Genomic DNA, 144,179 nt, shown 5'->3' with positions numbered 1-144,179 from the left:
GCCTAACTACGCTACAAAAAGAAAAACATACGCCATCCGAACCACCTGAAGTCATGTCTGTTGTGCTCTCATCGTCAAGTGATAACACACATGTGAGTCAAAGCATTGCAGGAATTTCGAATCCACCAACGCCGGCGCATTGTAACTGACAGAAGCATATACAATCAAGGATGACTCGCAACCACCATGGGAGCTTCCTCATCAGCCTGTCACGCTGCTACCATCGCAATACAAGCCTAGCAGTACAGTGTCGACTACCGACAATCTACAGATCACATCACCATCTAAAGAAAAGCAGACTCATGTTCCTAAAAGAGGCCCATCTGACGAACTTTCACAATAAGACAAGCAATTTCAACAAAGGCAACTCCACGAACTCCAAGAACTGCAACGACTACTCGAACAAGAACAACGATCAAGTGAAACCTCCTCACGAGTACACTTGTGGCTGAAAGGTCATCAGAGACAACATCAATTAAAGAAGCAAACACAAAATCAATGCCTAAGCCATCTTCACAGAAAGCAACGTCGACAAAATTTTCTGCACCAGTTCTCAAAGCCATGTCTGCGATCCAAGAAACTGAGAGAACGCCACAGAAAGATACGAAAGAGACATGAAGCTACTACGTATACAACGGAGAAAAAAAGACATCGTCCCATCATCCTCGGTTCTCATGCGCACCGACTAGAAGCAAAGCATGTATTGCCACGACGGCGCTGGATCCGATGCCAAAGACATCCGTCAATCCAATGCTACACAGATTTCAAGCCTTGTTCGTTCTTCACAAGACCTCAAGTCGTGTCATCATCAGTGGAGAGTGTTCAGGGCAGGGTTATGCTATCCAGGGCACAACAGCCAGCCTCGTCCACCAGAGCTACCCTAGTGTGATGGTTGAGGACGTTCGTCACTATGCTTGTCGATAGCGGACGAAAAAGGATTAACATCAACAATTAATGCGAACAAAAGAAGCTTTATATTGCACACTAGAAAGGAAATGGCAGGTGAAAATAAAACTATATATACAACCCTACACGCCAAGCATCACGCCACCTGCACGAGAGTCAGACCTATAATATGCGCAGAGCTCGCGGCTACGCTTACACAATGTCCAGCGCGTATAATTCTCGGTTCGCAAGCAGAAAGCGCTGCCTCACAGTTCGGGTCCCCGTCGTCCCGACATGATGCGATCGTCGACGTGCGCGAGGGCAAAGGTGGCACAGCTGGAACGGCTGACGGCACACGGATGCGCTACCGTGTGCAGCGCCGTTGAGTTGGATGTCACGGCCAACCCAGCAGTCAGGGTCGACACTCCTGAGGTCCAGGATCAGGCCACGGCTCACGAGGACCACACCCGGTAGGCCTCGCCCACGAACCTGCTCCCGGCCACTGCACCCAGGCAGGAGCCGTTCAGCAGGCCCCGTCCTTGGACCTTGTACAGGCCGACGGACTCGACCTCGAACCGATACACCGGAGCTCGACCTGGCCGGCATGTACGGGTCCCACGTCCGAGTCAGGAACGTTGCCAGGAACTCGTCCTCTCGAGCGGCGCACCGCTTTGTCTGCCTTCGCGGCCTCAACCCTCGAGCTGCGGTGGCGGAGATGCCTGAACCAGCGTGACCTCGGACCTCGTTTCCAAAATCTTGATCACCGCCCGGGCGTAGCGGTTCCACGTGCGGGTTCTGTCCAGCACAGCACCGTCTGTGCCGTGCTGAAATGCTGCTCGCTACAGCTGCGGTGCGGCAGCTCACTCACCGGCGTTCCTCGACTTGGGCAGGGCACAGCCAGGTACCCTCGGGTATCAGCTCGTGAGCTCACGGCCCACTTCCGAGGCTGGCGCGTCGCTCGGTACGTCTCGGCACCACTCGGCGATCCTCGATTCAGCCAGCAACTCCCCTGGCATTTGAATCCTCGGCCACCCTGGACCTCGCCCAGCTCCATGGTCCTCCGCACACACCCGCGTCTCGCCCGGCAGAACATCTCGCTCGTCCCTTGCCGAAGTGCGACGCTCTGGTGACACCGGCGCTTGATAGCATGGGTGCGACTACTGAGCAGTCAACCCGCATCGGAGACGCGATGCTCCATGCGGGGAATGGCCAGCCCGTCCAGCGAAGAGCGTGCGCCGAGACGCGATGCTCGACGCAACCGTGACCATTAGCCAGGCCACGTTCATCGCTGTGTCGAACGGCTGACCGTAGAGATGCCTCGCCGAGATCCGCGATGCCCTCGGCAAGGAAGAGAACAGCAGGTCAGGCCGCGCCCCGAGATGCAGTACTCGTGCCTGCAATGTCGCCCAGCTGGTGGTTGGACAGCAGCAGCGTGGACGGCCGCGTTCCCTGGCCGGAACCTGGCTCGCCTGCGTCCGACGCTTCGGCCCGCTGTCTCCCGTCTGCCGCTGCTTCAGCTCGTCCCCAGCCACAAAGCCTACCGCCACGTAAAGGTCACACGTGGCCCAATCGTGGCACGCCACCTCTATGGGCCACCACTGGTCATCAGCTGATTGGCGCACAGGTGCCTCGTCATCGCACGTGCCTTGTCCCGCACGTTCCTTCTTCTTCTCTTCTTCTTCATTTCTTGTTGTCGCCTTCGTGCCACCTGCCCTCCGCTCGTCTTCTTCAGTTTTGGTTTGACGTTCCTCGGCGTCTTTAAGTCCTTTCCTTACAATATCCCCCTACTCAAGAAAGTTGTTTAGGGGGAAAACAACTTTTTACAAGCGCACGGGGTGGAGTAAACAAAAGCAAAAAAATAGCCAAAACAATAACATTATTTACAGAAGTCCATTGCGTAGTCCGTAGAGTTTTCTGCAGACATCCGTTCTACCACGGTCAAGGCTTCTCCCGTTAAACACAAGCTCAGTGCAGGGCCCACTTGTCGGTTGGCCAGTCTTGGCTCGTGGAAACCCTCTCAAGTCTCTGAATGTACGCATCCAGTTCGTCCCTACTCTCATTGTAGGGCTGAATCATTTTGTGTGGGCTGCGGAAACTCTGACCACCACCCATACTATCGTCCGCAGAACTCGTGCTCAGACGCTGTACTTCTGCGACACGACGTCGCTCCTCGAGCAGAAGCCTTTCAGCCTCAATGCGAGCTATTTCACACTCATGCTCCACCTGTGCTGCTAGACATGCCTCCTCTCGATCTTTCGCTCTCTGGTCCCTCATTCCTTTCTCCTCAGCGCTCACCCATGCCAGCAAAGCCTCTCCACTCAGCCCCATCTCCTTCCCTAGCTCAACTAGCTTTCTCTTGTCGCCCATTCTCGTCCGCCACACACAAACAACGTGAGGCTCTCAGATGTAACGCGAGAGCATAGTCCTGTCGCGCGGACGCCAGATATTGTAGTGGTTACGGACGTTCGTCACTATGTTTGTTAATAGCCGACGAAAAAGGATTAACATCAACAATTTATGCGAACAAAAGAAGCTTTATATTGCACACTAAAGAAGAAATGGCAGGTGAAAATAAAACTATATATACAACCCTACAGGCCAAGCATCACGCCACCTGCACGAGAGTCAGACCTATATTATGCGGAGAGCTCGCGGCTACGCTTACTCAATGTCCAGTGCGTATAGTTCTCGGTTCGCAAGCAGAAATCGCTGCCTCACAGTTCGGGTCCCCGTCGTCCCGACATGATGCGGTCGTCGACGTGCGCGAGAGCAAAGGTGGCACGGCTGGAACGGCTGACGGCACACGGATGCGCTACCGTGTGCAGCGCCGTTGAGTCGGATGTCGCGGCCAACCCAGCAGTCAGGGTCGACACTCCTGAGGTCCAGGATCAGGCCACGGCTCACGAGGACCACACCCGGTAGGCCTCGCCCACGAACCTGCTCCCGGTCACTGCACCCAGGCAGGAGCCGTTCAGCAGGCCCCGTCCTTGGACCTTGTACAGGCCGACGGACTCGACCTTGAACCGATACACCGGAGCTCGACCTGGCTGACACGTACGGATCCCACGTCCGAGTCAGGAACGTTGCCAGGAACTCGTCCTCTCGAGCGGCGCACCGCTTTGTCTGCGTTCGTGGCCTCAGCCCTCTAGCTGCGGTTGCGAAGATGCCTGGACCAGCGCGACCTCGGACCTCGTTTCCAAGCTCTTGATCACCGCCCGGGAGTAGCAGTTCCACGTGCGGGTTCTGGCCAGCACAGCACCGTCTGCGCCGTGCTGAAATACTGCTCGCTACAGCTGCGGTGCGGCAGCTCACTCACCGGCGTTCCTCGCCTTCGCCAGGGCACAGCCAGGTACCCTCGGGTATCAGCTCGTGAGCTCGCGGCCCACTTCCGAGGCTGGCGCGTCGCTCGGTACGGCTCGGCCCCACTCGGCGATCCTCGATTCAGCCAGCAACTCTCCTGGCATATGAATCCTCGGCCACCCTGGACCTCGCCCAGCTCCATGGTCCTCCGTACACACGCCCGCGTCTCGCCCGGCAGAACATCTCGCTCGTCTCTAGCCGAAGTGCGACGCTCTGTTGACACCGGCGCTTGATGGCATGGGTGCGACTACTGAGCAGTCAACCCGCATCGGAGACGCGATGCTCCATGCGGGGAATGGCCAGCCCGTCCAGCGAAGAGTGTGCGCCGAGACGCGATGCTCGACGCAACCATGACCATTAGCCAGGCCACGTTCATCGCTGTGTCGAACGGCTGACCGTGGAGACGCCAGCCGAGATCCGCGATGCCCTCGGCAAGGAAGAGAACAGCAGGCCAGGCCGCGCCCCGAGATGCAGTACTCGTGCCGGCAATGCCGCCCAGCTGGTGGTTGGACGGCAGCAGCGTGGACGGCCGCGTTCCCTGGCCGGAACCTGGCTCGCCTGCGTCCGACGCTTCGGTCCGCTGTCTCCCGTCTGCCGCTGCTTCGGCTCGTCTCCAGCCACAAAGCCTACCGCCACGTAATGGTCACACGTGGCCCAATCGTGGCACGCCACCTCTATGGGCCACCACTGGTCATCAGCTGATTGGTGCACAGGTGCCTCGTAATCGCACGTGGCTTGTCCCGCACGTTCCTTCTTCTTCTCCTCTTCTTCATTTCTTGTTGTCGCCTTCGTGCCACCTGCCCTCCGCTCGTCTTCTTCAGTTTTGGTTTGACGTTCCTCGGCGTCTTTAAGTCCTTTCTTTACACCTAGATATGACCGGACTGCTGCCCTATACTGTGAAGCTTTTGTGCGAGTTAGGAAACTCCTTCCTGAAATCGAACTTCCGCGCATTTTGACATTATTTACTTTTTACTTTTTGTTGTTTTGTTGATTGTAACTCGCTCATTCTTCCAGGGGGAGGGGGAATCATGTGACTAAGAATGCAGGGATGGTTGGTAGAAGCAGAGGAAGAAGAAGTGCGTTTGGAATAAACATGGCGTATGAGCCAGGCCACGTCTCCCAGTCATCATATCGTGACACACACACACACACACACACACACACACACACACACACACACACACACACACACACATATATATATATATATATATATATATATATATATATATATATATATATATATATATATATATATATATATATATATATATATATGGGATATGGCACAACGGGAGCGTTGTCAACAAGGATAAATATATTTATTTCCCAACAGTTTCGGGAGGGGACCTCCCTTCATCAGGGGATGAGTTCATCAGGGGATGAAGGGAGGTCCTCTCCCGAAACTGTTGGGAAATAAATATATTTATCCTTGTTGACAACGCTCCCGTTGTGCCATATCCCATACCTTCACGAAGACTAACTGGCCCATTGAATTATTACTCCCACTATATATATATATATATATATATATATATATATATATATATATATATATATATATATTGTGTTAGAAGCATTACCGCGAGTTCGCAAACGGCAGGCCTTCGTTTTCATAGGCAAAACGAACAGAAAAGCCTATCTAGTTATTAGTAACTGTCATTACAAAACATTCGTAAAAATCAGCATGAGGTGCTTCAGTAACAGCTTCGAATTACAGCTCCTGTTTTCGCCGAGCATGGCTTAACACTCACACTTTTTATTGCATTTTGGCATAGTGCAGTAAAGCTGAGGACACAAGAAGGTTGGGTTTTTCGCAATAAAATCATGGAGGAGCCACAGGCGACAGAATCACCACGTGCAGGATCAGTGCAAATGAACGTAGTGCACAAATACACAATGACAGCGATAACAAGGTCTTAGAGTGACTTAACTGACAAAAATTACAAATATGCGCGCATTGGCAAAAATAATCTACCTGTCATCACCGTGTAACTTGCCGAAATCAATGCCTTTGCTGGTATGACAGTTCCTGGGGCACCATGCAGCAGTATAGCGACTACACCTAGTACAGCGACTAAACCCATATGACGACGAATAACCAACTAGCCCAACAACAAGATTTATTGATATGCTTACAGCCACTGCCATGACTTACCGAAGCGAATAAAACATTCTAGAAAAAAATCGGCCCCGTATCTGCATGCAATCTGCAAATAACGTTTAAAGACGATAGTCTTGCGTGTGGAGAGAGTGAACAGATATTTTGATGTTCTGCACAAGAAAATCGGTGAATGGTATTTTGGAGGCGCTGCGTTAGAGTGCCTCGAGCGTGCAGCGGAGGCGAACGAGCGCATTAAGTCACGTCACACGTGAGACATGAGCGCCACCTGGCAGTCTTCTTTCAAAACAAAGCGCGTGTTCTGAGACGAGTGTGCGCGCCCGTCTCAGAGGTGATAAGGTGAGGAACGCAAGGCGACGGGTAGGTGCCACCACCGTCTCGTTTTAGCAAAGCGTTGGAAACACTCACCTTTTCTTGCAAGTGTTGAGTGGTCAGCGCAGCGTGATGAGCGCTATGATCCTTAAAGTAACTTATGTATGCATTTTCTCGTAAAATATGCACATGCAGAATATACACGTGTTGTTATGGTGCCCCAGACTTGCGCAATAATTGCTTATTAATTTACAATTGCACAAGTATGAACGCTAAACCTTGAACAACCTTGGTGGGCGCTGCGGATGTGGTCGGCCGTTTCAAGTACCCGAGGCCATTAGGAGTGGACAAACCGACAAGTGTACAGACAGACAGACAGACAGACAGGCAGGCAGACAGACAGACAGGCAGGCAGGCAGACAGACAGACAGACAGACAGACAGGCAGGCAGACAAGCAGGCAGGCAGACAGGCAGGCAGGCAGGCAGGCAGGCAGGCAGGCACGCAGGCAGGCAGGCAGGCACGCAGGCAGGCAGGCAGGCAGGCAGGCAGGCAGACAGACAGACCAAATTTTTTGAGTCGAAGGTCCCCAAGAAAGACTATCGTTTATAAAAAAAAACAGAACGCCGAGGACCACGCCAACATCCGATGTAAACTATGTAAAGCTGCTAAACGTTTTCTAAATAAATCATCTGCTAATACGCTCAATACCAATATCAATTATACGGGCCTTAGTCTTTCTGGGCCCAACGACGTCGCGAATGCTTTCTCGGACTACTTCTGTTCTGTTCATTCCAGTAGCTACGGAAATGCCTAGTCCCGTAGCCCTTTACGCCGCACGCCACAGTAATTCTTTCTATTACCTGTTACTCTGAACGAAGTGTTTTCGACGATTATTAATCCTAAATATAGCGAGCCTGGTTTAGATAGCATCTCCGTGAGACATTTAAAAGCAGTTGCAAGTTTCATCTCAGGCACCCTGTGTAACATTATAAACTGCATTATTTCCTTCTTTCTATAAAAATGCTATTATAGTTCCTATTTTTTTTAAAAAAGATTGACCAACAAATAGTTACTAACTATCGCCCGATCGCTTTCCATTCTTGCCTGAATAAACTAATTAAAATTATTTGTTAATCATACTAATAACTGCCAAACTAAGTACAAGTTGTTCAAGAATAATCATGTTAGTTTCCGCCCTAGACGTTCTACTAATCTTTCTGTGTTGACTCTGACTACATTAAAAATACATAAACTCTGGAAATATAGTAGTGTCTCTTTCTTTAGATTTCATTGAAGCTTTTGACACAATCAACCATCAAGTACTGTTTGATAAGCTTGAGTGTTACAGAAACGGGCCCTGCTTGAACATTCCTAAAAAACTGATAATTGATTTAAATGCGGGGTTTAACGTCCCAAAACTACCATAGGATTATGAGAGATGCCATAGTGGAGGGCTCCGGAAATTTCGACCACCTGGGGTTCTTTAACGTGCGCCCAAATCTGAGCACACGGGCCTACAACATTTCCGCCTCCATTATAAATGCAGCCGCCGCAGCTGGGATACGAACCCGCGACCTGCATGTCAGCAGCCGAGCACCTTAGCCACTAGACCACCGCGGTGGGGCTAAGAAACTGTTTACTTGACAGGCAATACACACTACACGTAGCCGATGCATATTCGGTAACTAAGTGCATTATCAGGGTGGTTGTACCATAGGGCTCAGTTTTAGTTCTTCTGTTCTCATTATATATATTAACAATCGCTGAATTCATCCAATTACGATTGTTGAATTTTATACTCTGACGATACAAGCACATCTCCATCCAATAAATCTATTACTGTTCTTACTTCAAGGCTGAATGTTGTTGAGTAACATTATAGATTGATGCAGCAATAACTACTAGTTTTTAAATCCATTGAAAACAAAATATGTGATGTTTGGGTCTGCTCAAAGACCCTTGACGTTAATTCTCGAAGTGAAACTTTGGTGTCATTTGATACCTGCTTGCGGGGATGTTACTTTTCTCGGCATTCATGTTGACCCGAACCTCACATTGCACCGTCACGTCCCCCATCTTATGCATAATAATTCGTTTGGCACCCGTGCGTTATTCAAAGCTAGCCCTTGTTTTTTTTTTCTCGCTAGGCTCTGCTATCGTTATACTGTCCTTTCATTCATAGTCACATTAACTATGGTGTCGCAACTATCGCTTCATGGGAAAACACGTGCACTTTTCACTTGTCATCAATTCAACACATCAATACGCGTCATCACTTCTACTTGCATACAATCATCCCATGCCTCTGTATTTCTTCGTCCTTACAATAACATGCTGGTTATTTGTTTGTTCGCGTTCAACATGGTCATCTTATTCCACAAACTGCTTCAACATCCAGCTTCCATTCATGTCATGTGATTTTTGCACAATAAGAACGTGACAAGATTTGCTGGTTATAAAACTTTTTGTTACCCACAGTTCGTAGTAATGATGGCAAAAAAGATAGCTGCGTTCGCTGCAATTTCACTTTGGAATGATTTGCCTACCTACAGCTATCAAATCTAGTGTTTCCCCTGCAATATTTAAGCATCACTGTCCGAAATAAGTGTACTCATGTCATACCGCTTCTGAAATCGACTTTTTTATTTGTACTTTTGCTTTTCGCTTGTTGCGCTTTTTTTGTGCTCCACTAAAATAATTGTAGACGTTTTATATAATACGTTTAGATTTTGATACATACTCCGTTTACCAGCTGTGTTAGTTATTACCCTCACAATTTGTATAATTAACCGACAGTCTCAATAAAGTTTTTTTTTTTGCTTTGGGACTTCGCCTGTATTTGTTATTGTGTAACTTTCTTAAAGCAATAAACTGAAGTGGAACTGAAACAAAACCGAAAATGTGTAACGTCTAAACTTGACACTCGAATAATTTATGCCCATGCGCATCATGACCGAAGCATAAGGTAAGAAACCAAAAAAAAACACATCTCCTGCAGCCTCCTTCTAACGGATTACTCCTTTTCCGTGAGTAATATCACTGCCTTTTTTATAAGGACGAAGAAGAGTTGCTAACGCACATAGAAGCCCTCATGTTAATATGGAAAGTTTCGGCGATTTGTAGTTTCGTGCGATCGTGATGTTTAAAGGTACACTAAAGCCAAATAGCAATTTACATCATGCAGAGTGAAAACTCAAAGTAGGACAACGTCTAAAATGACAATATGATCAACAGCAGTGCCCTACTTACGGAGAAATTGAAGTAAACGCACAAGACTACATGTGCCGCAGTAGGACATTCTCAAAAGATCCGAAATGCATAGACGAACTACCTACAATTAATCACTAGTAATGGATCTTGCTGTGCTGAACAAGAAAACCTTTTATGAATCAAGACATGCATTAAAATACATTAACAAGAACCACCGGACTTAATAGGGGAATTAATCGAGTGGTTAAAAAACTTTATTTTCGCTTGGTTACACAAGAGAGGTCGTGCCATCTAGCAGGTCGCAATTTACCCAAAACACGTCTACCTTCTCGGAGAAAATGGCATTATAAAGTTACCTAAAATGAACTACTCTGGCACTGCGATCGTTCAGCGAGCATGTGAATGATGGGTAGTACATGGTTTTGCCTAGTCTCTGTACTTACGAGCGGTGAATCGCACTCGCGGCGTTGGTGATTGCTGTGTTTTGGTTTTATTTCGAAGGAAAGAACGAACACTTTTGAACTTTCTCACCCGATTTGAAATGGTAAGCCTAAAAATTAATGTGGTGAAGCGCAACGACTAAAAATTTGATGTTTTTTGTTTCGTGGGAAAAAAATCTCCAAGCTACATGAACATGCACGGAACCAGAAATATGAAGAATAGACCAATGCGTGTATACTACCTATCAATCTCGTGATCACTGAAGTGCTGTGCGTTGGAGCTTCCATAGACACTAGCGCCACAGTTCCCTCTAGTGTATATTTAGGAAACTATATGAATGACAGGAAATTGATCAATGGCCATTGTTGCTGCTGTTGATCCTGCTGCTTTCTTTCTCTCTACTAGTATCGGTGGCTGCGCAGTAAAGCCTCCTAACGTTGTGCACGGCAAAAGTGACGTGAATCGTTCCGCTTCTTGAGGCGGCTAAAATAGGTTTGCTAACCCGATGCGGGCCACTAAAACGTGAGTGTATTTCAAACTAAGCCCTTGCTTGGCTTAAAAGTAACGCTACAAGGTTTCTCGACCGCTGTTTCAACAATCAAACGTTGACTTAATAGTTGCATTTAGTGTCTCTTTCAACAATATCTCCGTCGTGGAGAAACGGGCATCGCACTGACACTCAGTGCAGTGCACCACCAAGTGCGCTGGTGGTCCTTTTTGCAAGGAAGGCTGATGCTCTCTAAGCCGTATGTTGAAACGCCGGCCTGTCTGGGTGAAGTAGACACGAGCACACGACAGAGGGATACAATAGACGACGTAGGTCCTACACGACACGAATATAACTTTGTGGCTAGTGGAGCAACCGCGTGTTGCGACGTTATGAAGCTTGTAGCCGACCATTGAGCCTACTCTGCCTTGCTTGTTACTAGCAGAACAAACCGCCCTCACACTAACTGCTGGGCTGTCTTCTAACGCCGACGCGAAAGAACGTGTAGTATGCGGGAACAAATATCATTATGAATTGTATTCTGGCTGCGTGCGTCGATACCTCTTATCTGTTTGCTGAGACTTTCGTAGCTGATTTGTATCACCAAGTCAGGGAAGGATGCGTTTTCTAGAAGATCCACCTGCTTTTGAAAGCTGCGCAGAGGAAAATACCTTCAACATCTGTTCACAGAAGATTCAAGACATAACAGAGAGATTCCGTTATTCACCAGCTTAGAGCGGAATCAGTAGGAACTCTCCCGCCTTCCCGTTTTACTCTCTCTCTCTCTCTCTCTCTCTCTCTCTCTATATATATATATATATATATATATATGTGTGTGTGTGTGTGTGTGTGTGTGTGTGTGTGTGTGTGTGTGTGTGTGTGTGACGTAAGAAGGCAGGGATGGTTAGGAGAAGTAGATGAGGAAGAAGTGCTTGTAGAATAAACATGGGGTATGAGCCACGCCACGTCACCCATTCATCGTAGCGTCACACAAGTCGACAGGATGGAGACCTGCCTGCCCCTTCATCAGTCGCTCAGCATCGACGCAGTTCTACGCAAGACACCCTGACCACACATGGACAACCGTGCAAGCGCCTAGCATTACGCATCGACCAGCATCATGTCAGAAGCATCTACTGACCTTCCCATCCCCAACTACACCGGAGCAGCGGACGATGGACCCGTACAAGACTGGTTCGACCTGTTCGAGCTCCACGCTACCGCTGCATCTTGGTCGGAATAAGAAATGGTTACGAACTTCAGCGACTACGCCACCGGTGAGGCATTTAAATTCTACCTCACCCACATATTTCAAAACGATGAGTCATGGGAAAAGATGAAACAAGAAATGATCGTTTGGTTTGAAAAATACGATGACGACTACGACGAAGACTTGCTTGGAACCCACCATTCGCAGACCACCACCATCCACAGCACTCAGTCGTCAATTTTTCAGGCAGTCTTCAACCATTCGAACGCACAACAAGATTCGACCTCTGACAAAAGACGACGTGGCACACTAGCTCAGTGGCAGACGACAATGCGTATTTTGCGAAAAACACAGCCATCGAGCGCGCCTCCCTTCTGCACGAAAGTCGGCATTTGCGAAGTCATCGCTTCAGCATATAACCCGAGATGTTGCCCAACCACCTGATGCCGTTCACTCTTCGTCTGGCATACGTGGTCCACCACCTGGGCTTCAATCACGCGGCTCTTCAAGCGTTCCTGACGCTCACCGTTTGCCTCATAAGGACATCATGTTCACAATAGACGAGTTGACACACCGAGAAAATACCCAGTTGAGCCATGCTCCTTCCGCACGGGTTCATGCATCACCGTGTGGGGCACACACACTGGACAGTCGAAGCAAAGCAGAAGGCTCAGACGCATCGAACGTCGCAAGCTACCAGGCGAAGAACCACTCGCAGTGAACTTTGAAGAAGCCCCTGAAAAGCTTCGTGTCCTTTCTGCGGCACCACAGACTTGCCAATCTCTGCAGTTAAAAGCTAGTAATGCCACGTCACCTGTGGTATCCGCATACAGTGCTTACAGCTCCAAGAACCGCAAAAATGCAGAAGTAATACATACACCAAACCTCGGACGCAGCTGTCTGTCCGAAGCGTCCATACTGGAACACCTTACCGAAGTCTTTGAAGAGCATAATGATGGCACATTACCAACTATGCCCGATAAGCAAGACACCAGCTCACCATGCATCAGCTGTCTGCAGGACGCGTCAAACCTCGAAGGAAATGAATGCCTGATTCCAGAAGGGGCGCCACTACAGCCATCTCCTGAGCAGCACCAGCAAAGCAAGCAAAGCCAAGTACACAAACACAGGAGACAACAAAAGAGACTGCAACGAGGGCATCAAAAAACGCAAAATTCAATGGAAGCGCGTTCACCAGTTGAAGAACATCGAAAAATAGGATCTTCAAACCAACAAGACGTCAGACACTTTCGGACAAAAAAAAGTCGCCAGAAACGCTCCCAGCGCCTGCTATTCCGCCGACTGCAACACCACAGAAAGCGCCGAAAAAGACGCGGAAGCACTGTTTGCGAACAACAAGCACTCAGGCACTCCATCACAGTCTGTCGAGAAGCACGCAAGCAAGAAGCATCGGGATTGCACTATTCACGGCGAAAAATACAAACCCGACGACATCTGAACTTCAAATGCTACAGGCACTCCCAACCTTGTCCGTTCGTCACAAAAACTCAACCGATGTCATTACCAGTTCAGATTTCCAGGGTGTAGGTATGCCATCCAGGACGCAACAATCAAGCTCGTCCACCAGAGTCGTCATAGAAATCACCGGACTGCTCCCTCAGCCTTGAAGATTCAGTGAGATTGTGAAACTCCGTCGGGACGTGAAACTGTGAACTTGGCCATTGTTTTGTTTATTCTCTTCAATTTGTTGTAGTTTGTAACCGGTGCCATTTTTCGGGGGGAGGGGGAATCCTGTGACGTAAGAAGGCTGGGATGGTTAGGAGAAGTAGATGAGGAAGAAGTGCTTTTAGAATAAACATGGGGTATGAGCCACGCCACGTCACCCATTCATCGTAGCGTCACATATATATATATATATATATATATATATATATATATATATATTTATTTATTTATTTATTTATTTATTTATATATATATATATATATATATATATATATATATGTGTGTGTGTGTGTGTGTGTGTGTGTGTGTGTGTGTGTGTGTGTGTGTGTGTGTGTGACGCTATGATGAATGGGTGACATGGCCTGGCTCATACGCCATGTTTTTTCTATCAAGCACTTCTTTCTTCTTTGCCTCTACTACCAACTCCTAACCATCGCTACCTTCTTACGTTACCGGATTCCCCCTCCCCCCGAAAGAAGTCGCGTCAGACTAACAGAAATGAAAACTGAACATGCACGGCTTAGAAGTGAACACTGTCAAAAAGAGAAGATCATTACATGTCTGAAGAAGTTTCCGTTACCACACTATAGCTTCACAGGAGAGGACAGCAGTCCAGGGTGTCAAGTACAGCTCTGTAGGGCGAGGCTGGCTGTTGCGCTCTGGACAACATAAGCATGCTTTGAGCGTGGAATCAGATGGAAACACAGCCGCAATCTTGCGATGAATGAACATGGTGTGATGGCCTTGAAGCATTGGCTGGATGATTTGCGCAGGTGTCGTGCTATTTGTCTTGATTGGAACCCATGCGGCGCCACCCGTTTGCGTGCTTGCTGACCGAGGCTGGTGCGGTGATTTCTGCGTCCTTGCGGAATACAGGGTATGGTTTGGCGCCTTTCTCGACGTTGTATGTCGTGTTGCCTGAGTCTTGATCTCAACTGGAAAAAGCTCACTCGACGTCCTCTGGGAAAATATCCTGGATTCGATGGTTTCTTTGTATCGAGCGCGAAATCTTTAATATGTCGTCGGTTTGGTTGACTCATTTGTAAACGGCTTTCCATAAACCGGGTGTGTTCTTCCGAAGATGATTCCATTCGTCGTCGTCCTTGTTGGTGTAGACCTTCCAGACTCTTTTGTTCTTGGCTTTTGTTCTGACGGTGCAGTGATGACGTAAAGGTTGGTTTTCAATCGGGCAGTTGCAAAACGTGGTGCGGTTGAGGGTACACTATTCCTGCAAACAGATCTGGCTGCCTTGCAGTGAGATGGTGCTTTAATTGCTCTTGTTTCAAAAGACAATTCATTTTTGGTGTCCCAATGCGTGAGCAGTGCTTTTGACTGCGGCGACCGAGCGCGGGTGTCTGTGGATGGTCGGTTATAACCGAATCTTCGTCGTAGTCATCATTGTCTTCTTTAAACCAAATGATCATTTCTTGTTTTATCTTTTCCCATGACTCATCGTTTTGAAGTATGTGGGTGAGGTAGAATTTGAAGGCCTAACCGGAGACGTAGTCGGTAAAGTTGATGATCATCTCCCGTTCCGACCATGATGCAGCGGTTGCGTGGAGCTCGAACAGGTCGAATCAGTTTTGCACGGGTTCATCGTATGCTGCTCTGGTGTACTTGGGGATGGGAAGGACAGTCGATGATTCCGTCATGGTACTGGTCGCTGTGTGCGGCCAGGAGATGATTCCGTAGTCGACGTATGGTCAGGGCGTCTTGTGGAGAACTGCGTCGATGAGGAGACACTGATGAAGTGGCTGGGAGGTCTTCATCCTGTCGACTCGTGTGACGCTACGATGAATGGGTGACATGGCCTGGCTCATACGCCATGTGTTTAGGGGCGAAACTCCATATAGCGGCACCCGTTCGTCCGCCGTAGTATGTAACAAGTATAACATTTTGACCTCCAAGGTGGTGCCGGTGAGAGACTTCTTCTGTGCGTTGTTGAACAATAAAAATAGTGCTCAATTTACATGTCAATGGCTGATAATAGGAAATGAGAGACAGGAGCATTCGACTTTTAGTTAACGCGCAGGCTGCGGTCACCATTAGCACCCATTGGCATGTACATTGAGCACTATCTGACAAGAAAGGGTTGCTACGTTATACTCGCTGGGTGTAACCTCCTTAGCTTTAGAAAGGTTTAGCGAGCGTTGAGCCGCAGTGCCATGAATACAATGAACTTGTATATACCATGAATGAACTCGAGGTGGTTAAAGATGGGAAATAGATACGAAGCGCAAGCCGTAAGAAAGTAAAAGCCGAATTCTCCGCCTCTCATTTCCCATTAGCAGCCATTGGCATGTACATTGAGCACTATCTGACTGAAAAAGTTTGCTACGTCATACTCGCTGGGCGTAACCTCATTGTTTTTCGAAAGGTTTAGCGAGCGTTCGGCCGCAGTGCCATGAATACAGTGAACTAGTATATACCATGAACTCGAAGTGGTTAAAGGTGGGAAGTGGACCCGAAGCGCAAGCCGTAAGAAAGTGTGCGTGTGCCACCTCTCGTTTAGTCTTTGGAATGTCCGCTGGATGGCGGTGCTTCTATACGGGGAATATATGATGAAAAGATGCGAGATGGTGGTACTTGGAGTGTTGAATAGATGGACGAACGGACACATAGATAGATGCATGGATGGACGCATGAACGGACGCAGGGGCGGCTGCATGGACGAACGCAGGGACGGACGCACGAACAGACGCATGTACGGACGGGCTGATGGACGCATGGACGGACGGAAGCAAGAACGAATGGACGGACGAATTCTTCGCCCCACTCTTCCCCACTCTTCACCATATATATATATATATATATATATATATATATATATATATATATATATATATATATAATTTTTTTTTCATACTATTCACCGGCGTCCAAGAATTTATTCCCTGCAATTATATATATATATTTATATATATATATATGTATATATATATATATATATATATATATATATATATATATATATATATATATATATATACGAAGCTGGTACACGTCGTACGAGAAAGCAAACAGTTCCTTTATAGATTTACGTTACGGCCGTGCCATCGCCACGCTCCTTGAGGCTCAAATTACTGGCAATGCAAATATGCGTGAAACCAGCAGCACGAAAGTGATATATCTGTCGTCTGTTCCTATGTTTCTCACCTTTAATGAGAGCAGACGTAAAACAGCTTGCACAAGTATCCGCAGTGCGTATGTAAAATCGAAGTATAGTACGTTAAAATGAGTTTCACAATGTTTTTGTCGATAAAGTTACGGTAGGCGTAATCTTTGTCCCTACTTTGAACCATATAATCTAAAGCATTGCCTCTGAGTTGCGGCGCACAGCAATTCATCTCTAGAGCAGACGACGGATGACAACTTGCCCTAAAGCGTGTTCTTCAGTCTAATGCGGCAGTCTTTGTGCCCCAAATGACGAAAATTTGTTATGAATCGTTCATGAACTCATTAAACATTCAATTCTCTTACCCAACGTGTTGCAAACACATGGCCGTCACAGCAGCTCCATCTGTTTGTCAGTAATGGAGAGGCACCACATATTAGAACTCTCAGTGCTCTACGTATAAAAGTGAATTCATATGCTGTAGAATATCGTGTTCATAATAGTTACTCCTATCTGCTAAAACAGCCTTTCTTCAACAAATACGGTCACGTTTACTCGTGTTTGAAGCTCATAGCCGTTTTTCCGCTCCGATTTCTACATTTCTCAACTTATCATCGCATTCTCGAGAAGCTCTGATTTGTACTACGAATATTGTCGCTAAAAACAAAATAATTCAACACGTTTTTCTATATTACTGTACAATGGGCTTCGGTTGTCTATTTACGAGATTTAAAAAAAATCTAAGATGGTTTTTTTTTAATATTCAAATTTCAGTGGAGCACGCTTTTGTCAAAATAGGAGACTTTGAGGCAATATATCAAAATTTACGTTTGCACTACGGCAGCAATAATTTATGTATCTAATGAACACACTATATCCTTAAAACATGTCAAGTTTGAAAACGCTGCTTGCATTACTTGCGGAGAAAAAAATGGGGAATACGTAACTTATTTTGAACTGTCACAAAATTAGACATCTTCAAAAGCTATTTTCTTAAGGTCTACAAACTTGAAACCGTATGAATTCATTCTTCATTAGCTATGCATTTCAGGTAAAAAATATCTTCCTTGAAACAAAAATATTTGTCTTTTTATAGCATCTGCAATTTTCGAAAATGGCAGGTGACGTAATTGGTGGCTCCGTGTTGGTGAAGCTTGATATTTTTTTTCTCGTAGGTTATGCCGTTAATCATGAACTGAAGTTGACTTTCGGGCTACCGGGTGCGAGTTGCACGAAATATAAATTACTCAATGAAATCTTAAATATCAACTTTTGGACCTGTGTCGATCTCTCGTGGAATCACCCATATATATATATATATATATATATATATATATATATATATATATATATATATATATATATATATATATATATATATATATATATATATATATATATATATATATATATATTGTAATGAATTAATGAATCTGAGTAACGGACGCTCTGCTGGCAACGAAGAAGACGATGATGATCGGTGGCTGCAGTAGTAGCTCGCGCACGCCGTTCGCCATTAGCCAGACCTGCCAGTTAAAGCTCAGTTTGCCAAGCTGCGTCTGAACCTTTCTCAACGTACAACACCTCTATTTTAAGTGGTGGAGGAGCCGGGGTTCCCATCAACCTGGAACTTCGCAATCGGACGCTACCCTCACCGTTCACCATGACTGCTCCTGGCCCTTCTCAAGCTGCCTCACCAACGACAGTCTACTGTACTGGCGCGCCTCGGCAACGCGACCCACCAATCTTTCGCGGCAACGATGAACAAGACGTCGAAGACTGGCTCGTCGAGTACGAAATCGTAAGCGCTTCCAACAAGTGGAACACCTGCGACCAGCTCACAAACGCGCGCTTTTACCTCGCTGATGTGGCCAGCCTCTGGTTCAAGAACCACCAAGGCGAAATTAACAACTGGTCCGCCTTCAAGACCACCATCTCAGCGGTCTTCGGCCGTCCCGCCGTGCGCCGGCTTCGCGTGGAACAGCGTCTCCGTAGTCGAGTCCAGCACAGGGACGAGACCTTTACGAGTTACATTGAAGATGTCTTGTCCCTTTGCAAGCGCGTCGATGAATCTCTAACCGAACGCGACAAAATCAAGCACATCATCAAAGGAGTTGACGACGACACCTTCCAGATGCCCGTCGCTAGGAATCCACAGACCGTCACCGATGTTGTCCACCTCTGTCAGGAGTACGACGAGTTGCGTAAGCAGCGTGTCTCGACGCGCAGGGCCGCAGAAGATACGGCTGAAGTTTCCGCCCTCGTACACGACGTCGCTGCTGATCACACCGTCTTACTCCCCCAAATCAAACAATTCATTCGTGAGGAAGTTGCGCGTCAGCTTTCTCTTGTGGCCGAAGCATTCGCGCCAGTGACCTCGTTAGACCCACGTCTACGCCAGGTCATTGACACACAGGTCACGCAAGCACTGCCTCCATCGCCACCTGTCCCTACGCCGCTGACCTACGCTGCCGTCGTTGCTAGACCCCCAGCCCCACCTGTCTCTGGCGCATACCGGGGCACCGGGTCCTCCTACCCTACGACGCTGCCTACATACACGGCACCCCATCCCGTTTCGCCCCCTGCACCTTCTGTCGTTAACCCATGGCGCACCTTGGATAATCGACCCATCTGTTTCGCATGCGGTTTCGTGGGACATATAGCACGCTACTGTCGCCGTCGCAACTTCCAGCCTCCGGACCATGGGAATTCTGCAAATTACCAGGCTGCCCAGAATCCCCAGCGACCATCTTCTCCTATCAACGACTCATTGTCCCCACGACGCCCCGTCGATTCTCGCCGGTCATTACCACCCCGTCGCCGATCTGTCTCCCCGATGCTTCGGCGCACGAGCCCCGCTCGAGAGGAAAACTGACAGCCGCAGTTCCGGAGGCAAGAACTGCGTCGTCGTCGAACTTTCTAAGACCTCCTCTTTGTCCGTCCAACGAAATTGATGTGCTAGTAGAAGGTGTTGCTGTACGTGCACTTGTCGACACAGGCGCCGTCGTTTCTGTAATTAGTGAAAAACTGTGTCGCGATTTGAGAAAAGTTACAACGCCGCTTACGAATCTCGCTCTGCGTACAGCCACCTCCCATTTCATCGCGCCGACAGCTCAGTGCACAGCACGCGTTCTTATTCAAGATGTTTGGTACGCCGTCAACTTTGTTGTTCTCCCACGTTCATCTTACGACGTGATACTAGGATGGGATTTCCTTTCTACCCATCAGGCCCTCGTCGACTGCGCTCGTGCTGAACTCACGTTGACGAATTCGTGCCTTGATATCGACCACCACAGTCCCTCGAAAGTGTTTGCCGCAGCTGACGTCCGCATCGCGCCGTTGTGCGCCGTCCTAGTGCCTGTGTTTTCCCCTGCTGCCACTAACTCGACGCTCCTGTTCCAACCAACTATAGCTAGTGTGCAACACCGAACCATCGTCCTCCCGTTTGCCGTCATCAACTTTTTCAATGGTTCGGCGGTACTTTATGCGTGCAACGTTTCTGCTTGCCCGTACATCCTGCTACGCGGCGAGTGTCTGGGGAGCCTTGAGACCTTAGATTGTATTTTCAAAGACCCGATCTATCCAGACAAGCCATTCTTGCCGACTTGTGCCATTACACCCGCAGCTAACGCTAATGAACCTATGGATGTATTCCGCAAGTCCATTGATTGCAACCTCACGCTTGGGCAGCAGGAACAGCTGATCAAGCTCCTACAGCGTTTTCGGGCCTCGTTTGACCACAATCAGCCTTCCTTAGGTCGAGCGTCATCTGTTGTACACCGTATAGATACCGGTCAAGAGACGCCATTACGGCAGCGTCCATATCGTGTGTCAACTACCGAACGCCGTGCCATCAATGAACAGGTTGACGACATGCTGACACGTGGCATAATCGAACCGTCAAGCAGTCCCTGGGCCTCTCCAGTTGTGTTGGTGAAGAAGAAGGACGGATCCATCAGGTTTTGCGTGGACTACCGGCGTCTCAACCGAATCACGCGCAAGAATGTCTATCCGCTGCCACGCATTGACGATGCCTTGGACTGCCTACAGGGAGCCAAATTTTTCTCTTCTTTAGATCTCCCCTCTGGATACTGGCAGGTACCCATGGCAGAGGCCGATCGTGAAAAAACTGCTTTCATCACGCCCGACGGGCTTTACGAATTCACAGTGATGCCCTTCGGCCTCTGCAACGCGCCAGCTACTTTCGAGCGGATGATGGACTCTATCCTTCGAGGCCTCAAATGGAACGTTTGCCTTTGTTATTTAGATGATATTGTCGTCTTTTCAACTGATTTTGCAACCCATTTAACCCGCCTCGAGAAAGTCCTCGCGTGTATTTCTGCCGCGGGGCTGCAACTGAATCTGAAGAAGTGCAATTTCGCCGCTCGAAAGCTTACGATCCTTGGCCACGTGGTTTCAAAAGACGGCATTCTTCCTAACCCTGCCAAACTTACAGCCGTTTCAGCGTTTCCCAAACCGACCCCCATGAAAGAGCTCCGAAGCTTCATAGGCCTTTGCTCTTACTTCCGGCGCTTCGTCCGCAATTTCGCGACGATCATCGCTCCTCTGACCAAGCTCCTCGCCGGCTCCAGAGACCTTTCAGCCTGGTCTGCCACCTGTGACGACTCTTTCAATGAACTGCGCCGCCTCCTCACGTCGCCGCCTATTCTGCGACACTACGACCCATCGGCACCCACAGAGATCCACACCGACGCTAGTGGTGTCGGGCTAGGCGCTATTCTTGCACAGAAGAAAGACGGCTTCCAAGAGCACGTGGTTGCCTACGCAAGCCGAACTCTTAGCAAAGCCGAAAGCAACTATTCTGTCACTGAAAAGGAATGCCTCGCCATTATTTGGGCGATAGAAAAATTTCGACCTTACGTGTACGGGCGCCCTTTTGACGTCGTGACTGACCACCACGCCCTCTGCTGGTTGTCGTCATTGAAGGATCCAAGCGGTCGCCTCGCCCGATGGGCATTACGCCTCCAAGAATATAATATTCGCGTGGTCTATCGCTCCGGCCGGAAACATTCGGACGCAGACGCCCTATCCCGTTCGCCTCTACCCCCTGACCCGGACTGCTGCGAAAGTATAACCTGTGATGCCACTGCCGTCACCATCGCCGACATGCCATCTGAGCAACGCAAAGACCCTTGGGTTGCATCGATTCTAGACATCCTGGCTGGGCGGACGGCTTCCCCCCCTTCTCGCACGTTGCGTCGGCAAGTGGAGCACTTCGCCACTCGCGACGACATGCTGTACCGACGCAACTACGCACCCGGTGGACGTCAGTGGCTACTCGTGATTCCACGTCATCTGCGATCCGAAATTTGTTCCACGTTTCATGACGACCCCCAATGTGGCCACGCAGGTTTCCTGAAGACTTATTCTCGCATACGTCTCCGATATTACTGGCGTGGCATGTACCGTTTTATACGACAATACGTTCGGGCCTGCTCGACGTGCCAGAGACGAAAAACTCCCCCTTGTCACGCCAGCGGTACCTTGCTACCTTTACCATGCCCATCCCGACCATTCGACCGCGTCGGCATCGATATCTATGGTCCCCTTCCCAACACTGCTGACGGTAACAGCTGGATCATAGTTGCCGTCGACCATCTCACGCGGTATGCCGAAACTTCATCCCTTCCCTCGTCTACAGCAAAAGACGTTGCGACTTTCGTTCTTCACAACATCGTATTACGTCATGGAGCACCTCGGGAGTTACTGAGCGATCGTGGTCGCGTATTCTTGTCAGACGTCATCACAGCATTGCTGCGTGAGTGCCACGTCGTTCACCGCACTACAAGCGCCTATCATCCCCAGACCAATGGAATGACAGAGCGCTTCAACCGCACCCTTGGTGACATGCTGTCTATGTATATCTCGTCAGACCACTCCAATTGGGACCGAGTGCTCCCGTTTATCACGTTCACTTATAATACTGCCATTCAAAGCACTACTGGGTTCTCTCCTTTTTTCCTCCTTTACGGACGCGAACCTTCTTGCACTATGGACACCATTCTTTCGTACAAACCTGACTCCTCAGAGTCCACGACTTTGTCTCAAGCCTTACATACGCTGAGTAATGCCGCCAACTGGCAAGAGCATTCACAACCCAAGACCAAGGACGCCAAAAGCACCACCATGACGCATCAAATAACACCACTTCCTACGATCCAGGTTCACTCGTCTGGCTGCATGTTCCCTCTGCTACACCTGGCCTTTCTACCTAGTTGGTCCCCAAGTATCACGGCCCATGTCGTGTGCTACAAAAAACGTCACCGGTGAATTACCTCATCGAGCCGCTGGAACCATCTTCTGACCAACGTCGTCGTGGCCAGGAAATTGTCCACGTCTCGAGACTTAAGCCCTGCTACGACCCTCCCGTGTTTACTTGTCCATAGGTCGCCAGGATGGCTCCTTATTTCGCGGGGAGTAATTGTAATGAATTAATGAATCTGAGTAACGAACGCTCTGCTGGCAACGAAGAAGACGATGATGATCGGTGGCTGCAGTAGTAGCTCGCGCACGCCGTTCGCCATTAGCCAGACCTGCCTGTTAAAGCTCAGTTTGCCAAGCTGCGTCTGAACCTTTCTCAACGTACAACACCTCTATTTTAATATATATATATATATTTGTATATATATATATACATATATATATATCTATATATATATTTGTATATATATATATATATATATATATATATATATATATATATATATATATATATATATATATATATATATATATATATATATATATATATATATATATATATATATATATATATATATATATATATATATATATATATATTTAAATACATATATATATTGAGATCTAACAGACAGTAATGCCAAGGAATGTACAGGGGAAGTTATTAGAACCAATGAAATGTAAATAAGAAGAAAGAAAAGTGGGTGAAAAATAACCAGCCTTGAGTAGGAATCGAACCTACAACCTTCGAATAACGCGTTCTAGAGCATCAAACGCGTTAGATCTTATTAATATTGTGTCAAAACACTGAAAAACGAGCCCTTAGATATACACTTCTTTCCCTTATATATATATATATATATATATATATATATATATATATATATATATATATATATATATATATATATATATATATACTAAGGAAAGAAGTGTATACTTAAGGGCTCGTTTTTCTGTGTTTTACACAATATTAATGAGATATAACAGACAATAATGCCAAGGAAAGTGTAGGGGAAGACAATAGACCAAATTGTAATGTAAATATGAAGAAAAGTGGGTGAAAAGATAACTTGCTGTGGGCAGGATATATATATATATATATATATATATATATACTTATATACATATATATACATTTATACATATATATATATATATATATATATATATATATTGCCGCATGAATTCGCGTGGTTTTCGTGTGGAAGAGGACGAAGAGGTTGGGATTGAGCCGCTTTTTAATGCCGCATGAATTCGCGTGGTTTTCGTGTGGAAGAGGACGAAGGGGTTGGGTTGGAGCAGTTTTTCTTTTTGTCCTAGCTTGACGAGCAGTTCTGCGGAAGGTTTCCTTGAGTGAGACAAGATTGGTGACAAGATTGGTGGAGGTGCTGGGTACGACAACTGACGACGCACCCCATGCACAAGAGCCCATCCAGGAGCCGGAACACAAGCCCTGTGCCCGTGGACACGCCAGTTCACAGAACAAGCCGCCGCCAACGAGGCCTACCACCAGAGACACCGGCACAGCTTATCCATAGAGCGACTATGACTTCGCCTCAAGGCGTCATGGAAACTCCTACGTCGTCGGCACCAATTTATTGCACTGTCCAGAACCCGCTGATGCCTAGTCCCTTTCACGGAGAGCTGTTTGAGGATGTGGACGACTGGCTGAGCGAGTTCGAACACGTCGCAGCGATCAACTACTGGGACGAAGCCGCCAAACTCCGCAACGTCTACGCGTGTTTGAAAGACGGCGCCCGAACGTGGTTCATGAACAGAAGTGATGTCTTGACATCCTGGCGCGAGTTCCAGCATCGCCTCTTGGAGACCTACCGGAGCCCCGACCGCCGCGATCGTGCTGAACGTGCATTGCATTCACGCATCCAGATGCCTAATGAGACCGTCACCATGTACGTGGAGGACATGACGCAGCTTTTCAGGCGAGCGGATCCGGCAATGCCAGAAGAAAAAAAGCTACGCTATCTGATGCGAGGCGTGAAGGAGCAGCTTTTTGCTGGTCTAGTGCGGAGTCCTCCGAAGAGTGTAGCAGAATTCCTGACCGAAGCCACTACGATGGAGAGGGTACTTCATCAGCGGTCAGCCCTACTCAACCGGCAAGTGAATTCTGCATCACCTACTGAATTTTCCGCCAGCTTCGGGAGCAACAGCATTGAGTGGATTCGCGAAATCGTCCGCTCCGTCGTCCGCGAGGAAATCGCGAAACTACACGGGGCGAGACAGCCGGAGGTAAGCAGCATCACCAATATTATTCGGGACGAGGTCCAGCAGGTGCTTCACAGCCGTCGCCCTCAACCAACGGTTACAAATCTAGAACCACCTCCTGCGTCCACTGATGTTGGGAACCGCACATATGCCGAAGCTCTGCGCACTTCCATGCCGGTCTCAAGCCCTGCAGTCCCAATCCAGACGATGCCGCCAGTTTCAATTCAATCTGCGCATGCTGGTTTGGACATCGACGGTCGCCGTGCCCCTCCGCGGAAGTCCGATATTTGGCGTACGTCGGATAGAAGACCCCTCTGCTTCCATTGCGGTGAAGCCGGTCACATCTACCGGGAATGTCCATACCGACAACTTGGACTGCGCGGTTTCTCTATTCATTCGCCTCGTCCCCTAGTTGGTCAGAGGCCAAGAGAAATTGAGGACTACCTCGCGCAGCAACGTCTGCCTTTCCCACGGCGTCAATCGCGGTCTCCATCTCCACGACGACCCGCAGCTATTGGACCACGTCTCAGTACGATGGCACGGGGACGTTCCCCAAGCCCTCGTCGGGAAAACTGAAGGCAGCGACCTTCGGGGGCGAGGTCGCTGGGACTAAAAGTGCGGAAGACCTCCTATCGACGCTTCCACAAAACGCTGCAGACATTGAATTGACGTCTGAGTGCAGTGCGAGAGAAATGCCGGATTGTGCGTCTGAACCCAGTGGCCGAGTCTCACTCGACATTCCCGTGCTGATAGACGGTCTTCAGGTCAGCGCATTGGTGGACACAGGTGCAGATTATTCTATTATGAGCGGAAAATTGGCAACCAGTCTTAAGAAAGTGATGACACCTTGGAATGGGACGCGTATTCGCACTGCTGGAGGCCACGTTATTACTCCATTGGGTCGCTGTACCGCAAGAGTGGAAATACGCGAGTCAACGTTTGTGGTAACCTGCCTCGTACTACGCGACTGTTCTCGTCAGCTCATCCTTGGAATGGACTTCCTTCGAGAGAATGGCGCGATCATAAATCTCCGCGAGCGAATGGTGACTTTCTCGACGCAACTTGCAACCGATCGAGGCGCTGATAGCTGTCGTAGACCTGCGCTGCGTGTTGCCGACGAAAGCGTGACGTTGCCTCCCCGAGCGACTGCTTTCGTAGAAGTCACCTGTGAAGACCTCCAAGACGGTGACGTGGTCGCCGAGAGCAACGTATCCCTTTTACTGCTTCAAGGTGTGTGTGCAGTGCGAAGCATTCTGCGTGTACGTGACGGACGGTCGCAGATACTCGTCACAAATTTTAACTTCGAGCACCGACATCTTTTCCGCGGCACCACCGTGGCCTTCGGAGACCGTGTAGCGGATGTCACCGAGTGCTTCGCATCCGAGGAAATGGTTGATGGAGATAAGTTTCTGGACCACATCGACGTCAGTTCGAAGCTTTCGGACGAGAAGAAGGCCGCACTGCATACCCTGCTGAAGGAATTTAAATCTTGCTTCGCCTCTTCATCTAGAGTCGGTCAAACACCCCTCATAAAGCACCGAATTATTACCGACGATGATGTTCGCCCAATCCGCCAGCAACCTTACCGTGTTTCGGCTAAAGAACGCGAGACTATACAGACGCAGGTAAAGGAGATGCTTGACGACGGGGTGATACAACCGTCGAGCAGCCCGTGGTCCTCGCCAGTCGTTCTAGTAAAGAAGAAAGACGGAACGCTGCGATTCTGTGTTGACTACAGGAAACTCAATAGCGTCACCAAAAAAGACGTCTACCCGCTTCCACGGGTTGATGATTCTCTCGACAGGCTACGACACGCGAAGTATTTTTCATCGATAGATTTGAAGAGCGGCTATTGGCAGATAGAGGTCGATGAGCGAGACAGAGAGAAGACAGCGTTTGTAACTCCCGATGGGCTTTATGAATTCAGAGTTCTTCCTTTCGGCCTCTGTTCGGCTCCCGCAACATTCCAGCGAATGATGGATACCGTCCTCGCTGGCTTGAAGTGGCAAAGCTGCCTTGTATACCTTGATGATGTGGTCATCTTTGCCGAGAGTTTCGAAGAACATCTGAAGCGTCTAAGAATGGTTCTGGAAGCTATTCGTTCGGCCGAACTCACGCTAAAACCCCAGAAGTGCCATTTCGGCTACGATGAGCTGAAATTTCTGGGACATGTTGTGAGTGCGGATGGAGTGCGGCCTGACCCAGAAAAAACTGCAGCAGTCGCCACCTTTCCTGTGCCGTCAGACAAAAAAGCGGTACGGCGTTTTCTCGGCTTGTGTGCTTATTATCGCCGATTCATTACCAACTTCTCGACGATAGCCGAACCGCTCACGCGACTCACCCGAGATGATGTACCGTTTGCCTGGACTACAGAGCAAGAAGCAGCTTTCACAGAGTTACGGCAGCGAATGCAAGAGGCACCTGTTCTTGCGCATTTTGATGAGGACGCTGATACCGAAGTTCACACGGATGCAAGCAACGTCGGACTTGGCGCTGTCCTTGTACAACGGCACAACGGCGTAGAACATGTCATAGCTTACGCCAGTCGTACTCTCTCTCGAGCCGAGGCCAACTACTCCACTTCAGAGAAGGAATGCCTCGCAGTCGTGTGGGCAACGGCAAAGTTTCGACCTTACCTCTACGGCCGTCCCTTCAAGGTGGTGACCGATCACCATTCGCTGTGTTGGCTGGCCAATCTCCGTGACCCGTCTGGTCGTCTCGCTCGGTGGAGTTTGCGCTTGCAAGAGTTTGACATCATGATTGTGTATAGGTCTGGGCGCAAGCACGAAGATGCCGACGCACTTTCTCGAGCACCCGTGGGACATCCTGATATGGACTCGGAATATGCTGATGGTTTTCTCGGAGCCCTCAGTGATTCTGACTTTATGTCTAGACAGAGAGCCGATCAGGAATTGCGCCCTATTATTGATTCCTTAGAAGGCCGAAATTCTCACACTCCTCGGCGCATCGCTCGCGAATTGTCATCCTTTTGTCTAAGGAGGGGCATTCTTTACAAGAAAAATGCTCGAGGTAGCAACAAAGCCTTCCTCCTCGTTGTACCAGCCGACATGCGGGATGACATCCTCCTCGCGTGCCATGACGAGCCCACGTCGGGACACTTGGGCTACTCGCGGACTCTCGCCAGAGTGCGCCAGCAGTACTATTGGCCACGACTTTCGACCAGTGTACACCGCTACGTGCAAGGCTGCCGCGAGTGCCAGCGTCGCAAGACGCCACCCGTGAAACCTGCGGGCCTTCTCCACCCTATTACACCACCACGGACACCTTTCGACCTCGTGGGAATGGACCTTCTAGGACCCTTCCCTTTGTCGGCCACTGGTAACAAATGGATTATAGTGGCAACCGATTACTTGACCCGGTATGCTGAGACAAAGGCATTACCCCGCGGCACGGCGTCTGAAGTGGCGAAGTTCTTCGTGCAGCACATCGTCCTCCGGCACGGCGCGCCGTCATGTGTGATTACGGATAGAGGAACATCATTTACGGCACAAATGCTAGAGGACATTTTCAGACTGAGCTGCACGAGTCACCGAAAAACAACGGCTTACCACCCACAAAGTAATGGACTGACGGAAAGGCTCAACAAGACCATAGCGGACATGCTGTCAATGTACGTGGACGTGCAGCACAAAACCTGGGACGATATCCTCCCATACGTCACGTTCGCATACAATACGGCAATGCAGGAAACAACCCGATTTTCACCTTTCCACCTTGTTTATGGACGCAACGTACAAACGATGCTTGACGCTATGCTGCCGTACGATAATAGCGATGCTCTTTCTCCAGAAGCCGAGCAATACACGCAGTACGCCGAAGAGGCTCGTCAACTGGCTCGCGTGAACATCGGTCACCAACAAGACGCAGATGCACGACGTTACAACCTTCGCCGTCGAAACGTCGCATACCACCCGGGTGAACGAGTGTGGGTGTGGACTCCTGTCCGACGACCAGGCTTGTCTGAAAAGCTTCTGAGCCGTTATTTCGGACCATACAAGGTTATCCGACGTGTGAGTGACCTTACATACGAAGTACTTCCGGACGGCACAGTGTCGTCACGTCGACAACATCGGCCCGAAACTGTGCATGTCGTACGACTCAAGCCGTACTACACACAATAGTCTCTGTGCTTGCGAGTTACTTCGCAAACGTGACAGTGATCTCATGTGGTGTTTTTTTTTTTTTCTTGACTCTTCCACTGGTGCTGTTGTGTTCGCGCATGGTCCAAGTGCTTGTGCGCCCTCTTTGTTTTCCCTGGCACTCACTTTGTCATTCTCTGCGTCAACGCGTGTTCTAATTATGGGTTTTTTTTTTCTTCTTCTTTTTATTTAGAAGCATCGAGTCGATGCTTTTTAAAAGGGGGGACTAATGCCGCATGAATTCGCGTGGTTTTCGTGTGGAAGAGGACGAAGAGGTTGGGATTGAGCCGCTTTTTAATGCCGCATGAATTCGCGTGGTTTTCGTGTGGAAGAGGACGAAGGGGTTGGGTTGGAGCAGTTTTTCTTTTTGTCCTAGCTTGACGAGCAGTTCTGCGGAAGGTTTCCTTGAGTGAGACAAGATTGGTGACAATATATATATATATATATATATATATATATATATATATATATATATATATATATATATATATATATATATATATATATATATATATATATATATATATATATATATATATATATATATATATATATATATATATATATATATATATATATATATATGTTCACCTGTCAATGGTCGTCCTGTCGGGTTTCACAGGCCCACACGTAAAATGTAATGTAAAGCGCTTAAAATTTCCTTGATTAAAGTCCGCGCTTTTATCATTTTCGTTGGTTCATTGTCTTCAAGCAGTGCACCAGTAATTCATTGCAGATCTTAAACAACACTCCCACTATTGCATCTCAACACGCAGGAATGAGGCATGTTAATGTTCTCTCTTGTGCAGAGAAATTTGTACTGTAGAGTATTTTTTAACTTTTGAGACAATGTGTCCATGTGTTGGACAGGCTCTTTTGTGCACATGTTACAGCAAACTACTGAGCAATGTCAGGTCATTTGAAAAAACAAATAAAGGTGATTTGGAGTGATGTAAAAGCCGCACTGTTGGCCTATTTTGGAGCTCAAAGCAAGAAGTTGACCAGCTGAAGATTTTGCTAAAAACGACAAAACCTGAATAAAATTCTAGACGTCTACGAACAAGAGCGTCTTTTTATTGGTATATGCAGTGATTCTTTAAACTATCTGTAAACGAACGGGTGTACTTAAGTTATAGTGAACACTCAAAACAAGATGGAAACAAAACAACCGGGCACTTATACGTTGTGCAAGCGGGAAAAAAATACCATTTTCGAAATACGAATCCGCACTGACGACAGTTATTAGAAACTGTATAGAAAAAAATTGTACGCAGGGAAGTTCCTTCAGTGAGCGAAGTCGGCATAAGTATGCCGATAAGGAAATGAGAATGTAAATTGTATTTAGGCATGCTGCCTTCATCGTAAGAGATGAAGTTCAGTTAAGCTCGGGGGAGTTCATCATCCATGAAGTAGATTAATCTATATGCGGGGTTTAGCTTCCAAATACCACCATATGATTATGAGAGTCGCCGTAGTGTAGACAGAGCTGTGCGGTGTCGCGCCACGCCGCCACCGCCGAAGTTTCGAGAGCAACCACGCTTTCGCTGCCGGAAAATAGTTGGTGGCGCCGTCGTTTGCCTTATTTTTACCCTTACGTGGAATCTGGGCACAAAATACATCACTTCGCCTGCTTTTCTGCAGGTTTAATATTTCTCAGAGCGGAATTTGCGGTTTCGTGACTGCTCTCTTGTTTCCGTGTTTACATGCGCTGACCATGAAACAGCCCTATCAGCTTCTGATCACAAACAGTCGAGCGTGTTATTATTTCTTCGCTTTTCTCGTTCTTTGAGCTCTCTTCGTAATGCCGGAACAGCGATTCACGTGACAAATATAGGGTACATATTCTATGATGGTCCATATACGAGAAATATGAGCGGTATTGTTTTCTACCCTGCTTTGCCATGCATTTGCCACCCGCCACCCCCGTTCTTCCTCGCGACTCGCAGGATTATCATGCGGGATGAAATTGTGATTCCACTGCATTTGGTGAATTTTTGACTGCGCAAGTGAAAATAAGAAGAGTGTAGCCAAGAAGTTTGAAATCCTGGTAGGCTAAACGCTTAACGCTCGTTTTGCAAACACGCTTTGTGAGACAGCAATGTCGAAGAGCCTGTAAATATTGTAAAGAGAGTGTAGTGCAGCATAATCGATAACGCAACCAAAGAAAAAACTTCGAAATGTTTTATTCTTCCAAGGGTTTAATTCTTTACAGCGAAGACAGCGCAGTTACAGCGAAGACAACGCAGCCTGCTTCGACGGTTTTTGTATGTTTTTTTATTGCGAGAAGAACTGTATAGACACTGTCGACAAGCTTTCATAATCCGCCCCGTGATGTTCTGTAAAAAGTTCAAGTAAATCTGTTTTGTGCTCACACTGTTCCCGCAGACAAAATCTCATGGTGCCATAGCGAGGAACACTGCTGAAGCATAGATGAAACAAGCTGCCCGTCTTCATCGCACAGAGGGCGCATGCGTCCCTCCACGTGCGATGCTTATCATCTATTGCTTCTCAACCGGAAAGAAAACTCGGTTTGTCTTTTGCTAGACGAAAGAGTATACAGGGATACTCAAGCAGGAGGCTTCGTGGCTCGATCCGCATCTGTGAACTTTGAATATAGGGGGCGTGGTTGCGAGCGCTAGCACGCGCTAGCGCGTTCGCTATTTCAGCAGGCATCAGCAAACGGCTCGTCTAACCTTCTACACGCTATGATATTACTGTACGAACCGCACTTATTTTCTCAGAAGCATCTGTACTCCCATACACTAGCGTTTTATAGTTTAGCGAGATCAAATGAAAAAGAGTTAGCTGCAGCCTAAGTTCATTATGGGACTGCGCACTCTTATCGCACGGCGTAAAATGAGAAGTCGTCGAAAGATTTTTTTATCATAATACTGTTTATGTCCCCTCAAGTTTGATTGATATGTGGGGTTTAACGTTCCAAAACTGCCATATGATTATGAGAGACGCCGTAGTGGAGGGCTCCGCATATTTCGACCACCTGGGGTTTTTTAACGTGCACCCAAATCTGAGCACACGAGCCTACAACATTTCCGCCTCCATCGGAAATGCAGCTGCCGCAACCGGGATTTGATCCCACGGCCTGGGAGTCATGGCCGATTACTTTAGCCACTAGACCACCATGGCGGGGCTAACCTCAAGCTTAGCGTGTTCTCCTCAAAGACCTGAGGTCGAAACTCTTTTGAACTTTCTTAAATTTGATGATGCTTCCGTATTGGACACTTTAGCTTCATATTTTGAGGAATTTGAGAGCACTTGTGAATTTCGCAATGTAGATGCACTCATTCTTGACTTTTCTGATAATGCCTATCAAAGTATCCGCCACACAATCCTTTTAAAAAGGAACCCAATACACCCAAGCTACCTGAAAGGTATAACCCATCTCACTCGTCACATTAAGCGCTCATGTAAGAATCGTCATTCGACGTGTAATGATTTCTTTTCGAGTGATGCATTGAAAAGTAAATAGATGCTAAAATCAAGAGGTTAAGAGCTACTACTTCAGCAATGCTTTCGCAACGAATACGTAAAAAATCTATCCAGGTTCTAGAGCACGATTCGTTCTGCACTGTCAATGTCCTCAATGTTTATCCTTGATTGCCGATCCTCCTGAAATCCGGAAGCTAAAGCAAATGCCTTTAATAATTACTTCATATCTGTTTCTTTTTCTACAGATATCACTCCTTTATTTTCCGCATGCAGAAAACTACCTGCTCTTCTTAATCTTGAATTGATCTCCCATGAATGCATATCCTATAATAATTTTGAAGTTACAATACGCTCAGGCCCACATGGCATGCAAAATATATTTCTAAAGTGGCACTGAGTATGGTGAGCTAGTTGTCACACTGTAATATTTAAAAAAAGTAAACTTCTGCAACAATTCTCCAACTCCGGAAATTAGCAAACGTCATGCTCTTAAGCCTGGAAACAAGCAAATAACAAATTATAAGCCAATATCACTGCTTTCTTTACCAGCTCCTCAATTTTAGAGCATATAGTCAACAAATACTATGTAGAATACCTAAACGCACGCAACGTAGTTTCGCGATGGCTACACAGTTGCGTGAATTTACGCACGACATAGTTGCTTCTCTTAACGACCGAAGACAGATTTAAGCCATATTAATTAACTATTCTAAGGATTCTCACACGTTTCCGATGCCAAGCTTCTATCTTCTTCATAATTTCGCCGACAACAACCTGGTTGGTTGGACAGCAAATTACTTGCGATCACGCTCAAATTTCATTACGTTTAACCACGCGAAATCATCTGGCGTACACAAACATGAGGAAAAGGCCACAAGGCTCGGTGCTACATCTGCTCTTGTATATATAAACGACGTACACAAGATTATCAGTAACACCCAAATTTAACTTGAATTGTATGCGGATGACTCTGTTATCTGTAAAATCATCTGTAATACTCAAGATAGAAATGCGTAGATATCTGTTTTTTTTTCGTCGTTTGGTAACAGGAGTTAAACATGACAAAAATACTGTAGTCACGATCTTTTCAAATAAGAAAGGACGTCTTCATTTTACATATAATAATGACGGTGTAAGTCTAGTACATGTCACAGAATTTAAATATTATGTAAATCTTCAAAAAAGTATAAAATGACAGTGTTTCGGAACAGCGTAACATCATGGAAAACATTGGTATCTTTGAAACACATTAAGCAACTAGAGAAATAAATGCGGACTGACAGCGCATAAGATTTTGGCCAAACTTGAATAACGGTTGGTTGTTTGGTGACAACATACATGATATAGGTATAGTAGAATATTTTGCAGCGCAACGAGTTAAAGACGAACAGCGCTGTCTTCCTTCTCTGTCCGTTTCCAAACCATCGTGTCGTAATATATTCTGCGATGAACATCCACCAACTCGACCAACTCGTGATTCTGCTTAAGCATGATACAGCTGGGTGATCGACTTTTGAAAAATCAATAAGGTTCATACTTTGTCGCTTTGACCAGCATTGCTTGGAATGCGCATATTTTATAGCTACAGCCCCTCTCGAACATCGGCGCACTTCCCATTATGTTATCCTCCTGCGTGAAAGGATGGTTAACACTGGTTCCAGTGTTCGCGGAGTGGCGTCAACACATTGTTAAGATCGCTCATGTGTGAATGCGCTGCCACTTACTGGTCGCTACCAGATCATCGGAACAAGCGTCTGCGGGAAACAACACCCGGTATGAGTTTTCGTCTCCCGGTTAAAATCAGCCAAAGACATGCTAATATACTGCACCGCATTCGCCTGGGCGTCACCTTCACTCGTCACTACACCCACCTAATTGGACGTGCGGACAGCCCGAATTATGAGCACTGCCAAGTGTGCGAAACTTCAGCTCATACATTTTGTGACTGCCCATTATACGTGGCGCAAAGAAACATGCTAACTTCAACGTTGGCACGCATCGAACGAACGCCACTGAGTGACAGCCACATAATGCCAGCAACGAACAAAAAACAGTGTGAAAAACTGCTACAGGGCTGTTTTGAGACTTTACACAAAGCACTGGAATAAATACTAGACTGTAGGGTGCTAGACTAAGTCGATACTCTACTCACGCGCCACCTCTTCCTGTCCCCATCATCATCCTTCACCCCTATATCCTTCCCCCATCCCTTATCCGCTGTGTAGAGTAGCAGGCTAGACTGAACTAGCTCAGACCACCCTGTCTGCCTTTTAATAAATTCTCACTTTACCACTCTGCACACCGCACTACCGATCATTTATTTTACAAATATTGTGCCCGTTAGATCAATTAGAAATCGTTCTGGTTTCTCTTTGTTTTTTTTTTTATCTTCTGCGGAACGTCCATGTTTGGAATGAGCTTGATGGGTACCTGCGTGCACTCGGTTTTGAGTGATTGGAAAAAAAAAACTTGCGTAAACGTTTACTTTCTTAAATTGTATTTCTGAAAGCGCTGAAGATTTTACTTACACTTGCTACGCCTCGAACACCGAAAAAGCAGTATATGTAAAAAAATACGAAAAAAACATGCAGCTGTCACTTCAACTGCTTCGTCCTTTTGAGGAAAGAGACATTTTTTTTTTCAAAATTCAAGGAAGTACCAACTCTTGATTTGTAATCTTACCGCCCCCCCCCTCCTTCCCCTACCAGCGCCGCGCTACCGTTGATCCTTTGAACCCCGCGCCCTTGACACGCCGTGGCCGAAGGTGGACACACCGGCGCGCCGCCAGCAATTTTCCTATCGACGCACAGGTTTAAGTGGAGGGCTCCTGAAATTTCGACCAGTTGGGTCGCATCTATGAACTTAGCCCGCGTCGTGTTTTTCTATTATATGTGCTGCGCTAATGCAAGCCAAGCTCAACTCAGAGACGAATATCTCAAAGTCACTGCACCTTGGCAACAGTAATTATGCACGTAGGTGTCACGTAATACGCATTTTTTTCTACTTGTATGATCACTGGAGCTTTCGCTGTGACTTTTTAGGTCGATGGTTAGAGGCAATACCTTGAGATTGTTGTCTATGTGGCGACGTCATGTCAACTGTTGAAATGGCTGACTAAAGCGAAACTGAAAACGAAAGCGGTATAGGAAATAATGCCCAAGCATGCCATCTACCAGAGCCTGGCCGAATCTACAAAGTGTTATCGTTGCTATCACGTCAGCGGATTATCCTGAGGGCGTCAGTTTTCACTTCCACTCCGAGAGAAGGGACAAAGGCAGCAGCACGCCAATAATTAGCTGTTCTGAACTTTGCAGGTGAGTACAATATTTATGTATTTCTTAGTGAAATGCGTCTTCATGTTTTGGTTATGTCTCCTTAGCTAGCTAGAAATGTTATTCACTGTTAAGTACAGGGCTTCTCTTAGTTTGCTGCTTACATGGCGCACTTTAACTCTGCAGTACCTTTTACAACGCGATACATAGGAAAACGAGGAATAAACGTTTATGGCGTAAAAGAGCCGGGAAGCGTTTTTCCTATACGCTACAATGGCAGCTATCTCATTCCAAAAAAGCGTTGACTAATGAGGCATAGAAAGAAAATCTAAAGCTCAAAAGTGTTCATCGAAAGGCACGGTCAAAGCTTGAGATTCATTCTAACTCAAGCTGGTGTAGTGGCGTAGCCAGGGGCGTGGCACATCGAGCCCGTGCCCCGCCAAAAAGTTTTTTTTTTTTTTGCCATGGCGCACAAAGGAGAAAATGCCCACTTCTAGGATTCCCCCCCCTCCCCCTCAAAATGGTGTTCATCCCCGAAAAAAAAAATTGTCAACGCATCTGATAATTGCCCTGTCAGCTGATGTTACTCCTAGTGACGTCAGGCTTCTGTCATTGTCAGTAAAGCTCATGTTAAGAAGTATGTCACTGAGGCTCGAACATGACGCACACAACAATGAATAAGAATTTGGCCACGTATCTGCGCGCTTCACTGCAATTATAGTCGAAAGACGATAGTGTTCTAGCGGCCGTACTACGTGAGGCCTTGTCTCCGTCGCTACCACCCGTGACGCTGTTCTCGAAACATTTGTCCTGCCAGGCGGGAGCACCATATTGTGGGGCAGAAGAGGGCTTTTTCATGTTCAGCGTCGCATTTTCAGCGCGCCGTAAGAAGTCGCGGGATCTTTTGGATTACGCATATATGCATTTTGTAGTAAAGGAACACAACACCTAATACTCGTGTATTCATATTAGGCCTCAGTAATAGATAGTATTTGCTCTTTGAACAAAAGTTGCCCCGCCGCGGTGGTCTAGTGGCTAAGGTACTCGGCTGCTGACCCGCAGTTCGCGGGATCAAACTTCGACTGCGGCGGCTGCATTTCCGATGGAGGCGGAAATGTTGTAGGCCCGTGTGCTCAGATTTGGGTGCACGTTAAAGAACCCCAGGTGGTCGAAATTTCCGGAGCTCTCCACTACGGCGTCTCTCATAATCATATGCTGGTCTTGGGACGTTAAACCCCAAATATCAATTTTGAACAAAAGTCTTCGCAAGTGTGGACGCAGCCCCCAGTACAAGATGGTTGGGCATTCAGCTGTTGTTTAATAATCAGCTGGGTGGCTTATTGAGTAACAAACACACAGAAAAACAAATAGACCGGAATTTCTGAATTCAAGTATCACAAGACAGACGTTCATCTTCCAATGAACACTAACGAGAAATGATAAATTTGATTAGATTGACTCACTGCACTCTGAAAACGTCAATGTGATATGTTTCACTTGTGTAAGGTCATTATTAGCGGAGACAGTCAAGGTTTAAGTTTCATTTTAAACTCTGCGCCAAAATCTCCACGCTTGACGTCAAAAATTACACACCAGTTTTTTTGCCAACAATGACTCAACGACATTTTCTGAAAACTGGTGTGCTAGGTCTCTGTCACCTACAGATGACAATGTACTTCAGGCTTATCGAATACGACGTACAACGCCGTAGGTGCCTTCCAAATTTATGACATATCGGGGTTTGATGTGAGATTCTCAAGGAGGCATCTTCTTCTGTTTTCTCTACTCGCGCGTTTCGCCACTTATCCTTCATCGTGGTAAGAGTGGTGTTTTTGGAATCGCAAAACTGTACTTGTGTAGTACGTGAAAAATTGTCTCGCTCTTCAGTGGCCCTTCAAAAGCAAATGGTATTCTCATTTTACATAATCTTTTCAAAAAAGGTTATTTAAAACGCATACTAAGGCCATCCGGCATAATCTAAGCATAACACGCACCACGACACAAACATTTGTTCTCGTGGTTACTTGTCTCGCTGCAAGTTTTCTCTTTACTTTTTTATGCGAAGCCAGTATTGGCGGCGGCATTGTGTGTACAGAAGTGCAGGTGTACACAAACGTGGCCCTCGAAGGTGCGTGGCCACATGCACAATTTATGTCCCGGGTTGCAATAACTGTTGCTTTCTCGATAGCGGGCTCATTGGCGATCACCCATTTCTGATGTGGTAATCGAATCTTTAATGAAGGTTACTTGTCACTTCATTGGGCCACGTTTTAGAGTTGTCTTTTGCTGTCGTATTTCCTCGCTTCACGCATGACCGTTGTTGTTGCTTGTAACAACAGAAGCGCCTTCATGCTACAAACGTGGAAGATCTAATTCCCGCCTTGATGAGACAAAACATTAGGGAAAGAATCTTTTGCATTGTGGCAGGCAGAAGATTACACAGCGAGAAATAGCAGGTCAGGGCTTGGCCAATCCTCCACAATCACGAGAGAAGGTAAACAAGAACAATGGCCTCCGTGCCCTACTTTGATTGATAGCAGAGATTCCACTTTCTTGACGCGATAGCCTTAAATAGTACTTTAACTTGCATAGCATGTCGTGGGAAGAAACTAATGGCCCAGCAGACCGGCAAAAGAGGACAGAGCGCTAACTTCCAACCAAGCGCTACTGGCAAGTTGCATTAAATATGTCGACTTATGCGAACATACAAACAACGCGCAAATGTATTGTGAAGATAGAAAAAACCATCACAACGTCATACACCAAATATTCATAGACGGTTCACCTGCCTAAGTTCACCTAAGCGTTTCATGTTCTGATAAAGGCAACAAAGGGGCGTTGACACATATGACGCCAATTCTTGCTACACATAACTTGCACGCGATGTCAGTTCCTGTCTTCCAGCTTTGCGTCCGCCATGATCGAGCACATACGTCTTTGTCTCCGCGCCATGTTTACGTCGTTTGGCACAGTGCGTGTGTTTTTAATCGTTTGCCTTGCCCCTCTGGCTATGATGAATCATGCAGGACATTGTCCTGCTTACTTTGATGAACTTGTCGTGCCAACGCTGGTCAGATACAGGGGGGAAATAGCCCTGTGCGATGGCGGTAATCCGTACGAGCTGTGGGTTGGTGCTCAAGCCGCCCTCGATACAGTCCTGCTTCCGACGGGCACCCACGTCAACATTATATATTACTTAGTACTGTCGACTAATTACGTTTTGCTTGACCAGATGAAAGCATACAAGGCGTTAGACTCTAAAAATTATTTTACTATTGGATTGGTCCGGTACATCACAGCTGAGCTGTTACTAAGTACGATGACACGCTCAGAAGGTAAGGTGAGTTTTAGTACGCTCTGCTTTTCACACAGTAAAACTGCATCCTGCGGCAGCAGTGCTGGCTGGCCAACACGTATCTTCCATGTTTGCGGCGTCCATGGTGTCACAAGCACTGGGTGAAGCAACTTCGCTTAAGTAACCTGCAGTGGAGCTTGTCACCACCCGCATTTTACGGCACTCAAACCATGCAGATCTCTACGCCAGCTGTTCCGGACAGCCATGGCGCAACAATGTGTTCGGCTACGAGTCAGGGTTTGTGTCATCTAAGAGGCTAGCGGGCCTTCCTGATAAGCAAAGCACGTTTACTGTGTTCAATGCGATGCATAACCTTTCGACAAAATTTTACTTCACGCTTGAAGAGCCGATTCGAGGTGACTCATTCAGCAAAAATTTGAGAAGATCCGGAAAATAACTTCCTTGTTAAAAAGTGACGCCCACACCCACGAACGTTGTTCAGTGTCTTGAGGTGCTTCTGACTGATGCGTGCAAGCCATGTCCTCCTTCGTCTCTCTGACTGCTGTTGTGCGCGGTCGCACTGACGTTTAGGTACCTTAGGCAAGCAAAACCTTCCCACCTCGGGTCCGTCCCGGCGCTATTTCCACTTGCTTTGCACACGGCAGCCAACTATCACACAAATCGCCATTGCGACGTACCGCGTATACGAGAGATGCGAGTGCAGCACAGTTTGACTTGGTGTCGTCGGCTGCTATGTGCTCGGCCATGGCGGCGCATACCGAGATCATATCCCACAGTTCCACGGTGTGACGTAAATACAAGTTAAGTAGACAATGAGCTTTATTTATAATTAGACTTACTTACGACGGATGCTTGTTTCGCGTGGATCAAAGGAGAACATTCACAATCGTGGCAGTGGTTCCCAAAGAGTCATTGGACTGCTTTGGCGCACATCCCAGTGGCGCTCTTTCGATGTTACCATTTAGGCAGCGCCCTGTTAAGCCCAGATAACTCCTAGCCCATGAGAGTGTCACCAAGGGAACAACACTTGCTTCAAATGGAGGAAACTGCATTTCGCCCTTCATCGGGCAAACAGCGCCGCGTGATTAGAGAGGATTGATTGCTTAACAAAGCCACTCTAACTTATCCAGAGCTGACAACACCACTCTCACGCTGACCCTTCCAGCAATCTTTTTCAGTCAGTGGGAAGTGTCATTCAATTTTAGGGCAAAACTGCGGGTCTTTTACGGTCGCTTCATTGCATTGCGGCTAGGCCTGAGAATTTCAGCCCTTCTTCATCTGTTTTAATAGCTTGTCAGCTATAGATGACCGTTGGATTTCTGGGCACCCAGCATGCACAAGCCGTTCAGTTTCTCGAGCTGGAAAGATGAGCTTCATAAAATGATGTCATTTGCAACAGGGGTTAATGGAAAAAAGCTCAGAGTCTTCTTAACACATTTAAAATGTGAGAACTTGAAAGGTAAAGGAGGCTTTCCATTTCTAGTTTTATGTAGCCAGCACACATGGTAAGATGAAAGAAACAAGTTGAAATCTAAAAAAAATGTAAGGTGCTGTCAAGAGGCACCTCGTGATTCAATACAAGTGGATTGAAACATCCTTTAAAAGTCAATGTCGTCGGTTAGCTGCTGTCAGGCAGCGTCACTACAATTATTAAAATCGAGAAAGTCGTCTGCGTAAAGACATACTTTCATGACAATACTTTCGTAAAGCATGCTCAACAGCAATCAATCATGATATGCAAAGTATATATCAGAAAAATTAGGTTGAGGCATGACCAGATGCAGAGATCACTATATATGGTGTATATTTGTAGATCATTAAAATATACAACAGTCAACTTGAGATATTGTATAAGTGGTCATAACGTATCAAAAGAAGAAACAAGTGCCGACCCGTTACTGTCTCTTTGCGAGGACACCTCAACAGGTCGGCACTAGATTGGGGTATAAAAGACATAGGAAGGATAAGATTGGAGAAGAGAAAAAATAAAGGTGAGGGTAATTTGATCTGCATCTCGCAACGAACTCATCAGCGCCCACACGCCACGCGCAGCTGACTAGATTTAGGACCGAAGAGGTTATATTGTGCACTCGTGAGATTCTGGAATGCTACAGCACTAAATCAGTAATATTATCGTCAACAAACTGTAACAACCTTCTACGCTGTACACAGTCGTATAGATCTTTCATGTGGACAAGAAAAGCTGTTAAGCCGCTCTCTTCCTGTTTAAAAGAGTTAATCAATCTACCCAAATTTCTTATTACAAAAACATCATCAATGATAAGCACGTTTAGCTTTTCCTGTAGCAATAATGCAAAGTTTTCTTGCTGTGTCCCTCGCTCTATCACGATTACTCGCAGTGGAAAATCAACCTCCGTTGCCTTATCATTGAAGGCCACGTCAAGGCTAAGCTCCTTGCACTTACAGACAACACTTATGCACTTAATAAGGCCCGTGTGTTCGGTAATGGGTGCGCGTTAAAAAACCCCAGGTGGTCGAAATTTCCGGAGCCCTCTCCTACGGCGTCTCTCATAATCATATCGTGGTTTTGGGACGTTAAACCCCACAAATCATCATCTTATGTACCTATTTTTCAGGTGAACCATCTATGATTATTTGCATGTGACGTTGTGATGGTGTTGTCTAATCCTGGCGATACGTTCGGGTGTTCCTCGTATGATCCCACAATTCCATATACTTGACGCTATTTGCCAATAAAGCTCAGTTCTATCATTTTATGTTAGACTGCTTGGTCATTGCTTCTTTCCTGTATTTCACTGTTCTAGCTCAAGTATGACGAACCAACTCGCCCAATATTCAACACATGTGGCCTTCATTTCCAATACTTGCCGTGTGTCGTGCGAGCTAATTTATGCATTGCATTTATCTCTGCCAAAACGTGCTAAAAGTATCATTTCAATTGCTTTTTGGCATATATATATATATATATATATATATATATATATATATATATATATATATATATATATATATATACACCAGATTTTTAACGTCATTCACGCTGGACCCGACGTATTGTATGCAAGAAAGAGACGACGAAACTATCACGGAAGCGTCATTATTTAACGTTTTTAGCTGGCGGGCCAGCCTTCATCGGAGTAATTACTCTGACGGAGGCTGGTCCACCAGCTGAAAACGTCAAGTAAAGACGCTTCATTCCGTGAAAGTTTCGTCGTCTCTTTTTTGCATATATATATATATATATATATATATATATATATATATATATATATATATATATATATATATATAAATGAGAAAAGTGTATGTGGGCTCCCCGTTTTACTTGAGTCATACATCATCTCTGCGAAAAACTCGTACGTTGGAAGGAAATCATCCGGCGCCTTTTTCACTTGTTTCATTAGCACCTTAACTACCATTCTTACAGGCGATGTCACTTGGTTCCTTGATTTTTCGTAAATCACGCGTTTCGTGCTTTAGGAAGCACTCAGAGTGGAATTTATCAGGATGTCGAGCCTGTCGGCCAGACCCTAATACTTCGGCTTGCGCAGTAGTAAACGCGCAAAATGAAGCGAAATTCGTTGATCGCACCGGATACAGCCATGCAAGGAGACAAATAACTCGTGGGTGACTGCATGGCAAAGTAGGGTGCGAGACAATTCAATTTGATCTTTCGATTACATTGCCTCCCGCGCCCCTTTTTCATGTTTTACGCTGCCGGCCATTTGCACGTGTTGTTAATGCAACCTTACGCAACCCACGCCAGAATGCCTGAGAACATTCCAGATAATTTCAGTATCATCTGGTAAGCCTGAACCCACAAACGCAGACAGCGGAGAGAATGATCGACCAGACGGAGCCTCAAGTGACAGGGCTCGAATGTTCACTGCCGCATATACAAATGCCGGCGCACCTCACCACAGAGCAGTTGATCGGCAGCCTCACGCTCTCGTCGGTGCTATCAGTGTCATCGTGTATTGCTGTAATTCAACTTTCCGTTCACCGGCCATAAGATCGGCCAAATAAACAATTTTATGTTGAATATATTGGTTGCTGCCTTCGTCAGCGTCACAAACACTTGATATCTCGTCGAGGTGTTGCTCATTCATCTTTCCGACGCCCCCGTCAAGCAGTTAACCAAGCGCAAGCCGCCAAGACGACGCAGAAGGCAACCCCCAATGTCGAACCAGTCGCAGGCAGCAGGGACTACAGCCGGAACACTGGCTTCTTTCGGAAAACATCAGGTATGGCAAGAGTTTGACTTCACCGCTGGCACGATGAGCCCGCCCCCCCTTCCGCACAGCCTGCAACAATCGTGCTCCGGTAGCTTAAAGAGCCGCAAACGTTCCGCAAATCCTCAGTCAAAGAATCGAAAGCTGGCTAGAAGGATACGATTGGTTGGCCACTTGCCACTTTCGATCGCTGAAGCAATGATGACATCCTTGCGCATGTTTGTTCTGTTTAGAAGACACCAGTCAGACTTTGCTCGCGAACCAAGGGCAAAACCTCAAACGTGGGACGTATTTTCCGCCAGGTTACCCACCCCTTTTGCAAGTGTGGTTGGTCCACAAGGAGACAGCTGAAGCTTTCCTCGGTACCCGCGTGCAGCTGCCAAATCAAAACGTGGCGCGTTTACGGAAGACGTGAATAAACGTTTCCACTCCGGTGGCTCCGAAATGCCTGAGCACAAAGAAATGCGAAACGTTAAGGACGATCCTTTCGCGGGAACGATGCGGAACCCACCGAACAGCGTCCAATAACTTGTCTAGGAAGCGACAGCTATGAAAAGTACCCTAGAAATGCGCACACGGCAATTTAACTACCGTACTACGCTAGGCTATGAAGAAATTCAACCACACTGCTCTGATGAGCTGCATGCGACCATAAGAACCATAAAGCGCGAAGAATTTCACAGCATGTTCCCGCTGTGCGAGCCTCAAATTGCGTTGATCGCTGCCATCATCATAGAAGACAACGCAGCTGCGATTCTAAACTATAAGGTGCGCTGCCGAAGCCTGACGCTGCGCTCTACCTCAACATCCTCGTTAACAAGTCGCACAACCACATTTTCATCACCAGATATCAACACCACCGACGACATACCACCTACTTGCTGGCCAGCGTTGCCATCTGAGGAAGACAGATTTTCGCTGGCCCCTGACGACTGCCAACTCTGTCACACATACCACCACTGCCAGTACCACCAGATAGGCCTGCGCGGCTTCGAAGTAAAAATACAGCCTCCATGGAGACGACGCCGGGGAACGACGCCCTCAACGTGACAGAAGAGATAGTCAAGGCACTGGCTTACTCCTGCTTCATTATTACTGTCTACACCGAAAACATTGCAGACTTCGAAGACGTCATCGGGTAATATCTGTTTGTGAACCGTCATCTTTGTATGGCAAAAGGCATCGCCGAGTTGCGCGATGGCAACGTGAAGGTATTGCTGACAAAACTCAACCACGAATTTGCCATTGGTACGACGGTCGCCTACATCGACGCATTTGTGGGCGCATTTCGCTTTTTTCCGATGCTGCCGAATCTGTTTCGAGAAATGAATATCTCAGAAAATATTTCAACGTCAAGCTGGGCCTCCCAAAGCACAAGCAAGGCCAGCTCAAATCTCTGCTTTTGCTATTCAGGGGCCGTTTGTCGTCAGGGACTCAACAGGCGCTAGACGTGAAACATCGGGCCATAGCAAAAAAAAAAATGCCCGACCAATTTGTCAGAGCCCAGAAAAATGGAGAGCTTGCTAGTTGCAGAGTCAATTTCTCTTAAAGGTAACACAGGAACACGTGGCCTGCGCGCTCCAGTGGCTGGCAGCTCGTTCAAGCAGGAGCGAGAGCAACCGGTCTGTTTTCGCGTCATCTCGCGGCGAGCAAAACAACCATTCGCTTCTGATATGGAACCAGCGGGAAGACGGCGACCCCCTCCACCTTGAAGGCGATTACTCTAGAGCCAGTAATCGCCTTGAAGGAGGAGGGTTTGCAATTTTGCCGTTCCACCTCGCATGATGATGAAACAGCGGCATCTGAAAAGCGTGCGCGGTGAGATGAATGTACAGGATCAATTGTGACTATCCGCAATGCCTGTTTCCATGTGATGCTAATAACGCAGAAGTTTATGTCGGCGTTGCCACGAGATGCAAATGAAGTCTACTAATTTTCAGAAGTTTTAGCGCTGTTTTTAGGAGTTTGCTTAGTGCTTATCAGAAATAACGCATGTGCACGTAACACTTTCTTTTTGTCGTTTTATGGTTACCCAAAAAAGTTTTAAACTTTTACGGGGAAAGTTCTTATGAAATCACAACTGTTGTGTGCGCCATATGCTTGTCTGCTGCCGCTACCGCCAGTGCCCATAAACACTATACCGCGAAATTAGCAACGTCCCAATGGAATTGGAACCCGGGTCCCCTCAGTGCAAGCGCAGCGTTCTTCCACTGACCCACATCGGTGTTTTTTAATGCATGGAATGAACACAAGCAATCGTGAACTACGTACAACATAATTCATCAGAAGTCAGGCAAACACAAAGTGTCCAGAAGAGGAAGCCACTCTGGAACGGGGTCAAAAGTTTCAGCAACACTATGCACTTGCGCAGCCTCTTCTCGGAAGACGGACCTCGTTGTCTGTGGTAGCTAGGCGTGCCTCTCAATTCCATGTCAGTGTTCGAAACTCTGTTGCAAACGGATCCTAGGCAGGCTTGATTTCGGAAAATAACTCGTGTTAACATGACTAATAAAGTGTTTTAGAACAGTCTAAGAACAAACAAGCTTCAAACAATGCGAATTGCGTATCTAATGGGTCAAGTGCTGTAACATCGATTACTCAAGCTTGTCATATTTCAAGATCTTCAGCCACAGTATCAAACATTGCACAGATTTTCTTGCAAGTACGTAGCAGATACCACGCTTCTTCGAAGAATGACGAAGGATATCATAGTGAATGCTTACACACAGGCCATGGTGATTTATGGCGTAGTGGGCACCCCGCAAGTGCGCTTAGAGCAGTTGTCCTGAATTTTTTTTAAGTCTCTGAAAGGCCACTCTCCCAGATTTCGATTTGAATGTGCTGCGCATTGTGCGCACGTCTGGCTTTTTTTTTAACGTGATAGTGCTAGCTTGTTTTGCAGAAATTTGAGTCGGTGTCGGTGTCGTTGGCTGTGCGCCAAAAAGCATCGTTGCGTAACTGAACAGCCGAGAAAAGTGCAATCTTAAAAAATTCTGGGTCAAAGTGGAGATCTCACCCGGATCGTTTGCGTAGAAAGCGGGTGTTCTACCACAGAGGCACGCCTCTACTCGTGAATACAGTGCGAATAACTTCATCTGCTTGGAAATGCAGGGAAAGTAACGTCTATTCTTCACAAACACATGCGTCAGGTACACATGCTTCACACTACATTAAATATTGCAGTAATATTGCGGGATACAAGCATGCAATGCCATCGTGGGATTATCATAATGACTTCATAGTTTAATGCCAGTCACCCTTTACGATAGGCACACCCCTTACTGTGCCTGTTTTCTTAAGGCCTCGTAGTGAATGCATAGCAAGTTCAAGATTTCATACACTGTTTTGAAGTACCAACTAGGAACAGAATATTATCTCGTTTAACTCTTAAAGTCAAATTTTCGCTCGAGGGTCCCGCAATTTTTCCTAAACTCATTTCAGTGAAGACTTTATTGAAGTAATGAGAAATAAACATGTTTTCAACGCAATTCCCGAAACTAATGAACTTCGAACTCTAATGAACAGTTACCTCTAATTCCAAGTATGGCCTAATAAATTGATATTTTTATTTTAATTTTTGCTAATTATCTTGTTAGTACTCTTCATACTTCCTGGGATATCTACCACCACATGAATGATCGCACACGGTAGCTTCTAACAACCAGGAAAGCACCAGTTGCAGAGTGATTGTATTTAGCCACTTCTAACATATGAGGCGGCTGCCTGGAGAACAATGAAATCTGAAGAATTATATGAAGGTTGAAAGGCCCAACTATGAAAGACGAGGAACATTAAAAGGTGAAGAGCGGCCAGCAAGTTACCGCATCTTAAAGCAAAAGTGAACCTCTCCAGGTAGCGTCGTAAGAACGGAAAACGTGCACTGTTATTAAATCAATAGAATGAATACGAAGAGATGGGAAGCGCGAAGAGAAAAAGCTGGCACGACATTGAGAAATTTCGTGGCCAGACAACGTGTCTTGCAGGTCACCAGGAAGACTCGTCCAGAAGTGGACATATTCATAAGCTTATAAACGTGAAACGACTTAGGTATTCATGAGTACACTACTAAGCGTAAGCCCCATATAAGGACCTTTGCCAGCATTAAGAAATGTGAAGAAGTAGGTGCACGAAAAGATTCGCAGTGGCCCCAATTTTTTATAAAACACCGTGTAGCCTTTCCGAAACAAGGCAAATCATCTGTTTGGTTCGTGATAACTAGGTTTACTTGACCTAGCTAAATATGGGCCGTTTTACAACAAAAATGTTTTATGCCCGGGTACACCAATAGATTAGGGGCGCATTTTCACAACGGAAACGACGTAGAAAAAAATTGCCTGACAAATTTGAAAATAAGAAAGTTCCGCCGCCAAGAAAGAAAGCCCATCCCTTTTTGGTCTGCAAAAGCAGCACCCGGGCACGCTGTCGACTTCCCCATGGTTACATACTTGAAATCTTGTTAGATAATTTTTCTTAATTTCCACTGTGACTGTTTATTCTTTTATTCGTGTGCCCCATGCTTCTGTTTGACGGCTTTTTTGCCTGGTTACCCTCGTAACCTTGTTCCAAAGAAACTCACCGCACTTAATGAACACGCATTCTGGATCTCGCACTTACCTCTCACATTGCTTTTGTTGGGCGATGAAATAATAAAATATTACTGAGGCCTCAGCAATTACCTCCTGCAACGTGTGATTTTTGCGCGTCCGTAAACTTCGGTGCGTTTCTTACGGGTGAAGTGCAGCTTTGTCAACGCCTTGGGCGCCGCGAGGTGGTGAACTTGGCCTCGCTCATAGCATGTATGCGTACCAAAAATAGCTCGGCGACGCGCACCTGCCTCCACTACTGGCTGTAACACAGCGTTGCACGCCTACACTCACCATGGCGTAGCTACTGGATAGATTCTACGCGTGTCGCGTTTCTCCTTAGTCTGGTCTTGAACATGCTGCGGCATGCCAATCTTAGCCCAAGGTATGCGTTCAGTCAGCTCTGCTCTTCTAGTGGTCTCACCACTTTGATTACGCAGTGACAGTTGGCTACAGCTATCACGAGTATCTGTTCATTCAATAATCATAGACGTTGTTCTTCTAGATGAATGTTCAGTACCAAGCGTCAACGTAGGCGCATCCACGTTAAGTGGCGCTATACACCTTTTCACAGGAGGCAAAATAAACACCACCATGATGGGCTGCACGCGGGAGAACAAAGGCTAAGGGCTCAACCTTTTCAGTGCACTTTTGAGGGGCCATACCAATTCGCGCAGCCCACAGAGGACTATGGCGGCGCCCAGAAGGCGTTTTTTAAAAGGTCTATAGGTGCTGTTAAATTTTCCAATATGATTGCAGCGCCATAACGCGAATCCTAGCGCAGAAACAAATCAATGATGGGACGGGGTCGGCGCAAAACGTGTGTCCCTCTCTGCATGACTGAATCAGTAAGCAGATTATAGTAAAGCTACCTAAGAAAGACTTTAGGTAGCTATGATCATGGACCTGCTTGAGGGGGAATGTATGCGCACGCCTATTTTCGGTGCACCTCATAAAGGCCAATATCAGTGAACTTAGACCAGGCCACTGCGAGCACTGCTGAACCCTCTGGTTCGTGGACACTGCTCATAGCATCCAAACACCAAAAGACATTGCGCAAGACCACTCATAACATTTTATGAAAAACATTCAAGTGCTACTGCAAGGAAGTGTTTTGCCATCATGTTACGCTGATTTCTATGACAAAGGTAAACATCATGTTTTGTTTTGTTTTGTTTTCCAGTCGTTTTATGTGCGTGACGGAATCTCAGGGTTCCAGCAATATATATTATCACGGTAAATGATTGTCATAAGGTTTCTGCTGCTGCAGCCCCGCTCGCTTGGGGAGGACTTTTTAATGAATGTCACAACATTCATACACGCCTCTCCTATCATTACAGCGCTACCAGGTGGATTCACAGCCACCCTGGATGCACAGTACTGAGAGTACGCTCCGGGCAAAGGACATCTGGAACACAGCATGCAGTATTTTCTTCGCGAGTGCGCCATCACAAGCTTGATGGTGGGAGCTGTAGCACTCCTGGTGCAGTACCTGTGGGTCATGCTAAGGAGATGTCTACGAAGCAGCCTCCCGCCAGGTCCTTTCGGCGTGCCAGTGCTTGGCTACCTGCCTTATATGCCGCGAAATCATTATTGTCTCGAAACTCTCCGGAGCAAGTACGGTGGTGTTTTTGGGTGCGTATACAATATAATTTTAATGCCATTTACATTCACTTGGCGATTGATCTATAGGAAAGGCCTGGATGGAATACGTCGTGCAGGCACATGGTTATTTTGCGCCTAGCAAGAGAATACGTGCAACGTAAAGGGCCTCACTTTGATCACGGAAAGGAGTGGGAGTGCGAGACATCCCACATGGAAAACTAGTCTTTAGAAGTATCTTACTGTCTTCATTGGAGAATTCGCTCACTCAGGAAACAATCAAAGTGTAGTAGCGTATGTTCATGAATAGGACTTTATAGACAAACGTTTGGCGCAAAAATAACTCACCTCATGGTTTTCAAGCCCGGATTGTCCACTTTGAGGTTGTTGGTGGTTTTGCGGAATTCGAGCATGTCCTGTAGGTCTGTGCCTTTTTTAGTCCCTCTTTTTACCAAGAGGAAACGAACTAGCTGATTTAAGACCCAAGACCTTCCTTCTGAAATGCCGGCCACAAAGGCGATTTCACTCATGCAACACTTACGCTTGCGCGTCCAAGAGGGAAAGTAACGTGCTACCCCTTGAATCCTGCAATAGGGGAAAATATCCTGAGTAAGAACAAAAGACGAGCTACTTGCTACATGTACATTTTAAGAAACGTCGAGTGCGAACTATGACAGAGAAAAAGAGGGAGGGAAGAACACCAGCGCTACTATCAGCTGAAAGCTCTATTAGGCAAGATTTGACCTATATACCAATAGAAGCGCGTCTACCACTGCGCATGCGCACCGTCTTAGGTGCAATACCAGGCACTCTCACGCCACATCTACTTCTAACTCCTTGCTTATTAGGAGCGACACTTAATAGCTGAAAATCGTTAAGCTCTCGTGTCGTTGCTTCCCAGTTTGTTTCTGTCTTAATTTGCGTTCAAAGTTTCTTCAAAGAAATCTTCAAAGACATCGAGTGAAACATTTTGGTATTCACTAGTGCAACCAGACACCCTCTCAGTTAATGCAGCTTAGTACACTGTTTTTTGTTTGCCTACTTACATCATTGTTCTCTGCTTTCCAGTGCCTCTTTAAGATACTTCGGTGCATATTTCGTCACAAAAAGAGCTCCTCCTTTCAGATGTAGTACCGTATATCTTCGTAGCCCTGATTACTGACGTTGTAGAATGGAATGTTGGGCTAGTAAGAATGCTTACATTATTGACGCAGCGCTACACGCAAACACTCAAGCAAGGCAATGTGCTCCTAGATGTATATCCTGAATTTCTCGCCCACACCTATCTTGAGGAATCTGCCAAGAATCGGGAAGATTAAAAAAAGAATATTAAAATACTAGCAAAAGAGAATATTCCTGGTTTTGTACCACATCAAGACATCTTAAATTTATGTGAGAATGGGATGTTTTCAAAGAATAAATACTGAAATAGAAATAAATAATTGATGATGAAGAAAACTTGCGCTCGTCCGGGGCACTCTGTGTTCTTTCGTATTGGTCTGTAGCGCTGAGTCAATCCTTACTGACGTAGTTTCGTGTTTATACGTCAATATACTTGAGTTCGCCTCCTAGTGCCATTCTGACGAACCTGTTCTCGGTTGATTAGTAATTGTTCACCTTCCCTTCGGAGATAACAAGCGTATGCCTTAGCTATAAAAATTCCTTGTAACAGTGATGCTTTTTAAACTATCGGTAAATTACGTTCCGTCGTGAAAGGCCGCTAAAGTGGGTATGTGCTAGAGGAATGGTGCAGGCCTTGCTACACAGTACGCAGCCGTTGCGTGCGTTAAACGGAAGATTTGCTCGGCAATGTGGAACACATGAAACGCTTGCGGAAAAAAAAAGAGGTAGAGAGGTAGGGATACAGGAAACATAGGAAGAAAGCGGCAGGAAAAAAGAATAGAGCAAAGACGTATAGTTATAGGAAGACAGCGAAAGACAGAGAAAAAACACAAAACAAGGCAGAAAGAGAATTGTGTAGAAGCAATGAAAGATAGCGAGAGAAGAGCGAAAAACGGGAAGGAAAGAAAGAAATGAAAAAAGTTCTGCAGCTTGCACTAGTGGCGTAAGGCTGAAGCATACAGCGATGCTAGTGTTTGACTTCACTCAGTTTTGCTATAGTGATGCCAAGCTCTCGCTAGGGACACTGCAATATTCTACTCTCCTCTTTTGGTCTGTCCCCCGCACTACGAGCTTGTCACATGGTTCTGACGGGAGCATGTCACGCGACAGGCTCCTACGTAGTGTTGCGATTTGAAGTCTGTGACTATCCATTGCGCTATGTTACGTGATCCCAGGGAACCAACTCTATACTTGTTCGGTGCTGTTACGCGGTTTTATTGAGGCGACTCAATGTTACGGTATACACGCTTTTTTGTGACGCGACTAGTCTCATTAAGTAAATACAGTCCCGCGACAAGCGTATATAATATACGGGATTTTCAGTCCGTTGACAAGTTGTTGGGAGACGTTACGAGACCTTTAGAAATGGGACAGACTCGCCCGTCATAGTTAGCGCATCAAACGTCGTAAACGTTGAGCCAGATGGTGTGAGAACAAAGAAGATGAGGACGAAGCAAGCGCTTAGTGAATCATTATAATTACTTCTCGTGTAACCCTCCACAATAGCAAACTGAAAATAGTTGCTGTAAAAAGAACGGATAGAAAGAAAATATGAGAGACAGACAGAACAAGACAAAGAATGAAAGAAGTAGAAACAATACATACCATTCAGCTCCACTCTTGCTTATGATACAAGGTTTCAACATATATACGACACATGGTGGTGACTTTTCTCACCTGCACTAAAACCCTTGCCGTATGAACAAACCACATAATTATTAAACACACCGTAACAGGGTGCTCCGGAAACCTCGACCACCTGGTGGCAGTTAACGAAACCTAACAAGTCAACATTTTCGAAATCTCTCACTACAGCGTTTCTCTTAATCACATTGTGGTTTCGGAATGTGAAATTACAGCTAACATTATTACTAAGGAAACGCCAATATAATGAGTAAATATAGATGGACGAATAAGTCGAAAAATGCTAACATTCCATTACTGTAATAGTTGTCTGATTGTAAAATGTTAGGAAGTGAAAAATCCAGAAAACAGAAAAAGGTATAGGAAAAAAATGTCTATTAAACTGGCCGACCTCCAGGATTTTTATGGGGCGAAGTCCCTTATGTCGTGGGTCTTATGTCCCTTGTTGTCATAGTAGCCCACTGCATGTCAATAAAAATGGTGTCACAGCATATTCACGGAGTAAATGATAATCAGTAGGGCGAAACGTGCACCTGTCGGTCCGCGCGTGCGTATGTCCGTCTGTTCGCTTCAACCCACATGGCGTCATTCACCTCGTGGATATGCCGTGATTTTTTTTCCTCAATGAGTATTGCTTCTTCACAGTATTGTTTCTTGCAGATTATGGAAATTCGACTGGTGCATTTTGCATATAAAAACTCATTTGTGCAGGTTTCACGTTGGAAGTCAGTACGTGGTGTTCTTATGCGATTTCCATTCAGCGAAGGAGGCTCTCTCACATGATGCTCTACTCAACCGTCCACCGCAATTCCCTTTTAATGTGAATGAACATTCGCAAGGTATGTATATACGCAATATAATGAGAATTATTCCGCTTAGGCCATAGCAAGTGAGGCGCATGACGAACTCCCGCGCCTAGCCGTGTCCGGGGAAATTGGGATCTTCGGGCTTGAGCCGACGCCGGATGTTTGGACCTTTAAGACCTCCCGGCAGAGGCAGCACACACCTTTGGTCCCGGCTTCACGTAGACGGTGCCCCTTATTGACCCACCCAGGGCAGATCGGCTGTCGCCTTTTTCAGTCTCTGCCTACATTTTCGTCTTTTTCTCCCACTTTGTTTCTTGTCTGTCTACTTTTGTCTTTCCTTTATTTCCAGTTGTTTGTGGCGGCAAGTTTTAACCTTGTGTAGTTACTCAACCTTGAGTAGTTATATTTGATTACAGTGTTAATGCACGGCTTGCATCTGCAGCCTTAAGCTCTTATGTGCTTCGGCGTACCCTTATATGTCTCCATGGTGCGTTGTGGCGGTCGCTGCCGAAAAACCAAAATTAATATGGGAACGCCTGGCTTTCCTTGTCTGCTTGATTATCTACGTCTAAAGAGGGGAGGCAGCGATGACCTTGCATGTTTCAGCCAACCCAGACTATTTTTTTTTTGAAGTGCCACGCTAAACGGTGAAAATTCAGAATAACAAGCCAGACCAATCTCCTCATTCGTGGTTGTCGAATCTCGGACTGAAGCCTTTAGCCCAGGATACAAGGTTACTAAAAGCTTAGCGGTGACATTCTGCTTGAGCTACCTGAAAAGCACCCCTTTTACCAACTTGTCCGTATCGCGACATTTGGTAATGTTCCCATTTCTCCTTCACGTGATTGATCAAGAAACGCCTCACCCTGAGTCGTCTCGGAAACACTCCTGCTTGAATTGTCAGAACAAGAACATTTAGAAAGATGGAAAGCGCATAAAGTCACAGCATATCGACGGAGTGAATTATGATGAGTGGGATGGAGCTTCGGGTGGTTTTATTGATAAACCGTAAATCCTCCGTCCTTCCTTCCGTCCGTTTGTCTGTCTGTCTGCCTGTCTGTCCATTCGTTCGTTTGTCTGCACCTGATGAGCGAGTCATAGAACAACTAGGCGGTCACATACCAAGAGAGACAAGCATGTACAGACTCACTGCTTTAGAAGCTTCACTCTTAAAATAACATCGTATCCCACTAAAGCAAAGAATTCCTGCATGAGAATCAGTAATGGGCCGGCACCGCCGCGGCGGTCTAGTGGCTAAGGTACTCGGCTGCAGGCTCGCAGGTTGCGGGTTCGAATCCCGGCTGCGGCGGCTGCATTTCCAATGGAGGCGGAAATGTTGTATGCCCGTGTGCTGAGATTTGGGTGCACGTTAAAGGACCCCAGGTAGTCGAAATTTCTGGAGCCCTCCACTACGGCGTCTCTCATAATCATATGGTGGTTTTGGGACATTAAACCCCACATATCAATCAATCAATCAGGCCAATATCTTAGGAAAGGTATGAATGTGCACACGAGTGCAGGGCAACACCTGCAGAATATAAATAAGCTTTGACGCAAGGAATATATTGCACGCTTTTGATCTCGCAAAAGTGAAAAACTCTCGTCTGTGCCATGTTGCCACCTTTTCGCGGATCGTGGTTATCGCAGCGGTCCAGTGTAGGCCACTGTTATGGTAGTTATCTAGAGCCACACCAAGGTATCTCATAGGGGTCGCATTCCAAAGTACATCTGAGAATACCGAAAGAGCTTGGGCCCACATATCTAGCCATAACTCTCTATTTTTATCAAAAATTACGCCGGCGCCAGTGACTTCACAAAAACGTAGTGTTGACTGCTTTTCGAACGCTTGGTTTATCAATGCAAAAAAAAAAAGGCATTGCCATCTGCATAGGCTAGAACTTTAACTTCCTCAGCATCATATTGGTAGCCTTTTATGCTTGAATTTAGAAGCACGATTGAACATATTGATTTCAATAAATTTAAAAAAGCAAAAGCAAGAGCAGAAATCCCTTACGTACAGATGAATTTAACTCTATTGGAAATCGTGCTATTTACAATTAGCCTGATTGTGCACTTTTTATAAGAGTGAAATACCATTGCCCAGTAAATCATCCAACTGCAGGAGTCTTAGGAGCCAAAACAAAAAAGCATGATGTTTATTTATTTATTTATTTATTCGTTTATTTATTTATTTATTTATTTATTTATTTATTTATTTATTTATTTATTTATTTATTTATTTATTTATTTATTTATGCTGTCAACCCTCGCTTGAGGGTCATAACAGAGGGGGAGTACAATAGTAAGTACAAACAGACAACCGAAGCAACTGGCACTCAAATAGCAATGCACATAAGATACCGAAATTGGCAGTAGTTCAATTCAACCACGACCAAAATAAGCATCAATTACTTTGTCAAAACATTGCACATCGGTACTATTAGCAACATGATGGGGTAAATGATTCCATTGTTCGATAGCATCCGGAAAAAATGGGCACCGAGAAATGTCAATGCGAGCGTTGAAATGTTTAATGGGGGCATCATGATTTAATCTGGCGCTTCGTTTTCCGGGATGGCGTATGTACTCGTCCTAAGGTATTTTTAATGTCCCTTGCATTACACAATATAACACTTTAAGTTTTCGTTTTTGTCTTCGAATTTCCAGTGGTTCTAAATTGCTTGAGTTGAGCATGTCAGTTGCTGAATCCCGCCTTCTATATCTAGAGGGCACAAAACGTACGGCGCGCCTCTGAATACGTTCTAACTTGGTAATTAAGTGCTCTTGGTGAGGGCTCCAAACCACGGAGGCGTACTCCAGTCTATGTCTAATATATGTTTTGTATGCAAGCAGCTTAACGTGTTTCGTAGTTTTACGCAACTTCGCTCGACGATAACAGTTTTTTAAATGACTGAGAACAAGCTGATTCAATATTACCGTGCCAAGTTAAGATGTTCGTAATTGTCACCCCTATTTTTTAAAATATGTTGTTTCACAGAGGGTGCTGCTCCCGATGCTGTACTAAAATTTGAGAACATTTTTATTGGTAATTTGTGCATAAGTTGTTTTAGGTGAATCTGCATATCCCATTCGCGACACCAAAATTCCAAATTTTCAAGGCACTTTTCAACTCAAGCTGATTGATTGATATGTGAAGTTTAACGTCCCAAAACCACCATATGATTATGAGAGACGCCGTAGTGGAGGGCTCCGAAAACTTCGACCATCTGAGGTTCTTTAACGTGCACCCAAATCTGAGCAAACGGGCCTAGAACATTTCCACTTCCATCGAAAATGCAGCCGCCGCAGCCGGGATGCAATCCCGCGACCTGCGGATCAGCAGCCGAGTACCTTAGCCACTAGACCACCGCGGCGGGGCTGTTTAACTGAAGCTTATTATCAGTACAGCTTACAGGCATATAAATCAATCATCAGCATAAAGTTTCATCTTAACAGGTGGCTTTAGAATAATACTTATAACGTTTATGTACAATAAAAAAAAAACAGCGGTCCAAGAACGGACCCTTAAGGCACACCAGAAAACACATCTAGCGTAGCTGAAAGACAACCATCAATCCTCGCCACTTGCTTGTGGTTACTCAAGTATGCGCCAATCCAATTTATAATTTCATCCCTGAATCTCATTTTTCCTCACTTTAGAAAGCAGCTTAGTGTGGTTGACAACATCATAAGCTTTAGCGAAATCGATGCAAATTGCATTAACCTGTTTGCGTTCGTCTATAGCAAAACTGAAATCACGAATCGTTTGAATCAACTGTGTCGCTGTGGACTTGCCGCTTCTACATTCATGCTGACAGTCATTAGGTAATTGATTGACGTCCAAGTGAACCATGGTATGCTTTGCTATAATATTGATACATAACAGCCGCTAAACACGGCTGCATGAAGGAGGAGGACGAAGTGAGTTTTTGTTTGATGCTGGACTGGCGCCATCTTTCTCGTCGAGTTCGGTGCGCTGTAAATAGATTATTAAACAAGTTACTCGTAACATTAATGGCGGAGGTGGATGACCCCCGTACCTCGATGGATTCGCGCAGCGGTCACACCATCGGCGACCTTTCGATTGCTTCGACTGCTGGGACTTCCTCTACGCCGCCCTCATGAGTCTAAGCCACCGCCTACGTCACACTCCCGCACCTCCGGGATCCCGGAACTTTCTCCAGTGATGGTACGAACGATCTTGACACTTGGCTGAACCGGTACAAGCTCGTCAGTGCAACTCACCGCTGGGATCCCACGCTCATGCTCGCCAATGTGCTTTTCTACCTGGACGGCACTCCCGAACATGGTTTGAGAGCCACGAAGCCGCCATAACGAGCTGGGATCTCTTCAAAGAAAAGATACGCAACCTGTTTGGCGATATATCTGGTCGTCAGCTCGCCGCTAAGAAGACTCTTGCCACACGGGCCCAGTCTTCTACAGAATCCTACGTCTCCTACATTCTTGACATCTTGACCTTCTGTTCCAAGGCCGACCAGTCCATGTCGGAAGACGAAAAGGTTAACCACGTCTTGAAAGGCATTGCTGACGATGCTTTCAACCTGCTGGTTTTTAACGTCTCGAGCATCGACACCATCCTTAAAGAATGCTGACGTCTCGAACAAGCTAAAGCCCGCCGCGTAGCCCGAAGCGTCGTGTGCCTTCCGAACACAGCGGCCACTTCTTCGTGTGACGACGCCTTACACCACGCCCCTCGTTGTGACAACCTTACACGCATCATTCGTCGAGAAGTCGAAGCAGAACAACCAGTAGCCACGCCATTACGGACGACGCCTGTGCCTTCCCCGACCACGATCTCTTTGATACAAGCCGTCGTTCGTCAAGAGCTATCGAATGTCGGCCTACATCCTGTTCCTACCGTGTACTCTGCTGAGCCTTCTTATCGTCCCCCTTCTGCTCCTCGCATACAAAGCAATCCGTACGAATGACGTACTCTTGATGACAGGCCCATATGTTTTAACTGTCGACGCGTTGGTCATATCGATCGTCACTGCCGCAGCCGCTGGGCTCCACCGTCCCATTATGCACCTCAGTATCACGCCACTTCTGTTCACCAATCTTCCCCATCACTTTCTCCATCAACACCAACCACATTTCCCGCTCCTTCAGCACCTCTGAGCAGACCTCGCTACGACCGGTCACCGTCTCCTGCTCGTCGTCAGTCCCGGTCGCCCCCACAACGTCATGCTGCCTCCCCGACCTATTCGCAGCACCTCCAACCGGAAAACTAGGCCGTGCAGCTTCTGGAGGTGGAGCTCTGTTCACGACCTTTGTAAGAAATCCTCGCTTAACGTTAACAACGAACCAGAACCTTGTGGACGTTACTGTCGACAATGTTCTTGTCAGTGCATTGATAGATACTGGCACGCATGTGTCCACTATGAGTGCTAACCTTCGCCGCCGACTTTAAAAAGTTCTCACGCCCACCCTCAACCGAGCTGTACGAGTCGCCGATGGAGGAACTGCCGCAATTCTTGGCATGTGCTCTGCGCGAGTGTCTATTGGGGAGGGAAGCACTGCCGTTCTCTTCGCCGTTATCGAACATTCCCCTCATGAACTTAATCTTGGTATGGATTTTCTAGCCACACACTCTGCCTTCATAGATTGTTCAGCTGGCTCTCTCCATCTCGATATACCTCTCTTTTTCGACCCGACTAGCCCACCGCAAACCAGCCTCTGCTGCATTGATTTCACGCGCCTCCCGCCTAACTCTGTCGCACATGTCGACTTATCCTCCACGCCACCAGTATCTGATGGTGATTACATGGTGGCCCCGATTCCTGCCGTGATGCTTACGCATGGGGTTGCTGTGCCACATATGATTCTGATGATTACGAGAAACCGCACCTTCCTTCCACTGGTGAACTTCTCACTCACCACCCGAATTCTACCACAAGGTATCTCCCTGGCCAAAATTACCGCTCTCCAAAGTGACCCTGTCGAGCCCTTCAGAGTTGACGATTGCGGCAGCTCAGTTAGTGGTCCCACTCCATCACGTTCTTGGGGCGCCGACATCGAGCGACTGGTGTCATCGGACCTCACGTCTGAGCAAGCTGCAGCGTTTTGCCAGGTTCTTGAGGGCTATCGTGGCATTTTCGACTTTGTCAGCAACTCTTTAAGTCAAACGACCATTGTCACTCATCGCATAAATACTGGCCATGCAAGTCCCATTCGCCGACGCACCTACCGTGCCTCTGCGTCGGAGTGTGCAATATTACAACATGAAGTCGGCAAAATGCTTGTGAAAAACATTATAGAGCCTTCATGCAGCCCCTGGGCTTCTCCAGTCATCCTTGTTAAAAAGAAAGATGGAGCATGGTGCTTTTGTGTTGATTACCGTCACCTCAATAAAATAACAAAAAAGACGCTTATTTTTTACCTCGCATCGACGACGCGATCGACTTTCAACTATTGACCTTCGGTCAGGATACTGGCAGATGGCCGTCGACGAGATGGACCGCGAGAAGACCGCATTCATCACTCCTGATGGCCTCTATCAGTTTAACGTGATGCCATTTGGTCTCTGCAATGAACCAGCCAAATCTGAAAGAATGGAGGACTCATTGCTCCAAAATTGAAATGGTCCACCTGCTTGTGTTACCTTGATGATGTTATTGTCTTTTCGCCCACATTCGACTCGCATCTCGATCGTTTGTCAGCTATTCTAGACGTTTTTTTGCCGAGCCGGACTCCAGCTTGATGCCTCCAAGTGCCACTTCGCTCGTCGTCAAAATTTCGTGCTTGGTCACCTTGTCGATGCCCAAGGCGTGCGTCCAGAGCCAGAGAAAATTCGCGCAGTCACCAAGTTTCTCGTTCCGAGGACCATAAAGGATGTCCGCAGTTTTGTGGGGTTGTGCTCATATTTCAAACGCTTTGTTAAGGACTTTGCGACCATTGCACGTCCCCTCACAGACCTCTTGAAAAATACGCCTAGTTTATCTGGGGCCATGACCAAGCGTCATGGTTTTCGAAACTTACGGCACTGCTTACAGCGCCACCGATCTTGGCTCACTTTGATCCATTAGCCCCAACCAAGGTTCAAACGGACGCCAGTGGGCACGGCATAGGAGCTGTGCTATTGCAGCAACAACGGGGACACGACCGTGTTATAGCCTACGCAAGTCGACTGCTATCTCCAGCCGAGCGCAACTATTCACGGAGCGCGAGCGCCTCTTCTTGTATGGGCAGTCGCCAAGTGTCATCGTGCACGGGCGCTCATTCCGTGTTGTCACGGATCATCACGCGCTCTGCTGGCTAGCCTCCCTGAAGGACCCCATGGGACGTCTCACTCGTTGGGTCCTACGCCTTCAAGAATACACGCTCTCTATAATGTACAAAACAGGGCGATTACATCAGGATGTGGATTGTTTATCCCGCTACCCTGTTGACGAAGCAATCGATACTGACGCTCTCACGGACGTTATTTCCGTGTCGCAGATGCTTCTTTACGAGCCATCATTGACAAACTGGAGTCAACGCCTCGCGACCCGTCTCTTCGAATATGTTTGGTGAAAAACGGGATCCTATATCGCCATAACCTTGATTCCTTTGGATCAGACTTACTTCCTGTCATCCCAGTGCACCTGCGTTCCACTGTCCTGCATCAACTTCATGACGCTCCAATGACGGGCCATTTGGGCGTTTCTCGCACATGCGACTGGGTACGGCGTCGGTTTTTTTGGCCTGGACTTACCCACTCTATTCAACGCTATGTCGCCGCTTGTGAGCCCTGCCAGCGTCGCAAAACGCCATCTGCCCTCCTAGCCGGCTACGTTCAGCCGATCGACGTTCCCAATGAACCTTTCTTTCGAGTTCGTCTCAACCTGTTGTGCCCTTTTCCGCTCTCCACAGCCCGGAAATAAATGGTTTGCTGATGCCACAGACTACGCGACGCGGTACGCAATCACACGAGCACTCCCGACCAGTGGCGCAACCGACGTTGTGGACTTCTTGTTGTAAGACATAATAATAGTGTGCACGGTGCTTTCCGCCAACTTCTCACCGACCGTGGCCTCACTTTCTTATCAGCTGTCGTTCATGAAACCCTGAGGGTTCGCCATACCAAGCACAAATTTACTACTTCGTACCATCCGCAGTCAAATGTCCCCACGGAGTGCCTTAACAGGACCCTAACCGATACGCTTGCCATATACGTTGCACCAGACCACCAGGATTAGGGCACTCATTTGCCGTATGTGACGTTCGCCTACAATTCATCTCGTCACAACACTGCTGGCTATTCGCCCTTCTATCTCCTATATGGCCGGGACCCAACTCTACCCTTAGACACTTTACTACCTGCGGCCACTGAATATGCTGGGGAAGCCATTGCCCGCACTGACCACGTTCGCCAAGTCGCCCGTAACCGTGTACAGGCTTCACAGGCGCACGAACAGCTCTATCATCCTCACCATAGAAACGTGCACTTTTCCCCGGGTTCTCTAGTGCTCCTCTGGTCACCTACTCGGCGTGTGGGACTGTCTGAAAAACTGTTGTCGCCCGACCCTGGACCATTCCGTATCGTTTGCCAAGTGACAGACGTCACGTACGAGATTGTTCCAACCGATCCAACAGTCATCGTCAGCTCCAAGCGACACCGTTCACGTGGCTCGGCTAAAGCCCTATTACCCTCCTGCGACATCATCTGCGTATATTTAGCTCCAGGACGGTGCTTCTACCGCCGGGGGTTATGATACATAACAGCCACTAAACACGGCTGCATGAAAGAAAAGGACAAAGTGAGTTTTCGTTTGATGCTGGACTGGCGCCATCTTGCTCGTCGAGTTCTGTGCACTGTAAATAGATTATTAAACAAGTTACTCGTAACATTATGCTCCATAACTTTGCAGCGAACCGACGTGTGTGACACAGGCCGATAGTTGCTAATAACCATTCGGTTGCTGGCTTTAAACAAAGCTGTGATAATTGCACAGGGCCAATCCTGTGGAAGAGAGTGAGTTGCTAAAGATTTCTCGAAAATAATACCAAGAAAGCATAATACCCATTCTACGTATATTTTCAGAAAGGCAGTTGGTATTTTGTCCGGGCCGCTAGTCATTTTCGCATCCTAATTTAGTAACCGAGAAATTACACCTGTTTGATCAAATAACAAGGGTTCTGTAGGAAATGCGCATGAAGAATGCACGTTGCTATCGCCACGCACGTCTGACGGCATCGTGAACACCGACTGTAAAATCCTGTTGAACTTGTCTGCTATCTCAATCTTTTGCGTCACAGTTCTCGATCCGGCAGTGATCTGTTCAATTTTTTCCTTTTCTACCGCTCATATAAAGCCAGAACTTTTGAGGCGCACTCTCAAGGAATTCAGCGAGGGTATGTTGGAAAAACTCACTCTTTGATTCGAACAAGGCTTCTTTTAGGGATTTACGAGCTTGAGATTGTTCGGAAGTGTTCCTGCTTTTTTTCCGTAGTCTTTTAATTTTCTTTTCATGTGAATTATATTCCTGGTTATCCATGGGCTGCATTGTTTTACCTTTTTAAGACGAGATGAGATGAATCTATGTACACAGGTGTCCACGATTGTCTTAAAGCGATTCCATAATGTCTCAACGGATTTATATGTTGAGGCGAACTGAAATACGTCGAAAGCAACTTCTAAGAAATCTGAAATTGAAGTGTCATCCGCTTTTGCAAAATTTTTATTTTTACACGGGATACAGACTTTGAGCGAGCAATTTTCTCTGTTATAATATTGGTAACAACTTGCCGGTGATCAGATATGCCCTCTTCCACTGACATCATGTAGTCTTCCAACTGGCTTGATAAGAACACAAGGTCCAGCATTGACTTGGTTTCAGTAGTTATTCTAGTAGATTCCTTCACGTTTTGCGTAAGGTTGTGTGAAAACAATATCTTTAAATCTCCGCTTGAAGTTTCGATATTACCAGGCGTCAAGGTTTCCCAGTGAGTACGAGGAAGGTTAAAATCACCAGCCATTATCAACTGTGTGCTATAATTTATATTGTTACAGAGAAAAGTATTTAGGTGATCTAAAAATTTAGGCGATGTAGCGGGGGGTCATTAAACGGCTCCAATTCGGTATACCAGGTTTTCGTCAGTTATCTTACACCATACGGACTACTGTAAGGTGTAATCAATTAGTACTGCACGAATTTAAGATTTCACGACAATCGCAACGCCGCCCCCTCGAGAATCTGGATCCCATCTGAACATAGTGTATCCTAGCGGAAAAATGCAGTCGTTTGATACGGCACTGCTGAGCCACGTTTCTCTTATTATTACCACGTGAGCAGAGCGTGATAATGACTATAGATCAGTCACTTTGTTTGGTGTGCAACGAGCATTTAACAGTATGAGAGTTAGCTATGATGATGACATGAAGTATATAACAAATTGGATTTACGAATTTTTAAGACGGAAAATTTGATTGCTCCCTACGAGGTGTTTCCACACCGAAGTATACCTTATCAAATGCTTTTGCAAAGTATATTTGAAGGAGGGATATTAGGTCCATGCTACCATCAATACACTCAATGACTGACCGTGTAATATGAATGTTTGTCTGTATAGAGCGACCTCCAATTTCACATGTTTGGTAGTCTCCTACAAATTTGTAACTACTGTCTGTACCCTATTTGTCAGCAACTTCGCAAATATGTTGTAGTCGACGTTACATACCTATGAAAGCCTATATCCGTTAACTCTCTTCATTGCTTCAGCATCAGTACTTTTCGGGACCGATGTTGTACAATACTGGTAGAAAGGAGGAAGTTCACCACGTTCATATGCCTCTTTAAAAAGTTGCTCAAGGAAAGGTATCAAAATTTCCTGAAATGCTATGTAAAATTCACCACTAAGGCCATGTGGGCCAGAAGTTTTGTTCTTCTGCAACGTTATTATTGCAAATCTAATTTATTCCTTTGTTATGGGTCTATCTAGAGTGAGTCTGGATGGGCCCATAAGTGAGGCACAAGGGCAATGAAGTCGTCAGCCTCTTCCTTGCAGATAGGTAACATTAAGCTAATCGCTTTAACATCACATGTAGTTAAGGTAATAGAAAGAATACTTTGCATTAGAATTATGAAGTTCTTAACAGATAATGCAATACTCAGTGCGTGCCAGGTTGGATTTAGACCAGGTTACTCTATATGGTGGGCGCACGTTTATTAACAGGCTCGTATAAAGCTTGCTCGCCACAGACGACCATATGTGGCCCTAATAACCCTTGATTTAGCCGAGGCATATGATAGTGTTGAACATGCTATTCTTATCAATGCCCTTGAAGACCTGATATCCTGACAGTATATAACAAATTGGATTTACAAACTTTTAAGAAAGAAAATTTTATTGCTCCCAACGAGGTGTTTCAACACTGAAGTATATATAGCCAAACGAGAGGTTCCTCAAGGCTCTGTTCTATCACCAGTGCTATTTAAAATTTTGTTAAGTTCAATACCACTGAGTGATAATGTACAAGTATATGTATATGCAAATGATATTGTCACGGTAATAAAATCAGTGCAAGTAACAGTGTAGCAAACAGCAAAATAGCTTCGATCGAGCAGTGCGAGTTCGTCGTCCTTTTCTGCTGACCAAATCTTTCGACACGCACAAGTAATGACACTAGCCACGCAACAGCCAGACACCTACTACATGCTCGTGTCAATTTTGAGCTTTTTGCATCTGACTGTGATATTCATTTACTAAATTTGACTTTACAGTTCTATTTAGCAACATTGGAAACCTGATTTTAGAAAAATCAATCAAACCATTGGACGTACCAGTTACTATTTCTCTTGAGTACCATAAAGAAATATTTCCCCAAGTTAACTGTAATAAATATATGACTGTATTGTACGATCAAAAACTGAGCTGGCGTGATCACATTGAACATGTTAAAATAAAGGCTACACGTGCTGTTGGGATGATAGGTAGGCCTGGCCGCCTCCGTTCCGGTCTTCGCAGAGATACGCTGATCATGATTTATCGCATGTACGTTCATCCGATTCTTGAATTCGGATGTGTACTCTGGCGAACCAGCATACAAAATAAACCGCTTGATTCTTTTAGAGCGGGAAGCTCTTAGAAGTTGTTTAGGTGTGCCAAAATTCACAGCTAACTATGTTTTGTATCAAGAAGCTCGGATACCCACTCTTGCTTGCAGATTCCGTATTTTAACAGTTTAATTCTATTTAAAATTTTTTGAATACACTGTAAGAAGGCGACAGTTTGTATTCTTTGCCGAGCCCGGTAGCTTTTTCAATGAGCATAGGTCTTGTGTATATAAACCCCAAGTGCTATTTGTTCACACTTCTATATGCTTTAAATGCTAATATATTCGAGATCACACCATCTTGCAAACCAATCGGCCAAGTGCAAATAGAATTGGACGATACCTTCGCAATGAACGCTAAACATTTGCCCTCTAAATAATTTATTGGCTTATAAAAAGAACACCTGTCTCAATTAAGTACTAACATAGTATTGCAACGGATGCATCTATGAGTGGCGAGAAAGCAGGTGTGGGTATTTTTTCTCTCTCATTATTTTCTTCAGTTTCATTACGCCTCCCAGATTATACACCAATTTTTGAAGCGGAATTAACGCTCGTTATACTAGCTCTTCGTAAACTTCCTACGACTCATTCGACAGCTTTGATAGTGAGTGACTCGTATTCCGTGTGTAAATTTTTATCATCGTCGTCGGCATCAGCAGTACTAGAAATAATAAAATCATAAATCTCAGCAAACATTCCTTTATTGCAAATTATATGGCTGCCAGGCCATCGTAGAATATTTATAAATGAGATAGCTGACACACTCGCGCGAGCATCCCTTGATCTTCCGATTGTGCTAATCATGCATCTCACATCTTATGTAACAGCAGCGAGGTTCGGAAAACTTTTTCTTCTTGAAGACTCATCAAAAATTACGATACTGAATCCAGATATCTCGCACCTGCACTTCGCATGGAAGAATAAATGGTGTCCCACGCGTAAATTGGAAGTCTAGATCTATAAAAAAATTACATTGCCGTGTACCACCTTTTGATTTCTGCTTGAACAGGTCTAGTCTGGTGCCATCCCCTCTCTGCCCAAGCAGTAGCGAACCCTAACATATCTACCATATTCTTATCACATGTCAGTTTCTAAAATTAAAGAAAAAAACGTTTCAATATTTTATTAAAAAACTAGGAATATCGCTTACTAGTCCTAATACTTTGTCTTTTGGGGCCACTTCATTAAGACACAGTGAGAGGAACATCTGCGGGGCTCTCTGCGAATTCCTATGTAACACAAGAAGATTACATTGCTGAGCCATTGATGAGCTCTCAATTTTTACTAGCCAATCTAACATTTATTATTTAGCCAATACACTCTAATAATTTAACCTTCAGAAGAATTTCATATAGCGATTACACCTCAGATATTCAACCAATTTTGTTATGTCTCTTGTTTCCCTTTTTTCACAATGTGGCAAATCATTTCAGTCAAAACAAAGTAATCCTATTCCCCTAGCCTGGATAACCTAAAGGTATTGACTTGCATTCATCACCGGCTTCTTGGCCAATCCCCCTTAGTAGTTGAGAGCCACAAAAAGAAAGGATCAAGCAAGCAAGCAAGCAAGCAAGCAAGCAATAAAATTCTCCTAAAGCTCAGTCGTGGCAAACAAACTTCTGTAGTAATCTTCAAACGCGGCTCCTATTTCGCACCCCGGCTGCGGCGGCTGCATTTCCGATGGAGGCGGAAATGTTGTAGGCCCGTGTACTCAGATTTGGGTGCACGTTAAAGAACCCCAGGTGGTCAAAATTTCCGGAGCCCTCCACTACGGCGTCTCTCATAATCAAATGGTGGTTTTGGGGCGTTAAACCCCACAAATCAATCAATCATCAAATCCTATTTCGCATGTCTCTGTCAAAGAGTACCGCGTGACTCAATTTGCAGTATTTCTTTAGAAAGTACTTATCTCTTTTCACCCCAAAGGATTTCTTTGTCGTTTCCTCTTCAGCGAAATGTGTAACACTGGAACGAATAATTGCTCCCCTCTATATCTGTATCGTGTTTTTGTATCTGTGCTCGAATCACATTTATCTCATCTACGTACAATCCCGGCCGTTGAATTAAAAAAAAATATGGAGTTTATGAAGTAAATGATAAAAATGGCGTTTTTCATCTTTTTTCCTTCAACCTATTTCACATGAAATATTAATCGCCTGATACTTCACTCGTTCTTTGAACCTTTCCCATTGAGCGAAGATTGGCAGCTGTCGACACTGTGTTACCTCTTGTACCAATTCTCTCACTACTTCTACAAAACAATCCTCACGCAACAACTGTACCTTAAGCTTCTATAGGTACCAGTATAAAGGGACCTTACGAAAATTTTCAGGACCCCATGAAACGGTGACCAAGCAATGATCTGTAAAAAACATGTAAAAGTACATAGATGCACACGCTCGAGCCCAGCATGAGAGATGCCCTGAAAGTGCGTAAACATTACCACGGAAGGTGCATGCGCTCCCACATCTAATAAAGTGTGGTCATTCATCAATTTTTGCAGAAAAATTGCACTTGCATCATAACAATTCGTTATGAAAACAGCGAAAAAGACATTCAGTCGTCGCACAGTGCGAATAGCGTAACGAGTGGGTCGTCCAATGCTCCAACCCACTACAAAAGTTTGTTCTTGATCACCTAAAAACTCTGGCGCATACCCACTTCAGGCATAATTCTTCATCGTCGTCAGCCACTGCATGAACAATTGTCACAGAGTTTCTTGCAAGTGTTTAGCGGACACCACGCTTCTCATAAGAATGACGAAAAATAGCATAGCGAATGGCGGTCTACTATACAAAAATGTTTATTATTAATGCCGTAGTGGGTATCAAGCAAGTGAGGTTGCATCAGTTAACCTAGAAAAGGCTCTGAAAAGCCGCTCTTCTAGCTTCTTCTGTGACTGCGCAGCGCCTTCTGCGCAGTCCTGGTGCTTTTTCTCTGCTCTGTCGTGGTGGTCTAGTGGCTAAGGTGCTCGGCTAGTGACCCACAGGTGGCAGGATTGAATCCCGGATGCAGCGGCTGCATTTTTGGTGGAGGCGAAATTGCTCTATAACTGTGTGCTCAGATTTGAGTGCATGTTAAAGAACACCAGGCGGTCGAAATATCCGGAGCCCTCCACTACGGCGTGTCTCATAATCTTATGGTGGTTTAGGGACGTCAAACGCCACATATCAATCAGGGGTCTTTTTGGGTACTGCATGGCTGCGAAAGGCAGCACAAGAGCAAATAGACCGACTGCTAAAAGGCCAGACGGTCTTTCAGGCTCGTATTAACTGCTTTATATCACTCAGAATCCATTTCTCGTGTGTGAACGCATAGAGGGGCTCCTCACAAGGTTTTAGCATGTGAACCGACAAGTGTAATGCATGCGCTGCGCGCTCACAATCACATCTGCTAATATTTGCAATGGTACGTGCCTCGGGAGGAATTGAAATATCAGACTGAATGCCGCCGGGTCTGCATCTCACGGACGCATGCCCTAACAGATATAGTAGCGGTGACGTACAACAAGGAACGGTGCTAGCTGCTTACGTCAGTCATACGTGATACTGCGAAAATTTTAAGATGACATGCGTAGAATGTACAATCTTGCTGGAATGGATGAAAGCCCATAGAAATATTAGAAACATCACAGCTTTGCCGCCAAGGCAAAGCAATGAACGTGATAGCAACAAACTGGAAGGTCACGCGAAGAATGGAAGAATGGCAAGCAAATCAAAACGTACCCCGTGTTTCACACCCACAAATGGCACACGAAACGTACTCACAGGTACAGAAGAACGTGAATATCTGAACAATGCGGCCTAGCCGTAAACAGATAGTGTTCAACGAGTGCAGCGACCTTTATGCGCCCGGAAACTACCACAAAATCATTGCTGAAAGCCTAAACCTTACGATTGTCGCCACCATGAGATAATAGAGCACACGCGTGATTGTGCAACATTCAACCCCTCCGCAGTGCAAAGTACGCGTGGGAGATTAAAGAGCTTGCTGTGGCATTGGGACGATCTGGCGATGATCTTGATCATAATGGTGAAAATAGCATAGCCCCCCCCCCCCCTGATAGTCCCATCACCAGTGGTAAGTGGTGGATATCAACAGCTTGCCGTTTGAACGTTGATGAAGGTGTTCCTTTGTGGCTCAGTGGCCAACTCAGAATTCAGAGGTCAGGCATTCAATTCCGCGTGTCAGCATCTTTTTCTGGTTTATTTTTCTTTCTTGCATTGTCCTTTATATACATAATTATATATATATATATATATATATATATATATATATATATATATATATATATATATATATTGAAATACAACGGTGCAGCTGACGCTTTATTGAAGCAACAGCAAGATGGCACCGATCATGAAGAGGAACGGGCCGACGACTGATGATGGTTATTGATAGATGAGGAAGATGACGTACAATGAATTCTCACACTAATTTCCCCCGTCGACGGAAGCGGCCAGCCTGGCCGCGAATTACGCTGTGGAACGCATACAATAGGGCTTGAGACGCGAAACGTGCACAATCTCTGTCCCGCGGCAGCGTTGGTCAGTGGGGACATGAACAGGTGTGACACGGTAGTTCACCGGTGAGGTCTGTTCGATAACTTTGTAAGAGCCAAGATAGCGTGACTCAAACTTTTCGCATAAGCCAGGCGTTCGCGCAGGAGTCCACAGAAGTACATTGTCGCCAGGGCGGTAGAGAACGACGCGGTGAGTGGCATCGTAACGATGTTTGCGATCTTCTTGGCTAGCTTCGGTGTTTACACGGGCAAGACGACGGCATCGAGCAACGCGGGACAGAAACTGGTCGCAAACGAATGGTGAAGAATTGACGGGGCCAGAAAAGAATGAAACGTCGAGTGGTGATGTCGGTTGGCGTCCGTATACTAGGAAAAATGGAGAATAGCCTGTGGTTCGTTGAACTGACGTATTATATGCATACGTGACAAAGGGTAGTATGGCATCCCAATTGCGATGATCCGGTCGGATATACATGGACAGCATGTCACACAGCGTGCGATGAAATCTTTCCGTTAAGCCATTGGTTTGCGGGTGATAGCTAGATGTTGTTTTATGAACTGTTTTTGATGCTTGAAGAACTTCACTGAGCGTGCTTGAAAGAAATGCCTTTCCCCGGTCGCTCAAAAGGACACGAGGGGCTCCATGACGTAGATAAATAGCATTGATAGATGAGGAAGATGACGTACAATGAATTCTCACAATATATATATATATATATATATATATATATATATAAATATATATATATATATATATATATATATATATATATATATATATATATATATATATATATATATATATATAATGCAGCACTGAATATGCAGCACCAAGAGAACGACAAAGAGCACGCGCAGCGAGAGAGAAAGATAAGATTCTCATCCGATCAGCTTGCCAGTGTTCTGGTAGCATTAAAGCGAGTTGTCTGGTATTCAACTGCTGCTGTTTCTGCATTGTGACACTGGTGGAGGTGATTGGTACAGGTTCTGGACGCCTGACAACAGCCCCGCATCTAGTCTAGAAAGACTTCCACGCATCGACACCTCCGTTCGCCACAGCAGCCGCCGCCTGTTAGGTTTCAGCCTGGAGTTCGGTTCATTGCCGGAAAGCGTGACCTTGCCAGAAGACATGACGGCACCTGGAAGCACTGACCCTAACATGTCCACCCCAAGCACGACACAGGTGGCTGTTTTGAACCCTCGACTTCTGGTTGACTTCCACGGAAACACATATGAGGACGCACATGACTGGCTCGAGGAATTCGAGCACACAGCGAATGTGAACGGGTGGAACACCACACAGAAGTTCGGCTACGTGTATTTTCCGCTTCAAGACGGAGCCCGAACATGGTTTACGAATCACGTGTGGTCATTTTAGGACGAGTTCCGGTAGAAGTTCCTCGATACGTTCGCGAGCACCGAAAGACGAGAAATCGCACAGCGTCTCCTCAAGTCACGGATTAAGAAACCAAATGAATCCGTTACGATGTTTGTTGAGGACATGACGCGGCTGTTTCGTCGAGCAGATCCCAATATGCCCGAAGCCAAAAGGATTAGCCACATCATGCGGGGCGTTAACGAGCAGCCGTTCGCTGGTCTCGTACGAAACCCGCCTACAAGTGTTGATGCATTCTTCAAGGAGGAGACATCCATCGAACGTGCACTGCATCTACGCTAATGGCAGTATGACCACCCAACCCACAGAGCACAGATCAGCGCGGCTGCCACGACCACAGCAACGACACCCGGCGAAGGTTCTTTGCGCCAAATGATACGAGAAATTGTACAAGAAGAAGTCAAGAAGCTCGTCGCCAAACCTAATGACTGCGCAATTGCCTCAGTAACAGAAGTTGTGTGCCATGAGATCAGGCAAGCGCTCTCGCTTCCTGAGCCGAGCACGAGCACCCCCAGGGCAAGCTATGGAGACATAGTCCGCCGGCAGCCAGCGAACGTGCCGACACCGCATCAGTACCACCAGCAACATCCGACGACAGCGCCTTGGTACTACAGAAAAACTTCGACGTCGAGGCGGCAACCACTTCGCAAAACTTACATCTGGCGTACCCCTGACCATAGGCCCCTGAGCGTTCATTGTGGGGAAGCAGGCACATCGTTCAGTATTGCCCGTACCGCGTCGCAGGGTACCAAGGGTTTTCTTTCACTATACCTGGGCGCCATTTCAACGAAACACCTGACGTCGACACGAGTGTCATTACCCCGCGGGAAGTTTCTCCTGGGTTTCGGTCACGCTCACCTTCTCCTGGGCGTTATTCTCCATCCTCCAGACGGAGCATCATTGACATGCCAAGAGGGTTATCTCCTAGTCCACGCCGGAGAAACTAAAAGCAGCGACCTCAGGGGGGAAGGTTGCGAATCGTCGAAGTGCTGCAAATCCCCCAATACTGCCGAGGGAAGAGACACATTTTCAATGAATCTACGAAAGATGGGGTTGTTATTGCCGATGTTGAAATTACGATTAACGGACATGACGTCATGGCATTGGTCGACACTGGCGCGGACTTCTCAATAATGAGTGAGAGTCTGGCAGACAAGCTCAGGAAGGTTAGAATGTAATGGACAGGACAGCAGATTAGTGATGCTGGAGGGCAGCTACTCACACCTACCAGAAAGTGAAAGTGCACCGCAAGAATGAAGATAGGGGATGCATCCTTCGTCGCAACCTATGTTCTTCTTTCCGAGTGTTGCAAACAGGCAATCCTAGGGATAGATTTCTTGCGTGAATATGGTGCCATCATCAATATACTGGACAGTGTACTGCCCTCTTCAGCTGATCAAAGCGCAGTGCTACACGGAAAATTCCTGCGAGTCATTGACGATGTGACCATACCTCCGTTATTGTGCCGCCTTGTTTCGGTCACATGCCGCACGCAGCATACTGGAAAGGAATCGCTGAACAAGTGTTGACGCTTCTACTCTCTCGTGGTGTTGCAATTGCCAGAAGTATTGTCGATGTTGTGTGTGGTGAAGTGAAGGTTCTATTGACGAATTTTACCAACGAGCGACGACACATTACACAAGCCACTACAGTTGCCTACTTCGACGAGATCACCGAAGACTGCGAGTGTTGTGTCGTACAACAGGACGAGCCGCAAGCCACGTCAGCCCCACCAACTATTGACGTAAGCATGGGTTTATCATCAGTGCAGAGACAGCGTCTAGTAGATTTTCTTCACCAGTTCAAAGACTGTTTTTCATCGACCTCGAGGGCCAGTCAAACACCACTGACGAAGCACCGAATAATAATGGAGGAGACGGCTAGGCGAATATGACAGAACCCATACCGCGTAGCACTGAAAGAGCGTGAAGCAATCCAGAAAAAAGTGAAGAAAATGCTCGATGATGACGTCATCCAGCCGTCAAGAAGTATTTGGGCATCGTCGATAGTGCTGGTTAAAAAAAAGATGGAAGCTTGCGATGTTGTGTCGACTACCACAAGCTGAACCATGTGGCAACGAAAGACGTGAACCAATTACCGTGCCTCCAGGATTCACTCGACAGGCTGATGTATGCACGCTACTTCTCGTCAATTAACCTTAAAAGTGGGTATTGGCAAATTGAGGTTGACGAGCGAGATAGAGAAAAAACGGCTTTTGTAACACCTGTCGGGCTTTATGAATTTAGTCTTGCCCTTCAGATTGTGCTCAGCCCCCGCAACATTTCAGACTAGTGGTTATCGTTCTGTCAGGCCTTAAGTGGCAGACATGTCCGGTCTATCTGGACTACGTCATTGTTTTTTCAAAAACATTTGAGGAACACCTGAGCAGGCTGCTATCGGTATCCAGGGCAATAAGGTCTGCTGGTGTGACACTGAAACCCGAGAAGTGTCTATTCGGTGTCAAGGAACTCCAATTATCAGTTCATGTGGTGAGCCATGAAGGTGTTCGACCTGATTCCGATAAGATTGCCGCCGTCAGAAAATTTCTGGTCCCAACAGATAAGAAAGCAGTCAGGTGTTTCCTTGGCCTATGCGCATACTACCGAAGGTTTATTGCCAATTTCTCCCATGTAGCCTCGCCGTTAACAAGACTCACAAGAGAAGACGTTTTGTTCACATGAGACGACGATCAACAAGCTGCATATGACGATCTCCGACAACGCCTGCAGACTCCGCCTGTGCTTGCTCACTTTAATGAGGATGCTCCTACCATGGTCCACACAGATGCCAGCAACGTTGGTTTAGGCGCCGTACTCGTCCAGTGGCAAGACTCAGCCGCGCATGTGATCACATATGCTAGTAGGACACTTTCCCGTGCTGAGTCCAACTACTACACAACGAAAAAAAGTGTCTTGCTGTCGTATGGGCGGTTATGAAGTTTTGTACGTACCTCTACGGTCGTTTCTTTCACGTGGTCAGCGACCATCATTCCCTCTGCTGGCTGACCAGCTTGAAAGACCCGTCTGGTCGACTCGCACGGTAGAGCTTACGCCTTCAAGAGTTTGATATGACGGTCTTGTATAAGACCGGACGGCAGCACGCCGACGCCGATTGCTTATCCAGGTCACCAATAAAGCGCGACAATGACACAGAAGATGACAACATGGCGTTTGTAGGAGTCGGCGACACCACTACGATTTCGTGCAAGCAGAAGGAAGACAGCCAGTTGCTTGCCCTTATTCAGTTTTTGAATGGCCACACAACAACACTTCCTAGAAGACTTGCAAGGAGCCTGCCGTCATTCTGCTTACGAAGTGGTGTTCCCTATAAGAACTTTTCTCCCAGAGGGAGCACCCACCTACTTGTCTTTCCTACGTCCTTGCATGAGGAGATACTTAGTGCTTGCCACGAAGAGCCAACGTCTGGTAATCTCGGATACACAGGCACATTGGCCAGAATCCAACAGAAATACTACTGGCCAAGACGTCCACCTATTGTGAAACACTACGTGCGGCCGTGCCTCGATTGCCAACGACAAAAATCACCACCGTTAAAGCCAGCTGGACTATTACAACCAGTTCAAGTGCCCACGGTACCTTTTGGCCAAATTGGAAGGGATGTCCTCGCACCATATCCGACTTTCCATGCTGGCAACAAGTGGGTAATAGTCGCTACTGACTATCTTACGCGCTACGCGGAAACAAAGGCTTTGTCAAGGGACACCGCCATTGAAAGCACACGATTCTTCGTAGAAAATGTCGTCCTGAGGCACGGTGCTCCGACAATCATAATCGATCGAGGTACCGCTTTGAAGGCTATGCTCCTGAAGACAGTACTTTAGCTCAGTGGAACAGCCCATCGGAAAACCACTTCTATCATCCACAAACCAACGGCTTAACAGAACGCCTCAACAAGACTATTGCCGACATGTTGAGCATGTACGTTGACGTGGATCGCAAGAACTGGGACGACATTCTACCGTACATCACGTTCGCATAAAATACAGCACAGCAAAAAACTACACGAAGAACGCCGTTCAGTCTTTTTCATGGCTGTGAAGTGATTACGATGCTTGACGCCATGTTACCGCACGACTGCAACGACATCGATTTAGATGTTGCATCTATTACCGAATAAGCAGAAGAAGCCAGGCAGCTTGCACGCATCCAAATCGACCAGCATCAACATTACGACGCTCAACGTTATAACCTGTGACACCGACATGTCGTCTATGGACCCTCTGAAAAAATCTGGGTATGGAGTTCTATCCGCCGCCGGGGCCTGTCTGAAAAATTGCTGAAGAAGTATTTTGGCCCCTACAGAGTTTTACAACGCCTGAGTGACGTTAATTACGTGGTCCTTCTTGACAGCTCCTCGACAACTCGCCAGCAAAAACCAGAAATCGTGAACGTTGTGCGAATGAACCTCTATTTTTCGAACTGATTTGCACCATACATCTACTGCACCGTCTTTTGTAGAAAAGCATAGGGACGCTGCTCTCTGGAGGGGGGCAAATGCCGCATTGAATATGCAGCACCAAGAGAACGAGAAAGAGCACGCGCAACGAGAGAGAAAGACGAGGTTCTCATACGATCAGTTCAACAGTGTTCTGGTACACTTAAAGCGAGCTGTCCATCTGTCGGGTATTCAACTGCTGCTGCTTCTGCAGTGTGACAATATATATATATATATATATATATATATATATATATATATATATATATATATATATATATATATATATATATATATATATATATATATATATATGTATGTGTGTGTGTGTGTGTGTGTGTCCATAAAATTGCTATCGCCATGAAACATAAGACGTCACAGCATATATATGGACTGAGTGATAACATGTGGGGCGAAGCGTTCGTCTGCCCGTCTTTCTGTCTGTCTGCCCTCCCACCCGTCCGTTTCCATCACACACACTAGAGCAGCCATGGGATGAACTGACGGACGCTTCGCCCAACTCATCATTCACTCTGTGGATAGGCTGTGAATTTATTATAACAGCGCAAACTGCCGCCTTTAATCGTCAACTCTACGGAAACCCTAACGCCATCTAGTAACAATATTATGAGTGAAGCTTATCAGGCGGTAGATTGTTCCCTGCTCTGTAGTAGTATTAGTAGTAGTATCAAGTCAACTCCAGTTTATGAAGAGGTCAATACAATGTGTGTATGTCATTTAAGGAGCATGCATATGCCCTCCCTAATGTCCTCGGAAAAATTAATAAGTGGTGTTAATTATTTTCGTATCGTTCATGATGCCGCACGATGTCGTATAGTTGACGGATGCACGGACGAACGGATGGGCGGACGTACAGACGGGCAGACGGATGGACAGATGAACAGACAGAAGGATGGACGGACGGACAGACAGACGGACAGACAGACGGACAGACAGACGGGTGGACAGATGGACGGACGGACAGACGGAGGGCCAGACGGACGGCCAGACGGACAGACGGAGGGCCAGACGGACAGACGGAGGGCCAGACGGAGGGCCAGACGGACAGACGGAGGGCCAGACGGAGGGCCAGACGGACAGACGGAGGGCCAGACGGAGGGCCAGACGGACAGACGGAGGGCCAGACAGACGGACAGACAGATGGACAGACAGACGGACGGCCAGACGGACAGACAGACGGACAGACAGACGGCCAGACGGACAGACGGACAGACGGACAGACGGACGGGCAGACGGACGGGCAGAAACACAGACGGACTTTCACAAACGACAGACGAACGGCCGTCACGTCATGCTGGCGTTGCCACGCCAGACGCCGGTCCTGCCATATACTGGCAGGTGCGCGCCGCGCTGCGTTGCTTTGACGCATGCGCGTTTCAGCGCTCCCGGCGTCTCTCTGTCACGAAAACAGGGAGACGCAGTGTTGTCGAGGTAACACATCGGCGCGAAATGCAGCGTGTCGCATTTCGCGCCGGTTGCCGTCGGGTCGCTCCAACGGACGCTGGTCGCGTGTAGCCTTGGACTATAAAGTGCTCGCAATTTGCTAGCGCAGCGTCGCTGTGCCCAGCATGCGCGCGCGTCAATGCTACATCGGCCCTTCATGATGCGCTCACGGACGTTTTGCTAGCTTCACATATACCAAACTCTGTGTTACGTTACGTCAATGAATGACAAAATATATGACTTGTGCAAACATGATATTCCTCACACGCGTGTCTTGTTAGAACTTGACAACTTACCACGCTTATGGCATGCTCGCTACCGTTTTGCTAGGTCCACATATTCTAAATTTGGTATTACGCGACGTGAATAGATGACAAAGGTAAACAACACATGCAAACATAATAATCATGACATGGAAGTCATGTATGGCATCGTTTACCTCCACCTTGTGTAGCGTTGTGCTGATTTTAAAGTGACATTTCAATTCGTGCTTCACATATCATCGGTTCCCACTGTATGTGGGATCTGTCAATTTTTCTTGGCACTGGAGGGAAAGCTACGGAGCCAAATCACGTGCGTCCTACCGCCAGTGATGGTAGTTCCAAAGTAGTCCGTATTTTCAGCGTGAAGTATAAATGTTCCTCCTTTATTTTCTACGTGGAGCTATTTCAGACAAGACGCAGCCGGCACCAGTAATGTATTAGTATTTCTTTTAATTTATCTGTTCGCGTTTTTCAACGGGTAAAAAATTCCGCCAATTTCACGTGCACGTCAAACTAGAAAAGGCTGCAGTGATAGCAATTGACGCTTCAGTTTGTGAAGAAAAAGCAGGGGTGGTAATTGCATCATTAGATTTAGATTGGTCTTTTTTAATTCGATTACCTGACTTTGCTTCTAGCTATCATGCGGAATTACTTGCCATTAATCAGCTGGAGGGAAATTACCCCTATCATCGTCAGAAGCCATCATTCTGACAGACAGCCTATCCGTCTGTTCCTCTTTAACTGCATCAAATTTTTCGATTTCTTTAGAAATATTTCCTTCCCTCATTCCATGACATATACATATTATTCGCTTGGTATGGGTGCCTGGGCACAAATCTCTATCTCTAAATGAAAAAGCGGATGCACTCGCACTTTTATCACGTAATGGTCCGATAAATGTCTATATTGACGACGTTGGAGTTTGTAACGGCGGCGCGTTTTGAAAATTTTGCCGTATCGGACAACTTTGCAAAGTCTGTGTTGTCAGTTTCTGAGATTCCTCACCTCAATTTTTGTTGGAAGAATCGCCGATGTTCCTCCATAAGGACCGAGATCGCAGTTACCAAAATATGATGCCGAGTCCCCCCATTGAAGTTTTACCTACACAGGTCTGGTCTGGTACAGTCACCTTTATGCCTCCATTGCAATGAGTGTTAATATCTTGATCATTTCTTTCTAACGTGCAGATTATTGATCAATCAGAGGAAAAGACTTCTAGACGAACCGCTTCGAAGGTTGAGATTAAATTTATCCCTTCCGGTTTTTTTTTCCTTTGGGGCTACCATGCTGGGTTTCAGCCACAGGAGCGTGTGCAAAGGCGTTTGCGATTTCTTTCGGGAGAGGAGAACAGAATGCTAAGTTCATCGTTAAAAAAATTCATTACAATCGAGCATATTCAATAAAAGCTTAACATGTCGATATTATTATTTTCTTTTAACTAGCAAGACACCATTCGTTTAATGGCCGGTCCCCCATGGTGGGTTGCGCCAGGTTAACAGGAACGAAAAAACAAACAAACGTCAAACGCTAAGCGGCGTCTGTGTCTACGCATGAAACGCTGATGGTGCGCCCCCGTGACTATCCACAGGGTTACGAGACGCGCGCCACAACGGATTACTTCACGTAAAGTGTCATGCAGTGCAGTCAAGGGAAAGTAGAGTGTAGGTTAAAAAACATTTAGGTGGGTTTTGTTTTGTTTGCAATATTCAATGAGCTTCACCAGGTCAATTGTGAAGTTTTAGTTACACATTGGAAATCATACATGATGACGACCTTTGTAAAACAAGTTTTCATTAGTTCACAATGAGCCACATAATCATGATTCGTGGAGGTGAGCTTGAAACCTTTGCCACTTGCCCTGTATAATCTTCGCAAGCCCAATTGCTTTCCTGCCCCTTGTGGTAATGCAGCAGGTCGAAGCCGGAAAATCTCGAGATGCAGGCGCATGACCACGTCATGCGCACGCAATATTACATTCTAATGAGTTTCCCAAGATAGCTCCTGCATGCAAGCGGAGTTGTGTCGTTTTGGCGTTTGCTGTAGTGTACTGCCTCTTTCTGTAGGATTAATCTTTCTGTACGCGCACGTTTGGAGAGGCTGGTATAGATCGCGCATTCTTACCACGATATACAGCGCCGTACCACTGGAACTACTCTAAGAAATGATGCACAAAAAACACGCCAAGCCTTGTCAGGGATAACGCTGGCACGACGCGAGAACGGCGAGAACATAAACCAAATGGAGAAAGCTTAGTCTTTTATCTCGCTTGAATTGAATTGAAAAAATTAAGTGCACGGATTCCATTTGTAAGTTTTAATATTTCTGTTAAATATTAACTTTCTTTTATTCAAGCAACAGATTGCACAAGCTACATTTGTCGCCTCGTATGATGCTTGCAGTTTCACGTACTATCCTGTGACGTACGCATGACCATTCATTGTTGCAGGTTACGTCCTCCATGTAAGGACACGCACCCGTCAGATAAAGGGCAAGTGGCGTTCACTCTGACATTTTACCTCCTTCTGGGGCACGCGGCGTTGCAAATTTTGGCAGAAGTAATTGTAAGCGCACTGTGCACGCATTACACTTGTCCGCTTGAAATGCTCAAACCTCGTAAGCGGCCCCATTGAGGTGTTCACAGACAAGAAATCGACTCTATTCGATTAGCCCTGATTAATAAGACAAAAGACCTTTCTGGCCTTTCAGTTTCTGTCTATTTGCTTCGGTACTACCTTTCTCAGCCATGCCGACAATGAAAAAGGCTTATGAGCGTCTTTATTCTACGGTGGACCCTTAGCTTACCATGCTGGACAAAAAAAAAAAGAGCGACAGTGTTCTGCAAACTATCAGGGAAAAAGCACAATAGCATGGCTATGCAGCTGTCTGTTGGCGCCTCTGTGCCATCATAAACTGTAACATTTATTTCGGCTGTCTTGTCGTGCGTAAATGTCGCACACGTCTTATCAAAAATTCAAATTTGTATAAACATACTGCGTCTATATCTACAAAATCCGGTGCCTGTGGCTTTGTTTTGTCTGCCTATTTTTGACGCCTAGACCTCATATAGCTAGTGCTCAAAATCCAGCCTGTAATCATAAGTCTTCTGAGCTGCTACTGCTCTTTGTTTTTTGCGCTATAAGGACCTTAACGCTGGCTGTACCAACAAATCATGTTTGTAATGGCTCTGCAAAATTTTCGTCGTCAGGCAACGGAGAGCGCAACAGGGCGTCGGCGTCAGCATGTTGCCTCCAGTTGCGGTACAGCACGCGGATGCCGTAGTCCTGCAGGCGATGTGCCCATTGGGCAAGACGGCCTGACGACAACCAGCATAGTGCGTGATCGTCGGTGACTACAAATGACCGACCATACAAATAAAGTCGGAACTTTGTAAGGGCCCAGACGATTGCCAGACATTCTTTCTCAGTGACCATGTAATTAGACTCGGCTTTTGTAAGCGTACGGCTTGCATACGCCACTACATTCCGGGAACCCTAGTTTCCGATGCGCAAGGACAGCGCTGAGGCCGACACCACTGATGCCCGTGTTTACCTCTGTAGGGGCCGTAGGGTCGTAGTGGCGGAGTATGGGAGAGGACGTCAACAAATGACGGAGCGTTGTGAGAGCTTCACCGCAGGTGGTGACCACGAATGGGTAGGCCCGTTGGTCACAACGAGCTTCGTCAGCAGCAATATGATAGTCGCGAAGCTTCAGATGAAGCACCGAAAATAGGAACACAGTTCTACGAAACGGCGCAGTTGCTTGACGGATGTCGGCTTGCGGAACTCGGTCACGGCCCGAAGATTGGCTGGATCAGGAAGAATTCCATCCTTGGACACGACGTAGCCGAGTATTGTCAGCTGCCAAGCTGCAAATCGGCACTTATTCAGCCTCAGTTGCAAACTGGCGTCACTCAGACGCGTCAAAACATGCCGCAGGCGTTGAAGATGCGCGGAGAAGCCTGGAGTGAAAACGAAGACGTCATCGAGGTATCACAGGCAAGTGAGCCATTTCAGGTTGCGCAGAATGGTTTCCATAATGCGCTCAAAGGTGGCAGGCGCATTGCACAGCCCAAACGGCATGACGTTGAATTCGTACAAGCCATCAGGGGTGACAAAAGTGGTGGTCGGTCGAGCGTCCTCAGCCATAGGTACTTGCCAGTACCCTCAGCGCAAATCAGGATATGTAAAGAATTCTTCTACTTGCAGGCTGTCAATCGCGTCATCTATCCGCGGTAGTGGGTACACGTCCTTACAAGTGATCTTGTTGAGGTGTCAGTAGTTCACACAGAATTTTCCTTATTCGTGACGAGAACGACAGGAGACGCCCCGGGGCTGTTAGAGGGTCGAATAAAATCGCGGTGAAGCATGTCTTCGACTTGCTCGTTGATTACACGGCGTTCTGTTGGAGATGCGTAATAAGGACGTTGCCACATCTGTGGTTGCGCGCCTGTGTCGATGCAATGCGTAACGGTGGATGTGCAGCCGAGCGACATCGCAATAAGAACAGTATTTTTCCAACAGGCCCCGAAGCTGGGAACGCTGGCCCGGCGTAATGTTGTCGGAAATGGAGGAGCCGAATACATCAGCGGATGTTGAAGCAGAAGGAGAAACAGCACTGAGCGTACTGGAACTTGGCCAGTGCGTGTCATCGGCTCGATCCGTTACTTGTGCGCTTTCGATGGGTTCCACGCTGACAATATATTATTCCCCTCACACACACGTGACACTGTACGGGGATGAGTTCAGAACGAAATTAGTGGTGCTGTCGTAAATGACTTGCACGGTCACGAAAGGAACCAGCAAGCCTTTCCTCGTGGAAACGCAATGAGGTGGCGAGAGTAGTTCAGCGGTGTCGAAAGGGTGTGCGCAGTAGACCGACACCGTCGTGTATAAGTTTGTAGGCACTTGCGTGTCGTATTTAACGAGTACCTTGCTTGCAGCTGATAGATTGTCTGCCGGCGTTAAAGAAAATTGTCAGCGCTCTATTTCAGCTGGTGCGCATGGAATAACGGCGTCGTGGCGTGAGAGAAAATCCCATCCTAGGAAAACCAGGTTGCCGAGTTTACCTGCGTCGTCCCTATGATTGGGGACGCTCACGCGTTCGCACATGGCGAGTCAGTCCTCAACATGGTTGCAATCCGCGCCGAAGACAGGAGGGTCGAGGATGCGGGGGACAATGTGACATGGCGTCGGCGCCGGAGGAAGCCTTTGCTGAGCGGCGTCTTGGTGCATGGTGGATGGCACGGTTCGGGATCGAAGCTCTAAGGGCATCGAATGCGCACCGGAGGTAATTGAAGGGCACAGCACTCTCCACTAAATTGCTAGGACGTTTATTGGCGGACACTCGGCGATGATGCATGACAGCGACAGTACTTGTTCTTGTTGCCCTTCACTTGTGGCTCATACCCACGGTGGGGGATCGGCCAATAATTGAGTGGTCTTATAAAGTATTATTCTGTTTTGAAGTAAAGGAAAACACAAATTGAAAACGTTACAAATTTTAGAATGAAGTTTTGATGATCACTAATCTGTACTTACTATAGAGTTTTTGTATTAGGAATTGATAATAACTTAGATCAATATGTAACCTTAAAAAGAAAAGAAGTTATGCGTATGTCAACACAGAAGAGTAATATTAGTTTATTAGTGTTTTCCTTTGATTCCGATATTTCCGCACTGCCTCCCAAACTTTCGCACTGGCAAACCCAGAAATAGAGGCTCCAAAGGACAGAATCACGGGCATGTATAAGTTTGTTATAATAGCACGTAAAGGATTTTCGAACATGGTCATACGAGCTGTAATAAAGCGTCTACATGTCAAAAAGTAATGATTCATAGTTTCTGGCTCGCCATAGAAAGCGCACATTATAGAAAGAGCCTGACCAGACCTGTGTTGGTAGAAATTTAGTTTGGGCACCCTACAGGGCAGCCTCGTAAGTGCGACTTCAAGTTTACGTGTGTCACAAGAGGATCGGCGCCAGGGATATAACTCCCAATATTCAGTCGAATTTGCGAGTGATGTACCTGTGGAGCTTTCCATAATGAAACGCCTGCAAAATCGTGCATAAGTGGATGGTGAAAAACACGGTGAAATTGGCCCACTTATTGCTGACTTCACTAAGAAATCAGCCATTTCATTTAAAAGCAACCATTTAAGGCCCGGCACTCAAACTTATCTGACTTTTTTCAAATGGAAGAGAGGGGTATTAATGCACGAAACGTCTTTATTATGTGCGATTCAGCACCAACCAAAAGTGAAGCGCAAAGAGACAGATTCTCTAATTATAACAGCCGATGAAATTTCCGCGTTTAACTTTCGTAAGGCGAGTACCACTGCCAGAAACTCAGCCACAACAAATTGTATGAAATCAGGTAGTCGGAGCGAATAGGACCAATCCAAGTTCAGGCTGAATATACCAACAGCTGACTTTTCGTCACACTCTAATGCATCTTTCGCAATATTTACACTTGTTTTGGTGCTCTGCAAATGTTCTTGGAATAAACCATCTATGGTGTGCTAGAGGAGCAACTTTGAATTATTAGAAAAAGTTTCGTCAAATTCAATATCCACATGGGGTGAATTATCGCTAATCCTTCTTATCTCGCCGATACGTAAATTCAGCGGGTACAGTACACGTTGTACAAATATAACTTGTGGGGTGTGAAACCGTAGCCATCTACCACCAAAAATAAAAAAAAAATGCCTCGAGAGGATATGAATACTGTCTGTGACGGCTGGAGTGGTGACTCACAAATTCTTAACGTCTGAACGGTCAGGATACGAAATCTGTGCGAAAGAGGAGGAACTCTCGATTCTAGGTATAAAACGCTGTTAGAAACTTTCTTAGGGAGACCAAGGCATAAGCGTAACGATTCTCTTTCTAAAAGAATGAGAGGCCACATTTTTTACGCTGGAGCACCAGAGAAAATCACGCATCCAAATTCTAGGACAGGACGAACATACATTCGATATATCATCACTAGTGTATCTCTTCTCATGCCTCTTTGGTAGTTGCTTATTCTACGCAACATGCCGACAGCTCGTGCACCCTTTCCAGCTACGTAATGTGTTGGCGCCCGTTTAGAGGTGTATTTTAAATTACCCCAAGATATTTAATAGATTCCACCTGTGGTATGTCCTCAGAATGGTAAAACATAGAAATGTACACAGGAAGGGGAAGACAAGAAGAGCACACTTACTCAGATTAAGTAAAAAGTGATTGTCATCATGCTAGTTCTCCAGGGTGTTACCGTAAGGCTACAGGCGATTGTATAACGTCTGAATTGTGTCTGTCGTGGCAAAGAAGGCGATATCATCTGCATAAACATAAGTTATGCCCTGGTTACGTGGAATGGTGCTCATTAGCACAATAAATAACACCGGGGACCGCACTGGGCCTTGCGGTACTCCTCTTGTTTGTGTGTGCGTAGCCGATCAAAAACCGTCTTTTAAGCAATAGAACTTCCTGTCCAAAAGAAATTTGTAATTCCACGTTCCTATGTATGCCGGAAAATTGAGGGACTCCAGTTAATCTATCAGAATACTATGTTATACAGTATTTTATGCTTTAGCGATTTCCAAAGTAACTAAAGCTGCATATTTGTTGTTCCATCGGGTTAACTGAATACGACTTTTTAAACCAACACGAATATTTCATATGAAACACCCAGCCCTGAACCCGATTTGGCAGGGGGCTTAGAATTGACATTTTGTCGAAGAATCTATTCATTCGAGTATAGATAACTCTCTCAATTAATTTCGCCAGATCTTATGTCAAGGCAATTGGCCTCACGTTGTCCTATGTGTACATACCGTCTTGTTTCTTCAGCAACAGTATAATATTAGCTAGTTTCTGTTCTTGCGGTATTCATGAGTTCTTCAACGAATAGTTCACATATATCAAAGAACATTAGGTGATTCTTGAAGTAAAACTTTTACCATGTAATTTTGTAATTTCATCCACTCCAGGGGAAATAATTTGTGAACAAAGTACAGTGTCAGTCAATTCAGATACAGAAATTTCTGTAAATTCATGCATAAAACCTGCATGTTGCGAATCGTCGAGTGATGTGTCCTGAAGCGATGTTCTAAACCTCTAGCTATCTCTTCCAGAGAGGTGGTCATCTCTTGCGGCGTCAAGATACATGATTCTAATGTTAAAGGCGCTGGGAGTGCCTTCCTTGACCACAGATACGCAAATAGAGGACGCTTATTGTTTGATTTGGAAAGATAATCGAAATGTCGATTGTCATATTCTTCTTTCGCACGTTTAACGATGCTTTTAAATACTCCGGCAAAAATCTGAGTCTTTTGAATTTGTTGGGCATTGATCATGCAGAAGCTTCTTCCAAGCGACCTTCCGCCTTTTGTAATCGCACGTACATTCATCAGTCCACCAACGAGAGGATAGCCGTTTACTCGATGGAATAACGAAATCTGAATTTTTCTGACATTCCTCTAGTATGGAGCCAATGTTAGATGCAATTTCCTGACCATTGCCATTCTGAAGTTTCGCAATGGCCGAACGCAGACAGGTTTGAAATTTCTTATTGATGACACACACTCGAGGTTGTTGCTTTAAAGTTGTCATTGGACATACAATGTCAAAAACTACAGGGAGATGGTCGCTGTTAGTTGCAGAGTCAATCACTGGGCATGACAAAACATTATTCGCACTGGTGCAAAAAGTCAAATCTAGCACTGATTGAGTCTGACCTCGAACAAATGTTACGTGTCTTTTATTTACACACAAAAATTTGTCGTCAATGGTTCTTTTCCACAGCCGTCTACCACACAGGTCTTTCTGCCCCAAGACAAATAGTGGGAATTGAAGTCACCTGCGGGCACCTTTCCTTTTGACAGGCTGCCAAAGTGCTGTTAAGTTGACTAGTACTTTGTGCATCAGAGGGGAAATCGCAATTTATAATTGAAAAGGGTGGTATGCTGGAAGGTACAAATCTAATGCTATTATTTGAGTCGGACATCCTGAAAGCAATTTTTGCTTTATGACATAACCTACTTCATTCTAGTATCATTAAACCACCACGTGTTCGGCGATATGATAGAAAAGAACGAAATCATGTAAAATAATAATTTTTATTAGCTGTAAGCTAAGTTTCTTGTAGAATTATAATATCAGGGTTAAGTTGGTTAGAGAAGTAATCTAAGGCGGTTGAGGCTGAGAATATAGAACGGCAGTACCACTGAAGTATCTTTAGTTGACCCTTGGTGCTGAGCGCACCGCAGAGGCGCATGCCTTGTCCTTCTTGGTATCTATTGTCGTAATCAACAACTCATTCATTTTAGTTTTTGACTTTAAGTCCGCGAAGATAGGCAATCGTATACGTTTGCTAGCTCGGATCTCAATTTCTATATCTGTAGCATTACTGGTTCTTGGCTGAGGCGTACAACGGTCTGGCTGCACCTGTGAAACAGGTTGCTCAGCATTATGAACACATTCAGACAATTTATTCAGCACCATGCTATGTCATTCAGTGTCGTCAATGGTGTATGATTGTTGAGGAACTGTTTGAGCTTGAGCTTGCACTCCATGCATCATCTGAGTTGAAAGGATTTGCGTTAAACAGTCACTGAGGTTAGATATTGACTTATTCATTGTCTTAGTTATTGCCTTTTTGACGGCAGATTCAATGACCCGTGAAAGGTTACAGTCCAGACTAGACATGTGTCGTACTGCTGCACTATAATAGCCGATTGATTGATATGTGGGGTTTAACGTCCCAAAACCACCATATGTTTATGAGAAACGCCGTAGTGGAGGGCTCCGGAAATTTAGACCACCTGGGGTTCTTTAACGTGCACCCAAATCTGAGCACACGGGCCTACAACATTTCCGCCTCCATCGGAAATGCAGCCGCCGCAGCCGGGATAGAATAGCCGAAGGCTCTGTCTTTAACTATATTAATAGCTTCCGTGCCTGAACAGCGGTGCCACCCTATATCTCTAGGATTTTTATTTCCTGAAAGTGAGCAGAGCATTCGGAAGATATGCGGAGTGAGTCCCTCCACAAAGCCAGCACTTTTCTGATGTTGCTGAGCATTCGCTTAAGGGGTGGTTTTTACCGCAGACGCGGCAACGAAGATGTGACCTGCATTGTCCCGCACCTATGGCCGAATCTGCAGCAGTTTTTACATAGTGCTGGACGGGAAGCGAGGAGCTTCACGTGAAAGATAAGAGGCCATAGCTTTACTTCTGACGGGCAAGTTGTGCCCACAAATGTAGCAATGACTGATTCGGTTGGTGTTCTCGCTTGAATAATCAGGCGACTGCAACGGTAAACACAAATTATGCCTGCTCCTGAAAGCCTGTCTAAGGTCTCTTCTGGAGTCAGTTTGGTATCGACGCCCCTTACGAGGCCTTTAGTACACGCAAGACGAGGTGGAATGAAAGCACTCACCGGGTTGACGCGAACTAAGTACACTTAAGCAGCCCCTACACAGAGGTCTGGTCCGGTGACCTACACACTATGCCACCTCGTCCTAATTGGCACACATTGGTGATGGTCTGAAAGTGGTTCCATGAGGCTTTCAGTTCTTTATGGACAGCCTGGGGGTTCGTGAGCCTGATGAAACCTGCATTTGTAGGCACCAGTGCGCCGGGAACGTTGCTGACCCCACTGCGAAAGAATAACTCTAACAGCAATTCATTAGGTGACAGTGACGCTGACCAGGCGGATCGCGCATGGCCAGGATAATTAATCAACATCAGCACAACAGGGTGGGTTAGATTCAAAAGCAAAGACAATCAACTATAAAGTGTAAAAAACAAAAACAACTTGGAACTAAGACCACTTAATACTTAGCCAACAACCCCACAGTAGAACTCGGTGACAGCAAAAGCAAGAGGCGATGGTCTCAACCGATGACCTAGGAACATGATGGCTTCGAGCTCCGCCCGGGCAGAACGCGTACTCTTCTGGCTCTCTGCACGAGATGTTCTTCTTCTTTTGAAGAAGGCGACCGACTAGAAGGCTTCTCTCTCTCTCTCTCTTTCTCTCAATATATATATATATATATATATATATATATATATATATATATATATATATATATATATATATCGCCTCTCCCATGTTCCGCCAGTTAACCCGGTCCTGTGCTTGCTGCTGCATATTTACACCCGCAAACTTCTTAATCTCATCTGCCCACCTAACCTTCTGTCTCCCCCTAACCCGCTTGCCTTCTCTGGGAATTCAGTTAGTTACCCTTAACGACCAGCGGTTATCCTGTCTACGGGCTACATGCCTGGCCCACGTCCATTTCTTCTTCTTGATTTCAGCCATGATATCCTTAACCCCCGTCTGTTCCCTAATCCACTCTGCTCTCTTCTTCTCTCTTAAGGTTACACCTACAATTTGTTTTTCCATTGCTCGCTGCGTCGTCCTCAATTTAAGCTGAACCCTCTTTGTAAGTCTCCAGGTTTGTGCTCCGTAGCTAAGTACCGGCAAGATACAGCTGTTATATACCTTCCTCTTGAGGGATAGTGGCAATCTACCTGTCACAATTTGAGAGTGCTTGCCAAATGTGCTCCACCCCATTCATATTCTTCTAGTTATCTCGTGGTTCGGCTTCGTGGTTATTACCTGCCCTAAGTAGACATAGTCTTTTACAACTTGAAGTGCACTATTACCTATCTCGCAGCGCTGCTCTTTTCCGAGGTTGTTGCACATTACTTTCGTTTTCTGCAGATTAATTTTGAGACCCACCTTTCTGCTCTCCTTGTCTTATTCCGCAATCATGAGTTGCAACTCGTCCCCTGAGTTACTCAGCAATGCAATGTCATCGGCGAAACGCAGGTTACTAAGGTACTCTCCATTAACTCTTATCCCAGCTATTCCCATTCTAGGCTTCTGAAAACCTTCTGTAAGCACGCGCTAAATAGCATTGGGGAGATTGTGTCCCCCTGCCTTACACCCTCCTTGATTGGTATTCTGTTGCTTTCTTTATGAAGCACTATGGTAGCAGTTGATCCCCTGTAGATTTCTTCCAGGATGTTTATATATACTTCATCAACGCCCTGATTCCGCAGTGTCTGCATGACGGCGGATATTTCTACTGAATCAAACGCCTACTGAATCAAACGCTATGTGTAGTGGTTGGTTATATTCTGAGCATTTCTTTATTACCTGATTGATAGTATGAATGTGGTCGATTGTTGAGTAGCCTGTTCGAAATCCTGCTTGTTCCTTTGGTTGATTGAATTCTATTGTTTTCTTTAGTCTGTTAGCAATTACCTTTGTAAATAGCTGGTATACTACAGAGAGAAAGCTAATCGGCCTATAATTCTTCAAGTCCTTGTCATCGCCTTTCTTATGTGTTAAGATGATGTTAGCGTTCTTCAAAGACTACTCTTCCCGTCAGGAGACACATCGTAAACAGGGTGGCTAGTTTTTCTAACACAATCTGTCCTCCATCTTTCAGCAGATCTGATGTTACCTGATCTTTACCAGCAACTTTGTCTCTTTGCATGCTCTCCGAAGCTTTTCTGACTTCTTCTATCATAACTGGTGGGGTGTCATCCGGGTTACTGCTAGTTCTTGTTCCAGCATTAAAGTCGTGGTTGTCCCGGCTACTGTACAGATCTCTGTAAACTATATATATATATATATATATATATATATATATATATATAGTCAGCGCCACCAGTGTTTTTACACAATAATAATGCGATCTAACAGGTCGCAGGTTTGGATCATGCCCACGGCAAGTTATCCTTTCACCCACTTTTCTTCATATTTACATTACAACTTTGTCTAATATTTCCCCCATACTTTCCTTGGCATTATTGTCTGTTAGATCTCATTATTATTTTTAAAAACACGGAAAAAGGAGCCCTTAGTTATACACTTCTTTCCTTATTCATCAACGAGGGTCTCGTACTGGCAGCAGACTTTGTGCATTTAGGTTGTATATGAGGGACTATTGGTCAGCTGCCCACTCATAACAAGTTCACGTGCTACGTGACACTAAACAGGCTCAAAAGAGTGTGCCACACTCGCCGCCATGGCTACTGGTGGCGCTGACTGACACTTCTACGTTTAATTCGCATATAAACTCTATAAAGTGTCTGGAGGTATAGCTGTAGTGGTAGCTCAGTGGTAGAGCATCGAACGCGTCATTCGAAGGTCGCAGGTTCGGATCCTGCCCACGGCAAGTTATCTTTTCACCCACTTTTCTTCATATTTACATTACCATTTGGTCTAATATCTTCCCCTATGCTTTCCTTGGCATTATTGTCTGTTTGATCTCATTATATTGTGTAAAAACACAGAAAAACAAGCCCTTAGGTATACACTGCTTTCCTTATATATATATATATATATATATATATATATATATATATATATATATATATATATATATATATATATATATATATATGATGTTAATATATCAGGAGAGAGAACTTCATCGACGCGCTTGCCCTTTATTATGCATAATATGCATCATCATAAACAGATGTGACACCACGAGCATTCTTATACCACGAAGTTCAATCACGCTTTAAGAGGCCAAAGAATGGCGCCTTTAGCCCAATTTCCACGTCAATTGGCGACGCACATTTTGATATCATGCCTCTTTCTCTGAATATGCTATGGCGGTTAGCATCTACATATACCACGATAGTTTTTTTAATAAATTTATCATGAATTGTTGTCGTCGGGATGGAGATGTGCCAAAAGCGAAGCTTCCTGCTAAGCTCAAGTTCACTACTTTATTCGTGGCCACTCTGCAAGCTGCCCCTATGGCTCCAAGCTACCTTGTCAGGTTTATCGTAGATTAAAGCGGAAACATTTTTGGGCGTTTCAGTACGGAAAAACGTAAACCTCAAAAACGAGTCGTTGCTCTCACCTTGCAACAGCTTCGACCGAGCAGCGGTGATGATATATCCTCTTCGAAAAAAAATTATTTTTCGGAAGCAGCAAATGCTTTAACCAGTCCGTAAAAAAGTTTGCTCGTTCCCATCCTTAACTGCATCAACAAGTCACAGGAGAATAAAAGCATGAACAAGTGATGTATTATTATAGGACCGCTGTTCAGTGCTTGCCTGCTGTGTGATACTACAGCACAAGACGCGAAAGCGTCGCATAGGTGACTCGCACTGCAAAAAGCCTACAAGAGAAATCATCACAGCGGAAATTTTGGCGATATTTCGCTATGTTGTAACATTGCCTCGTAACATTTTCATTGTCCCGTAAGAACATACGTTAGTTATTACTGCTGTGACGGAAAACTTCGCTTTACTTGTTCGTTTCCCCAGCGTGTCGCCTAAAGTGACCACTGTTGAAAGTGGGGGCCCCCAACTTTTTTCAGGGAGGGGGTGCTCATGTCCTCCTTTGCACCCCCACCCCCTGCCCGGTTGGTACGCCTATGTGCGGCAGCCTTCCAAGTCACGCTAAATCGCGAACGGGTGGGCGGATCGTGCAAACCGTGCCACCGAGTCAGCGCGCGCTGTCAAATGCTTGGGCGGTGATTCCTAGTGCATGTAACACTTATGGATAAAAACACTGCTGCATCATGGATTAACGTGTTTAATATGATGCATTATTGCAATATTTTGTCAAGGCATGGAGTGTTGTTCTGATTAGATCTATTCATTGCACATATATTAGCGCGCTTTCTGTCTGATTTTAACTCTGCGAATAAAAAAACGGCAATGAAATGAATGTTCATTGGCTAGATTTTCTCTTGGCGGGTGCAAGCAAGTGTTGAATCGCGCCTGGAGGACAGGGAACTCACGAAAGTAGCTTGGGTGAGAGCAAGTGCTAGTGAGGCTTGAGGGGTCAAGTAACCCTTTTTCACCCGCCTGGTGACGCCCGTGGTGAACTGTGCTTTTGCACGAAAAACAATAGAAGCTTGATGTTTGTTTGCTAAGTAATGGAGTTGGACTAGCTCCTCTTTTTGCGTACACTTACAAAAATTTTCTGCATTATGAATGCAATCGCCTCATGCCTACTGCAGTGCAACATTAAGTGAGCATTGTTTTCACAGGGCTTCTTGTGGCTAACGGACCAATGTGGAAGATCCAGCGCCGCTTTTCCTTGAAGCTCTTCCATCAGCTCGGAATCGCTACGCCTACTATGGAAAGATATATACGCGTGAGTAATAATTTAAAGCTAGTAGGCGCATTGACAGCAGTTAGTGGATTTGTAGTTTCGTGTATTTTCTTCGGGCCAAATGATTGTACAAGAGATTTTGCATAGCAACTTTATGCGATATAATACTGAAGACAACTGCTCAAGACAAACTTGCAAACTCTTTTGCCTCACCGATTCTTCCCAGGCTTAGTTCTCAACAAGGGGTGAGGGATGTGGTAGTTATATAAAAACAAGAACGTTCTAGTACATCAAGTGCTTGCGCTAACTTCATCAATGCTTTAGGGCGCCAGCAGGGTCACATATTTAAGATTTCGAAGGCAGCAAATAATAGGGTACATTTAGGAAATATGAACACTTTGGTTGTGTGATGACGTCGGGCAACGATTGAGTGAAGCGTAAAGATTGTATAGTTAACTGTGGAATTATGAAGAAGTGTGTACGGACAAATTAATATCCATATGAGCTACTGGCAAAGTCGCACGGTGGGAACACGCATTCAAAGTTGTATTTCGTCTCCAGGCTGTAAGGCAATGTCAGAGAGTTCACTGTCACGGCAACATTTTTTTTTTTTGTGGCTAGCTTCCTGTTTACCGAATGATTCGACAAACTGCGCTTCGAGGAAGGCGCTATGGGAAGCGTCACCTAAAAAGGATGCTATAATTTGGGAAAACAGTGATGTTAGGTGTGTAGCTGGTGGTGCACTGTTTATTTGTATGCGGCTATATTATATACGCGAAGGTGACAAAGAAAACTATTTGCCCAGTTAGTGGGGCCAGGACATAAGAACATCAGCGTTATGTCGTGGAGCGATTGGCGGAAGCGCTAAAAGTGTTTTTTTTTTTTTACTATTCGTCCCACTAATTTTAGGTGCGGTGAAAGTTAGCCGCAGGACTTCCAAAATTATACAAAGTGTAGGCTCTAGTCGAGTCACCAGAAAAATTTTGCACCCAATTCCACTCCTGTGAAATATAAGTTAATAGTAGAGCTGCCAAGCAAGCGCCACCATCTTGCCAACGCAGACAGTTCTCCCTTCAACATTCTTCATCTTCTTCTTGTTTCATCTTTACTTTTTTGTTTCTTTCTATTTCTTCTATACTTCTTTTTCTCTTGCATGTTTTTTTTGTCGTTTTATATTGCCCTCTCTCTTTGTTCCATCATCGTTACAGTCATATCACTGCTCCTTACCATCACTTCTCCTTCCCACACTTTGCTATGCTGTACTGTGCATTATTATGCTATGATTTATCCTCTCGCCTGCTCAAGTTCTTCATTACCACTACATGATTCCACCTCACCTTCACTTTCCTTTCTCATCTCCGTGCCAAACCGTATCATGTAAAGCTATGCAGTGCTATGTCACCACCCCTCTACATTCGAAATGCGAAGCATTTCTTTGCAAACTTGGCGTCTTTGAGCGTGTCTATATATATATATATCCCTACGACTTCTCTGGAGGTTTCGGTAATCGTATCGATACCGAAATTGGGAGTCATAACATGAATATATGACGAGCATAAGTGACTAGTCATAACATGATAATCATGACATTTGTGTCGTGTAAGAACGTGACTACAATCGACGCTCATGATGCGTTCGTGGCCATTTTGCTAGCTTCACATATGCAAAATTTGCATTACGTCACGGGAATGGACGACGAAGGTAAATGACGCGTCCAAATATGATTATCATGACATGCGTGTTCAGTAAAACAGGACTATATGCTACACTCATAGTACGCTCGTAGTCGTTTCGCTAGCTTCACATAGAGCAAATGTGGTATTACGTGACGTCGATGAATGACGAAGGGGCAGTATGACTGATGCAAGCATGATAATAATGGCACGCGCGTCATGTAAGAACATGACAACATACCACGCTTCACATATACCAACTTACCAACCACGTGAGGTTAGCAGTGCCAGAAGGTGAATGACACGACGATAGATGTAACGCGAGAGCAGAACGATGACAGAAACAAGGACACGAGCACTCGTGTCCTTCTTGTCTCTTTGTCGTCGTTCTGTTCTCGCGCTATAACTATCGTCATGTAATACCAACAAGCCCGAACTGCCACACTTCTAACTTAATGACACAATCAAACATAATAATGATACGCGTGTTTCGTAACACATGATTTCATGTCACGCTCATAGCGTGTTCGCGGTCGTTTCGCTAGCTCCACATATACCAAACTTGGTATCAAGTGCCGTGAATAGACGACGAAGGTAAGTGACACGTCCAAACATGATCATCATGACATGTTTGTCATGTTAAACATGACTGCACGCTACGGTCAAAGCACGGTCGTGGCCGTTTCGCTTGCTCCACACCTACGAAATGTGGTGTTGCGTGACGTCAATGGATGATGAAGGCATATGACTGGTGCGAACATGATAATCATGATATGCGTGTCATGTAAGGGCATAACAACATGCTACGCTCATGATGCGCTCACGGCAGTTTAGCTAGCTCTATGTATAACGAATTACTGATCGCGTGACGTCAATCGTGGGCGAAGGTGAATGACACGTCCAAACATGATAATCATGATATGCGTGTCAAGTAAAATACGATTACACGATACGCTTATAGCGTGCTCGTGACCATTTCGCTAGCTCCCCATATATCAAGTTTGGTGTAACATAACGCTAATAGACGACGAAAGTGAATGACACGTGCAAGCACAATAATCATTACATGTTTCTTGTGTAAAACATGACTGCATGCTACGCTCAAAGCACGCTCGCGGCCGTTTCGCTTGCTCCACGTGTACCAAATTTGGTATCACGTGACTTGAATAGACGACCAAGGTAAACGACACAATCAAACATAGCGCGTAGCGGGTGTCTCCCACGTTTAGACTATACATACTGCAGCCAATTATCGGCTATGGCAGGAGTGGCGATAACATCACATGTTGAGGGCAGACAAAAATCGTTAATTGATAAAGCACGAACTATCCGAGGGAAGACATTTCAGAGGTCAACTGTTGGAGCAAATTAGCCATATTTGTACACCTCAGTTCAGGACTTAGGTGAGAAGATATTAAGATTGTGCAAGCTACGGGTGTAGGAAGGTTGAACAAACAGGCACCCAATCAAGGCATGAGTTAACATCAAGCTTTCATTGTGGTGACGTGTTTCCACAGTGGTCACACTGAGATTGGAGAGTTTGGAAGAGGGTGAGAAGTGCCTATCGTAACGACGGCAGATAAAACGAATAGCTTTTTTGGAACACACTCAATCCTGGTAATATCGTTTGTATGAAATGAATTCCAAACAATGTATGCATATCATAGGACTGGATGGATAAGTGTTTTGTATGTGAGCAGTTCCGTTTCTTGAAGAAGCTACTCGAAATGTATGCTGTAGTTTCCTAGTATAGTACAGCGTGGCTTATACTCTCCTAGGAAATGCTTGCAACATACCCACAGTGTGTGGGACGTAAACTGTAGTACACCACGCTATACTATGCTTTGTCATCTCGCTTCCCTTTTTTCTTTCTCATTTCCATATACTTCCTCTCTCTTACTTGCCTTTCCCCCGTCTTGTTATATTGTACTATGCGTACGTATTCTAAAGCAGGAGCCGCTCGGCGCGTGCCCACGTAAGCATATTCTGTGCAACGCTATACCAGACTTGAGCCACTCTTCTTTTCAAATGCGAAGCATTTCTTTGTGTACTGTAAGCATTCATCTGTCTGTCTGTCTGTCTGTCTGTCTGTCTGTCTGTCTGTCTGTCTGTCTGTCTGTCTGTCTGTCTGTCTGTCTGTCTGTCTGTCTGTCTGTCTGTCTGTCTGTCTGTCTGTCTGTCTGTCTGTCTGTCTGTCTGTCTGTCTGTCTGTCTGTCTGTCTGTCTGTCTGTCTGTCTGTCTGTCTGTTTACGTGTCGCTGCTCTCATCTTCACCCCTTTATTTCGGATTAAACCAAAGCTAGTATGGGAGAGTAACATGGTTCGACGAATATGAATCGCTGGTCAGGACCTGAATAATGTCACAATCCCATTGCACATGTCGCCAAAGAATTTGCAAAAATTAGTGGCACAGCCAGCGGCGCATATGTGCCCATGGTACGCCGGTATCAACCGCAGATGCTTGACAGTTTTTATGAACCCAGGCAAGACGAGAACACACATGGGTAATTTTAACGCTTGATTGTTAAAAGAACGACATTTGGAGCGTTCAGAGGACAACTGCAAGGAATCAATGTCATTGTCTCAGCAGCAATCAAACCCTAGCATTCTGAGTGGCAATAAAGAATTTTACCACAGTCACGCCATGTCTCGGAACGACTTTTCAAATATACCGTAATCTTCAGAAAAATTAAGTTGCGGATGCAGTGCTGTGTTTCAATTTTATAAACAATGCATGTGTGTTCCTTAGATACAGCCGTCCCGTCAGGTTAACAAAGTGTAGTGACGTGTTATCCACCTAAGTGTATTTATGTAGCAGTATCCAGGGCTACGATGCTCGCGAGCACCAGTGCTTCGTATCGGCTTACCGCTTCTGGTATTGCTAATATCCATCTTGCTGTTGGCATTGTTAGGCAACTGTAAACGAATGGTTATATAGAGTATATGAGGCTTTTTAACGTATGCCTGTGCGTGCATGCGGTACATATCTTTACTGCAACTGCGTAACGTCCCACTCAATAAAAAACGCCCATGGTTCGCATAACATGTGTTTGCAAGGTACGTAGGATCTGCCAAAATATTTCTTCGTTCTCACCCTTACAGTTTTCTTTACCCTCACTTCCTTTTTTTACTATTGTAAACATGGTTATCCTATGCATAGAGCTTATTTACAAGAGTTTTCCTTCTGAGTCAGCGGCCTGATACCACGCCTAAACAGCTGCATTGTTTAAAGAATATTATGAGCCCCATAACACGGGATGACGAGAAACGACAGTTCGTACACCATTTCACTAATCGCACAACCCGCAACTACATCACCATCAAGAACCTTGGCTCTTACACTATCTGGGAAAAGTTAGAACGCATTAGGAAGCGAAAAACGAGGTGTCCAAGCTTTCGACGCAATACTAGCTCAAGGAACTGTGGCTCTTATGTTTCAGCGTGCATGTACATAGCTGAACAGCGGAAGGTTGGGGAAACAGAGGGGTGCTGGGTATGAAGACATTGGCGCGAGGTGAATGTGGAACGGCGCGAATAAGAGCCCGACGAGTCGCCAGCAGCACCATGCCTTATAACGACAGTCTGGTTGGATGGCAATGGCATCCAGCATGCTCAGGAAAACTGCATTAGCAGCAGACGTTTAGTAGTGACCCGCCCGTGGCATACACTACGCATTATTTAAGGGTATGCCAGGAGTTAGGCGAAGATACGAGAGGCGGGAAAGGTGGTACGTGAATGGTTTGATGACGAGAAGTTGGTTGCTGGGCTTGGTGACGCTGGCGGTTGCAGTGTAAGTGAGGGGCGATTTTACCTCTCGCCGATTCAAGAGCAGTCGGGAGCGCCTCAGCAAGCCTTGTCTTATATACCCATTCGATGAGTGGTCAAGGCTATACTGGGGAATGTAGTGACGGACATTACAAAGGAGAGCTTAAGGGCGACTTCTTAACAAAAAGTTCAGAGGTCTTCTTGTGCTTTCGCCTAAGACTACACAATTATTTTCAGTCGATGTATGAATCCTCCATCGCCACCATTCTGAACGCTCTGCTCATATTATGTGGTTTTGCACGGCCTTCCTAAGCACTGCAAGCGTTCTCTACCTCAACTGATTTTGAATGGCATCCGAGGTCGGCTCACCTTTCAACAAAGAAGGGGGTCTCGAATTCGGGCGATTTTCGACATCGTTTTGACGTCATATGCTAACGTGCTTTTATGATTATTATTTTCGCGCCATCATGTTGACGACGACGCCGCTGAACGGGATGGCAAATTTTTACGTTCGGTGAGGTCACTAAGACTTCCACCCTAATTCACGGCTGAATTCGCGTTCGTAAGGTGAAATATTCCGCACCACTGGTTCTGATTTCGAACAATGAGGGTTCCTAGGTGCGAATATTTGTGCAATTGGTAGAAATGGTCTTTAAGGCTGCTTCATATGCCGCTATTGCAACGAAAAAAAATAGTTTTTTTCGCTCCATTCCCAACCGCGGCTAATGGTGGTTTCATTTCACATAGAATTCAAATGATCAGCAATTTCAGCTCTGTGGCTGTTGCAGCGAGCAACATTTCTTGCCACCGTTATTTGTAGTGAACATTGCGGAATTTTCGAAATGTAATGTAGCTATTTGTGCGTTACTCACTTTCATATTGCGCGCAGATAGGTGCTCGGCACTCTGCGAAATGAGTGGCACAGGAGCAGGGAGGTCCGCAAAACGCGTCTTGTATGGCTCGCACCTCCTCACTCTCACTGGGCTTTTTCTCGGCAGGGGTGGTGTTGCCATGAATGCAGGAGAAGTGAAGCCAATGACTGCATCATAATCATGGCTGACGAGATTCGGAACACGGTATCTCAAACGTCGTGCCACCAGTGGAGGCTTTCGGCAATCTTAGCATAGCCATGTGCCTCCTTTTTCTTCTTTTTGAAAACTGACGAAGTGTTTGACCACCAGATATCACCAGTGCATCGCCGTGTACTTGTTTAGATTCAGTGACAACGAAGTTAGGTACTTTGAGTTTTGTGTAATATTAAGGTGTGACGACTAGCCACCGACGTAGTGCAGCTTTCACCATGCTCCAGGGAAAAACGGCCCATCTTCGCGCGTTCTCGGCTGAAAGTTTGACATCAGCCTCTGTCGCTCTTCAAACAGAATGCGGATTGGAGAAGGCAGGGAGGTTAACCAAGCATGAGTCTGGTTTGCTAACCAACGTTGCGAGAAAGAGAAAAGAGACTGTAAACATGAGAAAGATGAGCGAAAAAAAGGAGGAAATGATGAATATATTCACTTAAATGTATGTGGGGGGGGGGGGGAGTGCACTGTACACTGTTCTGAGGCATTCAAAGAAAACCTCCCTTATGTTTAGGGCATCACATTGTAATCATGTTCTTACCTTCGCCGAAGCAACCTACCAGTACGACGCCGCTCGCCAGCACAATGCCGCGCGAGAAATCTGAAGTAGTAATCGCCCCCACATTTCCTGGTTGATGCAGATGAGGTAATGAAGAGCAACAGGGGTGCTGGTTAGTCATCAACGTTATTCGTCGAAATGGAGGTGGGCCGCCACGTGTCATCGTTCATGCAGGCATTTCAAACAGAGCCATGTCGGCTCAATCACCACAGAAATGTGCAATTTCTATTAAATGTGCTATAAACAATCAAGATATTTTCAATGCAGTTTCGCTTTCATGCCCAACAAGTTAGTAGGAAGGAGGATCAAAAACAATTTCCTTCTCAGTGGATTCTGTAGAGATCACGTTATTGAATAGAATCTGGTCTTTGCTTTGAAACCAGTTCACGCAACGTTGACCTAGGACTCACGCAAAGTGTATCTCAATATCTACCTCATATTCGGCCAGCGCTATGTCACCAGCTTCAGAAAAATAAATAAGAAGCAAGGCATCAAAACGTGGGGGAAGAAAGGGTGACACGACTAATGGAGACACAATCATCAAGTCCAGAAAGGGGATAGAGCCTACCCTGAGCTATCCCTAATCTTCCCCTTTCCTTGTTGTAAGCCACCTTTCGGGCCATTTTTAGGACAACCAGTTGAGACTGGTAGAGCAGTGCAGTCTAGAGATGTCGGCCAAGGGGCTCCCGGACGTCCAGGGGCCCAACAAAATTTACTTTGATATGGTTTTTGATAAAGTTGTTTCCATCTATTGATATTTTCAGAAAGGTATCACGGCGAAGGAGACCCGTACCATTGCTAAGTACAAGGGTGTTTCAGAAATTAAGAGCCGTTTTTCGTATTCAAATATTTACGCGTCAGAATAAAGATATATGGGTACAGGGTCATTCACTTATCCTTCATCAAGGTGTTGAAATTACTATTCTAGCTTTGTAGTCGAATGCTTGACGGGCAACGGAAATTAAACTGTCCGCCAGAATCGTTGCTCATAAAAGTTGGGAAGTGCAAGCAGTAATTCAATTTTCGCGGCAAAATGATCAAGAGCTTTTTATATTCATAGGGCAGCTTTGCAGAGTTCATTTTCCTAGAGAGATTAGTGAAGTAAAGGGCAGAACATGGCACAAATAATTCACAAATGGCTGCACGGTTCATGCGACAAAGATGTGCAGACTCTGCAAAGACCGAACAAACTGTTCAAAGCTTAACCATCAATTACAATTATAGTGACGAATGACAGTTTATGATCTCAGATTTGTTTTTTTTTCTTTGAGCGTTCTACAATTTTCACGGCTGTAACCGAAAATCTCGAAGTTCACAAAGTGCCTCCAAGCGGGGTAGCAAAAATGACAGCCGGCCAACTCGGAAGTCTTAAATTCTCAGGCCAAGCAATTCTACGAAGACTTCACGTTGATTATGTAGAAAAGTGAAGCAAGCCTGTATAGATGTAAATCTACGAACATGTTTCATTCGTGAATATTCATTTCCTGAGAACCGAACTGAATTTACATTTTGAATGGCCCTATATAAATAATCACCTTTTGTGCTACCACCATTCTACAAATTAAGTGTTGTAACACTTTCGATTGCGTGAACTGACCAGCGAATATGTTGTTTGAGCGCCCAGAATATTTGATGAGTGATAACAATATTGAGAGTAGCTGTAGAAAACTTGACAAGCACGTTGCATGTCTCAACAAACCTGACAAAAAAAAGCAGTGCGAAGCACGGGCCTTCTTTTTCACAAAAATCGGAAGGTGTGTGCTACGTACAACTTTTCTTAATTTCTTCGGCATGAACAGTCAAAGCTAGCTACTTCTTTTTTGCTCCGGACACCTATTACAATGGCTGAACTTCCTGGATTTTGTAGAATTCCACCCACATTTTCCTAAGACCATTTCGCTCACCTCTTAAACTGGTAGAACTGCGACTATTGAACATACAATTGGTACTTATCCTGTCTTTCCAATAAAAGCTTTCTCGTTATCTAGCGCTGGCTTTGAATTTCGACAGGGATGTTTTTTTTTATGCTACACACTCCTCTTCATAACATTTTGTTGAATTAGCGCCTAATTTGAAAGTGAAGGAGTTGCATGCTCCGTCCAAAACGTGGCGTGCTTTGCTTCTGAGTAGTACACTCTCATGACCAATCTTTTTTCCTCCTAACCGATTTGACCGTTACTAATGCGGTCTCAATCGGCGGTGTTTGACGCCCCTGAAGTGCTGTACATAGGAAGTACGTGATGAAGTCTTGCTACTTTGAAAACCCACACCAGAAAACATTGCATTCACACCATACTCGCAGGAAGAGCTAGGGCACCTCGTCGACAAAATTCTGTCACTCCAGGGGAAACCAGTGATTCCCGGGGTGATGCTTACGCCGAGTGTGTCCAACATTATCTCTACGCTGGTGTTTGGCCGTCGGTTCGATTACGACGACCCAGAGCGTGTCTACCTGGACAAGCTGATCAACGTCATCCCAGTGCTGGCGGCACAGACGTCAACTGTGTACTTCTTCCCCTGGATCATAAAGCTGCTTCGGTTCTTTCACGTGGGAACCTGTGAAAAGCTGAGAGAAGCGCTCATACTGAGGGAAGATTTTGCAGAGTAAGTGTATTATAGAAGAACAGGTATTGCATGAAGGTACCGTTTGTGGGATGTAAAAACAGGACTTGTATTTATGGAGCTTGATTGCGTATGTTGGAGGTTGTCACGAAGTATGCGCATAATTAGGCAACGTTGACGCAAACCATGGAGGACCTTCTCGCTTTGACCAACAACGCACACGGCTTAATTTCTTTGTCACGTCGTGTTTTTCAATAAGAAATTGGACTTATTCTGCTCCAGCGCAAATAAAGCTTCATTGCGTGGGAAATAAAACTTTGTGCCCACATGCGTACTAAGAGAGGATAATGCGTTTGAACAGTTGTAACGTATACGGGTACTTATGGACTTCGCAGCAAGAATCTTTTCCTGTTTTAATAACGTTTTCTGCGATAAAAGTCCTCTTGCTTTATAACTGCACACAATATAAAGTACAAATTATTTATAATTCCTGGTCATAAAAAGGTGTGCTATATATTGCATAGCGATTCTGCAAGGTTACTGAAGCAAAAGTTTACTTCCTGTTCGTGCGGATTGATGCCGCACTGCTTGCGCTAAAGAGAAGCTTGTTCGCTAAAGAAATCAACTGAATTCAGAACAGAAGTCGCAATGCTGACGAGTCTGGAAGGCATGTTCAGTATAGTCATTGAAACTTTTACACACAATTTTGTCACGTATCACAGCGAGTATTTTTACAAAATCACAACGCACGAGGCAGTGATGAATCCTACCTTACCAATGTGATTGCATTTCATGAGAAATAATTACTAAAATACGTTATATACCACACATTTCTACGGCCAGGTCTATTCTCAGAACGAAGTGCTGTGCCTAAGAGTTATTATACCTAAAACTCTTTACTTCAGATCAAAGATTGACGAGCACCATGCAACCTACAAGGAAGGTGTTGTCCGAGACTACATAGACGGATTCCTCAGCGAGATGGCAAAACGAGAAAACGAACAAAACAACACATTCACTCGTGAGTTGGAGCAAAAAGCGTTTTTACCTTTTATGGAGTGCAGAAAAGATGAAGTTGCATTAGCTCACATAAGTTTGTTGTCGAAGTTTGACCTTCTCATGCAACCCAGTTAGTGCGTTTGCTAATTTACTCAACAACATATCACTCAGCGGTCCTGTAAGCATAAAAAAGTGCTTACCTTTAAGTGAACGAGGAGGTAAGGGAGAACATAATTTCACATAAGCGAAAAAACACAGCCAGTCCAGCCGCCATAGTGGAAAACCGAAAGGTTGTCGGTGTTGCCAACTCTTTAGCTGCACTCTTACCGAAGATGGTAACGAGAGGGACTCGGCATTCTTCATGATTCATGTCTTGTCTTGTCACCTATATCTTGGCTCATACCCACAAGAGGGATTGGCCACACTGTACAATAAAATGAAAATTTTTATAGAATGTTCGCTAAAAAAAAGAGAATTTAGATAAGAACAATAATAATGTTCTTCAAAAAAACGTTAAAAAGTGCAGAAGAATTTGTTAAACCAGAATATGTAAAATAAATTAGCAAAAATAAAGAAGCTCGACAAACAATAGGTTTGCAGTACCACTAGAAGTGAATCCTTCCGGTTGCCTGAATGAATTTATTGAGCGCTTACAGAATAACACTGCGGCCCGCACCCAACTGTCTGGATCCACACGATAAAAGAGTGGATCTATTAACTGGCAATAGGAGCATACCAATTGGTCTTTCAAGAATTATTTGGTGCAGTGAGGTGAAGCGGTGGCATGTGAGAAGAAAGTGATCTATTGTTTCTGGTTCATTGCAAACTGCACGAAGGTTAATGAAAACCCTAATTTGTGGAGGTAAAAATATATCGAGGAACTCTACAGCGAAAGGTTGTGAGGGTCACCTCACATTGACGGGAAAGGGAATTTTTGGTGTTCCAATGTGCTATAGATACGGCAGTGATCTACTTTGTTCAACACTGCAAATCTTATTTAGGTTTATGCAGAGTGATGAAAGAAAGAAAACAACCAAACAGCGCAAGTCCAAAAAAAACAATTTGAATGTACCACAATGTGTAATAAGGCAACAGAGAATTATTATGTATCACAGTATGAAGGAAAAGAAAAAGAAGTTCGTACAAGTGGTGTAATTCGGTAAGATGATCAGAATATGTATTCATTAACGACCCAGACTCTTTGTTTATGGCTCATTGGCCACGTTTTCATACACCACAAATTAATTTTGTCCAGAAGCAACAAGACATAATAAACGTAAAAATTCGAGATATACCAGCAGCAAACGAGCCATTTTTTCCTGTAAGCCTAAATTTCAATCACACCGGGCCCTATATAGCCGCTTTCGAGATTACCATGCACACGTGGAAACAAATAGTGTAATAGCCACTGATGCTTCAGTAATAGATGAGAAGGCATGAGTAGGTATTTACTCTACTTCACTTGAGTGGTCGTTTTCAGTAAGACTACCAGACTTCACACCTATTTTTCAGGCTGAACTTTTGGCGATTGTTCTAGCACTACAAAAACTAACTTTGGACGCCCACACTGATATAATAGTTACAGACTCCCTGCCCGTATGTACGTCACTGACAGCTTCATCTCGATCAGATGCCTTAAGGACATTCATTCCGCTAATTCCTCCACGGCTGAAGCTCTTAAAACTATTATGGGTACCTGGACATTGCGGGTTAAAGTTAAATGAAATGGCGGACTCATTAGCTCGAATGGCAATAAATGGCCCAATACTTTCTGTGCTTTCTGTGCTGTCCACTATAACGTCGATAAGATATTGAAAATTTTCACTCAGGGCTGATGCAATAGAATCAGTAACACCATGTACTGCATTTAGACATTTGAAATATCGATGGAACTCTGACTGGTGTCATAATAGACAACTGGAAGTCATGTATCAAGATTGCGATGTCATGTGCCCCCTTTAAATCTATATTCACACAGGGCTGGTCTGGGAATATCTCCCTTATGCAGCTTTTGTATAGATCTGGATTCAATTGACCATTATTTTTTGTCATGTCACCGTTACAGTCTATTAAGAAAACGTCTCCTTGTCATTCCATTTGCTAACCTTGGGCTGCCCTTCACCATTGAGAATATACTCTCCTTTGGTGCTTCGGTTCTGGGCTACAGCCACAGCAATGTCTTTAATGCCGTTTGCAGCTATCTACGTGAAACAAAGCGAATGCGCCTCTAAATTCCAATTTGCATATTTGTTATTATAATATTATTAGGCAATTTCTAAACATCAATTTTAAGCGTGTTCGAAGTTACTGCAATTTGAATTCGAGATATATATTATTCTGTCTGGTCGAAATGGCAAAAAAAAATATTGCACTCTTTCTGAATTACATGTGCTTTATCCTATTCCTGTTATAATTAGGTATCATTTGAAAGGCTTTAAATTTCATATCCTCAATTCTTGACCGATCCCCCTGAGTGGGCAAGAGCCATAGTGGAGGCATCACCATCATCATCATCATCATTGTGTAAAACTTAAGCAAAAGCGAAGCAGGTTAATTTTATGGGCTGCGCGTGGCCTTCTTGGCTGATGCTCTGTTTTTCTTCTACATTGGTGAAGGGAACTCGAACCGCAGATTGTCACAGACCATGCAGCAATGTGCAAACTGTAACGCGAGAACTAACGTGCAAAGCTGGCTGTGGCCTCATAGTTCCCTAAATACAGTCTAGAGGGAACTGTGGCACTTGTGTCTATGGGAGCTGCAACACAAGGCGCTTCAGCGAAGATGGGAATGATGGGCAGTACAAGGGTTTGTCTATTCTTCGTACTTCTGGTTCCGTGTGTGTTCGTGTGGCTTGGAGCCGTTCTCTCGCGAAACGAAAATGTGGAAATAATCGGCGGTTGCACTTCACCACCTTATTCATTTAGGCTTACAATTTGAAATCTGGTGAGGAAGTTTATAAAGGTTCGTTCTTTCCTTCAAAACAAAACCGAAACGCAGCAATAAACGAAGTCGCAAATGTGATTCGCCGCACACAAGTATGAATATTAGGCAAATCCCTGTACTATCCATCATTCCCGCGGTCGCTGAACAATCTCAGCGCAAAAGTCCCCTCTAGTTTGTTGGGCCGATGGGCCTTTATATGCAGCACTTACGGTGAAAGCAAGGCAAGGAGAGCACACGCGCATTGCACATGCGCGGGACGAGCGTCAGTATCCAAAAAAGCCACAGGGGGGTGGAGAAATGGCTGGCAGATAAGAAGGGGTGCGGAACGAGCCCGGGTTTTTTTTTTTTTTTGCGTGTATGGCAGGTCAGCAATGGGATGCGGTGTCGAATGCGTTACGCGCGATAGGTCTTTCCTCCGGGCATGCTACAGTGGGAGGCCACGCCACTTTGGGGGCGTCGGCTAACGCAAGTCGATGGCTCGTATTATACGGCGAGTTGCGTGTGAGTTTGATTTTCCACTGTTATGTTTCGCGCTCGCTTTCCTGCCGTTGTTTTGCTGCATATGTTTCATTGACCACCAGTCTGCGGGGATAGTTTGTTCCGGGTTTCCGGTTCTCCTGTGTGCGCTAGTGCTGTGTTGTATGTACCAGTCAGGAAAGCCGGTTGTGAATCCTTTAAGTTGTAAATTAAATGTGGTTCTTGTTGTCAGCGTTGCCGGCTCATGTCCTGCGAGTTTTGGCTGATTGACCTCGTGAGCGAAGGCGGGGCGGGGCCTTCATCTGGCGCCCGACAAAGATTTCGCATGTACTTCACCTTCCTTTTTGTCAACCGGGTTTTTTAGTGCAGTTCTTACTCTTTTCGAGGCAGATCGCTTCTGTGCCACGAGAATCGCACGCATAAGGCACCCATCTGGTTGGTCCGTCTGAAACGTGATATTCTTTGTTCATATTCCAATGCTCTTCCGTCCCAGTACAATTACAGCTCAGAAAGATGATCACCCTATATACATAGAGTATAATAATATGCCCGACAAAGCGCGAAAGAACGTGTCCGTGTCATATACGTCTCGTATCATCGAGCAGCTGACCACGCTGCTAGAACGCGAATCTACACCAGACGACAGTTTTCGCTTACCGCTGACCGTGCCTACATACGAGGGACACACGGACAAGAAATCAGTCGCAGACTGTTTGCAATAGTTACAAGATAATCACGGCGCGCGAATTCTCTCACACAAAACTCTTCTTCTGAGCATTCTGCCCGTGGCCCTGTCCGGTTCTGCCACATGTTGGCGTCGTCACCAGTCTATCGATAGTTGGTCCCACTTTGAGCAGCTATTTCGTGCCGAATTTTCTTACCCGACTACGCCATGCGCATGTAAGATGAGCTTCGCGTGCGTACACAGGACAAAGGCTGAGGCTGAAAGCCTCCAGGAATACAACCGGTCCTTACAAGAGATTTGCGACCGCGTGGATACTTCATCTGTAGCGAAAAGAGTAATTTGAGCAGTGAGGCAGTCGCACCCGTGTTTCGAGGCGTATTCAAGGGGTCGTGCATTCCCTTCCCTTGACGTCCTCGCAAAAGCAGTGGGGGATATTCTGGCCAAGATGATGGCGGAGCTCAAATACCAACCACCACCTTCGCCCGAATCCACCATCGCGCCTTCCTGTGCGTGGCACGGTTAGTTAGACCCAGTGGCCTCACCGATGGCCCGACCAATGGCTATAAACCCATTCAGACAGTACAATCTGTCTGCTCCATCCGCCTTTTTGTTGACGACCCACGAAAGTTGGACACCCATACCAAGTGCCTTCACCTAATGTCAGCCTGTAGTGGCCACCGCCCATTCTGATGCAGGAGGCAAAGCCAGGAACCCTCTGGTATGCTTTCAGTGTGGAGGTCGGTGCCACTACAGGAGCCAGTACGACGGCGGGCACACGTCAATCGCTGGCCAGCGTTCTAACCGCCCCCCCCCCCCGGGGTATTCTTACTTCACGCATGACCTAGAAAACCTACTGCGGCTCCTGTGTGGGCTACGGATCGTATTCAAGAGCATCCAGGCACGCCACAGAGGCCTCGATGCTGTGTGTTTTGGTCTTCACATCATCCACCCGCCAGGACGAAAAGCCGCGCGAAACCTTCGACGAAGCAACGCACGCCCAAACGAACATAGGCGCATTCCTTACCGCTCAGACAACGACCAGAGGAACAACCAACCAAAGCTTCAGCAAAGTTCACTCCGCCCAATAACAGCAACGGTGTACTCGACAATACGGTCAGCGATCTTCTTTCCTCGTTCACTCTTCTCTTTTACCACACTCATGAAGCACCATTGGTGATGGTTTCCATGACAGGAGTAAGTCCCAGGCCTTTTAGATACTGGTTCCGCGGCTCCTGTTTTCGGGAACCACATCAAGAGTGCCTGTGAGATTAAATGCTTGGCTGTGAGAAGGGTAAACACTAATCTGCGCGTGGCCACTGCTTATCTTGTTCCTGCTATACTTGGGGTTCCGCTTAGCGGTTACAATCGATGAGCGCATACTTCGACAACGTTTTCTACACCTACCCGAACTTTTCTTCCCTGTGATTTCGGGACTTAACTTTAGAGCAGATTCAGCAATTGTGCCTGATATCCGTATGGGCCCCTATAGCCATGGCATCAACGCCAAACCACTCGCGTTTGCGTCTAATTCGCCAGAACCTCCATCTGATCTGCTTGCAACAAATTTGCATTCGTTTTTGGAGACCACAGAGGACTTCTTGACTGTTATCGAATTCTTCAAAGGGCCACCATAGCTAAAAGCCAAATTTGACGCCCTTTGCGGCAATGTTCGCAGCGGCTCCTGGCAAGGTTAATCTATTGAAACACAGGATCGACACAGATGGCGTCCACCCTATTCGCTTCAATCCGCCTCCCCTGAGCGTACACAAGCGCGAATTTCTCGACGCCACCCTCAACGAACTTCTCGCCACCGGTGCTGTAAGAGCGTCATACAGTCCTTGGGCGTTTTCAGTTGTTTTAGCTTCAAAGAAGGATGGCTCTGCGTGGCTGCGCGTTGACTACCGGTGGTTAAACGCCATCAGACTCGTACCCCCTTTCGTCAATCGACCCTGTTACGTACTCCCTTGGGGCTGCAAAATTCTTCACTGCCCTTGACTGTAACAGAGTCTTCTTGCAACTTCCGTTAGCACAGTGCGATGCTGAGAAAACCGCATTTACTTGCCACAGGGGATTGCTAGTTTTCGAGGTTACCTTTCGGGTTGTGTGATTCACCAGCCGAATTTCAGCGTGCCATTGACATAGCACTTCGAGATGCCAAATGCAGTTATGTAGTGGCTTACATGGACAACGTGGAAGTGTTTTCACAAACTTTCAACGATCACCTGGTTAACTTCATCACTGTATTACAACAAATGCAAGACGCAGGCATCATCAACCCGCGAAAAGATTACTTCGGCTCAAACAGAATCAACCTTTTAGGTTACAATGTCAAGGAAGTCACAATACGGCCAGATGAAAAAAACTCCAGCCATCCTGCAGTTTCTTGCACCAACGGACGTTAAGAGCCTGCAGCGCTTTTTTGGTATGGTGAGCTTCTACCTCCACTTCGTTCCTCACTGCACTGATCTGGCAAGACCACTTCATCAGCTCCTGCGCAAGGGTACCTATTGGTATTGGACTAACAAGGAGCAAGCAGAATTGCAGGCTCTGTCAGAGGCTCTCGCTGATGCAGCGTGACTGCACCTCCCTGACCTAAACTTACTATTCACTGTGCAGACCGACGCAAGAGAATATGGCCTCGGAGCAGTTTTCCTCCACCAATACCGAGGGATGCTTTACCCGCTAGCATTTGTGAGCCACACGCTCTCAGGTGCAGAAAGCAACTACAGCGTAACAAAGAAAGGGTGTCTTGCAATCGTATACGCACTGAATAAATTCGACATGTATCCGGATGGAGCGGCATTTACGATTCAAACCGATCACCAGGCGCTGCCGTGGCTATCAATGCTCCAAAGTTCATCCAGTTGTCTGGCACGGTGGGCTTTCTCCTCAGAAGTATAATTAGATAATTAGAGAGTGGAGTACAAGAAAGGCACCGGCAACAAAGTGGCTGACGTGCTTTCCTGAGCACTATTGTCCGGGGATGGCTAAACCAGCCGCCGAGGTCCTGGTCACGACAGTGCCTCAAGATGCCTGTGAAACACTGGTCTCACGACAGCAGCTCTTTCACGCCCAGAGAAGCGACAACCAGTGCAAGCAGATATGCAGCGGCCTAGGCGCTGTCAGCCTCACCGGGAAAACGTGGTCCGTAAGCACCCATGGCCGCTAATTCCAAGCCGATGAAGGCCTGCTTTTGCATTACGTACCCTCACTTGAGACGCAGGGTGAGGAATCGCTGTTTCACGTTTTCATTGCTCGGGCTCTACGCAAAACTCTCTTGGCGTACAGTCACGCGCAATATGAAGGTTATTGCGCGAGCGTTGACAGAGAGCTACAACAGCGCCACGTCCCAGAATACCCTTCCGAGGAGAGGGTAGTGTCACGCAAGCTTCACTTACTCTTTTTGTAGTTCCTTAAGTTAGGATCACTCCCGTCTTAGGAAGCTGATTGAAAGAATCAGTGCCAAGCAGCCACTTTAATACATCTTTCCCAGCAATTTTTAATCACCTGAGGAGACAAGAACCCACGAAGCCATCCCTTGATCGCAACGAATAGAAGGCTCTAAACAGGAAGTGTGTAGAGTTAGCTGTAGGGCTGCTTTAATTACGTACCACCCAACGAGGGAGAGAATAATGTGCAATCTTATTTTTCACAGTTCCGAAAAGTGCCGCTAAGGTCCTGGGATGTTAGGCAGGTCGTGCTCGTGCGATAACCTTCGTATCACACTGTGCTTTCATTCAGCGTGCCTCACTGGTCACAATGGTGGCAAGAGAACTTTTGAGAAGTTGTGTCGCGTCACCACATGGCCGCACTTGAGAAAGGACGTCACAACATACGTCCGCGCTTGCCCTACCTGGCATACCGCAAAACCGAGGGAGGCAAACCACCGGGCCTCATGCAATCTCTGAAAAGCAGGTACCCATGAGAAATCGTTGCTTGTGAAGCAGTGGATCCGTACCCGTGATCAGCTAAGGGGTGTCGGTATTCGTTAGTAGTCACTGACCATTTTTCGAAATGGGTAGAGCTGTACCCGTTACACCGGCTCGATTCAAAAGTACTTAGGGACTGTCTGCTGCAGACATTCACTCGCTTCGGTTTTTCTAAGCAGCTGATAACCGACAATGCCATATTTCACAGGTGGAAGATTTGCCGACCTAAAGTTTTTGGTGTACACCACAAAAGAACGACACTTCACTACCCTCAGGCCAACATTACTGAGCACGTCAACAGAAACCTTAAAACAATGTTGGCGGCTTTCACTGACCGGTACAGAGACTGGGATGCCCGCGTAAGCTGCCGGTGCAAGCTGCTGTGAACATTCACACACGCTACGTGCTCGTTTCGATTCTGTGCAACCAGACGGACAAAGACAGGTCACAAATTATGAAATGTGTGACGTGTATGCAGGCTCCGTTCAGCGCAACTCATGACAGACATGCGACGAGTGCTGATGCGTTGCCGTTCCTGAAAAACTCTGTCGTCAGGGACACGCGACAAATAATGCAGAGTTGTGGCGCCCGACAAACTGTGAACACTGATCGAGGACTGTTTCTTAGTTTGTTTTGTATTTTTATAGCACTCATTATTACATTTAGTAGTCTGTGGACTATAACACTCAGTGGAGTGTCTATTCTTGTGTGTGTGGGAGTGTCGGGCCGACGGGCCTTTATATTCAGCGCTCACGGTGGAAGCAAGGCGAGGAGAGCACACGCGCTTGAACATGCGCGGGAAGAGCGTCAGCATCCAAAAAAGCCACCGGGGGCGGAAAAGTGGCTGGCAGATAAGAAGGGGTGCAGGACGAGCCCGGCGATGCTTTCTGTGGCAGGCCAGCGACGGGATTCAGTGTCTGTCGCGCAAGGCACGATGGGGGTTCCCATGCGTTTTACAGAGGGGTTTCATTGATTGATGATTGATATGTGGGGTTTAACGTCCCAAAACCACTATATGATTATGAGAGACGCCGTAGTGGAGGGCTCCGGAAATTTAGACCGCCTGGGGTTCTTTAACGTGCACCCAAATCTGAGCACACGGGCCTACTTTTACAGAGGGGAGGCCATGCCGGTTTGGGGGCGTCGGCTAACGCGAGTCGATGGCTCGTATATTACGGTGCGTTGCGTGCGAGTTTGATTTCCTGCTGTTATGTTTCACACTGGCTTTCCTGCCATTGGTTTGCTGCATATGTTATATTGACCGCCAGTCTACGGGGATTATTTGTTCCGGGTTTGCGGTTCTCATATGTGCAGCACCGCGGTTCTGTACCAGTCCGGAAGGGCAATTGTGTTTCTCTTGAGTCATAAATTAAAGGCGCTCGTTGTTCTCACCATTGCTGCCTCATGTCCTGCGAATTTTGGCTGTTTGAACCCCCTGAGCTTAGGCAGACCTTCAAGTTTGTTTAGGAAACTGTGTGGCACCCCCGGTATAAGCGCGTGCCTTTCGTCACACGTACTCGGCTTGCGCGGTGGCCAACCTCGCCGCGGCGGTTGGGCTGACTGTCTCCGCAGGTGTGCGCAGCTGATAGCAACGTCGACAAGTGGACCAGTTAGTGATTCACGTATTGTGCACGGTACTAAGAACACGGATGAAAAGCAGACATTAGAGGTCTACATGGGCCGATTTTTGCGGTCCGAGCCTAGCCTGGCCCAAAAACATCATGTTCTGGCCGGCCCGGCTGAGCCCGGCCGGGAGTCTTTAAATACGGCCCGTACTCGGCCCGCTCCCGAAAGGCTCTGGCTCTGCCTGTTTCAGCCAGTTTTGCATTTAACATGAAGGAGCCACTGCCCGCTCTTGGCTTTTTGTAAAGATACCTTCCTCACACAAGGTATATCATAGTGAATGTTTTGGAAGTTTTTTCATTGCCACAACTTTTCAGTGTCACTACCCGGTGTACTTTGGAGTAATAACGTCCGTAACACTTTTGCGAAGAAATTTCGGGGTAATATAAAATATATTTGTAGCAATAGCTGACTCTCTGACGTACGCGGTGCTAACCACGCAATCTTACTTTTGCATTTCAAATACGACAGCTAAATTTACTGCACCCATAAAGTGGAAAAAGTAGCTTACAATTGTAGTCTGTGTCTACATAAACTGAATGCGAGCCAGGGCTGTTGAGTAACAGTAAGACGTCTCTTCCAAACGTCATTTATTATGCTATGCAATAAAAAAACTCTAGCTACTAATCAGAGGTATGCACCAAAATAAGCCGCTTTACATAATAAAGCTTTCATGTCGACTTCTCAGCTGTCTTCAACGTACACTGCTTTCTATCTCAAGACAAAGTTACGTTCCCCACTCTTCTTTCTCGAGTCGCTGCCACCGCATTCCTATTTACAAGCAAGCCATTATTTTTGTTGTTCCCTGAAGATACGTATAGCGTCTTCGTGTTACGGCCTTCGATCTTAAACAGTGTTATGTCTTTTTGCGAAAATCACTCTGGAGCCTTTCATGGCACTCAGTGCGGTGCCGTCAACAACATGGCGTAATTTGAACAGTCCAAGAACAAGCAATCATCTACCCCACTACCCTTCTTCGTCTTTTCAGTCCGTGTTGCGCGCAATTTTCTACATTGTCCGCACCGACAATTTCACATACCTTTCTTCAATATTTTCCACAGGCAGCCTTTTACAGTCCGTATCATCTTTCCACAAATCCTTCTCACAACGAATAACGCTTAGGTACAATTTTCACCTTATTTGCACGAGTGTAGAGAAGTCCTAAAATAATGTCTCAAAAGCCTCGATTTCGGTACACGACTACCTGTCTTGATCATTACTTTCTTATGGGAACTTGAAACTCTACACGAATAAAAGACGGAAAGCCTTCACAGATCCATTAGCCTCAATAACACTTCAAATATGTACACTGCTCTAACCGGTACACGTTTCACGTTGACGATATGCCCTTGGATGATAGCCTCCACCTGCAGCCACAGGCACAACACTTTCGACACTCTTGACTTGAAGCACCTTCGATCGGGACCCTTTGTCTTTAGGAAAGGTGTTGTGACTGTTGAGGGAACATTGAGCCTAACTCATGCGCGCGCATGACAATTACAACCCACTTGGTTACTACGTGGGAGTTGTCTTAGTGACCAGAACCATTTGATAGCATGGCGAGAGTGCCATGAAGGCCATCATGACGGCGGCGTTTATGCACGCCACTGGAATTGAGGTGTGCATAGTACTGATATTGCGGCAGCATCAAGGCCAGTTGCCATCTTCTGAAATTGTTGCGTTCGCGAGAGGTGATGCAGGAGTGCCTTTCTGTTAAATTCCTTCAAGTTGGACATAGCAGGGCACTCTTCCGCTTTCTTCGAAGAGGTTCCACGCACAACTGCGGTTTTTGTCATACCTGTTTCGCGGATTACTTCAGACTTTTGATCAGTAGCGATCGTCTCTGCGTGTCCGTTTCTTTTCTATGACCTCATACTTCTAACACAAGGTTCTACTGTTCATTTCTCCAACAAAATAGCAACACTGCCATGATCTTCCGCTGATGTCGTTTCGTGGAGCAACTTCATCGCGACCATATCGGAAATCGATGGCTTCGGTGAACTTCTTTAAGTCAATGTCTTGCTTCGGGAATGTCTTTTTTGCGATACCACTAGTATTGTGCTCCGGAACCCGTTGTGACAAGCAAGCGATATTTTTCTCCTGATAGACATCTGTTCTTAGGGCTCACATATATCTGTTTGAATACTGTTCACCTTTCTCCTCGACAAATGATGGTCTTTGGAGAGTCCACTACATTTTCGTGTTAATGACGATTAACGCTTTGTTATCTGACACCCATCGGACTTTGCTGTTGTTCGGCACTGCTTTTCACAATCGGCGCGACTCATTCAGAAGACTTACTCCGGGTTCGCAGGTGACACAATAAAAAACAACTGCATCCGCCGTTTGTTTACCCTCTGTAATTATGACTTCGTGTAATTTATTCGTCCTGGGAGGGTTCAGTGATGTAACCGCAGATGAAAGGAACCACTACAGCTTTCACATGCGATAATTGCGGCAGTAATAGAGAAATTGACGCAATTGCTTTTTAACCACTGAAAATAGCCAGTCCAGTCAGAAGGGCGAAATGAAAATTCTTCCTACGAATATTTTATAGCCACTTTGAAATTTTCGAAAAGCAGTGGTAATCACCGCGAAGCGGTGAAACCTGGGTAACATAGATGGCTAAACCAAAACTGACACACCAATCGGCGCATCCACCATTCACTTCCAAAACGGCCGCAATTAAAAGTTATTTGCCATAATTTCTTTATTTAGCGCTGTGATTACCGTTTGAATACAAGATGCCTGCTGCCCAAGTCAAGGGAACTCCGCAGGTAGCATAGAAATGCCTTCTATCTGTATTTAAAAAAATATTGCACAAATTTCTTGAAACACCCTGTGTATGAGACCCGAGCCTAATATGAGCCTGACTGAGGCCCGGACCCGACCAGAGCCTGACCTGGGCCAGACTGGGCCTTATCCGACCCAGGCTTGGCCCGTGCAGTTTTCTAGCAGACACGGACAAGCGCCCACATGGACAGGCAGTAGGCAGAATAGAAGACTCATTAGCCACGTGAGCAATTTGCCAGATACTGAACCTCTTTATCTAGAAGAGGTGTCAATAGTTAGCTCACGCAGTTGTCAGGTTCCAGAGACATATTTTCTCCTTGATGGACGTAATGTATGAAATGACAATTAAAGTTTCTTAGCTCAGCATGTCAGCGGGTGTGGTTGTCATGCGCAGTTCGAAAATACAGCTGTATCGCATAAACACAAATACAATCATACCCGGATAACCATTGCAGCAAAAAAAAATGGCGTGAGAACCTGACAACTGCGTTAGTAAATCGATTGCTCTCTAAGATAGAGCTTCAGTATTTGGCTAATGGCGCATGTGGCTGATAAATCTGCTATTCTGCCTCCTTCTGCTTTACTAATTTCGTTTGCTAAAATGCTATTTTTTTCTTTTTTGGTTTGCCATTTATATGTGTAGGGCGCAATCTTTGAGTGGATAGTCTGCGCCTATTGTCTGCTTCTTGAGCAGTGTACATTGATCATGATAGCAACGGCTTCGAGTAAGCGTGAAGCAATTCCTTGCATTCTAAAGGGATCTATCTATCTATCTATCTATCTATCTATCTATCTATCTATCTAACTATCTATCTAACGGTCTGTCTGTCTGTCTGTCTGTCTGTCTGTCTGTCCGTCCGCCGACGTCGGGGTGATCTCATCACCCCCTTAACTTGGATTGCACCAAAATTAGTATGGCAGGGTAATATAATTGGTCTAATACGACTCACTAGTAATGACAATTCATGTTAGAAATTACAAGCTCGTCACGTAGGTCGTCAAAGAATTTCCGAAAAACATTGGCAAATACTCGAGGGGCGGGTATGTGCCACTGGTATGCGGGTATGTGTCCCAGGTGATAGACATTTTATTTCTACCGAGTAAGGGCGAGAACACACGAGTACCTTCAACGCTTGAGCGTTAAGAAAAAGCCACCTTGTAGGCAGCCTTGAGCGGATCAATGCAAACAGCAAATTTCAGTGCCCCAGCAGTAATCGAACCCAATCATTCTGCGTGGAAGAAAAATATTCTACCCGAGAACCACGCCAGGCCTCGTATATGCTTTTCAAGTTGACCTTAATGTTCAGGTAGCGTCAATTGTGGTTAAAGTACTGTCTATCTCATTTTACACATAATAAATATGTACTCCTACAATACAGCCTTCATATCGGGTCAACGTAAATTGTACCTAGGTGCCATCCACTGACGTTGATTTGTGTAGCAGTTTTCACGGTTACCTTTCACTTGCGTCTCGGCGCAAAAACCAGCACTTTATACCAGCTTGCCGCTTCATGGTGTTAAAAGTATCATTGTTTCAGTTGGTATCGTTACTCAACTGTAAAAAACTCCGAATATGAAACATAGACGGTTGTTTAGCGTATGTGTGTGCGTGGATTTGTACATATTTAACACCACTTTATGCCATCGCGCTCAGTGTAAAAAAAACACCTACCTTTCATATGTATGCTACGCATAAAATCGATTGTCCAGGTACGTGGGATTCGCCGTTTTTTTTTCTTTTTTTCTCAAACAATAGCTTAGCTCCAAAAACTTTATTAAATCCACCTTGGCAATTCATGCTTGAAGTTTTGACTTGATAGTGGTGACGAAATAGCGCCCTTGATTACGCCTTCCTTGAAAGTTTGTCAGTAGCGCATGGTCCTTCTGTTGAAGCCCAGAAGTGTGGTTTGCAAAAAAGAAAATCTAATTTTCGTCGATTGCACAGACAAGTTTTCCTGCTTGTAGGACTGGACAGGCAGGTGTACCAGCCGCTAGAGCGGTTCTGTTCAATATCGAGACGTATAAGTGGATCGTTCTGGTTTTTTTTTCTTTTCTCTGACGTTTCAAAATCCAGTCACCTGTTGTTACACTCAAGGTGACCTGAACACAACCGAGATAAATTTGGTCTGACACGAATAGCATTTTTTCTACGCGTGCAGCAGTGATTAAGAGAAGACGTCAGGAGAAAGTAGAATAAAACTGCAATTTCTTTTAATAGCAAGGTAGCATAAAATGTGCCTAAATGACGTGTAGGCCTAGAATAGGTAAAAAACCTATACGTAAGTCGTTTTGAAAGAAGGAATAACGACGTATACGCACGTCTGAGTACGGCAATATATATTATATAGGCAGATAGGTCGTACGCTCTTGTTCAAACCGTGGAAAGTGGTGAAACCGCAGTCACAAATTCTCATTTGAGTGACGATATGTACCAGGTAACGTCGTTGCCGTCACAGCTTTTTTTTTTCATGTAAAAGCTGTGAATAGCAATGATGAGGGAGACCTTTAGCAAGACTTCCAATAGAGCGGTGTCAGGGCCAGGACGTTTATTACGGAGGGAACGTAATAAATGATGAAATCTGTTATAAATGTTCCCGGGCCCATCCGATCAACTTTAATGTTATGGAATACCATCGTCGTTATCATCATCAGCCTATGTCCACTGCAGGGCAAAGGCCTCTCTTATGTTTCGCCAGTCAACTCGGTCCTGTGCTTGCTACTACCATACCCACAAACTTCTTATTGTCATCTGCTCATCTAACTTTCTGTCTCCTCATGACCTGCTTGCTTCTCTGGAAGTCCAGTTAGTTCCCCTAATGACCAGTGGCTGTCCTGTTTACGCGCTACATGCCCGGTCATGTTCATTTTCTCTTCATGATTTCAACTATGATATCCTGGACCACGGTTTCTTCCCTGACCCACTCTGCTCTCTTCTTATCCCTTAAGGTTACACCTATGGTTTTTCTTTCCTTCGTTCGCTGCGTCGTCCTCAATTGTAGCAGAACCCTTTTTGTAAGTCTCCAGGTTTATGCTCCGTAGCTAAGTACCGGCAGCACACAGCTGCTATATACCTTCTTCTTGAGGGATAGTGGCAATCTACCTGTCATAATTTGAGAGTGCTTGCCAAATGTGCTCCACCCCATTCTTATTCTTCTAGTTACTTCAATCTCGTGGTTCGGCTTCGCGGTTATTACCTGCCCTAAGTAGACATAGTTTTTTACAACTTGAAGTGCACTATTACCTATCTTGAAGCGCTGCTCTTTTCCGAGGTTGTTGTACATTACTTTCGTTTTCTGCAGATTCATTTTGAGACCCACGTTTCTGCTCTCCTTGTCTAACTCCGTAATCATGAGTTGCAATTCGTTCCCTGAGTTACCCAGCAATGCAATGTCATCGGCGAAGCGCAGGTTACTAAGGTACTCTTTATTAACTCTTATCCCTAACTGTTCCCATTCTAGGCTTCTGAAAACCTCCTGTAAGCACGCGGTAAATAGCATTAGGGAGATTGTGTCCCCCTGCCTTACACCCTTCTTGATTGGTATTTTGTTGCTTTCTTTATGAAGCACTATGGTAGCAGTTGATCCACTGTAGATTTCTTCCAGGATGTTTATATATACTTCATCAACGCCCCGATTCCGCAGTGTCTGCATGACTGCTATTTCTACTGAATCAAACGCCTTCTCGTAACCTACGAAGGCTATGTAGAGTGGTTGGTTATATTCTGAGCATTTCTCTATTACCTGATCGATAGTATGAATGTGGTCGATTGTTGAGTAGCCTGTTCGAAATCCGGCTTGTTCTTTTGGCTGATCTAATTCTTATGTTGCCCTAATTCTTTTAGCAAATACCTCTGTAAATAGCTTTTGTACTACGGAGAACAAGCTGATCGGCCTGTGATTCTGCAAGTCCTTGTGATCTAATTTCTTATGTATTAAGATGATGTTTGCATTCTTCCAAGAGTCCGGTACTATTCTCGTCAGGAGACACCTTGTAAACAGGGTGGCTAGTTTTCTAACACAATCTGGCCACCATCTTTCAACAGATCTGATGTTACCTGATCCTACCCAGCAGCTTTGCCTCTTTGTATGCTCTCCAAGGACTTCTTCCATCATTACTGGTGGGGTGCCATCAAAGTTACTGTTAGTTCTTATAGTAATGTCGTGGTTCTCCCGGCTACAATACAGATCTCTGTAAAACTCCTCCGCTATTTTAACTATCCTGTTCCTATTGGTGGTTATTGTGCCTTCCTTGTCCTTTAGAACATACATCCGATTTTTTCCCTATCCCAAGTTTCCTAATCACTGCTTTGACGCTTCCTCTGTTCTTCAGAGCGTGTTCAATTCTCTCCATTTTATCATTTCTGACATAGGATACCTTACGGAATATACATCGGAATATACAGAATATACATCCTCATGGAATATACATTAGGCTAATCCAGAGAGCTGGATCCTGTTGACAATGCCTAACTGATAATTTTGCAATGGAGATTCGCGAGTGTACAGGACACACAAGAAGAGTAGTGGAGCTGGCCCCACTGCTCTTCCGCGTTAGAACAAAATTTCTATCATCAAGAGGTGCTACGAATATTAACAGATGCTGTGCACATTTCCAATTCCTGTAATGATATGCAGATTCGCTTATTGGCAGCTTTAAAATAACAGTGAAGACACCGGTTCCACATCTGCAGCGTGCTTCAGCTCCCTCAAAGTTTGAAGGCTTTTGTGAGTCGAAGACCAGCCTGGGCTCCTCCAATCTTTCCGGTCATCTTCTCACTTCTGCTCACTTCCATCTTCCAGGCAGCAAGGGTTAACTTTGTGTATGTGCCCTCTTTTGGTAACATGGTATTCAGTTATAGTGGCTTTGTACAGCTGGCGCTGGCATGCCTTTATAATTGTGCTGCCGCGTCCCCCTGTTGGGCTCGATGGTGGGTGGCTGGCATGGCTGCCGAACTTATATATGCTTTACGGCCTCTTTTTCATTTTCTAAACTGTCTGATTGCCCTCCTCCTAAGAAGGGGCGCACCGAAGCAACACTGAATGTATTCATAAAGCTGAAAGAAATTTTCCCGTGCTTCCATGTGATCCACTGTGAAACGCAAGAAAAGAACGCAAGAACCATTTCTCTGTTTGTCGTTTCCAAATGCCTCACTAATACTCTTGGTACAGGATATCAGGCTACACATATGGCTAGTGGGGACCTTCTTCTTGAAGTCCAAACCAAGACTCAGTATGAAAATTTGACAAAACTTACCTATTTTGCAACCACACTTGTATTCATCACACCACACCGTTCCCTAAGCAGTTCCCGAGGCGTAGTGTCTGATCAAGACCTAATTAACCTGACAGAGTGTGAGCTCCTTGAGGGCTGGAACGAACAGCATGTAACGCATATACAGAGAATTAGGATTAGGCGTGACAACAAAGAAACCGCGACAAAGCACCTCGTTCTTACAATTTGCACAAGCACACTTCCGGAACATATCGAAACAGGCTACTTGAAGTTAAAGGTTCGACCCTACATCCCCAACCCCCGATGTTGTTTTAAGTGCCCGCGATTCGGCCACGGTTCTCAAAGCTGCCGCGGCCGTCAAGTTTGTGCAAAGTGTAGTTCGTACGAACACGCTAGAGACAAATGTTAAGAAGCCACTGCCAACTGCGCGAACTGCGATGGTGGACACCCTGCTTACTCTCGCACATGCCCTACGTGGAAACATGAAACAGAAGTACTCACACTGGAAGTAAATGAAAACATCTCGTTTAGGGAGGCGCGCAAGCGTCAACTCAAGCAGGGTCCTTCGTTCGTGGAGGTGGCACGAAAGGGGGCAGTGCCACCGAAATTCGCGGTGCCCGCATGTACCACGCAATGTGGACGAGCGGCAGCGCCATTCACCCCCTAAGCGGAAGTAGCACAGGCTCTTCCGCCACCAAAAGACTTGCAGGCCTCCGGACCTGCATTCCCAGGGCCTTCTGCCTCGACAGATAGCCTTAAGACCTCCGTGCGGGCCCGCGTGAACCGCGAGTGGGCATCCAGCACCTCGTCCGAGGTGATGGACACAACTGCAAGTCCAACGGTGACTTATATAGGCGCCGAAGGACAGGCACGGCTCTTTGGAGAGCGCCAGAAAATCAAACAATCATTACGGGGCCTGACAAGGGCTCTTGACTTGACGCACTACTTCTTTAGTACACACAGCACTCAGTTACACTCATAATAGATACACAAATAATACAATGGAACGTCAGAGGACTGCTTAGAAACCTTCACGATATCCAGGAACTCTTACACAAACATTCCCCAAAGGTGCTCTGTGTACAAAGAGACACAATAATTCCAGATTCATTGATCGAGTTGTGGGGTTTAACGTTCCAAAACCATCATATGATTATGAGAGACGCCGTAGTGGATAACTCCGGAAATTTCGACCACCTGGGGTTCTTTAACGTGCACCCAAATCTGAGCACACAGGCCTACAACATTTCCGCCTCCATCGGAAATGCAGCCGCCGCAACCGGGATTTGAACCCGCGACCTGCGGGTCAGCAGCCGAGTACCTTAGGCACTAGACCACCACGGCGGGGTACTTAAATTCCAGGAACGCCAATTTTCTACATCGTTATGTAATGTTCAGAAAGGACCACAATGACGCTGTAGCGTCATCTGGCGGTGTGGCCATTATAGTTGATCAGGGCGCAGCGTGTACACATCTACCACTACAAACACCCCTTGAGGCCGTGACCATTCTTGCAGTTTTTTGAACAAACTTGTCACCATCTGCTCTTTTACATACCTCCACAGTACCGTCTCGAAAAATACGAATTCAAACCACTGACACAGGAGATACCGAAACCTTATGTGGTCCTTGGGGACTTGAATGCACATAATGGTCTATGGGGTGACTCACGCTGCGATGCACGAGGTCACTTAATTGAACAGTTCCACTTTTCTTCGGGTGCGTGTCTGTTGAAAGAGCCAACATACTTTAGCCTCGCGAACAAAACCTACTCATGCATAGATCTCAGCACTGTGTTCCCATCGCTTGTACCCATACTTCAATGGAAAATGATCAGAAATCCTTTCGGAAGTAATCACTCTCCGATCATTCTAAGTACACCACTAGAAAAGGTCCTCCACATGTTTCTAGATGGCAGACAGACAAAGCGGACAGAGAAAATTTCAGAGAAGCTACTCGATTAAGTTGGTCGGTCATATGTCAATGAAGTATGGATGCAGCCGTAGGCTTCTTGACAGCACTTCTTATTCATGCTGCAACAGTGTCCCACAAACTGAATGCTCTACCAGGCGACACGTTCCTTGGTGGAACAGTGAGTGTCGGAATGCACGTAGAAAGCAAAATAAAGCATGGAAGATGCTTAGATACTCTATGATAGCGGAGAATCTTACAAATTTTTAAAACATAGTCTCAAGGCAGGAGGACGCGCCGACAGGTGAGAAGGGAAAGTTGGCACAACTTTATATCCGGCATCAATTCATATACACAGGAGGCTAAAGTCTGAAACATGATTAGGAGAATATCAGGAAGGGAAGTACACACACTCCCACTCGTAAACACACGTGGCGACAGCTTGGAAGATCAGGCGAACTTCCTGGGCGCACAATTTGAACAAGTGTCTAGCTCGTCACACACTGATGCTTTCCAAAAATACAAAGCGAGGATAGAAAAGCAGAAACTCAAACACAAGTGTACAAACTACGAGGCATACAACCAACCTTTCAACTTAGCTGAGCTACCAACATCATTAAACTCCTGCAGTAATTCTGCCCAAGCTATGGCCTTGTTGTGTATGAAATGCTGAAAAACCTGCCACTCAAAACGCGACAAACATTACTCTCCCAATACAATGCTATCTGGCTTTCTGGCACTATCCCTACTTCCTGGAAAGAGGCTATAATTATTCTAATTTTAAAAGAGGGCAAGCACCCTTCCACAGTTTCAAGTTATAGGCCCATTTCACTTACAAGCTGCCTTTGTAAACTTTTTGAAAAGATGATAAACCACCGAATTTCACATTTCTTCGAAACACACAATCTGCTCGACCGATTCAGTGTGCGTTTCGAAAGGGCAGATCCCCCACCGACCATGTGATACGTATCGAGGCAAAGATTCGAGAAGCTTTCGTCCACAAACAATACTTCGTCGCTTGATATCGAGAAGGCTTACGACACAACAAGGCGTTTTGGCATATTAAGAAACTTGTCTCACCTGGGTGTGTGCGGTAGAATGTTATCCATAATCCAGAGTTACTTGTCTAATCGGACATTCCGTGTTCGTGTGGGCAGTGTTCTCTTCAAAAGATTTGTCCAAGAAACGGGAGTACCGCAAGCAGGTGTAGTTAGTTGTACGCTTTTTCTTGTCAAAATTAATTCCTTGCACCTGTCCATCCCCTGCAATATGCTCTATTTTACCTATGTCAATGATGTACAGCTTGGTTTTAAGGCATGCAGTCTGGCAATGTGTGAGTGGCAGGTTCAGCTAGGTTTAAACAAGGTCTCATATTTGGTAGAAAATGGATTCCGACTGAACGTACAAAAAAGCACGTGTGTCTTGTTCTTCCGAAAGAGAGGCATGCACTCAGAACCCGACATTGAACTGAACGGTCAATGTCTGTCTGTTATTGCGGAGCATAAATTCTTGGGCGTAATCTTGAATCACAAGCTAACCTTCATACCGCAGATCAAGTATTTAAAAAGAAAATGTGTAAAATCCGTGAATGTTTTAAAGGTGTTGTCACGTACTACGTGGGGTAGTGACAGGCAATGTGTCATGAAATTGTATAGAATCCTCGTTCGCGCCCGCTTAGACTATAGGGCCGTTGTTTATCAGTCTGCGACTCAAAGTGCTTTGAAGATGCTTTACCCCGTGCACCATTTACGCATCCGCCCTTATACGGGTGCTTATCGCACCAGCCCTGTAGAAAGCCTTTAGGTTGAGTCAAATGAGTGGTTGCTTCATCTGCAGAGTACTTACATGTCCTTTGTATATTTCCTTATGATGAAAGCAGACAAGAAGCACCCCTCATACTTCACTCTTACTGATTTGTCGAGCTCTATTCTGTTTCAAAACAGGCCTTCGATGAGGCAGCCCTACTGAGTTCGCCTGAAAGGTCTAAGTGAGGAAAGTGGTGTGTCACTTGAACACATTTTAATGGCTTCTGTACAACACCCGCCACCGTGGCATTGGCAGACTATAGACTGCGATGTGTCTTTCCTAGAATTTACGGAACACGGGCCCATTGCCCGTATCCGAACATACTTCCTAGAACTTCAACACAAATACACACGTCCGGAGTTCTTTACAGATGCCTCTAAGTGTAAGTCCTCTGTGTACTACGCTGCTGTCGGCCTATTCTTTTTTGGTGCTGGCCCTCCACATACAGAGACAAGTATCTTCACAGCGGAAGCTTATGCCATACTCGTGGCCGCTAAACACATCAAACAACTACAACTACAGAAAGCAGTAATTTATACGGACTCTCTCAGTGTGGTAACGGCTCTGCACTTTCTTAAAAAACAAAAAAAAACTCTGTCCTCATCTCACTTTACTCTATTTTATGCACACTCTACACACTCAAACATGTACTGTGCTGCGTGCCAGGGCACCGGGAGATCCAAGGCAACGTGATGGCGGATCCGCTTGCTGCATCCGTCCTCGAAAGCACTGCCACTGCACTCATATCAATCCCGGCCCTGGATCTGAAACCGTCTCACAAACGAAAGTTCTGGAACTACTGGCAGGACAAGTGGGATAGACACATAAAAAACAAACTACACGTTATCAAGCCACACCTTGGCCATTGACCGCCAGTATCAAAATCACGTCCTACAGAGGTAACACTAACGAGGCTCAGGATAGGACACACATACACGACACAATCATATCTTTTGTCCGGTGGTAATCCATCATTGTGTGACAGATGTGGTGAAGCACTCACAGTTCTTCACATTTCAATTCAGTGCAAACAGTTAGACACTTTAAGAAAACAGCACTTTACATTACCCTACCGACAACATATACCTTTACACCCTGCAATGTTCGTCAGTAGGGAACCACTTTTCACACATAATTGTTGCTAGCTTTTTTAAGAGATGTCCGTTTCTACCATGTAATATACCCAGACATTGCGTAGCGTGACCTCTCAAGAGAGGTTGCTGCTGCAGTGGCTACATTGAAAAGCGCTTGGCTCGCGGCCATTGGACACAAAGGCACTGATGAGGCATTTGTGCTAGTGCCAAATATTTTTACACATGCTTTTATTATCAAAACCGTTTGTCACCCATTTTTACTACCCATATCACTCCACTGTAATAATTTTAATAATTAAGTTTTTATCCACGTTAGCGCGAAGAATTTTAAGGCTCATATGCAGCCACGCATCACGTCATTGTCCACATCTCTATACACTGAAATGGCGCTCTTTTGCCATCAATCGGCCCTTGCGCCATTAAGCCCTACACATCACCATCATCATCGGCCTAGGCTAAGTCTGCATTGCAGTGTGGTGTGGTTCGCGAAAAAAAAGGCTCTTCATGATAATTTCGTGGACATCGTAATTGAATTTTACACAGTGGTTTTGATAATATGGCATTAGCAACTCTTACTTTGAAAGCAAGCTTTTACTTTAGGTCTTTGTGACCTACTTTAGGTCTTTGTGACCAGCTTAACGAACTGAGTGTGATAAAAACTAGTAGCGCTCATGTTGTGCTTTCTCGGCTATTTTTGTCACCCTTTTTTCACAAATGTACAACCCTATACCCTATAGTGCTCAATAGCAGAATTATGTTCGGGCACATAAACAGCGCGCGTTATTAAAAGCAGGGTTCGCCCATGCTCTTGCATGCAAGAAGTGTGTGTTAAAGTTTATCAAAAGAATTTACCATTACTCTGCCAGCTGAAAAGAACGTGCTTTTGTCGACGCAACAACCTACATTGGCGCTTGGATGCCGAAATAACGTCAGCACTTACGTTCCAAAAAACAACTTCGGTGCGTTTATGGTCACGGTGAAGCCATAGGGTGCACCACCGAATGGGAATTTCAGTATATTTTATTGCCTGTACTTATAAGCTTTATTTAAAACACTGCTTGTCGCGCCCATTTTTTTATTTACGCAGGCAACGTTCTCAAGGGTAACATAGCCACGTTCTTCGGCGCTGGCAGTGAGACAGTTCGTTCGACCATGGAGTGGCTGCTTCTAATGTGTGCGGCAAGGCCTGAGCTGCAACAACGGATGCAGGCAGAAATCGACTGCTTGCTCGTGAATAGCCAGTGTGTGCACGTCCGCTGGGAAAACCGCGGAGAGCTGGCATACACGCAAGCGTTTATATGGGAAACCATGCGATTCAAGCCACCAACGCCACTGAACCCGATGAGACAGTGAGTATTCATTGGCATACCTTTTTCTGAAGTGTTTGTCCAATAGCGTTTCTTGTTAACCTTTTGTCTTCTAGCCTTCTGCTTGCTTCCTTCTTTTGCCTAATACATTGATATGCCTACGCAATGAGAAAAACTGTCTGATATCACTCTGTCATATACCCTTAAAATAGATGTAAAAACAAAAATTCCCGAATCCCTACGCTTCGCCTGTATATTTGCACACAACAGTGATATCCGAGCACTTGAGACGATGATATCCAAACCCGCCATGGTTTTATCTGACGCAAGTGAGCTGTTTTTGATAAATATGTGCTTAGAAGCAAGTATAGTAAGAAGCCCCGCCGCGGTGGTCTAGTGGCTAAGGGACTCGGCTGCTGACCCGCAGGTTGCGGGATCAAAACCTGGCTGTGGCGGCTGCATTTCCGATGGAAGCGGAAATACTGTAGGCCCGTGTACTCAGCTTTGGGGGCACCTTAAAGAACCCCAGGTGGTCGAAATTTCCGGAGCCCTCCACTACGGCGTCTCTCATATACATATGGTGGTTTTGGGACGTCGAACCCCACAAATCAAGTATAGTAAGAACCCTGACCACGCAATTGATCGAGTTGCATAGATATCCGCCACAGTGATCTAATGGTTGCGATGCTCTACTTCTGAGCAGCAGGTCACGAAACCAAATCCCGGCTGCGGGGGCCGCATTTTCGATTCCGGCAGAAATGCTTGAGGCCCGCATGCTTATATTTAGGTCCACGTTAAACAATCCCAGCTGGTCGAAACTTTCAGAGCCCTCTCCTACGTCGTCTCTCATTATCATATGATTTTGGGACGTTAATCCTAAACAATAATATTGCAGAATGCGCGCACACACGCACACACATTTCCAAGTGCCTACAACACTGAATCGTGCCGACAACACTGAATCTAGTCACGGGAAATTCTGCGATATTAGCTCGTTCGAGCTATCACGTTAAGATGAATTTCCGCTTCAAACCAGGCCACCAGGATTAGAAGACAGGTGTTTTGGCCAATGAGCTACAGCACATGTGCACTCATGCTTGCAAAAAAAAAAACGAATATATTTATTGGAACCACGCGAATGCCTCGTACCCATGATACAAAACAGATGCAAAAAAGTTCATTCATGAAGACAGGGTGTGTAAACGCGGGCACTGTAAATAACTAAGACACCACGAACGCAGAGTAACATTTCAAGATTCGCCCAAGGGCGGAAAGGAACAAAGCACGAAAAATTCTTCTGCGCATACCGATGCAATAGGCGAACCTATCAAGCCGACACACGTGGGGGTTGATGTGAACGATTCCTGTTAATGCATTTGATTTAGTTCTTGTGCGAGCTAATCGACGGCTTTCTCACGCATATGCTAGTACAAAATATTCTATTCATTGAATTTCGGTGCGGGCTTTAGCAAGAGTGTAAAAGAAAAAATTAAAAGTGAGCCTCCGTTTAGCAATCTTTTAAATGCGAAGCATTTCTTATCGAACTTCAGCGACTTTAAGCGTATCTATCTATCTATCTATCTATCTATCTATCTATCTATCTATCTATCTATCTATCTAGCCGCTTACGTTTGGGTACTCTCGTGGTCACCCCCTTAACTTGGAGTGTACCAAAATTAGCATGGGAGGGTAAGAGGGTTTGACGAATATGACGCGCTGCTCGAGACCTCAATAATGTCACAATCCGACCACGCACGTTGTCAAACACGTCCCGCCAGACAGTGGCACATACCCACGAGCGGGTATGCGTCGCTGGTATTCGGGTATGTGCCACAGGGGATTGACACTTAGTATCTATCCAGGAACGAGAAGGAACACACATAGGCAATTTTGACGTGCGAGCGTTAAGAAATAACCGAAATTGAAAGCATCAACCCGACGAATGCAAAGAATTGATGTTAAGGTCCCAGCAGGAATTGAACCCAAACATTCTGCGTGGCAATGAAGCATTTTACCACAGAGCTACACCAGGTCTCAGAACTACTTTTCAAGTAGGCGTTGATCTTCGTGAAACGTCAATAGTGGTTGCAGTGCTGCCTACTCAATTTTATAAACATTACACATGTGCTCCTTTCATACATCCGTCATGTCGGGTTAACGTCAATTGTGGTTAGTTGCCATGCGCTGAAGTTGATTTATGTGGCAGTGTTCAGGGCCAGCATCCTCGCAAGCATCAGCGCTTCATATTAGCTTCTGGTGTCGCTAGTACGTATGTTCCAGTTGACATCGTTGCGCAAGTGCAAATAACTGGTTATATAAACATCTACAACTCTTCAACATATGTCTGTGCGTGCAACGTTTGTACATATATTTAGCGTCATTTCATGACGTGTCACACAATGAAAAAATTGCAATATGGTCACCTTCGTTCTGCATGCTTCGCATAACGTCGATTCTCAGGTACGTGGGATCTGCCGAGTTTTGATGTTCTTATTGTTTCGGTTAATATAACGACCCATCTTTGTAGAAATGGCCGCCGCACACTTTCTGCGGCTACTGAGAGTGTATATTGTGGTTGCACCGAACAGAATAACGCAATTAATATGCTAATAAATCCACTGAAGTCAACTCAGCCGAAAGCATATTGCTGTAAATCAAAAGTGCCAACCTTGAAAATCATTTCGTGTAAGCGAAAGTATTATGCACAATAAATTATACATAAAAGTGGCAAACTTCAATGGCTCACTTATTGAACCAGCCAAATGATGTTTGCAGGAAAAGGCTTCGCTGATGATGTTTGCTGTTTTACACTGCAGGCTGCTTGTCATGAAAATGCTTTCACGCCCCGCTTGCTTTTCTCAACGCAGTGCTACTGCAGACATCAAGGTCGGAGGCTACATCATCCCCCGCGGCAGCATTGTGATCGTCTCGTTTTGGTCTGTCCTCCACGACAAATCAGTCTGGGGAGACCCAGAGGTATTCAGGCCAGAACGCTTTCTAGTCGATGGTGGGACTCGCGCCGTGAAGCCGCAACAGTTCATTCCCTTTTCATACGGTACGATGTCTTCTGCATTATCGCTGAAATTACATTTTAAGGATAATAGTGACAACCACAACAACAACTCTCAACCGGTCTTGGAGAGCCCATAGATATTGAAAATTGCCGCTTTTGTTATAAAAAACATCTACGTATAAGACTAACAACGTGGCAGTTTACTCTGTTTGGTTACAAAGACTCGAACGTTTCGCAACGATTCGTTGTTGAGAAATGCGAGATGCGTCTATTCTTGTGGGCCTTCACCGAGGACAAGCAAATATTTGGTAGTCGCTGGAATTTCGTAGTCGAGGGTTTCAATTGCTGATGGGTTTGACTCTATACTTTCATAACCAGCCGTGTCTCGCAATTGGATTGGTTATAACTGCCCATTTCATGCATAGCACTCACTTTGAACACTTTCTGCGCAGGCAAGCGGTCCTGCCCAGGGGAATCAATTGCCAGCATTGAAGCCTTTCTCTACTTGACTACCGTGCTGAAGAACTTTGCCGTTGAAGCACCGCCTCGTGGAACTGGTCTTGTATTTGATGAAGTGGCTGGCATTTCCCTCCGACCGAAGCCACAAGAACTCATCTTTCGACGTCGACATCCAGGCACTTGAATAGTGCATTGTGCGATAAAGTACGCCACATTGACATCTGCTGCCTTCTTGAACCCTTGTTTTATTTCGCGCCGTTCTTGTTTCAATGCATGTCATGAAATATTCACCTCTCCTGCAATCAATTTATTACGTAGAAACGCCCAATAACTATGATTACTTGAAGGCTTGATATAAGAGACTGATTTACCTTTGAAGTAATATTTTGAAGTAAACGATAAACGGTAAATCGCAAAGAGTCAAGCGTGCCTGATAATATACTTTTCATATTATGATGATCCAACGTAAATGAAAATTTGAAGACAATGCTTGGGTCTGGAAATGCCAACGTAATCTGTTTGGCAATAGCTTTATGCACTATGTGTCAATTCCTTAGAAACCTGCCTGCAGTACCAGACATTTTTTATTTTAAATATTCACCACTTAAAAATGCACAGATTATTTAAAAGAAGAAAAAAGCGGCTGTTGTTGCAATGAGAATAGATTAAGTAAAGATATGTTTCCCGACTGCTGTAATTAGGTTGATGAAAATTCAGGAAAATGAACTCAGTTGGGACTGCAGGATTGATGTTTATCGTAACTGCTCGGAAGGCTAAAGTTGGGTGCTTAACCATTCGCCGAAGTTAGAGATAGCTATCTGCATTACCGCTGAACTTCATTACACTTTCTAAGTTAGTCTCCGCTGACTGTTTTGCGCTCTCAAAATACGCAGTGCGTTCACATACCGGTTGATGTTACCTTTCATCTATTTGAACGATGCTTAAAAGAAGACTTTCAAGGGACATTTTGAAACGTAACGAAATGGCATGAAAAGCCACTTGGCAGCTTTGCACAAAGTGTCTGCTAAGAAGAAATAAGCGGAGGGCAGCGTTAGTTTATTGGTCTCGCGTAACGTCAATTTGATAACATAATTGCGCAGTTACAGCCGAGACTTTTTGGTGGTCATTAATTCCAGCAACTTCAAAACACGGATTAAGTGCTGTGGATAATTACAAATCCCGTACTTCTTACAGCATTGGGTGTAATCGAAGTCTATTGTTGGCGATGGTGGAATGGGACAGGTGTGACAGGATGTACAAGAGTCATTTTCTACCTTAACTGCACGCTTCAGTTGCGTCAGCCACACTATTTCGCAAGGCACAAACTAAACAAAAGCAATGATGAGGTAACATCTCGAGGCCGGCGTTCGCCGTTGTATAATACGTCGTCCGATAAGAACAATTGCATTTTTTTAACTACAGTAACGTTCTAAACGTTGCACACCAGTGTATAAAATATAACCTGCAATAAATGAAATAAAAAGGCATAACTCAACGAGGTGAATGTATGGAGTAGTTATGTGAGCATATATTTGCAGCTGGTTGACAGCAGCTCAGCTGTCAGCCAACTTACGGTGCCATGTACTTGAATTTTAGCAAACAAGAAGTCAGTTTCACCTCAAGGGTAAGACAATGAATCTGATAGCAACAAGTCTTAATGTTATACGAAGTGGGGCTGGCAGCTGACTCTTTTGCGTCCGTTTCCACGCCACTCATTTAAATGGTCGCTTGGAAATGCATGCTCACTCTAGAGAAGCTGTTCACCACGGAGAAAGGAAAGGCTAAGGAGGGGCCCAGACGCAACTCTTTTGAAGCCATGGTGAAGCCGGCCATCGGCGATATTGACTGGGCAGATTCTCCTCACTTGTTTACATGTAATCAGTCAAGTATAAGATACGTCTATCTTTCCGGCTTGAAAAGCACGTGCACTCCATAGCATGGGTGTCGTGGCAATAAGGAACCAACAAAAAAAAACTCAACATGTCTAATCGGTGTGTTACCGTTCGCGAAATCATTCCATCCGGGTATTAACAGAGAGTAACAGCTCACTGACAAGAAATCAATCACGAGAGAACAAATGCCGTGCCGAATGCACTGAGCAAAAATATATTTGAACAATCGATCCCTATTATTATCGGTGCGCTATATTTCATCAGATATTAGTTCATTTCCGCGCTGTTTTTAACTTTATGTTGTGATTCACTGTATTAATGTACCTTACTCGCACGATTGAGAACATAAGGGCAGAATTTGAAAAGCAAAGGTTCAGTGCCTCAGATGGCAACGCCAAGTGCCATCGACAACTGGTGCATCGCTTGAAGCAGAGTGAAGTCCTAAAACCATGACGGCAAGTGAAGCAGAGTGAAGCAGAGAGAAGTAACGTGCGATCAATACAGCCGCAGTCACGTGCAGTCGGGTATTTTGCTGCATAGTTTTTTATTATTTTTTATTTATAACGATTTTATTCAAAAATACACACACAAGTTTTCATATATAAAGTATTCTGGAGAATGGTGGTGTGGTCAACGAAGCCAGCGGTCAAAGTCGGGTGGTCGGCCAAGCCTGAGAGCTGTGGCACGGAGGTGACAGCGACGACCTCATTGTAAATCAGTGCAGGTTTACCGTGAGCGTGAGGCAGTTACATCTTAGATTGTGGCGTCACAAAATGGGCAAAGTGTGCCATACGGGCCTCGGTACTTTTGCTCCCAAAGGGTGGTCACGGATGAGGTAAGCGCAACCCCAGCACGAAGCCTCCGCAACGTAACCTCCTCTCGGCGGGTTAAATCACCAGGAAGATTTAATCCACACGTAGGTATAAGAGCTCGTATGGCACGCCGGAGGCTTTCCTTTTCCAGGAGCATCTGTCCTTGAGCGTCGGCAGGAAAATGCGGTAGCGGGAACGGTGTAGCTTGAGGGTGGGTCGCCAAATAAGTTTATACAAGGTCCTGCAAAGCGAACCGCGAAACCCACTGAACACGTATTTGCACAGATGCGGAGGCATCAAGAACGTGAATAGTATCCAAGATTGACGTAGAGTGATACACTCATTGTATATCGTGAATATCTTGCGTCGAGTCCATGCAAATGATGGCTGAGAGCATCTGCCTGGTTATAGAAGAGGTAGCAGAGCTGTCAGTCCATTACGTAGGACGGCCAGCTCAGCAAGGTGAGCTGGTGGTGCAGGATTCACAAAATATAAGCATGTCTGGCCGACCTCTTGTATAATGGATATACGAGCACAATATGAATGATGGTGCCGCTCACGCTGACATTTGTATAAGCGACGACAGTAGCTGTTGTTTCACTTATCCATACGCAGGTCTCGCATTTCTAGTATAACCTGTTTAGCAGCTTTAATGCGTGCACCAAGTCCGGGCTTGACAAAAAGGGCTATATTGAAATAGAAACGCTTTGAGGCTACAACTAAGATGTACCAACAGAACGAACGATCAAATGTGGGCTGCTTGGTATATTTTAACTGTAACGCATTTTTTAGCAAACTTCGGCGACTTTGGCCGCATCTATCTATCTATCTATCTATCTATCTAGGCACCAACGACATTTAGCTCTCCTAGCCGTTTCGATAATCTGACTGATACCAAAATTGGTATGGCATAGCATGACCGTATGACGAGCATAAAAACTAGTCATAACACGAAAATATTATTTATGTCGAGAATGTCATGACTTACAGGCCATGGTCTTGCTGCTCTTGCGGTAGTTTCGTTGACTTGATATATTGAAGAACTCTTATGGTACGACATGACTGCATGGCGCACGCGACAGGCGCTAACGTGGAACTCATGGCATGCATAGCCTGTAAGTGATACCTGTAATCATGCTCGTTTCGCTAGCTTCACAATATGGAATTTCATTTTATGCGAAATGATTAGATGACGAAAGTAAATGACATGTCCAAACACGATCATGACATGCGTGTTATGTAAGACATGACTACATGCTGCACTCATAGCGCGCTCGTAACCGTTTCGCTAGCTTCACATATACCAAATTCGGTAGTACTTGACGTGAATAACTGATGAAAGTATATTACATGTCCAAACATGGTAATCATCACATGCTTGTCACATAAAACATGACTGCATGTCACGCTCATTGCGTGCTCGCGGTCACTTTGCTAGCTTCATATATACCAAGTATTGTATTAAGTGACGTGATTGGAGGACGAACACAAATGCCAGGCACAAGCACAATAATCATGACATAGAAGTCATGTACTGCAAAATTGAGATGCCTATCAATGCTGGTACTGGTATTGCAAACGTTAGTGGTGCCTTGGTTACGCAACTATGAAACACGTGCTTGCATCTTATCTAGATACCTGAGTGTGCATATAAATTTCTTCTTGTGTTTACTTTGTAATACATTTATGCGCCTGGTAATGTTGTCCTGATGTTAAAGTGACATACCAACCTTTCTCATTCGTGCTTCGCATATGATCGAATCCCACTATACGTGGGATTTGCCAACCTTTTTCAAGGCAACAATAAACAGCGCAGATGCGCAACAAGACCAAATAGACATAAAAGAACTGGCGCAGACTCCCATCCTGAGCTTTGTTGAAATGAGGCAGAAGAAACAAAAAAAGCATGGACAAGTATTACGCATTGCTTTTGAACCGTAAACGAGATGTCGGGTAGCGGATTTCGCTGTATATGAGATGAAGAGATGGTACGCTTATACACGTCTCCCCATTCTCGCTTATTGCATAGGCCTGAAACATCGCTCAGGCGCACCTGTCGCAATAGCGCTTGAGCAGCTGTTTTTGCTGCCTACGCTGTTTATTCTCTCCGTAAGATACCTTAGGGAAATGAGCCTCATGTTGTCATTCAGAAAACGCATCCACTGATTTTTGAATGCCACTGAAAATTCTAAAGGGAGATCGTGTTTGAGAATAACTGACCTTTCATTGATGAAATAGCCTTCGCATCGAGACGCCGAGCTGCTCCTTTCAACTGTTATGGGGAATTACAAGAACATGAAAACACAATAAATACGCAAATACTTGCCTTGCCCTAGCAACACATTCATTTCTCGCTGCATGTGCACCCGTCAGCTTACCCATCGCATCACCACAAGCAGTCTTCTCAAACGACGTTTTTGTCACCTCTTTCAAAGTGTTGAATTATTCGAGAGAAATGTGCATTGTAGTGCTTTTGCCTGAACGTATTAGTGTCCTCATTTAACAGATGATCGGTTGAGGACAAGTCGACCCTTTTAAAGAATACCTGCCCTCATGAACGAGCATGTCCTCCTAATAAAATGACTGATCACGACATACCCACGGTCCAGCACGTCGATACGTTTATTGTGCAACACAAAAAACTGCACTACGATGGCGCTAAGCGCTTGCGCATGCAAGCCGCTTCAGACAAGCACAAGTAAAGCCTCATTTTTTACTGTTCTTCCCTGTCTTTAGCTAAGTATCAATGCTTCACTCGGTACATACCATGCCTTCTGAAATTTCGGCGCATCATAAGCACAGATCATGACTACGGTAGCATTTTTTACACATTTTAACCCTCGCAGATGTTGCAGTGCTCCCACTTTTACTTCTTAAAATGAGATTAATAAAAATAACAAGCCCGAAAGTGTTTTATGCCGGGGTCCACTATGACTCCATGACTTGTTCTCGTCATGGATATGACACTCCGAAGTGTTCACTGTCAGATCACAAAGAAGATGAGAAGCAATTGTTCCGCAGGGGTGCGTCGAACTAGTCACCTCGTGCACACAGTGCGCCACACTAAGCACTGAACCACAAAGCGAACCTTCTCCGACCTGTTAACGGCGAGCCTTGATACACACCATGATACCTTTGGCGGTCCTCAGAGCTCAGAAATTTCCACGCGTTTTTGTCCTCAGTAGCGAAAGTCTACGACGGACGTGTGTTGAGTGCTCGTGCTGAAAATGTCGTCATGCCGCGCCACCCCGCACGTCGCTACGTGTGCGTGCCTCCACAAAGCATGGTCAAAGTACGTATCGAAGTTCTGTAGCGTGATGACTCACTTGCGCGTGGGCTTACCTCGGTATTCTGGTGCTTTGTACCTCTTTTGCTACTACTGTAAGCTTGCTTTGAAGTTACAGCAGTTAACGATGTCACGAAAGTGACTTCGCTCGCTGCCACGGCCGCGTTTGCGAAATGAGCGCACTTTGTCACACACGAAGAAGTAAGAATAGTGACCTTTATTTCCGCTCGTCCTGTATGTATTTACATGAGAGTTCATTCCGTGCGTGTTTCTTTTTGTTTGATCAGCGTGCTTGAAGAATCCAGTTGTGACATTTATTTTTCCGTACTCGTCCTGTGGTCATTTTGTTGATCTCTTCTGTTTGAGGTATGCGCTGTAAGTACCAAGCAACTTGCCGTTTTTCGCGTGATATTGCATTTTGTTACGGCAACAGTCACTCCTTTGCCCTAGTGGCGAAACAACGCACAGTGAATGCTCAACTACCTCTGCGATGACACCGTTTCACTATGGTTTTATACCTATTCCTAAAAGAAGGGCTCAGCCACGTTTTTTTTTCTTTATTCACCACAAAAAAAACAATCTAAACTTTCTAAAGTATGAGAATTAGGCTATGCATGTATGTCACCTACAGATGTAACGTTTCAAGGTGCCGCACGCCTAATAAAGATCCTCAAACTAACCTCATCTTGTGGCGTCAATGAAGTTCATTCGAAAATCCTGGCAAACGCAGGCATAGTGCACCGTCCAATTCTGACTCATGATTTCATAAAATTATTCAAACAGGCCGGCTACCATTAGACTGGAATATAGTTAACGTATTAGCTATACTTAAAATCTTATACATAATTAGGTCAGGTAACAAACATTTAAGCGAAAGTCACCGTCCTATACGACTAACATCTCTGTGACGTAAACTGATTGTCACTCGTCCCGTGATTAGGGAGGCGATGGCCAGGCTGATTCCAAGAGTCAACGAGTCGGCCCCCCAAAATTTACCACAAAAACGTGAGCAATTTAGTGTTGGTACTACTGACGTCCCAGCAAGCGCCAGCTTTGGGCCAAAAAATCACGCAGAGCTGAAAGTTCATAACAAAACAAAAATATGTTCTCAGATAAGACAGAACAAAGGACACACAAACATTCCCACTCGGCAGTTATCAAATACACCAAGAAAATTATAGACTAAGGTGTTCGTCAAACGTGTTCTGTCCAAAGTTCATGGAACAAAGCTTGAATGCTTCTCTTCAAAGGAACACCCAAAGCCCTGTGCCGGTTGTCGTACCACTGCGTCCGAGGTTTCTCTTCCAGCTAACTCTCGCGTCGTCAACTGACCGCACTTCGAAAACAAAACTTCTTCGCCGGTAACACGTCGGCCACTCACGCGCTGCTACTACAGGTGCGTCTTCGCCCACTAGCGGAAAATACACACAATCTTCTGCTTTGTCACCGTTGGACCACACTTCACAGCAGTCAGAAAACACTCTTCACCTTCTGATCGTCACCTTCTGCTGCTTTCTTATATACGCTCCCCCTGGGTTTTCGAAGTTGCGTCGGCGCGCCGCTCAGCCAAAGCTGGGGAAGGCTGAGACCTTCCTCGTAACGTAACGCAACTCTGCAGCACTACGCCTTTTTCCTTCGACATATTTCTTGAGTTCCCTCGGCATTCCGTCCGTGACTTGGTCGTTGCGGCGGCAGTTGTTTTGAGGGAGAGAGGAGGCGCACCTGCGGCGTGTTTTTATGCTTGTTTCTTCGTTGCGCCGGCTTTTGTCACGTCTGCCCGGCGCCTGCTTTTCACGCAGCTGTTAGAAATCGCGGCCACGCGCTTTCCTGAGCGCTCGTTTGTGGCAGTGATCGAACAGATCATTGCTGCATTCAATTCTTACGGGTACCTAGAATCTACCCACAGACTGGAAGACTACTAAGGCTATGTCCACATTTAGGTAAAGTAACAAATGCTTACCAGTAAATCAACGTCCAATATAAGTGACACTCTTTGCTATGAATGCGAGGACATATAACATCATGCAACGTCTGTGGCCACTTGGGAGCTAACAAATTTTCGAAGAATTTTCTCATGCGAAACGCAAATACTCTAATGAGCAACCAATTTACATGTTAAGCTGCATTTAGGCACATCTGTACGTGGTGGTATCTCTAGGTTGGCAACAGTGTCCTCCTTTGACTGCATGGAAAGTTGCCCAAAACAAAATCATATCTGACGAAAAAAGCTAGTTCTCAAATACAACTACCGGTTATACGCAGCACAGACCCACTGGAGTGTCCTTGATCACGCTACAAAGACTGTGCCTTCCCAAGACGATTCAACACATCTCAAACACGTGGGGTCCCATCGTAAAATATCAAATACTAGGGGAGTCACGCGGTTCCCAATACGACATGGGGATCTACACAGAACGTTCCCGAGGGTGTACGCTATACATAACCGCAAGTAATTTTGGTAAGTACATTATTTTGCCGGATATTATATTTGTCGCGTTCACGTTTTTTTTTCATTATTTTTGGCAGGTCACCACTGTAGTTGCATAAAGATTGCGCTACATGAACATGTCCCAAAATCCTGGTCATGAACAGACTGTGCTTTCAAGCACTTTTCAACTGCGTTTAGTGTTGTCGCACATCGTTCATGAATTTTCAAATGACTGCATCTCAACCTAGACGTTCTCACTTTACCATTGATTCGTTATCTTTTGCACATTACTAACAGTGCTTAATGGAATTTCACCTCCTCTTTCTGACACCAGCAAAAGGAACTTGGAAGCGTGGCGCTTCGTTCTGGAAAGTCAATCCGAACAAACTAGCCAGTGAAGTAATGTCTGCTGCTAAAGAGAAGGTGGAGTCTTCCCGTGTCAACAGAGATGGCAACTTCTCCGTAAGTGTCTCTACAGTTACTGCATCCTCCAGACTTCTTGAGTTAACACATGTTGCTGGTCTTGAAGTGGCACCGTATATACCGCAGTCGTATGTGAGTAACCTAGGAAAGATTAGACAAGTACTATTGCAATACAGTGAAGATCAACTGTTTGAATATTTAAGAGACAGTGATGTAATTTAAGTCAGGAGACAGACTAAATGGCTCCGTCATGAGAATGGTTCAGCAGAGCCACATTCACTCGGCAGTGAAATTCTTGAGTTCTCCCCCGACAAGCCACTGCCGCCTCGTATTCTCCTAGGCTTCACAAGTGATTCGGTGCAAGAGTACCTACAGCCCGCTACACGATGTTACAACTGTCAACGATATGGACATGTTGCCAAATCGTGCCATGGACAACTCCACTGCAAAATATGTGTAGGAGCACATGATTACAAAGAATGTACATCGAGAAATCATCCCAATTGTGCCAATTGCAATGGAGACCGCGTAGCGTCATATGCTGGTTGTCCGAAACTCCAGGCAGCTACTCGACTAAAGCGACAAGAAATTTTACTTGGAAGAGCTCCAAAAAAGGGATGGCCTTGTCCGAATCCTGAAAGTGTGCATGCACTCCCTGTGACTTCAAAATCACAAAAGAGTACGTCAGCACTGTCGTACTCGACAGTAGCCAAGCGTGCTTCAGCTCAAAAAAACAAAAGTACAGCCAAAACAGACCATGGAGGACGATCACCAAGCGTTCAAAGCAGACAAGCGACAGCAGGACACCGAAACCATAAGCAACTCAGGATAACCAAGCTTCTACACCTTTCACCTCGGCAAAGCCAAAGACACAACAGCAACGTGCACCGAATACAAGTGATGTGGATATGGTTATCGATGCTCTTCCTTGCTTTGAAGGCAATCCTGCGTGTATTTTCACAGGCCAATGACCTACCAGAGGTGAGCGCAGTCGTTTCATTAGAGCCTCTGGCAGTACAACGAAAAATTGTTGTATAGCAAAATGGCTCTACAAATGAACAACTGTTTCCGCAACACAGCTGTGTTTCAGTGGAATGCGATTGGCCTTAGGTCCAAAAGCACAGACTTTAGGAAGCTGGTTGCTAAGTATAGCTTCCCCGCTCTGTGTCTAAATGAAACCAACGTTGGCCCTGACTTTAGGATTTCTAACAATGTCACATATGCATCAAGAAGAAACCCAGGCTTGAGCAGGGCACTGTTATGCGTACGGTGTGACATACCCTCTCTTGTTTTATACTCGTCGGACTCGGACGTGCCAGAATTTGTAGGGTGCAAAATTCAATTCCAGAAATTTACCATCACCATTATTTGTGTTTATTTGCAACCATCGACACGCATCTCCGAATCATCTCTGGTTCATTTATTGGGTAAAGCCAGAGACCTGCCCTCATCTGTGGAGATTTCAATGCGCACAATACCACGTGGGGCAGTACTCATACCGATTCATGTGGGAGAACACTCGAAAAAGCAATTGATCAATGTGGTCTTGTTGTACTGAATGATGGATCAGTAACGTTTTTAGGAGGTAATAATTATGCCAGCTGTCTAGATTTGTATAGCCTCTCCTGACATTGCACGAGATATGAACTGGTGTACAGACCTCGAAACACGAGGGAGTGATCATTACCCAGTTCTTATGCAACACCCAAGAATGCAAGTGCAAACGACCACTTTGATTTCGAAGCTAACTGACTGGAAACTATTTCGTGAACATACTGGATGTGACTTGGTGGGAGTCAATGAATTGGATACATTTATGTCCAGCATTAAAAACAGTTACTCTCATGCGACAAGGTTTAAAGCTGTCCCAGCAGGCCACTCCAGTGTAGATGCAGACTATGAGCGCCTACGAGCTATTAGAAGGCGAGCAGAACGTCGCTATCGCCGCACTGGGAAGCTTGAAGATTATAAAAAGAGTCAGGCCACACACATCCAGTCTAACCGACACATGCAAAAGTTAGGTCGGAAAAAATGGCATGATTTCTGCAATTCATTGACCCCATTTACTCCACTTCCGAAAATCTGGCAAACAATCACTGCTCTAAGTCATCCAGTATCCCAGCGAAACCCATTCAGAGCATTGGCCTTATCTCTTGGATTATCCGAACGTGATCTTTCTAATAAGTTTTGCACAATGCTCACTGGAACTGGACAATTGGTTCACAACACTGCTGCACTGCCTATTTCTGTAGGGCAGCAAATGCAAGATGCATACACTTTATCACATGCTCAACTGCATAACACGTATTCTCTAATAGAGTTGCGTACTGCTCTATTACTAACCCACGTAACAACGGCAACCGGTACCGACAACGTATCGTACAGTGTTCTGGAAAATCTAGGACCCAACGGCATGCCAGTTCTTCTACGGATATATAACGACATGTGGAGGAAGGCGTACGTTCCAATGTCTTGGAAGGTCGTGATAATCGTCCCACTACTCAAGCCCGGTAAATCACCGCTTTCGCTTGACTCATTCCGACCAGTCAGCCTCACTCACTAGCTGTGTATCTAAAGTAATCAAAAAATCGTTGACAGAAGATAACAGTGGTGGATTGAAGTTAACAACTATCTTCAAGAACAGATGGTTGGCTTCAGACGACGGCGATGCGCCATGGACTGCGTCTTCGACCTCGTTACATTTGTAGAACATGAGATGAGCTGTGGAAACAAGGCTGTTGCGGTGTTCATAGATATCAAGAAGGCGTTCCACTCTGTGAGCCACCTTTCTGTGCTGCACGGGCTTCCCTCACTAAAGATTCACGGTCGTATCCTTCAATGGATCGCCAACTTCCTATGCAACAGACAAATATACATTTCAACCAATAAGCGATCGCTTCAACATGAGCAGAGGCGTACCCCAAGGAAGTGTTCTAAGTCCGTTTCTTTTCAATGCTGCAATGGCAGGTCTTCCAGAAGTACTGCCCGAAGCCTTAAACATATCCATCCATGCAGCCGACATATGCATATGGACGTCTCACAAATCACTGGAAGTGATCGTACATCGGCTTCAACAAGGACAAGACGCAATTAGTGATTACCTCAAAGATCGAGGCCTGCAGATTTCTCACGCTGAATCTGTAGTTCTGCCATTCACGAGAAAAAGAGTGAAAACCTTGAACCTTTTTGTGGATGGCCAGAGAATCGAAATCGCACGAAAGCATCGCTTCCTTGGCGTTACTTTATATAGCCAACTCTGATGGAGTCAGCTTATTGCTAATCTAGAAAATCAAGTGAACAGCACCATAAATGTTATACGTCCCATCACGGGAACATAAAGGGGCGGTACATCAGCGTCTCTCCTCCACGTCCATTGTGCACTAATCCGACAGAAAATTGCCTACTCTGCGCCAGTTCTCCACAACTTCTCTTAGACGTCGCTACACCGACTTCAGCTGTTAGAAGCACGAAGCTTACGCATATGTCTGGGGGTTCCACAGGCAACATCAAGTTTTTGACACTGGCAGAGGCAAGAGAACCCAACTTTATAGTAATTAGAAATGTGGAGACATGTCGGCACCTCTTTCGTCTAGTCACGCAACACCCTTCCCATCCGCTCATATCCAACATCGTGAACCGTGCTGGAGCGCAAATACACCATGTGTGCCAACAGTACATTTCCCGGCTTCCTGTGTCGACACATTGACCACTGGACCAGAACTACCCTCCATGGCTGCTTGAGCTACCAACTTTTGAAACGTCAATAGAAGGACTTCGCAGCAAACATGAAGTGCCAACCGTCGCCGCTCAGCAGTTCACATCACATCCTCTGTTTGACAGGAACCAAAGATACACTCACGTGTACACTGACGGCTCCGTCACCAAAGAGACAGCGGCATCAGCATTCATAATTCCGGAATTGCACGAAGAATATCACGTCAGTTGGGCCACCTCTCTTCTTCAAGAACGTCGGAGCTCTTAGCGATTTTGCTAGCCATAAGCTTTATCAAACTGTCAACGACACCAAGAAAATGGGTGGTAATTACAGACTCTCTGGCAGCACTGGCATGTGTGGAAAGTGCAACTTCAAGACACATTGATGTGCGTATAGTATACGCTATACTAAAAGAGCTCTCAGAATCTATGAAGTCTAATCACGAGTGGCATTTCAGTGGGTTCCCAGTCACTGCGGAATTAAGGGAAATGAAATAGCGGATGAGTTGGCGAAAACCGCTCATAATTCTACGCAAACGTGCCTTATTGCGGTATCTCGATATGATGTAAATAGAATTTTAAGAACAACAAAACGTGAATTGTGCCTGTCTACCTGGTTCACAGACAAAACAAAGGAATTGATCCTATATTCTGTTGATCCTAATCTTGAATACCAATTAGACCATGACTTCTCAAGACATATCGACGCACTCATTCATCGCCTACGACTCGGAACTGCTTACACAAAGCACTTCCTACTTCGTATTCATCGTGCAACATCTTCGGCATGTTCATGCAGCCACGACAACGAGAATATCTGTCACCTATTACTCGACTGTCCGAAACACGACACACACCGATGGCGACTAAAACAACAACTGCATAGGTAAGATCCTGAGCGACCATTTGGGCTGAAAAAAGTACTAGGTCCATGGCCATCCAAAACAAACGGCAAAGCAATGAAGGTGCTGCAACAGTTCTTCGAAGAAATGAAGATTTGTGACGAATACTGAGCGGACAAAAGTTAAATGTGAGCG

General features: G+C 45.6%; 1 protein-coding gene across 2 annotated transcripts; it reads left to right on the top strand.

Moving 5' to 3' along the window:
• Positions 1-36,032: 36,032 nt before the first annotated feature.
• On the top strand, positions 36,033-130,807 carry LOC142804145 (cytochrome P450 2J6-like). 2 transcript variants are annotated; one of them, XM_075890748.1, is made up of 9 exons: positions 36,067-36,199; positions 49,611-49,905; positions 53,350-53,477; positions 92,614-92,720; positions 102,057-102,358; positions 103,222-103,337; positions 126,896-127,157; positions 129,983-130,170; positions 130,581-130,807. In XM_075890748.1, the coding sequence occupies exons 2-9, from the start codon at positions 49,691-49,693 to the stop codon at positions 130,769-130,771; spliced, it is 1,509 nt and encodes a 502-aa protein (XP_075746863.1). In that variant the 5' UTR covers positions 36,067-36,199; positions 49,611-49,690; the 3' UTR covers positions 130,772-130,807. The 2 variants fall into 2 exon arrangements, with proteins under 2 accessions (XP_075746864.1, XP_075746863.1); XM_075890749.1 differs by lacking the exon at positions 49,611-49,905 and having other exon boundaries at positions 36,033-36,199.
• Positions 130,808-144,179: the final 13,372 nt, after the last annotated feature.

Source organism: Rhipicephalus microplus, chromosome 3 (genome assembly GCF_043290135.1).
Source record: "Rhipicephalus microplus isolate Deutch F79 chromosome 3, USDA_Rmic, whole genome shotgun sequence".
In the NCBI taxonomy this organism is placed as follows: Eukaryota; Metazoa; Arthropoda; class Arachnida; order Ixodida; family Ixodidae; genus Rhipicephalus; species Rhipicephalus microplus.
The sequence above is the reverse complement of the archived record's forward strand: the minus strand, read 5'-3'. Positions and strand labels throughout refer to the sequence as shown.

What these genes read in the sequence shown, in the direction of transcription:
- LOC142804145 (XM_075890748.1), top strand. Translation starts at nt 49,691, where the DNA reads ATGCAGTATTTTCTTCGCGAGTGCGCCATCACAAGCTTGATGGTGGGA. An exon ending in TGTGAATGAACATTCGCAAG is followed by an intron (nt 53,478 to 92,613) that starts GTATGTATATAC and finishes TTGTTTTCACAG; the next exon opens with GGCTTCTTGTGGCTAACGGA. An exon ending in CTATGGAAAGATATATACGC is followed by an intron (nt 92,721 to 102,056) that starts GTGAGTAATAAT and finishes CCATACTCGCAG; the next exon opens with GAAGAGCTAGGGCACCTCGT.